Below are 131,639 nucleotides of genomic sequence, written 5' to 3'. Positions count from 1 at the left end.
ACGGGGCGCTCTCTCTGCTCAGAAGGCTGCTGTGTGCTGCTCTCGGGACACTGTGAGTAGGCTGTGCATGGTGGGTTCCTGAGGATCCCAAAGGTGTGCTAGGAGACGTTCTTGGGACCCCCCCAGAGACCAGGCAGGAGAAGGGGGCTGGGTCAGTGTAAGCTGGATGCAGGGGAGGTCTAGTGGACCGCACTCCAGGAGAGGAACAAAGAGAAACTGTCAGCCAGTACGACGCTGCTGCCGTGTGTAGAACACATCACCTGCAGAAGGCATGCTCCTTGCTGATGCGAAAGCCACGTACACCATCAAAGACTGTATTCTGAGCTCTAGGAGTAGCTTCCACTGGTGTTAAAGGGTTCCAGCTACACAAGGTAGGCTGCGTGCTCACACTGGAATCAAATTAGTAGTCAGTACTTGAGAGATACTCGTAAAATTCAATAATATTAGTGTTAGAGATCGAACAGGACTTGGCTCCCCAGACTCCTGTTTATACGCGGAAGTCTTGTGCTGACAGTGGGTAGATTAAGGGTGGGGCTTCATCTATTGGCTTCAAGGTCACTGTGGACTTCCTGCCCAAGGTAGCGGTCATGAGATTGCTTATTTTATTTTAAAGATTTATTTTTTTTAATTTGAAAGGCAAATTTACAGAGAGAAGGAGCAACAGAAAGATCTTCTGTCCACTAATTCACTTCCCACGTTGCCGCAATGACCGGAACTGAGCCAATCCAAAGCCAGACGCCAAGAGCGTCTTCCAGGTCTCCCATGTGGGTGCAGGGTCCCAAGGCTTTGGCCATCCTGTATTGCCATCCCAGGCCACAAACAGGAATTAGCACCCATTTGGGATGCTGACACTTACAGGTAGTTGATAAGCCTGTTGAGTCACCAAGCCTGCTTGTGCGGTTGGTTATTTAAGTCAACTTTGGCCCAGCGTGTCTGTCTGCTTCCTGTCTCAGCTGTGGTCATGCCTGCCATCCACTCTGCCATGATCAGCCTAATGGGGTCACCCAGTCCTGACTTGTGAACCTCCAAACTGAGAACCAGAATAAGCCTCCTTCTTCCCAGCAAGCTTCTCTCATGGGAGTTTTAGTTAAAATAACAAAAAGCTGCCCCATACAACCAGGACTAAAATGGCACACTCAAAAGTAGTGTGTGGGGCCCAGCACGGTAGCCTAGTGGTTAAAGTCCTTGCCTTGCATTTCCGGGATCCCATTTGGGTGCCGGTTCATATCCAAGCAGCCCTGCTTCCCATCCAGCTCCCTGTTTGTGGCCTGGGATGGCAATGCAACATGGTCCAAAGCCTTCAGACCCTGAACCCATGTGGGAGACCCAGAAGAGGCTCCTGGCTCCTGACTTCGGATCGCTCAGCTCCAGTCATTGTGGCCGCTTGGCGACTGAATCATTGGACGGAGGATCTTCCTCTCTGTCTCTCCTCCTCTCTGTATATCTGCCTTTTCAATAAAAATAAATAAATAAATAAATAAATAAATAAATAAATAAATGTTAAAAAGAAGTAGTGTGTGGGCCAGAGAAGAAATCAAAAGAAATTTGAAGATGATGACAAAATTTGTAGTTAATGAAAACAAAAAATATGACATACGCTTTTAAAATAAAAAGATTTATTTATTCCATCTGAAAGGCAGAGTTACAGAGGGAAAAGGACAGAGCTCTTCCATTTGCTAGTTCACTCCCCAAACAGCTACAATGGCTGGAGCTGGGTTGGTCTGAAGACAGGAGCCAGGAGCTTCTCCTAGATCCACCATGACAGTCCAGGGGCCTAAGGACTTGCACCTTCTCCCACTGCCTTCCCAGAAATATTAGCAGGGAACTGGATCTGAAGCAGAGTAGCCAGGGTTCAAACACAGTTGGAGGCTGTTACTAACACCATGGCACCAGCTCCAACATGTGAACTTTTTTTAAGATTCTCTTATTTTTCTTGGAAAGTCGGATATACAGAGAGGAGGAGAGACGGAAAGGAAGGTCTTCCGTCTGATGATTCACACCCCCAAGTGGCCGCAATGACTGGAGCTGAGCCAATCAGGAGCTAGGAGCCAGGAGCTTCTTCCAGGTCTCCCACGCTGGTGCAGGGTCCCAAGGCTTTGGGCCATCCTCAACTGCTGTCTCAGGCCACAAACAGGGAGCTGGATGGAAACTAGAGCAGCTGGGGCACAAACTGGTGCCCATAAGGAATCCCAGTGGTTGCAAGTTAGGGTTATCATTCTGGGCCCAGACATATAAACGTTTTTAAGATGCAGCTAAAAGAGTACTTAGAGGAACATTTGTAGCACCAACTGCCATTAAAAGCAATGACAAAGGCTTTAGGCACACAAAAGGGGTAGCAACTTAAGCCTACAATGAAAAACATTTGAAGAACAAAGAGTGGGAGCAAAGGAGAAATCAAAAACTTATTTAAAAAATCAATAAAATAAAAGTTCCTTTTTTTTTTCTCCTTTTAAGAGTTGTATTCCCACCAATTTTGAGTTGCTCTCCAGTGCTATTAAAAGCTTTTGAGTCCTGCTGTGGGGTGCTTTCAGGAACCACCACAGGCTCTGGTCAAAGGACGTAATGGCTCCAGACAGATAGGACCAGGGGATTACAATTCTATGCATTCTAGAATCCAGGCTTGGAACCTGCCTGGCTGAGTTAAGCCACGGGGGCATCAGGCAGGTGTTAGCAGAGGCTGGTACCCTGTCCACGCGCAGTCCAGCCATGCATACCTGCTCCCACTCACTCATTCATTCACACACATTTACTAGCTGGCTGCTTCATGACTCGGTCAACTCTGCGGCACCTGCCGTGTGCCAGAGGTAGAGCCAGGAGCTGCTCAGGCAATGGGACAGCCCAGCTTTGCTCAGTGCCCATTGCCCAGGTTACTGATGCTGATGTCCTGATTCTATGGATGGAACAGCCCTCCTCGCCAGCACCCACCACATGGCCAGGCAAGGCTGGGCCAGGCCAAAGCCAGGAGCCTGGAGTTCCATCCCAGTGTGCCACCAAAGTGGCAGGGACCCAAGGGTTTGAGGCACCGCTTGCTGCTCCCCAGGGTCTGTATCTCGAGGCAGCTGGAATCAGAAGGGAGGAAAACCCAGGCAGCACCTTAACCACTGTACCACGCACTTCCCTTTAGTTCTCTTAAAAGTGAAAAGCCTCTATGGCCAGTCCAGACATGCTGGAGCTCTACAACAAGCCACCCCTCAGCTTTGTGGCTCCAAGTGTGGAGGTACCACATGTTTTTTGGGGATCCATGATTTGACTGGGCTCCCCTGGTTGGTTCTTATTCAAGGTCTTGTGTGCTGTTTGCAGGCAGAAGTGAACCGGGGGTGGGATTTTCTGGGGCTTTGACACCTGGGACACCCAGAACTGCAGAGCTGCGTAGGAATGAGCCCCATAGAGGCTCCAGGGAGTCAGCAGGGCTGTGTTCCAGGGGCCAGCCTGGTTTTAGGGGGCAGTGGGAAGGGGCGGCAGATACCACATGCTGATGGGAAGTGGGGGAGCACAGAGGAGTCCGTGGGATAGGTGATGCTGCCCGTGGCCATCCCCGGATAATCTGCTCCTTCCCACCGGACGTTCCCCTGAGAACATTCCTTGGGCCACTAACATGTTCCCAACAGGAGTGAAGGTGGTGTTTGAGCTGTACCTTTGCCAGGTGTCAGCTGTGAATGTTCCAGAAGTGCCAGTCCTCTCCAACAGGCAGGCCCCTGAAGGCCAGCCCCAGACTCAGAGCTTTCCTTCTGAGCTAGGGGTCTGTGTCCCCCCATTTGCTGTGTGGCCTTGGTCTGCTGCTGCACCTCTCTGAGCCCCAATTTTCTCACAACTGAAGGAGCTCGGCAGAGTGTGAAGTCCTGGGTCCCTGGAGCTGCTGTGCCACTTAGAAGGCCCAACCTGTGCCGTGCTGGCCACCCCGGGCTCTCCCAGTGCAGCTGGCGAGCAGGCAGCATCACCAGGGAGGAAGGCTCAGATGAATTCTACTTGTGTTCAAGCCTTTTGCTGTGAGACTGGAACCCAGGGTCCTGGGTCCCAGGGCCTGTGTGGGCATCCTGTTGCCATGGAGACCAGACATGCTGGAGCTGAGTCAGGCTCTGTGGATCCTGACGGCATCACTGTGGGCCGATGAAATCATGGAGAGTGGGTAGACGATGACTTAAGCTGTCGTCCTACCCAGAACACCTGCTGGGCTTGGGACAACTCAGGTGCACTTCTCATCATCGTGGATTGGCTTTCTCTGGTGTAAAAGCACGGCAGCTCAGAGGGACGCAGGTTGATTTCACATTTGGCTTTTCTCATTCCCTCTCACGCACCTGCAGGCACCTCTCAGGGCCTGGCCACACTTCTGTTAAGCACTCCTTATCCTCAACCTGGCAGCCTCCCTCCACCTTCCTGCCTACTTAAAAGCAAACATATGTTTATTTGTAAGTCAGAGCAACAGAGACACACACCAAGACAGCACAGGGAGATCTTTCATATGCTCGTTCATTCCCCCAAATGGCTGCAGTGGCCAGGGCTGGACCAGGCTGAAGCCAGGAGTCAGGATGTCAATGCGGGTCTCCCACATAGGTGGCAGGGACCCAAGCACTTGGACCATCTTGCACTGCCTTCTCAGACATATCAACAGCTGGATGGGAAGCAGGGCAGTCAGCGCTAGAACCAGCGCTCCAATGTGGGATATGGGGATCACAGGGGCTTGACAGGCTCAGCCATGTTGCTGGCTCCTCCCTGCCTCCCCCCAGGGGCCAGGCTCTGGCACATCAGCAGCAGCACAGACACCAACCATTTCTTTGGCAATACTGCATCTTTGATACCCGGGGCAGAGTTCACAGCTTACTCCCTCATGTCTGCGGGGCCTGGCGGGGGCCCTGGCCATGGGACCGTGGCCAGCAAGCTGAGGAGATGAACAAACACAGATCATCTGAGTGCATGCTTTAGTTCCAGGCCACTAAGGAGCCAGCATCTGGCTGTGGCCGGGGGTGCATTCCGCCCTGGCTCTGGTCATTTAAGTCCAGAACTCTTGGAGGAATGTGGCTTTGCCTACCCTGGGCTGCAGGGACCTCAGGGGACTGAGAAAAGCCAGGGATGCCTGGACCTGGCTGAGAGGCACCAGGAAGCCCTTGTCCCCATAGGCTCTGGGACAAATGCCCCATGTGGCTGAGGCTATAGCCAGGGCAGCTGGAAAGTCCTGCACCCAGCACCCCACCTCCGGAGCTCCAGGAACAGCCTTGAGCACAGGCCCCTTGGGACCTTCAGCTGCACAGAGGCCACAGACAAAGCACAAGGCGCAGAGCCCACAGCTGGTGCTGCCTCTGGAGGGCCACAAGCACTGCTTTTAGCCTTGCCGGCCAGGGCACTGGGGGCGGGTACTTGAGTGGAGGCACTCTGAGGTCTCTTTGTTACTGCTCACGTGGGGTGGTTGCTTTGCCGCCCGCACAAGTACGCAAACCCTGACCCTGGCCATGGAAAAACCTGCCTGGCCACCCCCTAGCCAGAGCCCAGAGGTCTGGCTGCAAGGCCAGGAGGGGGTGGGGAGAAGCGCAGGCTCTGTGCGAGTGCCTGCTGAGAGCAAGGAGTTGAGCAGAGGGGAATGAGCCTGAGCCGGCTCAGGCCCGCAGCCAGGTGCACTGGCCAACCCTGGCCCCCAGGGGGCACTGACAGGCCGGCAAAAGCAGTAGAGACCCTAGGGGGCCGCCACTGTTTGAGCAGCATGAGCCAGGTGAGGGCTTTAAACTCAGACCTGTCTGCTAAGGTTCTGTGACCTTGGGGCAGCCGGTGGAGTTCCTAATGCAGAGGTTTGAGCAGTGACAGTGTGCCAAGGCCAGAGCCAGGCCCGGGAGCACCACTCAGCAGGTGGTGGCTGCTGGTTTTGTAACTGCTACAGTCCAGATCCCATGGGAACTCCAGCAGGAACCCTGTGAGGTGTGTGCTTGAACGCAGCTAGGGCCGGGCCCGCTCAGTCACAGCACCCAGGACACGTGGGCCTGAGATTCCTGTCCTGGAGCCTGCAGGATGCTCAGGCGCCTCCCCAACCCCTGCCCTCAGATGCTGGCAGCACCTCGCAAGTCCCCTGTGACATGTCACTGGGGACTGCGAGGAGGAAGCAGTGCCCGTTGCCTGCCCTATGCCCAACTGGGTGCCGTGGGCAATGAGTTCCCGCCTGTCAGCACCTCCTCTTCACACCAGACACATCCCTGGGGCATCAGCACAAAATCCAGACCTTAGTGGGTCCTGAGGTCCATGCTGGGACATGAGCCCCACCCCCCAGGAAGCCTTACAGAGGGCCCCTGGCCGGGTTCAGGACCATCCTCTGGGCTTGGCCTCCCAACTTCAGGGCTCCACCGGGGGTAACCTGGGCAGCTGTGGGTAGTCACACAGCTGAAGCACCTGGCACCGAGCATGTGCTGGCAGAAGTGACTGTGACAGGACCACAGGAAGTGTCTCAGGTTCTGCCAGGTCTCCTGGAAACAGCTGCACTTGCTGGGTGGGCCCGAGGGAGGGCCACCCTAGTGGGTGCAGAGCAGCAGGTGTGTGAGCCAGCCAGTCTGGGGGCAACAGTGCCCCCTACTGGAAGTCTGCAGCATCTGCCACATCCTCCTGGCCCCTTCCTTGTGTGGGCAGCAGGAGCCCTCTCCCTCCTACTCCCTGCCAAGAATCGACGTCATTCTCTAACTTGGTCAAGGTCAAATCTCTAACTTGGGCGTCTTTCCTGTGGGGCACTAAGGGAGGGTGAGCTGTGCACAGGTGGGTGGAGCCGTTATCTGACACCTCAGGACTTCCTGGGAGAGCGCCAGGCACAGCCTTGGCCTTGTCTGTAACCTGCCCCGCTGGGGGTGCCTGGGCACCACGGAGCTGAGGGGATCTGTGTGTGTGAGTGCAAGTCACAGCTGAGAAGTCCTTCCATACCCGGAAGCAGGATGGTGCGGGGGAAGGGGAACTCACCTCTTTCCTAGTGGCCAACACCTTCCTTTGAGGCAGAATTTCACGTTTGCTTGTTTTAAACAAAGGCCATTCAGTCTTCTTATCTGGACATCCAAAGGTGTTTCATTTTTTATCTATTGGAAATGCACAGAGTTACACAGAGAGAGAAAAGAGAATTTTCTGTCTGCAAAAGGCCACAATGGCTGGGGCTTCTCAGAAGCCAGGAGTCAGGAGCTTCTTCCAGGTCTCCTGTGCGGGTGCAGGGGTTCATGCATATGGCCCACTTTCTATTGCTTTTCCAGGCACGTTAGCAGGGAGCTGGATTGGAAATGGAGCAACTGAGTCTTGAACTACTGTCTAAACACTCCAGTGTCACAAGTGCCAGTTTTACCCGTTGTGCCACAGCGTCAGCCCCAAGCCTCTTAAGTTCATCATGGCAGAGTCCACTCAGGTAACATTTGTACTCAGTCAGGTGGAGCCTGCCAGCCCCCAGCGCTTCTGAAAGTGATAGCGGCCCGGGCGCTTCTCAGCCACCTGCTCTCGCACGGCCTGGCCACTTGGATCTCCCTGCACTCCTTCAGGAAACCAGCAGCTGAGGCCCTTGCTTGGGGTGCTGCGGCTGGTCTCCTGAGAGTGGCTAAGGTACTGGGAGGGAATTCTCTGACCTAAGGGGTGGCACATGCTCCATCTCTGGTCTACTCAGGTAAGGGCTGACCCGCGAGACACCAGCCAGTCTGCAATGAAGGCGTAGGCTTGCTAGCTTGGAAGGAGAGGACAGTAGAAGCTGGGGAGGTAGTCTGGTGGTCTCAGGCCTGCAGCAGTCCCCACTGAAACCCCAGGAATGGCATCTGTTGGTCTCGCTCAGCATCCCTGTCTGCATACAGCTGGAGGAGGGAGTGCCTGGCAGGGTTGCGCTCAGGGAGCTGGGACCAGCTGAGCTCTCAGTCCCTCCAAGTCCTGGAGTGGACCCTCTCCTCCTCTCCCCACGCCCAGGGAAGAAGGCACAAGGAGAGAGGACCCAGTCCCAATACCATCCCCCTCTCTACCTTTCCAGTCCAGCTTCCTCCTGCAGCCCTGCAGCCAGCTGGCTCCTGGGGTCTTGGTTTTTCTTTTGAGTTAAATGTGTGCATAACCATCCGTGGTTGGGTAGGCTAAGACTCTGCAATGCCAGCATCCTATACAGTCCCAGTTGCTCCACTTCACATTCAGCTCCATGCTATGCACTTGGGAAAATGGTGGAAGATGACCAAGTGTTAGTCCCCTGAGCCCGTGTGGGAGACCTGGAAGAAGCTCTAGGCTCTGTTGCAAGCATTTAGGGAGTGAGGCAGAGGTTGAAAGAGCTCTCTCTGTATCTCCTTTTCACTCTGTAATGGTGCCTTTCAAATAAACACATACATCTTTAAAACACACAAAGAGAAAGTGGAACAGCTGGAACTGGCAGTCATAGGATGCCAGCATTGCACATGGCAGCTCAGCTCACAGCAGCGCAGAGCTGACTCTGAAACCTGTTCTTTCCGTCCCCTCCAAGCACACGTCTGTGTCTGTGAAGCTCTCCTGCAAGGAGTTGGCCTGCATTTCAGAGCCAGGGAGCAGGAAAAGCAGCAGCATTAAATGGACTGGGTAGGGCTGCCATGCGAAGGACTGCAGGTTCCGGCCTCACAACCGGAATTCCCAGGGGCCTCTGCCCACTGCAGGGAGCAAAGGTGAGTTTGGCCACCTGTGCACCTGCCCTTGTCTGTTCTTCCAGCCCCTTCCCATTGGTTTCCAGTTCTATGTGTTTAGTGGAAAACCAAACCACACAAAGCAAACAGTGCTTCTCTTACAAAGTGTGACCGATCACCTGTTAGGAGTGACAATTGTCATGAAAATAGTGTGTGTGTGTGTTGCCTTCTTTTCAAAGACTTGTTCTAGATTTTTTTTTTTAAGATTTATTCATTTTTATTACAGCCAGATATACACAGATGAGGAGAGACAGAGAGGAAGATCTTCCATCCGATGATTCACTCCCCAAGTGAGCCGCAACGGGCCAGCGCGAACCGATCCGAAGCCGGGAACCAGGAACCTCTTCCAGGTCTCCCACACGGGTGCAGGGTCCCAATGCATTGGGCCGTCCTAGACTGCTTTCCCAGGCCACAAGCAGGGAGCTGGATGGGAAGTGGAGCTGCCGGGATTAGAACCGGCGCCCATATGGGATCCTGGGGCTTTCAAGGCGAGGACTTTAGCCGCTAGGCCACGCCGCTGGGCCCAGACTTGTTCTAGATTTTAAATGCTGTGTGCCACTCTAAATGCAGGTGCTAATGCCCATGTAGAGATGTCAGACAAAATACAGGACACTCACATTTGAATTTCACTGAATTCCAGTGAAGAAACTATTGCTTTTGATCCTAAGTATGCCTCATGCAATATCAGAAACTATGTATGAGAAAATAAACTCTGCATTTTTAGTCTAAATTCAAATCTAACTGGGTATGCTATCTTTTGATTTACTAAATGCTGAGCCTCCTTTGAACAAATGGGTTCACACATTGTGTGGGTGCCTCGACATACAACCCTTCCACACACACACCTGCACACACAGGCGTGCACCCACACACCCACACACACCAGCCACTTTCGCTGAACACAGCTGCGTCCCCAGGGTGCCCTTGGAGTCAGGTTTACAACCTCAGGTCAGCAGCCAACACTTCCTGAGGCCGGCTCCTCCCCAGTTGCCCTTAGAATCTGCCTTGCCCTTGCCGGCCTGAGGTTTCCATGCATTTAGCAGCCCTGGGCCGGCTTGGGAGCAGGTTGGTCCCTAACAGCGGCTCCACTGCTCCTGGCCTGCAGCCGCTTGCCTCTTCCCTGGCAGCTCTCCAGCTGCTCGTAGCCGGTTTACAGCCCTGGGACAGCGCCGGCCGGGCCTGCAGGTTGCGTGTTTGGAGATTTTTTATTGGCATCTCCACCAAGACGAGGGCCTTCCGGAGCTGTTTTATTGGAGCCGGTCTTCCAGACACGCCAGGAACGGCCGTTTCCAGGGGAATCTGGTTTCTCGGCTCGGCTCGACTCGCACGCCATTTGCTCTGTGTTTGGCTTGGCAGCACCTCGGCCTGGCCTGTTTTGATCCTCACCACGTGCAGGGGCTTCTGTGGCCTGGCCGGAGGCGGGCAGGCAGGGGGACAGGGCAAGCGTTCCTTGTAGCCACAGGGACACAGAGCTTTGCGTCAGAGCTATGGCCATGGAAAGATCCCGGCCCCTGCAGGGATCACGGGGCTGAGGATGTGAAAGTGCAGACAAAGCCCAGCCCCTGGGGAGTATGGGCGCCGTCTTGGGAGCACAGCTGGCCAGATGCAGGCTCCTTTGGGTTGCAGAGCAGGAAACGGGCGAGTGAGATTGCTATTCTGCAAGGTGACTTAAGTTTTAAACCCCTCTCCCATGGGAGCTCAGTTCACGGTTGGCTTTGAGGAGCAGGTGGAAAAGTGTTGTTGGCACTGGAGGCAAGGAAGGATATGCCCAGGCAGAGGGAAGGATGGTACCTGGGGCACCTTCGCTTGGGTGGTTCTGAGCTAAGTGAAGAAGAGCCTTCTGACTAGGAAGATTGAAGGTTGGTGCCCTGGGTTGGATTGTGTTCCCCCCAAATCCTATGGAAGAAGTTCCCCCAAATTCTATGGAGGAAATCCTCATGGTTTGCACCTCACCATGTGACTGTAGTTAAAATGGAGCCTTTAAGCAAGCAACAGAGTTCAACTGAAGTCGTCGACCAAGTACAAAGCCAGTGGCTATTGTGATCCACTGGGAAACCATTTCTACTGTTCCCAGAAAGTTCCTGCTACCTACCCACACCAGAGTGCGGAATTTTTAAAAACAAGAATTTATTTTTAAAATTTACCTGGGATGGAGACAGAGGGACAGGTCTCGTGGGCTGCTTCACTCCCCGAATGTTTACAGTGGCACCAGGCTGAGGACTCTGCCAGGACCTGGCTTCCCCACTGGGGTCTCCTACAGAGGTGCCAGGAACCCAGTCATATGAGCCTTTACCCGCTGCACCCACCCTCCCAGACCTGCATTAGTGGGAAACCATTGCCAGCAGGGAGTCAGACCCAGGCCCTCTGTGGCTGGGCTGCTGCTAGACCCAGTACTTGGACCTGTGACTGAGGAGGAGTTGTGCTGTGCTACCCCGTCGTGGACAGACACACACGCGGGGAGAGCTCTAGTCTTATCTCTTCTGATACCCGGCTGCATACACTGACTTTAGTGCAAGATGGTTCTGGACCCTCCCTGCCGACACCCCAAGAGGAGAAAGGCCCTTTCCCTAGCTGCGCATTACTCGAGCGCAAACCAACACAATAGCCGTGAAACTTACCAGCTGTTGGCTGTTTGCCTTTCATGTTCACCATGAACATCCGCAGCGGGGAAGTGTATGCATTGTCCTGGTCAGCCTGTCTGTGGTCAGTGGTTCCTGTGCCACTCGGGAAAACACAGTTCCAGCTCCTCGCTGTCCCCCAAGGCAGCTGTGAATCCTTCATCCTGACTCCTTTGAGCCAAAGGCATGAAAGAAAGTCTTGAGATGGTGGATTTGCAAGTGCGTCCGTTGAGTTCCACCTGGCACCTGATCACGTTGGAAATGAGCGCTGGGTCCTTCAGGCCAAATTCCCAGGAGCTCTTGAAACTCGATTCATCCTGTGGGCTGCGGTGCACTTCACCAAGGCCCTAGGTACTGTGCCAGCAGAGAGCAGCAGGTCTTTCTCCTCCAGAAGCTCCAGGCAAGCTTCGGCATCTCCTGCACTCACTGATTCTGACGATGTGGGTGTTCTGCGCCAAAGCTGCAGCCAGAGGGAACCCATGGGGCTCGTTGCTCCCCACGGCTCCCCCTGCCCCACCACCATCTTTCGCATAGTGTTCTCTTCTCCCTTGCTTTCAGAACCTTCTTCAGGGTTTCCCATAATCCATGTTGCATTTTTGCCTATTTTCAATATTGGCCATGTCTTCTCAAATCTCTGTCATTTTAAATTATTATTATTTTTAATTAAATTGCTGTACTCCTCTGATGGGCTGATGTTCCCACCAGTGAGCATGAGAACCAGGGCTGGGAGTGTACCCGGCTGGATAGGTGGTAGCACACAGCAGCATAAGTGTGGGCTGGAAAGTGGGGTCAGTTGGGCTGAGCTAGGCTGTAACATCCCTTGGTGTGTACAAAAGCTGAATAGGATTGAGACAGACCAGACCAGTCTGCAGACCAGTCTGCACATACCATCATGTACAGGAACCAGGGCTGGGGGCGGTTACTGGGAGTTGCTCTGACTGGGCTGCAGTTGCTGCTGGGGGCTGACTGTGTGGTGGGCAGGGCTGAGCTGGGCCGCAGCATCTGATGGTTTGTGTAAGAGATGAGTCTGGAAACAGAACTGAACCAGCAACTACAACCACCAGTGTGTGTGTAGATCAAGGTGGGAGACAGACTAAGCTGGACCCTGCACTGGCTCACTCTGGGGCTGCCTCCGGCACAACAGTACACATATGTTGTGTCCGTGTCACTCAGGGGCCCCGAGGAGAGGGAGGGGTGTCCCGCAGAGCAGCTGAGCGCCACCAGGGACTCCTGCATCCCTCATCAGAGGACCCGGGTTTGAGTCCTGGCTCTGCTTCCAATCCCAGCTTCCTGCGGATGTGACCGCTAGTAGTACTTAAGAGCATGGGTTTACCCAGGAAACACAGAAATCTGTCTATATCAGTAATTAAAAAAAGAAAGAAGCTGGGTCCCCGCCACCCATGGAGGGGAGCTAGGTGGAGTTCGGGGCTCCTGGCTTCAGCCTGGCTCAGCTCTGGCTGTTGGGGCATCTGGGGAGTCAGCCACAAGAAGGAAAATCTCTCCGTGTCTGTCTCTGTCTCTCCCTTTCAAGTAACATCAGCATAAACACAGAATCTTGTATCTAGGTGGGAAGCGATCGGGCCAAATGGGAAATAGCAGGTAACCTGCGACCTCCTTGGGTGGGGCGTGGGCCGCGGCTCTGGGGCCCCCCAAGACCTGCGTTCCCCTGCAGTGCAGGTCTACCTGGCTGGCTTTGGGTCACTTTACCGTCCGGTGAGGCTCCTAGGCTAGCAATTGCCTTCCCTGGGTTTCTCCCTGCAGTCTGGACTGGGATTGACGTTTTCTCTCTCTGCCTCTGTATTCCCGTTCCTGAAGGCAGCCTGGCCTCCACTGAGGCCAACCGGAACCAGGCACCTGTTAGGCACTGGGATCTGCCTCCTGTCTCCACTCCCCGACCCCTAAGCTACCATGGAGTACCCTGATTCCTGGGGCTGGCATCCCTGCTCATCCCTGTACCACTGACACATTCGAGTTGCACTCGGGCACGATCAGGAGGCCCATGTCCAAAAGGAGAATGTTTTGTGTTTCCCCCAAACTTGCAGTGGCAGCAGCAATCCTCCGCCTTCCTTAATGTCACTCCCACTGCTGTCGCTGCCCGCGGGGCCACCTTCTGTGCACATTCCTACCCTCTTAGGAGGAGGTCAGTCATGCTGTGTTACAAGCCCAGCCGCGCCAGTGCAACCCCACCTTAACTAATTACCCCTGCAGCTCCCCACTGTGGAAACAAGATCCCGCTCTGGGGTGCTGGGGGCTAGGACTTCCACTCATCTCTTTGGGGACATGAAGCCAGGCCTCAAATCCAGGCCTGATGTCACCACCAGAAGCGCATGGTGATGGTAGCTGCTGTTTCCAGGGGCAACGATGATAGGCCATCTCCTGTATTCCTGATTCCTACTGTTTTCAAACCATGGCAGTCCTGGAAGGTGGGTGTGGGCCCATTTGACAGATGAGGAGCTGAGGGTGTGGGGATGCTGAGGCACACACACTGCTGGGCACCAGAGCTGCCTGCCTTCTTATACACCCTGCTGTGCATGGGTAGGGCACGGGGTGAGGGCGGACAGAAGCCACCACTCCTACACATAGAACCACTCCCTGGAGGAAGAGACATTTACACAAAAGCCTAGAAGGCTGAGCTGGGAGGGGAGGATGTGCTGAACAAGGTCAAGAGCAGAAGTGGGAGGATTGGGGGCGGGGGCCAGAGTGGCTTTGGCCAGTCCAGTGCCCACACATTCATGTGGATGACAAGCCTCAGGGCCAAGCCACTGTCCCCTAGGGGAGCAGCCATGCCAAAAATGCAGTGGAAGCTCCCCAGAGTGGAGCAGCCGGGTGGAGTTCCTCATGCTTGTCCTCCCCGTGTTCTCATAGCCAACCTCTACACAGGGCCAGAGCCATAGAGCTCACGACCGCTCTGTCCCCAGCAGGCCCTGCCGGATGCACCCAGCCTGCAGGAGAAAAAAAGATTCTACTGTGTAGATGCGGTTACCATGGCTCTGCTCTGTGTCAGGCGCCCAGTCGGACCTGACAACTGGATAATATTTTTTTTTATTTTTAGGCACGGGTCTTTTCTTCCCACTGCCAGGCCCACCCCTGCACCAGGACTCCCGGGGAATGGGCTCTGGAAGCCTAACAGGAAGCGAGCAGGCGGTGCCCTCCTGAGCTGGACACACTGCTGTGATAAGATGTCCTCATCCTGCTGTGGGTCCCGGTGTGGTCCCCGCTGTCAGTCGTGGCCAGGGTCTGGGTGCAGACATGTCCACGTGGCCAGGTTGGCACAGCTGTCCGGCTGCCTGGGGCAGGGATCGGGAGAGCAGGTTCTTGCTCTTACAAGTGTACAAAGCTCCCATCTGTTGGACAAATGGTGACTCCTTGGTGGGCACCACACAGGTTAGGTGTGGCCTTGGGTAACCCCCACAGAGATCACTGCTGGCTGCTGCTCCCACAAGAAGGCGCAGGTGGACATAGCAGAGGGAGGGGGACAAGTCTCCCAGCTGACCAGAGGCAGAGAGAACTGGTAGCTGGTAGCCTTGGTGCCTCCTGGAGGGTCAAGGGGACGTGAGGGCTCCTGCATCCCTGGCATGTGCGCAGGAGTGAGCTAGTGCAGCTGCCAATGAGGGTGCTGATTTGTGCTTCTTCCCAGTCCCCAGTGCCACTGAGGCCATCCTTCCCAGCTGCATACCTTGTCACCCTGTCCCTTAATCCTGACTCCAGCCAGCCCAGGCAACCTCAGACCTCCCCCACAATGAGCAAGTCCCCACTTCTGCCCAGCCCGAGAAGCCTCTGTCCATGGAATCTGTCTCAAGGTCCTGTCATTGTCCTTCCATTGCCAGGACAGGAAGCGAGCATGTCACCTTACAGCGGCAGGTCCCTGGCCGTGCTTCCCAGAGGAGGCAGTGACATGCTAAACGCCACAGGCTTTTTCGAGAAGCCATCTGGTGCAGCAGCGCGGCTGAGTGAGGAGGGGACCCAAGAGACACAGTGTGGCCAGTTGCAGCCCCTGCTCGGACCTGGCCCCCGGCAGGTGGCTGTGTCTTTCCACAAGTGAGCCCAGCAGAGGAAGAAAGCTGGGCAAAGGGGCGTCTCTAATGGTGACATCAGGTAGAGGAGTGCCAGCGGGGAGCAGCCACTGGCATGTGTCAGTCGCCTCCCGCCTCTGGACCACGCTCAGCGAGCTTTTAAGAGTGAAAAGGCGAAATGTGTGACGCTGGAGCCATTAGCGGTGTGAGAGAGAGCTGTGCGCGGGCGCCTGGAGCTGTTCGTCGCCCAAGTGCCATGGGAGCAGGCGGCACAAAAGGCCCCTCTCTGCACGGCTTTCAGCAGAATAGGGCAGGAATGGAGCCCAGGTGCTGTGTTTGCTTTAAGCCTGCTCTGTGTTGAACCTGGACTTGAGCTTGTTATGCAAAGAGAAGGCACTGCGGGTAATTAAACAGTTACGCTCTTGTTTAACAATTTCCACTTTGGAAGAGAAAGCAGACTTCATGGGTCCCCTGCCGTGTCTCCCTGTACCTGGAGCACCATGTCTCCCTGTACCTGGAGCGACCCCAGCCTCAGGTGAGCTCTAAACAACCTTCCTCTGGCCAGAGGTGGCCCTAGAGGACAGGCAGGGGAGGACAGCAGTGTGGCTATGTGAAGTGAGCCTTTGGCCCCTGCAGGTGACATTTGGCCACTGATCCAGAGCTTGAGGTTTGTCACAGAACTTGAGTCCAAGCTAGCAAATGGGATTTCTCTGAACCTCACTTTTCTTGCCTGTAAAATGGGCACAGAGGTCTTTGCCTCACAGCGAAGGCTGTGAGGTTGAAATAAGAGCAGTGTCAGGATTCCCAGTAGAGATGGTGAAAACCCACGTCCTGAAGCTCCTCCTCCTCCCGTTTCCCTGACTCAGGCGAGGTTCTAGAACCTTCTCACAAGCTTCTCGGTGGTTCTCATCAGGTGTGTTCGTGAGAGATCTGAGCATCTGAAAGAGTTCTGAACCAGGCCCAGCAGAGCATGAATCTTCAGTTCATTGCACACGTGATTGCTAACAACACCTCTTGATTATTGCTATGATAATGGCCCCGCCCCCAAAGCCAATAGCTTAAGACAAGACTCACTCATTTAACCCACTGTGGTCAGCCGGGCAGTTCTCTTGGCCTTGGCTGGGTCGAACATCAATTGACTATTACCTGGGACAACAGGTGCCTGTGGGCCATGCTCTACTCATCCTCCCGGGCCGGGCCACACAGGCCTGTGTCTGTAGCCATGGTAGAGACACACGTTTTGCATGTTGCAACTATTTGTTGCCAGTACACCTGCCCTGTGCTGGGTGCTCTGCTGTCTGCTTTTTCTAGATTAGCTCACTTAGCACTCTCAGGGACCCCGTGAGGTTGTATGTTTGCTTCTTACAGCCTGTATAGCAGGCAACCATGTGCTGCATAGCTTAAAATAATGCATATCTATTACCTTATGGTTCTGGAGATTAGAAGCGCAAGAATAAGGCTAAAGTCAAGGTGTTGTCAGGGCAGGTTCCTTCTGGAAAAATCTAAGGGAGAATTAATTTCTTGCCTCTTTTTAGAGGTCATTTGCATCCTTTGGTTTGTACCCGCTTTGTAGTGGCAGGGATAAAGGACGGACGGGCAGATGGATGATGGATGACTGGGCAATGGTCAGATAGGAGGGTAAGTGGATGAATGGATACAGGCTGACGGATGGGTGGACACCCAGAAAGTATTTTGTCCCCTTTAGGTTCTTTTCTCCAGTGCTGAGACAAGGGCACAGCCTACCGCCCTCTCTCCCACCCCATTTCTGGAGCTCAAAGCTCTGTCTGGTTCTCCACTTCCAGTTGAATCCAGGCGCTTCCGGCTCAGCTTCGTGGGTGAGAGCCTGTTCTCTCTCCAAACCTGGCCCTGAACCAGTCTGCTCCAGTTGCGGGGAAACAGGGATGTCGTTTAAACACTAGCTATGGCAGTCATGGAACTACACAGGAGATCAGTGCTGGTGCGGTGGCAGGCATGGAATGTTTAACAGCTTCCTAATGTGGAGCAGATGGCAAAGACACTTCTCTCCATCTCTCTCACCTCTACCGACAGCCAGGCAGCCCTTTAGGACAATTTATGAGCTGGATGGCTGCCCAGGGACGCCAGTCTCAGGCCTGGTCCGATAAGGCCTGCTGGCTGCTGCATTGAGGAGGATCAAGTTACAATCCTGGGGAGCACTGGAAATACCACAGTGCGTTGAGATGCAATATTAGGGTCAAGTTCTCACAGGCTTTGTGCATTCATCATGCTTCCTCACCGAGTGTTGATTATGTCATGGAATTTCCACCCGCAAAACCCCCAAGGCTCGAAACATCACCAAGGAATAAACTGAGATTTGGGTAAAGGCTCCCCTGCCTGCATCTTCAGCTGCAGTGAGGAAGGAGGAGAGCCAACGGGGACACCAGAATGAGGTGAACCCTGCATGGGCATGTGGGTGCAAACCAATACCAGGTTCGTGACAGAGGGACAGGGGTCCCGGAAGGTGCCAAGAGTCGTTTCCTGTGCACCCGGCTTGCAATCTGCACCCCACACAGAACTGCTGAATTTGTGAGCTAAAAGAAGTTGTGGGCATTGTTTATGCCAAGGCTTGCCAGGTGGTAGCTTTTATCAATATCCACTCTGGAACACACAAAAACACATGCACATTCATACACACATTCACATATACACAATCCACATCCATGAACACCCACATACACACACATGCACACACCCATATATATGCAAACTGCCACATACATACAGACACATCCACACATACACAAATACAAGAATGCACACATGTACCCACACATATACACATGTCCTTGGGCATGCATGTACACATACATATACACACATACACAGTTTATACATTTTAAGCATGCAAATCAATGATCCTTTGAAAGAAGTTTTCACATTAGAATCTGAACCCTCCAATGAATGAGGGATTGTCAGCCTCAGTAACCCAAAGCTTACAGACCCCACGGCCACGACTGGGCAGTGCTCCCAACCTTCCTTTGTGGTGTTTTCTGGGCTTGGTCTAGTCTACCGACTTGTGTTTCCTGCCTGGCTCTGGAAGCACAAGAGTTTACAGACGCAGACGAACAGCAAGTTCTTCTCTTGCAAAGATGAAGACACCAAGACTGAATGAAGACCAAAAACCACCCCACAATCCCTGACTATGGAAGCAATTGCCAAGACATTACACAACCTCAGCATCTTTCTTAACACAGTGCCCTTGGCAGCTATCTGGGGAACCTGTTGAAGTTTCCCTAATTCTGCTCTATCAACTAACCCTTGCTCATTGTCCTCCAGCCAATAGTCTTTGGGTTGCAGATAGAAGAGACACAGGTTGCATGGCCATGCTTGGTCTCATGAGAAATCACAGGACAGAAGAAGGGGTTGGAGAACTGCCAGACCTCTTTCTGGCTGTGACCTTGAGTTGTCTTCTCCCTCCTCAGTGGATCAGGCATGATGAGACCTCAGCCATCTGTTGTAAGAATTGAATTAGAGAGCAGTGCTGTGGCACTGTGGGTAAGCTATTGTTCACAGAGCTGGCATTCCACATGCATGCCTGTTTGAGTCCCAACTATTCCCCTTCCAATCCAGCACCCTGCTAATGGCCAGGGAAAGTGCAAGAAGGTGGCCCAAGTTGTTGGACCCCTGAACCCACATGGTGACATGGAAGAAACTCCTGGCTCCTGGTTTTGGAATAGCCCATCTGCACCTGTTGTGACCACTTGGGGAGTGAACCAGATGATGGAAGATCTTCTCTTCTCTTCTCTTCTCTTCTCTTCTCTTCTCTTCTCTTCTCTTCCCTTCCCTTCCCTTCCCTTCCCTTCCCTTCCCTTCCCTTCCCTTCCCTTCCCCTCCCCTCCCCTCCCCTCCCCTCCCCTCCCCTTCCCTCCCCTCCCCTCCCCTCTCCTCTCCTCTCCTCTCTTCTCTTTCACTGCTCCTAGGCTGTAGGATGCCCACCCACAACAAGGAGCATTCTTTTTCCTCTCTGCCACCAAATCACCTCCTTCCAATGGAAAGAGGCCTCCATGATTTGCATGTGCTCAAGGACAGGAAACACACACTCACCACATCTCAGGGCAATTCAGAGCAATTTCCCGCAACATGAAGGGCAGTGCAGCCCTCCCTGCTGACCTGGGCAGCGGTGGTCCCCACCAGTGGCCTCGTTGGCACTGGGAGCAGGGACTGGGATGCATGCCAGGGAACAATTTGCAGAAGGAAATTCCAGGCTGGGCAGCCCTGAGCAGGTCATGGGCTGCTCCCCTTGGAAGTGTCAGGCTGGGCAGGGGCCACTGCAGGAGGCTGATGGCCCCATGACAGGAGAGGCCTGTGGGACAGTGCTGCCCAGGGGGTTCTCCAGCAGCATGATGAACCTCTCCAATTCAGCATGTCACAGCTGGATTTGGAAGCCATGGATGAAAGCAGAGGTTGAGTAATTATTTCCATGGGCCTCCTGGTTGTGAAGAATATTCACAGACACTTAAAAAAAAAAAAACACGGAGAATCACCCAGCCAGGGAATATGAGAGAGGTTGGTGAACGTGTATGTCTTTTATGTCACTTTCCCAGGGGTCTGAGTGACCAAGAAGGTTCAGTTTTCTTCCTGACCTGGAGTTTCAGCACTCGGCATTTCCAGCTCCAAACTGGATGCCTCCAGGTGCACCGTGGCTGGCTCACGCATATGGCCAGGACACACCTCTCCATCAGATAGGCTAAAACCACAGCTAATTCCAGCAAGACCTACAGGGCCGGGATTGCATCTGTCTGTACTCTTGGAGCCTTGGGCGTCATCACAAGGGGAGAAGTCCCTTGCCCAGGACCCCATGATGCACAGGGTGCCCTTGCCAGTGCCTGGCACTACCCGCAGTCCTCAATAGAAAAAGGCATAGCACAGCAGGTTAAGTTAATGCTTGCAATGCCAATATCCCATATCAGCACTGTTCTGAATCCCGGCTGCTCCACATCCAATCCAGCTCCCTGCTAACATGCCCGGGAAAGCAGCAGATGAGCCCGGGATGGACCTCCTGGCCCTGGCCTGCCCTGGCCCAGCCCTGGCTGCTGGGATTTTCCAGGGAATGAACTGGGGGATGGAAGCTCCTTCTGTCTACTTGCAGCTGCCATTGCCACCCTATATTTCAAATGAATGTGTCTGGAATGCTGGGTGGAATCCCTTCCCAGAGCAGCTACCCAGATCTGGCTCCCACTGGGCAGGAAATCGATTCTGGCACCAGCAGTTTGCTGCAGCGGACCCAGGGACTACACCAGCTCCCCTGACTCCGAGGAAGGCCAGCCTGAGGGATGCTGCTTCACAGGATGGTCCTGGGACCTTGGGTGCTCTAGCTGGAGCTGAGTGTTGCTATCAGCCCAAGTTCTACCTCTGCCTCAAAGTGGCACTGATCCTGCCTGGAAGTCGTCAGCCAGGAGCCCATGACATCTTCCTCCCTGTAACCTTTTCAAATGGAGCCTTTTGCTCTAGAGAAAGAACTTACAAGCTACATGCTGCTTCATAGTCCAAAATAGAGATTACTTTTTTTTATTTCCAAACATAAAGCATATACATTATTTTAAAAAACAAACAAACATAAAACAAGAATAGTCAACCCATCTCCAAGAACGTGGCCTGAACACATGGCAAGGGATGAGCACGCGGCGTGCCCATAGATCCAGCGCCGAGTGGCAGCCAGGTGTCCTCACACGCACACAACTCCCGCTGGGTTTGGTATAAACCACGAGGACACACACAAGGTCCAAGACAGTCATTTGGCTTTGACACCACTTGCCTTCCCAGGAAGTTTAGCTTCTTGCAGACACCTATTTTACCATCACAAATAATACGACGAAAATGGATGTGGTCCCTCTTGCATACAACACAGTGCGGTTTACACAAGGAAGTCAGCCGGCGTTTACCAACAAATACCACCCACACAGCCTCTACACACAGTCACACACACCCCACCCCATCTCCTGGCTCGCACTGCATGGTTCGCTCTCTTCCAGCCACATAAACAAATGGGTAGTGTCAGACTGGGGATACTGGGACTCAGGTACAGAAGATGCAGCCAGCATGGGACACAGCAAGTGTAGGAGGTCGCTGGATGCCTTCAGGCTGGCGCTGGGGCTCAAGCGCCCCTGGTTCTGAGTTCTCCCATAGGAGAGAAGACAGGAAACCCACAGTCCAGGTTGTGATAAACAGGCTGGGATTATGGGTTTGAATTGGAGGGCAGGGCTCTCATTCTTACATTCCCATATACATACACATATGCACACACACACACGAGTGCACCTGCACTACCACACACACCACATGCCTGCTGGCCACATCTTCCTCCCCAGCCATACTTCAGGAACATGCAGAGCCTGAGCCACGGCAGGAGCCATCTCACAATGCAGATGCCATGCTCCAAGTGTCCCTGCATTTCTGGGCAGAGCCAGGCAAACGGTCAGCACCTGCTCTTGTCCCTGGCACTCTGTCCTGGCTTTGCCGGCTCTTGGCAGCAGAGGCGTGGGCTTGGGCATAAAGTGAGCAGCTCTCACCCCCCACTTTGGAAAGTCTACTTGCTGAGCACCTGCCAGGGACCAGGGCCTGTGGCCTGTAAAGCAAAGCAGATGAGGTCAAGGAAAAGGTCCCCAGAAGGATGGGAAGGATGTCGGACCACCCAGCTATGCTTTATGCAGATGCCAACCTCTGCTGTGCTCTGGCTTCAGCCGCACACAAGATTGCAGCTCCATTGCGTACACATCTAGGAGTCAGAGTCATGGCATGGGCCCTCAATGTGTTTCCCTCCCATCACAAACGCTCATCTCCCCAGTGGTGCCAGGCAGAGATCAGCCTGCTAGCTCAGCTTGCTGGGCCCAGGAGTCACCATTTCCAGGAAGGAAATCTAGGCAGATCTAGCAAAACTGCATGATGAGCAGTAGGATCCCTCTCAAGCCCTTGCCTCCAAGTCTGGACCCTAGGGCTGCATGAACTTGGTTTCAAATTCCACTTCCTCGCAGCCAGGTGCCTCGAGTGAGCACCTAACACTAGGCAAGCCTATGGGGTAAGGTGGGCTTGCAACGGGCTCACCCAGGGACCACTCAGTGAGAACCACACAAATGCATCTGTTCCTGGCTCACCCAGTCAGTATGCCATGCCCAGGAGGCTCCAGACCTTGCACCCCCATGTGCCCTCTCTCTTCTACATCAACCCCTGCCAACCCGTGCACCTGTCTGCACTCAGGGCAGAGTAAGGAAGGGCGGGGAGTGTGGCTCAGGACACAGGGAGCTGACGGTGTCCATCTGAGCCACCTGTGCATTGACAAGTCTTTCTCACTCCCCCTCCCACACATGCCTTAGTGCTACAAGACCCCTCCCAGTCTGGACACACAGGAGCCACACACACACACAGGCAGGCTGCCCAGCGACACGACAGACTGGACAGCCACACCACAACACCATCATCGTCTACACTTGGCGTCAGGAAAGGTTATACATGGAAAGTGCTAGTAATTGGGCTCCTGGGCCATGCTATAGCTGCATTTATAGGAAGGTTATGAAAATAGAGATTTTCTCATAAAAAAACAGATATGCAAATGAGTGGACTCTGACACTGGGATCAGAGACTACAGCAAGTGCACAGACCTTCCCGTCCACACCGTCCACACCGTCCACACCCTGCATCTTCTGCCTTCCCTCCAGCCATCCACATGACACAGCTGCATCCACGTGGAACGGCTTTTCTTTCTGAAGCTGCTCATGTTGGGGGCAGCGGGTTTGCCATGGTGAGCCTCTCGCTGGGTGGCCAGAGGGAAGCACCCAGCCCTCTCCTGAGCCTCTGTGACATGGGAGAGCAGAAACAGGCTCTGAACCTCAGCAAGCTTGGAGATGCGGGCCCGAGGCTGGGGTCCACTCAGGCCTTCGTTCGCCGGCCACGTGGCTGCTTGCAGGACAGCATCTGCAGCTTGCTTCCCAAACTTGCTGGGGCAGAGTGTGCTCGCTTAGTGGGTTTCTGTGCCCCGTGGAGATGGCCCCAGCCTTTCAGGGTTCCTGGGGAGCCTGAGCCGGGAGGGCAGGGACCCGGCCACCTCTGGGGCTGTGGGAAGCTATGCAGAGTGTACCTCGGGCAGCTGGCAGATCTTGATAATAAAATCTGTCTCCTTGCCATCCCCTCCCCAAACAAAACACAGGCATTCCAGGCTGACTACCCACTGGAGGGCTGCTACCCGCCCCAGGTTACCCACCCCGGTCCTGCTGCTGGAAGCCACCGAGCCCTGGGGCTGGCGCTCCTGCACCTGACATCACCAGCTGACCTGTCCAGTGCTTCCTGCCCATGTCCCCTCGCCCCCTGTCCTCATCACGCCTCACATCTAGGAGCTGTCACCAGGCCTGCCTCTGGCTGTCGCCATTTCTACTGCAATCCACAGCCTGGAATTGAGAAGTAGACGGGCGTACGCATTCTCACTGTGCATAAAGCAGCATCATGAGGCAGGCCACGAGAGCCCAGGCTGCACTCCTGTGCTGGCACCCAGAGGCCTGTCCATGCGCTTCTGGAAAAGAGGCTGCCATGAGAGAGGATCGGTCATCATCATTCCAGGCTCCGGTGCTGCCTGCAAATGAAGGCACAGATGCTACAAAGGCTCCTTGCTGGGAATCCCCCCAGCTACTAACAGACGTCCCAGGACATCAGACGGAGCATCTGCAGGGAGCCGCACGGGATTGCTCAGTCACACGCATGGTTAGTACACACAGATGCAGACCACGCTGCATCCGAGGTAAGCTGGTGCTGGGAACACTGACACGGTATGTGTGCTTAGGCGGTGCTGCAGCTGTCCAGGCTGGGACCAGGTTCCCCGCCGATGTGCCCGTAGGTGGGTCTGGGACTGCTCGGAGGCCTGTGTGGCTGGCCGGCTAGGTGGGCGGGGGGCCATGGTGGCGCAGCATGAGTGTGAAGGAGCGAGCGAGGTTGTTGGCCAGCGTGCAGCTGCGGGCCTCGTCCCCGACGGGCAGCAGGAACAGCAGCAACAGCAGCAGCAGCAGCAGCAGCTGCAGTGGGAGCGCTGTGCAGCATGCCTTCCGGAAGAGTTGGCCAAGGCCTCGCCGCCGCCGAGTCTGCAGGACAAACCCAGGACGTGTGAGTGGGCTCAAGGATGCCGAGAGGGAGCGGGGGCTGGGGACGCCAGAAGTGTCCTCCATTTCCTCGACTTGAGAGGGTGCATGGGAGTTTTGCCTGGAACAGAGATCTTGGCAGGCAGCAACGAGGGTTGATGATAATGAGGTGGTGGTAGTTCGACAGGGATGACAATGGTGAGGATGGTGTGCTGGGGAAGGGGGCTGTTGAAGGTGGAGGTAGTGAGACAGTGGTGGCGACAGGGATGGTGCTGGTGGAGGTGTTGGTGCTGATGGTGGTCACGCTGGAGTAGGCAGTGGTGATGGTGATGATGGTGGTAATGAAGGTGCAGATGATGGCAGATGTAGAGAGGGGGATGGTGTTGATGGGGATGGTGGTAGTGGAGGTGTGACGGTGAACATGATGATGGTGGTGGCAGTGGTGATGAAGGTGACGGTGCTGGTGGTGATGATGTTAACGATGGTGTTGGTGGGGCCTGTTCCTCTGCCACTAATGACAGGGACATGGGAGAAGGCAAAGCTTTGGAGTCCTGGGGTCTGACCCTGGCCCTACCACTTTCTGGTTGTGAGGGGCACTTACCCTCTCCAAGTCTGAGTCCCTTCATCTGCTGGGGTATGGGGGGAGAAGGGAACCTGCTGTCAGGGCTACAAGGACCCTGGAGGAAGTGTGCACAACGCTCATTGCGTACAGTGGATGCTAAATGAAGACACAGCCCCCTGTGCAGCAGGTGCTGGTTGAAGGTGCAGTTCCTTTCCCCTCCAGCTGCTGGCTGCAGGGACAGAAAGGCAGGCAGCCGGGACGACCCCCCCTCCCTGGCTTCCCCGCCACCCAGGACAGACACCACCATCCACGGTGGCCGGTGAGGCCAGGAAGCCTTGCCCTCCTTCAGCACCATCTGCTGGCAGCTTTCAAGAACGCCTTCACAGTCCCTTGCCGTCCCTTAGCCTGGAATACTAGATTCTCCCCTCCTGCTCATTCTACCCAGCTCCTGGATTGCTTCCTGCAGGGGCCTTCCTTGCCTGCCACGGCGCATTCTCAGAGCAGCCCGTGTCTGCTTGCGGGGCACTGGCTGGGCTCTGGCTCTGGGAGAGCCCTCTTCACGGGGAATATGATAACATCCTTCTTGAGGCCAGAGTATAGGGCCAGGCCTGTAACCAATCAAGGGGAAACTCCAGGCTCCCCCAGGTAGGGAACATTCTACCAACCAGCTGGTCACCCTCGAAAAGACCAAGGTCAAGGAAGGTTAAGGAAAATCTTGGCACAACTCCTGTTAGAGGAGACAGAAGAGAGATGTGTCATCTGAGGCAGTGTGTGCTTCTGGGGTGGGCGGGGCACCAGTGAAGACAATCCACACCAAGTACTGTACAGGCGGGTGCATGCACACAGTGGGATGCCACTCAGTGGGGAAAAGAAATGAACTGTCCCCATGAAAGGCACAATGGAAATTTAAACGTGCTCAGCAGGGTGAAAGGCAACCTGGAGAGGCCACACAGTGTGAAGGCATTGTGAGAAGGCGAGAGACTACAAGGAGAGGAACAAGACCTGTGATGGTCAGAGATGCAGAGGAGCTGCTGATGGTGGTGCGACAATGAACAGGTGCAGCCCAGGGCTCCGCACTGCAGGAACTACTCCACACGAGGAACTGTGGTCCTGGCATCCCATTCGGGCACCAGTTTAAATCCCAGCTGCTGCACTTCTGATCCAGTTCCCTGCTAACGCACCTAGGAGCAGCAGAGTGGCTCAAGGCCTTGGGCTTCTGTAGCCATGTGAGAGACCGAGAGGAAGCCTCAGGCTCCCAGCTCTGGATCGGCCCAGCTCTGGTGTTGTGGCCATTTGGAGAGTGAACCAGCAGATGGAAGATCTTTCTCTGTCCCTCACCTTTTTCTACAGTTCTTTCAAGAAAAGTAAAGAAGTCTTTTTAAAAATCATAGTTCTTGGGAAAGAGTTGTCACCAGTGCTTCCTGAGCAAGCATAGGGATTGTCACCGACTGAAGATGTGCGTCTTCAGGCGCACTGCCATTTTACACACCATGAAGAAAGCAAGCAGGGTGGGGTGGCTGTTGCTGGGACAGGGTTACCCTGTTGCTTCTGACACTGACAACCTGTCTAGAGGCTGGAGTTCAAGTCCGGGCTGTTCCACTTCTGATCCAGCTCCCTGCTAATGTACATGGGAGGGCAGCAGAGGACAGCCGGGTGCTTGGGCCCCGACACCCGTGTGAGGATTGGGGCGGAGTTCTGGGCTTGTGGCATTGTCTGACTATTATGGCCGCGTGGGGAGTGAGCCAGTTATGGAAGCGCTCTCCTATTCCGTCTCTCCTTCTCCTGGTGCCACTCTGTACTTCAGACACATACAATGACTCAGGAAGAGAAGGGAAGGGAAGGAGAGGGGACAGAAAGGCTGCAGCCAGGGAGACTTTGAAGTGTCTGCCGGGGAGATCAACCCAGGCTGTGTCTTTCATGGCAGCAAACAGGGGAGGCAAGCCCACGTGGTCTTATCTCTGCCCTGGGTGGAGGCAGGGAAATCCAAGCTCTTCGTCTGAACCACATTCGAACCACAGGCCTGAGGGCTGTGGGCCACGGGGATGGCAGGCTGGGTTTCTATAACCAGTGTGGTCTTCAGGAAAGCCAACCAGAACACAGCCCGTGGCAGGGACTTCCATTGAAACAAATCTAGGTGGGTGGAGTCCTGGGTGGTGGAGTGGAGCAAACCAAATCCTTGGTGGAAGAGTGAGGCTGCAATGAGACATCTGGTCCCTAGCAATGCAAAACAAAAGAAAAAAGAAAAAAGAAAAAGACAAACCCTGTGTGTGTGTGTGTGTGTGTGTGTACGCGAACTCACAACACCTGCTCCCAGCTTCCTCCACATCTGACTGTGTGGCACAGAGCTACTGTGGCTCACTTCATAGAAAACGGCATGGGACAAGAAATTGATCTGGGGCCAAAGTTTCTGAAATCTACACACAGGAGGGGTCTTCAAAAAGCGCATGAGAATTTCCTATTGTGAAACGCTGCATGCACTTGAAGATGTTTTTCCACCCCTTTCCCACAAGGCCTTGTGTCTGTTTTTTAAATTAAATAGTTGTTCACTGGAAAGGCAGAGCATCAGGAAAGCAGAGGCAAAAGGAGAGCTCTTGCATCCTTGGGTTTACCTCCCAACGGGTCACAACAGCGGGGGCTGGGCCAGGCCGAAGCCAGGAGCCTGGAACTCCATCTGGGTCTCCCCCACGGGTGGCTGGGCCCCAAGTACTCGGGCTATTCTTGGAGCCTCCCCAGGCGCATTAGCAGGGACCTGGATTAGAAACAGAGCAGCTAGGACTTGATCTGGCCCTCCAATATAGGATGCCGGCATTTTGTGTAGAGGCTTAACTTGCTGCACCACAACGCTGGCTAACCCTATCTTTTAATTCCATTTTCCACAAATTTTGAAGTCCCCTTGTATGTGCTCCCAATGCAAGGGAAGTGTCTACTCCCAGCCCGAGCAAATTGCACCCAATCAGAAGTATCTGCCAAGCGGTTCCTTCACTAATTAAAAGTCTGTAGGGCAGGGCTGTGGCATTCCTATGGACGGGGCAGGGAGTGATGTGACTCAGTCCCATGTGTGCTGGAAGCAAGGTTTCACGCATCTGAGTGCTGCAGGCACACTCCTCTGGAAAGCTGAGCTGCCCTGGAGTGTACAGGCACCTGCCGGCAATCTAAACCAACTGAGTCTGTTTGCACAAGCAGGCTGCAGCCACTTCCCAGGAGCAGAAATGATGTGTGGGAAAGCAACTGCCCGTGAAGAACCAGCTGGGGGCACAGGGTAGCAGGGGGACAAGTTTCTGTTTTTTTCCTTTGGAGGAAAAAAATAATGGAAGGGGTGCTTCTAGGCTGGCAGGAGAGCTCTGCCCATCAGGCCAGCAGACACATGTGCACATGGGCATCCAGGCACATGCGCACAACCCAACAGCCAAACACTGACAGGCGGGCCAAAGGTCAGGGAGGATTCTGCATGGAGCAGCTGTGTTCTCTGTCCCTTTAAAGATGCACATACTGTTTTGAAAGACATAATGAAAGAGAGATAGATTTTTCCATCTGCTGGTTCACTCCCCAAATGAGTACAGTAGCTAGAGCCAAAGCCAAGAGCCTGGAACATGCCATGGGTGTCGCATGGGGTGGCAGGGGACCAAGGACCTAGGCTACCTTCTGCTACTTTTCACAGGAGCATTAGCAGAGAACAAAAGTGGAACAGCCAGGGCTTGAACCAGTGATCTGGTGTGGGAGGCCAGCGTGACACATGGCCACTCCATCTCCTGGGCCACAGGGGTCAGTCCTGAAGCAGTGGTTTTCAAAGTGTGTGCCCCAGTCAACAAACGTCTTGTCAGAAATGCAGATTCCTGGGTAATGTCAGACCTAAAGAACCAGAATGTCTGGCATGGGCACCAGGGACCTGTGCTTGCACTTGCCCTGTGGGTAAGCTCACGCTGTCCCCAGGGCTCCTTAGCCAAATAGGCTGAGACCCATTAGCTTAAAAGCAGGGCAGCATCAAATTCAAATCTTTACACATCCAGGTGCTTCCAGCATGGCCCAAACAGACAGATGTTACTGCCACATAAGCCCTCCTGCTTTCAAGTCCCAGGAAATTGCGCCACCGCCTCCCGACATCTGGGAGCCCTGGAGAAGAGACTTCGGACCTAAAGACCCCTAATCTCTGTCTCTCTTTGGCGTTCAAGAATGTGGTGACCGGGCCTGGCGCCGTGGCCTAGCGGCTAAAGTCCTCACCTTGAACGCACTGGGATCCCATATGGGTGCTGGTTCTAATCCCGGCAGCTCCACTTCCCATCCAGCTCCCTGCTTGTGGCCTGGGAAAGCAGTTGAGGACGGCCCAGAGCACTGGGACCCTGCACCCGCGTGCGAGACCCGGAAGAGATTCCTGGTTCCCGGCATCGGATCAGCGCGCACCGGCCCGTTGCGGCTCACTTGGAGAGTGAAACATCAGATGGAAGATCTTCCTCTCTGTCTCTCCTCCTCTCTGTATATATCAGGCTTTCCAATAATAATAAGATCTTTAAAAAAAAAAAAAAAAGAATGTGGTGACCCTCATTCTTAGTCCCCACCATCTCCCTGTGTCTGCTGGCCTGCTACAAACCCACAGCAGTGGCTCTGAACACGGCTTAGCAAGCAGTGGCGGGACCTCTGGCTACACCCACTGAGCCGCTCAATCCCCCATCAGTCACCAGCATAGCTACTTGGCCTGGGCTTGGCATAAGTGTGAGTCCTCACCTCCTCTTTCCTGCCTCTCCAGAGTGCCCAGATTCAGGCTGACCATGGCAGGATCCCTCCTCCATCACATGCCACCTGCCACATGCCCCAGTCAGCCTCTCCGAGCCCCCCCTCAACTCCACCGCCAGGGGGGCTGCTCAGCACAGAGCTGATTTCCCACCACTGCTGCTAAGACATCATGGAACTTTCCAGAGGCCTAGGAGTCCTGCCCCAGCACCAGAGGCTCACCAACCCTTGCCCTTTCACTCCCGCCGTGCAGGGCAGATGGCGGACCCCGTACCTTTTGGCATCCAGGCAGCTCCCCCGGAGAACTCAGCGTCTGCTATTTTAGGGAAGAGGAGGAAGAGGGGGGAAAACCTCAGTTAAGTGAGTGAGACTAGAGTCCCAGCAGGGCCTGTAATGGAACTTGTGCTTGGCCCGGGGCAGGGGGTGGGGGTGGGGGCATTTCCTGAGAGGCCCCGGTCTTCTGGACAGCCTGAGCCAGCAGGTGATTCAGTTTAATGAGCTTTTTAACACACTTCAGGCCCAGCTGGGATTTTGTCTGGGCAGGTCTGGTCCAGGCCGGCTGGGGGCTTGGCCAGAGCCTGGATAGGGCTGGGCTGACACCTAGTGGCCGACACAGGCTGGGACAGGGCCGGGGGAGCCGGGAGCGTCAGAGCTTGGTGGTCCCAGGTCTTCAACGGGCCCCCTGAAGGCCCAAGCTTCCTCTTTGGTGCACAGCGAATAACAGCAGTGAATCCTTTACAGACACTGCACTGACAAGCTAATTATCATGATGCTAGCCATTGCTATTGTCTTTATCATCATTATCACTTTTGTGTAGGAGCCGCCAGGCCCCCTAACTGCAGGTGTTTGCTCAAAGCCACAGGGCACGGTGGGGGGGGGGGGGTTGGAAGGGGGAGGGAGGCAGCAGGGCTACATCCCAAGCTCCTAATGGCCATGGACCCAGAGCCCCCATGGAAGGATGTGTCTACGCCAGCTTTGCCACAGACTGCCATGCAAGCTCTTTGGCATGGAGATCAGCAACGTCAGCGGTGCATGGCTGTAGGAACAGCACACGGAACTCTCAGGGTGGTGGGCAGCCTGATCCTGCTCACTTGCCCCAGGCCGGGGACCCAGGTACCTACCAGCAGGTGGCTGGAGTCCCTGAGCTTGGACTTGTATAGCATCCATCGGTAGCGCACATCCTCCAATTCCTCCGAGGTCTCCCGTGCAGGTGCAAGATGAAGAAGGGACTCGAAGAGATGCTGACCTTCCGGCACGTGTGCCTCCAGCTCCTGCAGGTGGGGTTGGGGGGTAGGGAGAAGGCAGCGTCAGTCCAGGCGGCCTCATCCAACTGTGGTGTGTAGGCCAGTCCCATCATACCTGACAGGTGCATGGGGAGGAGGCAGCTGGAATCTAGAAAGTAACTCTCTCATCTGTGCAGGTGCACACCAAAGCCCGGTGGTGCTCTCTGCAAAGTGTTACAGTGTGGCTTCCCCTGCACAAAAGGGGCTGTCGGGGTCATCGGACTGCTGCTGCAAGGTCCCCTAGGCCATCACACTGGCCAGGCAGGATGAGAACCAAAGGGGTCAGCCCTGTGGGCAGCCGCCCTTCTGGAACTGCTGTGCTGCTGGCAGCCCCACAGTCTGGGAAGACACAGTGGAGTTGGTCCTGCCGAGGACAAGGGGACAAAGTATCCCCCCTTGGGCTGGAGTTCCCACAGGCGGCACCTCAGGGAGAAGGTGAGGCAGAAGTCAATCCAGACCTTGGGGGATCCCACAGCCCAGCTTGAGTCATCTCGGCTGCCCGAGGGTCTCCAAGGCTTGAGCTTGGGTTGAACGGTCCCACAGGAGAGCACCCCCGCCTCCCTAGTGGTCACAAAAAGATGCCTCTGATTCGCACGTGACTTTTTCATTCCCTAGAATGCAGCAACAAGCCACACACAGAGGACAACAAGAAGCAGCAGAACCAACACTCCTGGAATGCGTTGAGAGGTCAGGATTACTGTACATCCTCGGCCCACAGGCATGTCGGCTGTGCTCACAGAGCTGAGACAGGTTTAGAAGTGTCAGTGAGGCTCTGGAAGCTACGAACCATGACACAGCATGATGCTTGGATCCAAACAAACTCTGGAACTAATAAACAAGGAACGCTATGACCTCAACAGACAGGTGGAACAGCAAATGAGACACACGAGTACACTGGGAGACAGATTGAAAAAGTCACCAGAGGCCACTTGGAGGAGGCAAAAGGATAGAAAATACACAGGAGAAGTGAGGGTGCAGCGAAGCACACAGCAGGGAGACATCACATAGGGAGGGGAGAGAGCCAGCCGAGAAGACACAATGTTGCAAGAGGTACATTAGAGAATTTTCCAGGAAGACCTTAACTGCAAATCCATGAGTTCAAATGAACCCCAAACAGAGTTTTGAAACTCCAGTCTCTAATACACCATAGCAAAACTACAAAGAAAAATAAGGACAGGGACCAGAACAGTGGCTCAACAGGTTAATCCTCTGCCTACAGCATCAGCATCCCTTGTGGGCACCGGTTCCAGTACTGGCTGCTCCAGTTCTGATCCAGTTCCATGCTTATGGTCTGGGAGGGCAGCGGAGGATGACCCTAGTCCTTGGGCACCTGCACCCACGTGGGAAACCTGGAGGAAGCTCCAGGCTGCTGGCTTCGGATCCAGCTCAGCTCCACTTGTGACCACGTTGGAGAGTGAACCAGTAGATGGAAGATCTCTCTCTCTCTCTCTCTCTCTCTCTCTCTCTCTCTCTCTCTGTCTTTGTATATCTGTCTTTGCAATACAAGTAAATACATCTTCAAAAAAATATGGACAAAAAGAGGGCAGGCTAGTCTGAGTGAGAAAGGCCTCGTGTGATAACAGTGAGAGGGGAAGGAGTGGGGTCGTAGTTAGGACTCCGCAGGTTCGTTCTGGCTGCAGTCATGACCTGGATGGGAGGAGAGCAACTGGGAGGCTGTTTCCACAACCCCAGATCTGGACCTCCCTCTGCTCTGAGCATCCTGGGCTGGCCCCTAGGAGGATATGGGATGAGTGGTCCATGTCATCCTCACCTCCCCAGCTCGCCAGTTGTCAGCACCACAGCCACCAAGCTGACCTACGATGGATGGTGGATGAATGAGGAAGCTCAGAAAACACCAGAAGAACTGCCTAGCAGAGCTCTGGCCAAGTCTCCAGGCCTCAGAACTGTATGTTAAAACCCTTTGAGCTACAAACTCAGCTATGGTTTGTTACAATGTAGTAGTTAACTGATACTGCAGTAAAATGACCAGTGGTGGGAAATAAAAAAGCAAGTTGAATTCATGAATGGATGCTAGCAAAGTCCTTCTAAACTATTTGAGCTGGAGTGGGCATGAGCTGCAATGATTAAGCTGCTGTTCGACACGCCCACCACCTATGTCAGAGCGCCTGTTTCAAGTCCAGGCTCCCCCTGTGACCCAGCTTCCTGCAGGTACAGGCTCAAGAACTTGACTCCCTACCACCCATGTAGGGATTCCAGACTGATTTCTGGGCTCCTGTCTTCAACCTGGCCCAGTGCTTCCTGACTGCTGTGGGAGTGAACCAGCAGAAAAAAGATCCCAACCTCACTAGCTCTGCTTCCCAAATCCACTTAAAAGGGTTTTAAAAGATTCTAACCACAAAGTAGAAAAGCCAGCGTTGATACCCAGGTGAGGACAGACGGTGCACGAGCTGTGTGTGTGTGTGTGTGTGTGTGTGTGTGCGCGCTCAGCTGCGGAGAGAGCACCCGAGAGCCAACACACCCTCAGGTGCGAAGCCTGGCAGCTGGGCGCACACCTGTCTGCAAGGACCAACCTGCAGCTCCAGGGCCGCCAGGTCCTCAGCGGTGCTGGCTCTTGCTGCGACGATCTGAACCAGCTTGGTGTTTTCCAACTGCAGCCACTGTTTGAAGTCCCTCAGGAGCCGGGATGGCTCCTCCCGGCTGCCCCCTTCCTCCATGAGCAGGTGTGCCTGCAGGAGTGCCCAAGCATCAGAGGCAAAAAACCCACTGGCCACATGTCCTGGGGGTTTCCAGAGGGTTTTGACCCAGACAGGATGCCTGGAAGGTGGGCCAAGGAGGGAGAGTTGAGGAACCAGGCTCCATACAGTGTGGCATGTACGGTCAGGTGCCAACGTCTTCCTTGCTCTCAGCCCCTGGCCCCTCTCAGGAAGCCGCCGCCAGCCCTCAGCACAGTGGCTCTGTATTCGCTGCTTCTATCCGGCTTGTCCGCCTTCAGGACTCTGACCACAGTGATGTGTCTACTACACAGTCCTGTCTGGGGGCACCTTACCCTACCCGAATGTAGCCCGAGAGCCTCAGGGTGGGCACCTGCGCCTGAGCCTGCACCCACGTTGTAGCCCCGGAACCATCATCGTCTTCCTCAGGGCCTCCGCACATGCACACACTCTACCTGGGATATTCCCCTTGGCCTTCAGGATGCATTTCTCCCAGGTGGGCTGAATTTTTTCCCTCCCTTCTCAGCTGCTGGTCTGGGGCCAGCCTGATGCCCTCCCTCCTGCCAGATGCCCATGCCCTGGCTAGGGCTGCCAACCATATTCCCAACAGCCTGGGCTTCCCGAGTTCTCCCTACATGGGCACAAGTGCTCCTGGCTCACGGCAGGAGAAGGCTTGCAGGTGGTCAGATCCGGAGGGCTGAGCAGGTGGTCCCAGGCAGGGAGGGCTCACACTGGTCACCCCCCCACACTCCCCACCATCACGGGGGCCTGGGCTCTTGTGCCAAACTCACCCCCCGGCGATGCCTGGGAAGAGGATCCGCAGGGTCGATGAGGAACCCAGGCTTGGGGATGTTGTTGGTGAAAACCATTCCCTTCCCTGAATCCATATCCGTCCTCTGCAGCTGTTGGTCCCTGATGAAGCTGGGGAGACAACCGGGTCAGGATCCATGGGGCACGGAGGTTGGAAGGAGACTTCTGGCTGCCACTACCACCCCCAGGTCAGCACCTGCCCGTCGAGGCATCCTCCTGCCCAGTCTGTGACTTCACACCTACGTTCCTCAGTCAAGAAGGTGCACACACCCATTGCTGCAGATGTGGACACTGAGGCACAAGCCATTACAGGCTATAGACTGACTGCCCCACCAAGGGTACTCCCTGGTTCTCCTCTTCCTGTCCCCAGCTGGGCCCAAACACTCGGGGCAACAGACCAACCCCTGGCTCCGATCCTATAAGCACCAGGAGCTCATCCCAGCTGGGGAGGGACAAGGTCTAGGGGGCATGGAATGAGGTGGTTCTCACCTCAGTACGCGCTCCTTCAGCAGCTGCAGGGCCTGCCAGGATTCCGTCAGCTCCCTCAGCTGCTCCTGGATTCCCCTGGCCCCCTCCTGAGAAGATTTCTCTAGCACCAAGCGGCCATGTGCTTCGGTCAGCAGCAGCTGGGCCTCCTTCTCCGGGAAGTCTTCCAGCAGCCTCTGAGGGACATGCGGACAGATGCACAGGTGCGTCGAGGCTGCGGGCAGGGCTGTCTCTGCTGCCCACTGTAGGAGACTGTTCTGGTGGGATGCAGGGGCGGGGCCTCCAGCTGCCAGAGCTGGCACGAAGTTCACTCCCAAGAGCTTATGTGCAGGAAGCATGGCCCCCGCTGTGGCAATGCCCAGAGGCAGGGCCAAGCAGGACACCCTTGGGCCGCTGGGAGTGCTGCCCTCAGAAGGGATTAATAGGGCCCCAGATTCGCTCTTGTGAGACTGGATTGTTCTCCAGGGCTCCCCACAGGCCAGTGTGCTCCCAGCCACCTGCAGCCTCCACAGGGCTGGAGCTGCTGCTATCCCTGGAGCTCCAGATTTCGGGCTAACCCCTCAGCTCTCTGCTTCACACAGGTCATCTGCCTTGGGGTTTTGTGTGGAACCACACTGGCCCAGAGCTCTCACCTCTACCTCGGCCTCTTGGGATGCGCCGTCTCCCTGGCGCGCCTCCAGCTTCTCCGTGAGCATAGCGATCCACTGCCGCAGCTCCAGCAGCTCGTGGCTGAAGGTGAAGTGCTCCCGCACACTCTGCCGACGGTCATCCACGAGGTCCTGTGGTGGCCCAGGGTACCCTGAGCACCGGCAGAGGCAGAGACCCCCCCCAAGGCCTGCCTGGACCCCAGTGGTCCCCACCCAGCAGGACCCTGCAAGGTGCCTGCCCTGCAAAGACAGCTCTAGTTTGCAAAGCCCGCAAGCCTTTCCCATGGAAACCCCCAAGTCTGGGGCAGGGCGGGGAGACGGTTTGCCCCACTGCTGCAGTGCATGCAAAAATCAGCACACACTCTCCAGGAACCCCCTGGGCAGCGTCGATTCACACTGGACACGGCACACCTTGCCACCCAGCCACTGCACTGAGTGTAGCCCCAGCGGAAGTGCATCCCGTCATCACGAAGAGTCAAAACTTGCTGCTTACTCTAAAAGTGAGCATGGGACCTATGTGGGAGACCACTCCCTTGCTTGCCTCTTCCTCTCAGCCCCCCACAAGCCAGCAGACCCCCAGGGCCCGCCGTCCCTGCTCCTGCTGAGTTCCAGCTTAGCTCCTCCCAACCCCTCTGCACTGGGGCTAGGACACCCGGCCCGCTAGGGGCTGGGGATGTGGATAGGATGTACTGCATCTGTCCTCCACAAGCCATGCCTGGGCGCCTGAGGCATGATCGGCGGCTCCAGGACACTGACACAGCCAGCCCCTGCCAGCTCCCGGCCACCGACTTCAGAGCAAACCAATGACTTCCCAGTGCCCGAGAGCCTCCTTTGCACTTGGCTGTCGCAGATAAAAATGACACGAGTCTCAAGGGGACAGCGTTTACATTGTCTCCCCAAACCCCTGTGGGAGGTTAGTCCCCAAAGTCCAACATTAGTGATACCAAGAGGGTGGAGCCGGATCCAGTGATGGTGTCTGGAGGCGGGGCCTTGGGAAATGATTCACTTGGCCCCAGGATGGAATCCTCGTGGGTTTAGAGACCAGGAAAAGGGGCCACACCCAAGGGACAGCTGTGCATGCTCCCTGGGCCTCCTCGGGACTCTGCCATCACCCACAGGGGGCTGCCCAGGCTCGGGCCGTGAGCCTCATGCCCTCTGTGGCAAAACTGACCTCTTTGTGAACAATAATGTTTAGCTCCCCTGGCGGTATTTGCTTGCAGGAACACTGGGCTGACTGAAGCCAGCACTCCTTGGGCTTGCTGCACATCAGCACTCCGTTGGAGTCAGAGGGGGCCAGCTGGACCTCATTCTGCAGGTGGGTCCTCCAGCTTTGATCCCAGGACTCAAAGGAGCATTGATGTGCAGACACCCAAGAGGCCACAAGGGGGCACTGCAGAGGATGCTCTTCTGCAGAACTGCTGGGAGCCAGGACATACAAAGCCGGCCTTTGCTGGCCTCAGGGACCCCACTGTCTTTGCTACAAAACAGAATTGCATACACACCCAATTGCTTGCTAACTGATGGTTGACCAACACAAGCAGCACCTCCCATCCAGAAGCACTCGCTGGGCCTGCCGCCCTGGCTGGCCTACAGAAGGTACTCAGCTACTTGTCACATGAATGAAGGCAGAGGCAGGAAACCAAGGGACAAAGCAGGAGAGCAGGGACAGGACCCAGGTGAGCAGGACACAGGGGCCTGTCCCTGCTGCAGCCCAGGCCTCCCTCGCCCCTTACCTCCAGAGCCCGCTGCAGGGCCTGGCAGTCAGAGGAGAGCTGGCCCCATCTATGCTGGTGGCTGGAATTCTCCTGTACCAGTGACTTCACAGACTCCACCTGCGCCCCCAGCTGCAGTCCTTCCTCCTGCAGCCCCTGTGGTGAGGACAGGACACGGGGTGGGGCAGGGTGTGCTGTCCTTTCTGCAACCCCCTCCATGCTGGAGGCCGAGCGGCTAGACAGCTCTAGGTTGGAGCTGGAGGGTTGGAGGGGTGCGGGAGAGGCAGCCACTCCACATGGCCAGATGGGCACGCTCCCAGAGCTGGCAAGATCTAAAGAATCAGACCAAAATGCTCTGCGGCACCGAGACCGCAGCCCTACAGCCAGACAGAAGGCCATCGCATCACACACAGGTCGACAGCCCATGCAGCTCCTCATTCAGCGACAGTCACCGGTGAGCCATCTCCCAGCTGCATGCGTTTGAAAGCCTTCTTCATCTCCACATCAACTTATTTAATTGAAGGCTTCTGCATTCATTAGGAAGACTTAGCAACAGGATAAATTTTTTAAGAGAAATTTAAAAAATGAAAACAGGATGCAAATACCAGATTCTTGGACTGAAGAGTCAGCACTTTGGGGGGCCTACATGTGGTACTGCAGGTTAAGCCATTGACTGTGATGCTGGCATCCCCAGTGGGCAGTGGTTCAAGTCCCAGCTGCTCCACTTTCAATCCGACTCCCAGTTAATATGCCTGGGGAATCAGTGAAAGATGCCCAAGGTTCTTGGAATCCTGCCACCCACATGGGAGATTCCCAGCTCTGCTTCAGCCTGGCCCAGCCCTGGCCTTACAGCCATTTGGGGCGTGAACCAGCACATGGCAGATATTTCTTTCTTTCTTTCCTTCTTTCTTTCTTTCTTTCTTTCTTTCTTTCTTTCTTTCTTTCTTTCTTCTCTCTCTCTCTCTCTCTCTCTCTCTCTCTCTCTCTCTCTCTCTCTCTCTCTCTCGCTCTCTCTGAGCTCTGCCTTTCAAATAAATAATCTTTTTTGATTTTAACTTGTCATTGGGAGGTGCCATCAGCCTTGAGGCCAGGAACCATTAGTGAAAAGGGCAGAGGCTGGTGAGGTACGCAGCACGTGTCTCTAACCCTCTGGTTCAAGCCGGTTGCCAGCCCTGCTGCTCCCCCTGGAGCAGGGAGCTGTTTCTGGCATGGGTGAGCACTTGGGCAGGGGCACTGGGGCCCCACGGACCCCTTACCTGCAACCTCGAGAGCTGCGCCTGCTTCTCAGGAAGGTCCCGCTGCAGCTCCTTCTCAGCAAGGAGCTGGACCTTCAAGTCCAGCAGCTTCCTCTGCAGGGGTTCGAGTGCGGCCCCGAAGTCCTGGTGCTGGGCCAGCAAGCTCTGCAGACAGAGACCAGGGTGAAGCTGCAGGCGGATGCTCCCCCAACAGTCACGCTAGTATGAAGCCTGACACACACAACCATGCTGCTCTCAGTGCTGGCCAGCTTGCATGCACTCCAGCACCACCATCTCCCAGCAGCCTTCCGAAGCCCTGACGGGGCTGAGAGCCTCTCCTCGGATCACCAGAGCGTGCTCAAGAACCTGCCCATTCCCCACCACATGCCACAGGGTCCTGCTGGCCTGAACGAAGTTCTGTTGGAACACAGCTGACTCCCAAACCTCGGCTCCCTTTCTTGACCCCATGCCAAGAACCCAGCCTGGCCCTGCTGGTGTGGGGAGCAGAGCTGGGAGGGGAGCGTGCGGGCTGAGTCCTGGTCTGACCACCCCCAGGCCTCAAGCCATTTGCCCGTTTTGCCATCTGAAAATAGGGACAATAACAGGTCCCTCCCCATCCTGTTGTGATTCCAAGGACCATGGACCAGAGGTTGTTAGCAAGTGTCCGGCTCAGAGCCAGTGTCAGAGGTCATGGCCCTGCCTGTCGTCGTCATTGGACACTCAGGAGCAGTGTGCCCAGCTCGCTGTGCCCTCGGCATTCACTGTGGTCATTTTGGAGGGTGACTGCAGCTGCTGACACCAGTGGCCTCTAGGATGCACATGCTCTTACGAGTCTCTTCCACCCGACCTCCAGCTGGCACCCTACGGAAGGCAGTTCTGACGGACTGCAGTGTAGACAGGGCGTAGAGGGCTGTGAGGGGATGGTCGGGTGGCTGGGAAGCGCTACTGCGACTGTGTGAGACTCCTAGCCAGTTGATGCACAGTGAGCATGTGACTATGGGACACAGGGCTTGGAACCCCAGGAAGTGACCCCAGTCCTATAGCAGGCTCCCATACCAGGCACACACCTGGTGCGCACACACCTGGCACACACATACCTGATGGGCACACACTGGCAGGCACACACCTTGCAGGCATACACTGGCAGGCATACACCTGGCAGGGCTCACCTGCAGCTTGCTCTTCCGCTGCAGGAGGCTGTTATGCAGCAGGTCCCTGTCCCTCACCAAACTCGCCACCTCCTCCAGGAGGGCCGCTGCTCTGTCCCGGTCAAAGACGCTGCCCAGGAGGTCTTTCTTGAGCTGCAGCATGGTCAGCTGCTCCTTCAGGCGAGAGCTTTCCACCAGGGCCGCCTATGAGAGAGAGGCCTGCGTGTCAGCCACAGAGCCCAGTGAGGCAGGGAAGCCCTCGGTCCTGGTTGGATGCGGCTCCTGGGAGCTGCTGCCCAGTGAGCTGCACCTGCAGCACTGGCGCTTGCGGGAACGCATCAGGGAGGGAGCTGTCTTCCACACAGCCCAGGCCACTGGCTCTTCCAGGAAGCCTTCCTGGACCACACTCCCAGCCTCACATATTCTTCTTGCCCCCGAACCCCTGCAGCTCCATAAGACTTGCCAAGAGTCGGGCTCTGCTGAGCTGTGTCTGTCTGTGGCCAGCTCTTCTTGCTTCTCTCCCTGAGGGTCTGGGGAGGCCAGAGGTTCACCCAGCCAGAGTTCTTCCATTCATCCCCAATGATGCTTCTAGAAGCCCACACTTAAGACACCGAGCTAGGGCACGGGGCAGAAGGGGAAGCTAGAGACCTCTGACTCAGGTAATGAACTGCAGCCCCAGAGAGGGCCAGGACACAGCCTGGGGTCACACCAGGCTCCTCATTACTACCCCGGAGCTGAGGCCAGCCTCTGCCACAGAGACACTGCCTGTGTGCTCAGGACTCCCAGGCAAGACACCGGGAGCTCAGATCTCCCGCAGGCTCCCCACGGAGCACCTGCCCTCGGCAGGCCCCTGCGTACCTCGATCTGGGGCAGGAAGGTGTGGATGGAGGGTAGGTCTGGCAGGCTGGCCGTGACCTCCAGGAGCCGCTGGGCCAGGGCCTTCCACAGCTGCAGGTCCTGCAGGGGCCGCTGGAAGCGCTGCCACAGCTGTGCGCCCACAGTGTTGCGCATCCTCGTGTTCTTCCCCTTTAGGCTGTAGGGACCCCAAAGGGAGACGACAGCTTAGGGCCCCTGCTTCAGGTGTGGGCACAGCCCCGAGTACCCGTCCACCCCTTGGGAACAGGCACGGCCCCAGCCCCACACCCCACCTTGACCCTGCGGGCACCTCTGATAATCCTGGATGGCGGCCACAACACTTTTGGAGAGAGGCTGCAGGTGATGTGGGAAGACCAGGAGCTCTTTCAGCTGGGCCTGTAGCCGCTCCACCCGGGGCTCCTCCAAGGCCAGGGCCGCCTGCATAGCCTGTGGCGCATGATGACATTTGGGGAAATGAGGGGCCACTGAGGCTCCTCAATAGGACAGGAGGTTGTGTAGGGCTGGGGGCATGGCCTGTGTACGGAGATGTGCCAAGCTGGCAGAAAACTGTCACCACGGGCGGGGACTGGGACCTCACCCCTGGAACTTACGCCTTGTTCTCGTGACACTGGCTCTGAGACCCAGAACTTGACCTTCCCTAAAGCTATTCCATTTTATCATCCCTACCCCTAGCACTCCACCCCATCCCTCAATGCTGCAGTGGAAGCCCCAGCGCCTGCCAGTTCCCATGGCTGAAATACAGGGGACACGGACCCCGGGGTGACCCATTCAGTGAACCCCTGCGAGGAGCCTGAAGCCAGGGCTCTGTGTCCTTGAGCACATGCATGGAGTTGTCATGCCGCACAGCCCATGAGCATGGACATGACCTTGGGGCCAGCCTCCTGGGCACCTACACCACCTGCACAACACTCCTGGGGTAGACCAGCCCTTAGACTGCCCCTGCCCCTTGTCAGGCTGACCCTGACTGGCAGAATCCCCACAGCCTATGCTGAGCTTGGGGCCCACATTCCCAGTTTAAGGTTTTAGGCAGTGGCTGGGCCCATGGGACGCAACGTGTGCAAGACAGAGCCTGTCTGACCAGCCCTGCTCTCTCCACACCATTGCTACTGATGTCCAGTCCATTAGCTATGTCACAGCCTCTGTGTGGGCATTCCATGTGCATGAGCTGGCCATGGGTAAAACAGGTGTGAAGAGAGCCCACCCAGCAGTGGCCAGGGGTGCCAGCCAGCGGAGTGGCATTTGGGTCATTCCCGCCACCTTCACACTGCCGGGGGCATTGCTTTCACCACCTCACTAGGGCGTCACTAGGGGGCAGCAGCGTTCCAGGAAGCGGACCCCAAGGTGGGCACCGGTCCCACTGGGGATCTGAATGCCACCTGCTCCTACAGGAGCAGCTCTTGCTTCTCCCACTGATCCGCGCCTGCACAGGTCAGGGGTGTGGCTGGGGGAAGCCAGCCCACAGCAGAGCAGAAGGCAACCCTGGGTCGCACTTGGAAGACTTCTTCTCTAACAGCCTAGTGGGACTGAGCTGACAGTAAATGAAGATGGGTGGGTAGCAGCACAGTGGCTGATCCCTTTCTAAAAGCTCTGTGTAGGAGCAGGTGGCAGGCTCTGGGTACTGCTAGGGAAGCCCACGTTACAGGAGGCCCCGGGTTCGAGTCCCAGCTTCTGGCTGGTGTGCAGTGACTGGTGTCCTCGCCATTCACCTGGGGGACCCGGGTTGAGTGCCTGGATCCTGGCTTCAGCCTGCTTCCTTTTGCAGAAGGAACCAGCAGATGGGAGAGATCTCCCTCCCTCCATCTCTCAGTGAAGGAGGCCTCCTGTAGTGTGTAGGGGTGGCGTCTGTCCCAGTCACTGTTTCCTCTGGGTCAGCACCCTCTGCCCGGTGTTCAGCCCTACCCTCCCAGTTTGGGTGGGCCTCTGGGTCATCTTCACACCCAGTGCTTCCCCTGCTGAGCCATCTGTGTCACAGAGAAACCCCGCCTCATCCCCCATGGGGCAAGGAGCTGGGTGTGAGGTCTAGGCCTGGCTACTCAATGCCGCCGCTCCAGCCTCACTTCCTCACCAACTCACTGTGTGACCTTGGGAGTGTGGGACTCCCTATGTCTGTATCCAGAAAACAGGGACACACCCCTGCCTCATCTACTGGCGGCCCCAGCCAAGGAGCAGGTGCCAGAGCTAGTCAGCTGGCAAGAGCCCACACTGGTCTGTGGCTTACCGTGCAGCGTCTCCAGCGCGCCACCAGCTCATCCTCCGTGCCAGCCTTCGCCATAGCCGCAGGTTCCAGCCCCTCCTGGGCCAGCCCGTGAAGGCGCTTCCGGAATTCTCCCAGCTCAGCCTCCAGCTGCTGGGCCCGCTGCTCGCAGGCTCCCTCGGCCCTGAGCAGGCCCTGCAGCCGCTCCTCCTCCTCCTCCCAAAGCATCCGCAGTTTCTCCAGAACCTTCCGCATGTCTTCCAGTTCTGCGGCCACCTTCTCCGCACCCAGGGGAGACGTGTTCTGGATGATACCGACCGACTGCTCCTCCAGCCGCTGCAGCGACTCCTCTCCCCTGGGGAAATCCCGGGCGATGTCCTGAGGCAGGGAGGGTGTGGTGGGAGAAGTCAAGCAGTCGCTGCATTGCCCACGGCACACCGAGGGGCCGCCCCATCCTCTTAACCGGATCTGGGTCACATCGAAGGTCCCTCCACCCGGCAAGTGAACCCTGGTTCCCACTCGGCTTCTTCCACGCCAATGGATGACGTCAAGGAGAAGCCAGCCTGGGCAATTCCCTGCCTGTCGCACCTTTCTGATCCCTGCTAAATCCCAGACGCAGAGATTCAGACTGGCCACGGTGTGGAGCCAAAAAACAGCCTCATGGCTCCGCGTGGCTTCACTGTATTTCTCTGCATGGTCCTCTCCCACGAACAGGCCCTGTTTGGGCCATTGAGGACAGTAACGTGTGTTTTCTTTCTAAATAAACATCCATCCATTTTTAAACAAGTGGGTCAACAGAAATCAACCTGCTAGAAGGATGCACAGGTGCTGCCCCAGGGCTACTCTCAACGGCCAGGGGATACTCTCCCTTAGGTACTCAATGGAGGGAGCAAGGGCCACAGCCAGAGAGGCCAGAGCAGGCTTAGGTGCCTCCTCGGGCTGCAGCCCCCTTGGTGCTGGGGGGCCGATCCCTGTTGTGGCAGCTGCTTGCTGTGCCATGGGTTTGCCTGTATCCTGTGTCCCACAGCCCCATCCGAGTCAAAAGCTGCCACCCACAGCCTTCGCTCTAGGAGCACTCCCTGCCCCCGCCCCCACATTGACCCCTAGGGGCCTCTTGGGTGGGATCCGGGCCAGGCTCACCTGCAGCGCAGAGAGTCGGTGTGTGGGGCTCAGCTTGCGGTTCCGTCCCAGGCAGCTGTGTGCCTTCTCCACCACTGCCTGCAGCCACAGCTGGAACTCATCCACATTTGCCTGGTACTGCTCATGCTCTTGGACCACCTGAGCCAGCAGGTGCACCCGGTCCTGTGTGGAGGGAGGAGACTCACCAGCCATGAAGGCTTACAGCCTTCGAGGCCAGAAAACCCAGCCAGAGTGTGTGTGCGTGGAGGGGTGGGGGCGGGGAGGGTTCCAGTCCACAGCCCCATGCCGGGGACCTGGATCCGGACTGTCTGCTGTACGTCATGAGCAAGGAGCCAGCTGCTGGGGATAAAGGATGAGGCACACGGGTATCAGGTCCTGCCAGCTGCACACCTGGCTTCCTTTCCTGCCAGCCCTGGGAAGGACACTCAGATGGGCATGGTGACAGCAACAACAATGTCACTACACGACACCACCACTCACTGCAGTGCTGATCCTGCTCCATGAACTTGACCTGCATGATGTCGCTGACCATCCCATCAGCCGGCACCGCCGGTCCCCAGCGAGGGCACTGGGATACAGAGAGATGAAGCAAGTCGCCCAGGGTGCCCCGCTGGGAACACACCAAAACTCAAAGCCGAGAGGGAAGGGGACCCATGGCACCCTGGTTCTGCCAGGCCACAGGGTCTCCAGGGAGTGCAGGGTCTCCACAACAAGCCAGGGACACACTGGCCTGGGAGACCTCAGGACACTCGCACCGCCTTCTAGAAGAGACAAGCACGAGGGCTGGAAGCTAACGACCCTGCTCTGGTTCTGGGATTGGCCTGGCCCGGCCAACAGCTTCCATAACCACCACTCGGATGCACATCAGCTGTTCTGGCTGTGAGTAGGCAGGGACAGCAGAATGGCTGGGCTCCATGGAAACCTGAGTTAGGGATGCCAAAACCTGGCGTAGAAATCATTTTTACGTGTCACAAAAGACTCGGCTTTGCATCGCTTCTGATGCACTTAAAAATGTAGAAACTGCTCTTGGCTCACAGACCACCCAGAACCAGTGGTGACCTGGTGGCCAGGACCATGGCCTGTTGACCTCGGCCCTTCGCCATGGAGCAAGGCCCAGCCAGGGGGATCTCGCCCATCCAGGAAGCTAAATGAAAAGTTTAACTGGGAGGCAGAGATGAGCAGGTGGAGCTGAGAAATTCTCCAGCTATTCCTAGCCTTCCTCTCACTTGAGAAGTTCTCCCCACCAAACTCTGGAATGCTGAGTACTTGATGTAAACTTTGCAACAGGTGTTGACATGGTGGGGCAGCCAGTTAAGCCACCACTTGCAATACCAACATCTCACAGGAGCATCCTGGGTTCAAGTCCTGGCTGCTCCACTTTGGTGCAGCATTCCTGCTAATGCACCTGGGAAGGCAGCCGAGGATGGCTCATCTGCCCGAGCCCCTGCCGCCCGCCTGGGAGACCAGGACAGAGGGACTGCATCCTGGCTCAGCAATGACCACTGTGGCCATCTGGGGAGTGAACTGACAAACAGGTCATCTCTATCTCTTTACCTTTCAAAGAAGTGAATGGATTAAAAATATATAATAATACAAATACATCTTCAGAACCAGGGATGGATGTGCAGCCCAGTGCCTAAGCAGGTGCTTGGCACACCTACACTCCTTGTCCACATGCCTGATTCCACAGTCTGCTCCTTGTCGATGTGCACCCTGGGAGGCAGCAGGTGTTGCTCAGATGCTTCTGTCCCTGTCTTCCACAAGGGCTCCACGCTCCCGACTTCAGCCAGGTCCAGCCCCAGCTGTCACAGCCAATTGAGAGGTGAACTAGTGGGCGGGAGCGCTCTGCTCTCTTTCTCTCTCTCTCTCTCTCTCTCTCTCTCTCTCTCTCTCCCTTATAAAATGCAAATAAATAAAAGCTACCCCCCCTAGGCAATCTTCAGTCCCAGGAAAGGCCCCTCCATGAAGTACACAGCCAGGAGCAAATGGGTCCTGTGTGTGGCCCGTGGGCGATCGTCCTGTGAGCCTGGGTGTGGCTCAGCGTGTGCGAACAATGAAGTGCTGGCACTAGCCAAGTCCAGAGTAAATAAAAGTCCCAGCAACAGGGAGCAGGCGTGCGACACGCGGGTCAGCCAGGCAGGAAGCCAGCTGTAATGTGTGCCAGGTGTGGTCATCTCAGAGCTGCGGGTGCAGGGTGACAAATGGGCGGGCTCCACCTCTGCGTCAGACCAAACAAACTGTCCATGGCCCAGCCCAGGAGCCAGGGCGTTGATGGGGAGGACATGATGCTACGATTTGATTGCAGCCGTCCAAAGAATGGAGCATCAGCATAAAAACCAATGAGCCCAACTATCAGGGATCTGCCAGCTGGCAGGTGGTCGGCTTGCCTGTCTCCATCTCTCTGCTTTTCAAACAAAACAAATATACAAAAGGTGAAGGTTCTAATGAGAGTATAGTTTGGAGAAGTTTGGGGTTCATTGCATTCTCTGCTAAGAAGTAATTGCTCTGCTTTTCCGGATCACGGGGACACAGTCCCTAGAATGGTACCAAGGCTCTCTGGGGTGACCATTTCTGCAAACGGGTCAGAATCTGCAGCCACTCAGCACCCGTGGCATTGCCCTCCAAATACATACATGTGTGCGTCCACACGCCTGAACCAACCTCATCCAGTCCCGTGCCTCTGCAAGCTGTCCTGGGCTCTCTGTTTAGCACAAGTCCATCCCATATGGGCGCCAGTTTGAGTCCCAGCTGCTCTACTGCACCTGTTGCCTAACGAGTCAGGACAAGGAAGCTGCCAAGGAAGCTGTCCCACCCGCCCTGGCCACAAGGACCCAGCAGACCCATCTCCACCCTGCCCACCCCTCCGGCCCCTGAGCAGCTGCCTGGGGAATCTCCTGTTCTCTCTCCCACCCCCTACACCAGGGCCCCAAACTGCCTCAGGGGTGGAGGTTTCATTCATTCAATAAATAGCTCTGTGCACCTGCTGTGTGCCCACGCGGTTGTTGCTGCTATTTATTTCCACTGCTACTGTGAGTACACATCAGCCTTTATATTGAGAGCATGCCTGCTGGTTTTCAAAGGGCTTACAGTGGCTCATTCAGCCTCGACAACCTGCTTACGGGTGAGGTGAGCTGCGCCGAGGCCACCAGCTGGGAAGCCTTGGTGCGCGTCTGTGTTCCAGGCCCCTTTCCACACATTCCCAAGCTAGGGTCTCGCTCCTGAGGGATTCCCTCCCTCTGGTTCCTCTGGAGCTTGAATTCCCTTCATTGGTAAATAGGAAGAAGCCAGGGGACGCTGGCTGCAGCATCCCAGTCGGCTACAAACCCTGCACACCTGCCCATTGTAGCCAGCTGGAACAGCTGGGGACAACACATTCACATCACTTCAGTCCGCACCCACATCCCCTGAGCTGAGTGGCCAGGGGAGCTAAGCTGGAGCTCATGCATAGCCCACAGGCAGAGCCAGCCCAGGCAGAGACACTGCAGGCAAAACACCCAGTCCAGCCAAGGACCCTACAGGTAAAACCCACAAGCAGGGCCCAGTCCAGCCAAGGACCCCTCAGGTAAAACCCACAGGCATGGCACAGCCCAGCCAGGACGCTGCAGGTAAAGCCCAGCCCAGGATGAATTCACAGTTCAAAGTCATAAAGCCCCAGGGCCGGCATTGTGGCACAGCATGTTAAGCTGCTGCCTGAGTTACCCATATAGCATATCAGTGATGGTTCAAGTCCCAGCTGCTTCATTTCCAATCCAGTTCCCAGCTGATGTGCCTGGGAAGGCACCAGAAGCTGGCCCAGGTGCTTGTGCCCTGTGCCCATGTGGGAGAATCACATGAAGCTTCTGGTTTACCCTGGCCCAGCCATTGGCGTGGTGAACCAGAGGATGGAAGATCTCTATTTCTCCCTATCTCTCTATCACTCTGCTTTTCAAATAAATCAATCTTAAAAAAAAAAAAAAAAAAAGGACAAATCCCCTAAGGGAACTAACAACTCAGGAGACACAACAGACAGCAATAGTGACCTTAGAACTTCAGCCCCCGGAGCCCTCAGGGGCCAACCACAACAGACAAACTCAGAGCAACAAAAGACACTCTATCTGGCAGCAAGTGGATGTGATAAAGAGAGGCACAGAATTTCTAGAAGAAACAATGGTTTCTCTGAATTGCTCTTGAATTGCTTAGGAGTCAAGGCAAGAACGAGGCAGGGAAGGCTCACCCTGGCAGAGGGACTGGGGGGGTGATCAGAGGAAGGGGGGTGTGAGAGGGGAAGGAGGCTGGGTAGACAAGAACGCACAGGGCCTCCGCCAGCCGGCCAGGGCACTTGCACCCCTGTGCGTGAGACACCACAAACACCAGGTGTGCGGGGCAGACATGACAGTGTGGACGGGTGGGTAGAAGGGTGATGGGATGGGTAGATGGAAGATTGACAGGTGAGCCATCAGGTGGCCGGGAGATGACCAAAACAGCACATGGTGAGAGCACACAATGAGCAAGGAGGTAGGCGGGCAGAGGTGGGTGGGTGGGTGGACGGGCGGGTGAATGAGCCGACACACGGGGCGGGGAGGGAGTGATTATGTTGTTTATCAGTTGAGAAAGAGACTGGCTGGTGGCGGGGCAGACAGATGCTGCAAAGAGGATAGGAGAGTGGGCAGACAGGGCGGGGGAAGATGAAGTGCCGGTGGTGAGTAACCAACAGGGGTTCTAGCTCAGTGGAATGCGGATGGGTGAACAGTGGACAACAGGAGGAGGGTGGACAGGAGGAGAGAGACCTAGGGAGTGTGGGCAACTGGTGGCTGGACGTAAGGAGGGGAGGGCTAAGAGAGGCCGGAAGCCACCCAGGCTCACCTGGGCCTTGGTCCTCACTGTATCGTACTCGACCTGCATCCTCTTCTGGGCATCTTCGTCCACGCTGGGGTCTCCGATCCTGTGGAAAAGCGAGGCTGCCTCCTCCAGCAGCCGCTCCAGGAGCACGGCCTGGTGGTCCACGTTCTGCAGCAGCACCTGGGCATGGCTCAGCTGCCACCGCTTCTCCTGCAGGCCCAGCTGCAGTTCCACGGGGGGCTCGAGCGTAACCGTCAGCTTGTGGAACCAGCGGTAGAACTCGTCTCGGGCCAGCAGGTACTCGCTCCAGTGCAGCCACACCCACTCGATGCGGCTGAGGGCAGAGATGGCGAGACCGTGAGGACCCAGGCCTCCACCGCTCCCCAGCACAGCGGCCATGACAACATCCTCCCTGCATTTCCGAGTCACCCGGGCAGCTGGGAACACCCTCTTGTTCCTACGCTCCTATGTGGGGCTTGGATTCAGGTCCACCCTGACAACCAGCAGCCTGCTCACAGCTGGCAAGCACTTAGCCACCAGTGCCCAAACCCTGAGCCCAAACTCCCACACTGCCCTGTGGCATTGGGATTCGGAAGACAGTGGCCCCAGGCCATTAGCGCACGCATGCTACTAATAGGAGAAACTAGTGCTGGGACCAGATCCAGCAATTGGCTGAGATCCACTGGACCTATGGGCTTGTTGCCTCCCACAGGGTGCAGGGACTAGGCACCTGTACATGGGTTCCAGGGGTACCATGAACTCATGGGTAACTGTGCCCATAAGTGCCCTTCCCCTCTCCTGAAATGTAACATAGCCATAGCCCCATGCCCAGCCGACATCAGACTATCAGGTCTGGGGTTTCAGGTGAAAGGGCTTGGGAAGACACAAACTCTGTGTACAATCCTAGTGCCCACCTCTGCTCGTGGTCTTGCTATCCAGTGATGGAGAAGTTTCTGCACGAGGCAGCTCCTGACACGTGCCAAACCCGTGACATTGGCTGTCCTCTCTGTCTAACTTCTAGCCTTCAAGGGGTCCTATCCTGATGAGGTGCCAAGGCTCAGGGAGGTCAAGGTCGCAGAGGGAGTGACCACCAAGGGGTGTGTGTGTGTATGTGTGTGGACTCCTCCCCCACCTCCAGCCCCAACCAGGCTCCCTGGTGCAGCCCGAGAACCCCAGCTACAGTGCTCAGAGCACACAGAGCCTGACATAAGGAGAGAGAGGCGTCAGGGCTGACCTGGGTCCCAGCGGAACATGGTGCTCCCAGGAATCCCAGCATGGAGAGCTGTCCCTTGGGCAGAGGACCAAGGGCAGCCTGGGGGTAGGCAGGGAAGGTTGTGGCCAGGTGCCCGGCACTGGCCCCCCACCTGTGGCAGTGAGTCATGTAGGTGACCGTCTCTTCCCACTGGGCCTTGATGTCCTTCAGCCGGGCTAGGATATCGGGCTTCTGGGTCTCATGGCAGCTCGCCAGCAAGGCCTCCGCCGCCCCCAGCACCAGGTCCACCTTCACACGCCCCTCGGGCTCCAGCTGGCAGATTTTCTGTGTGGACACATAGGGAGAACAGGAACAAAACACTCAGGCATGACCTCACGAAGACAGGGAGGCAGAGCGGGGAGTGAGGGCTTGGAGGCCAGAGCAGCTGGGGTCGGGTGCAGTGCCCGGCTGGTCCCGTGACCCTGGGCAACCTGCTAAGGGCCCTGAGGGTAAGAAAACGAGTACAGGACTTCCCGGTGCCCTCCAAAGACAATGAGTCCCCTCCTTCTCCAGGGGACCCACTCACACAAGCCCCACCTCTCCTAGAACGTGGTCCCCCTGTCTGCATAATGATGCACTTAGCTGAGCCAGGCAAGAGGAGTCCCCAGGGAGCAGCCACTGTTGGCAGACGGGCTAGGGGAGGGCCCTGGCAGCTCCTCTTCGCACATGGCAGGAGTTCTCTGGGTGAACTTGGTGTTGCAATGCAGAACATGGAACATGCCTGAGCCCCATGGCAAGAAGCCATGCAGGGTCCCCTGCACACTCTACTCAGACTCTGCTCCAGATCCACTCCCCAGAACTCCTCCCCCCATCATGGGAAAGCTCTTCCTGAAGACTCCCACCCCACACCCAGCAAAGGACAGAACGTTCTAGAAAGTTCTATAAGATGTACCCCAGAAAAGGAGGGTTCAGGCAGGTCTGGGTCCATAGGTAGAGAAAGTGAGCATCTGGGGCTGAGAGTCCGGTCAGGAAAAACCTGGGGATTCACTTGACTGACAGGCACACCTGCACCCCAACACAAGGGCACCCCAAGTACAGACAAAGGGCTCAGCCATAGAACACCTGGGAGGTTTTCTGCCAACAAGAGCAGGAGGTGAGCTTGGCGGTGGGGCTGGAGCACAGTGGAGAGGTGGGAAACTGAATCTGCCAAGAGGCAGAAAGCTCTGACACCCTCTGAAGAGGGTTGGGGCGATGGGGAGCCATCGAGGACCCTAGAGGGGAATAGCAATCAAAGCCCCGCTTAGGGCTGCTCCTCATGCGTGCCCGTGTGGGTGCCCTGATTATCTGCCCACCTGTCCCTCACCACGCTGTGAGCCTCTACACTCAGGGGGTGCCTCCCTGACCTGCACAGCCCAGGCCTCTGCCCAGTGATGGGAGGAAGTGGGGCAGGTCTGTTGAGAGACCCGTTCTACCGCCCCGCCCACTGCATCAGGTGGTGAAGCGAGCAAAGAAGGATTCGAATTTGAGTTCGGGCAGGGGAGCCGCACATACAGACTCGATTTCTCCATCTGCGGAATGTAGGTGACAGCTGCTCCCTCATGACATCATGGTGGTACTGAAAGCTAACCTCGACTCTCACTTCGTTTTAAAGGGCATAAGATAGAGGCTAGCACCGTGGCATAATAAGTTAAACCTTGGCCTGCATTACTGGCATCCCATAAGGGCTCCAGTTTGTATCCTGGCAGCTCCACTTCCCATCCAGCTCCCTGCTTGAGGCCTGGGAGAACAGTCGAGGACAGCCCAAAGCTTTGGAACCCTGCACCTGTGTGGGAGACCCAGAAGAAGCTTCTGGCCCCTGGATTTGGATTGGCTCAGCTCCAGCCATTACAACCACTTGGGGAGTGAACCAGCAGATGGAAGATAGAAAAAAAATCACTTTTAAGCTGACTTAAAAAAAAGGGGGGGCATGAAATATTTGCACTCAGGTGCACAAAATGAAAAGGGCTTGACACAAACATGAAAAGCACACAGGGATGCCAAGGTGAGAGCCCAGTGAGGGGACAGGCTTGCCACAGGAGTGAGGCCCTAAATCAGGTGGGTGGGCAAGGCTAGATCCAGCACTGAGAAGTACAGGAGTCACTTCCCCACCCCCAAATTCAGACCTGCCTGGGCTGACCAGCCCCGCGGAGACGGAAAAGGGACAGGAGCCAGGTCTGGGCCAGCTGGGGTAAGGAGCCACCTTAGCTGCAGAGCAGCCCTCCACCCTTGCCAGGTCGGGAGGCCCAGAGGACGGGCACTAGCCCCTTCTTATCAGCATGTGGTCCAATGACATCTGTCAGAACCTGTCAGGAATGCTGACCCTCGGGCCTGCCCTAGACCTACCTGATCAGAACACACACTTAGGGAAAGTCCCCATGAGATCTGAAGAGAACATCAGAGTGTGTGAAATATGCATCTAGTCTATCCTTTCCTCTTAGCAGACGGAAAACCAGTGGAAGAGGCCATACTGCTGCCAGGGGCCATACCACAGCATGCCTTCTCCCACCCCTGCATACCTCCGTCTCCTGCAGCCGGGCCTCCAGGGCCGCCCGGGGCCCCTGGGTGTTGTCGTTAGCGTGCAGCCGCTCATGCACAGCCTGCATCCACTCCTGGGCATCTGCCACGCTCCTGTGGAAGTCCTCTTCACTCATGGCACCTGCAGGGGCTGAGCAAGGACCACCGGAGGTCAGGCACATGGGCAAGGGGGCGAGACTACAGAGAGGTCCCCAGGCAGGCACATGGGGCAGAGCACAGACAGCTGGGACAGGCCTGCCCCCACCCCAGGACTGTCCTGGCACTCCCAGGAGGGCAATGTGTTAGGAAGGAGGAGAACAGCTCTGCCTTCCCTCACCACGGAGCTGGGGGCACGGGCCTTGGCAAGATCCCCCCGGACTGCTCAGCTTCTCTGCTCCTCCTTTCTCGCAGCTTGAGGCTTGGAGCCTCACTTGTCTATCACCTGAGCTTGGCAGCTCCCCCCACAAAATCTCAAAAACACGGTCTGCATTCTCAAGACCCACAATTGAGCCCCAGTGGGAACCAGCCAAGGAAGACTCAACCTAACAAACACCTTTTGGCATCGGCCAAGCCCACAGCAGCCCTGAGCCCCACTTGAGACCAACATCTGGGTGTGGGACAGTCCTCAGCTGGTGGGCTGAGGTCCACGTTGTTAATTGCTGTGTTTGGATGCTGAATGACCCCAAGGACCTATGTGTTAAAGGTTTGATTCCTGGGGTAGTGTTATTGGGAGATGGAGAAGCTTCTAGAAGGCGGGTCTAGTGGGAGGTCCTTCAGTCATGGGGCATCTGTTCAGAAGGCAAGGGCTGTAAGAGCCTGGGCATGGGCCCAGCTCTCTCTGCCTCTCGGTTCACTGATGAGCCTTCTGCACACCTTCCAGGGGGCCTTGGTCGGAGCCCACAGCATGACCCCCTCACCTTTGAACCTAAAAAAAAGTGTGCTGAATAAACCACCTGTCCTTTGCAACCAGCCTCTCTCAGCTATTTCCTTATGGAAACAGAAAGCTGACTGATTCAGCAGTGCCCCCCACCCAACCACCACTCGGTGTTAATCAACTGACTCAGGCCTGAGACGAAACCCAGCTGCCACTCCTGCCATGGGTGACGCCTGCCTCTGACACAGGTCACCCAGCAAACCACGCCCCTCTGTGCAACTGCCCCTCGCCTTACCCTGGGCTGGGGAGGCCAAGCGGCAGGTTTTGCCATGTAACTTGATTAAAATCCCATTAAGCCCAGGCCAAGCTCCTCCTGCATTGCAGTTTGAGCTGTCTGTCAGCTTACAGCAACCAGGGAAGCTATTTATAGCTGCACTGGCTGTGTGGGCACAGCCTGGCTTCTCCGCCAGTGTCCCCAAGGGCATGCACTGTGAGCCTAGAACATGGCCAAAGGTGAGCACACCCCAAAGTCGCCCCAGCATCGTCTGAAATGCAAATCCAAACAGAGCTAGAAGCAATCTAAGCGCGCAGGAAGGAGGGCTCGTTAGGTAAGTGATGGTACACTTGCTGTTGAGTATTTTTAAAGATTTATTTTATTTTTATTTAAAGGCAGATTCACAGAGAGAGAGATTCCATCTGCTGGTTCCTTCCCCAAATGGCCACAATGACTGGAGCTAAGCCAGATCTGAAGCCAGGAGCCAGGAACTTCTGGATTCCCCACACAGGTGCAGGGACCCAAGGACTTCAGCCACTCTCTGCTGCTTTCCCAGGATATAAACAGGGAGACGGATGGTAAGAACAGCTAGGGCCAGAACTGGTGCCTGTATAGGATGATGGTGTCTGGAGGTAGAGGATTAGCCTGTTGAACCATGGTGCTGGCCCCTTGGTACTTGATTCTATGTATCCATAACAAAACAGAAGCTTGGTGGGTGGGTGTTGTGGTAGAGTGGGTTAAACTGCAACTAAAGATGCCAGCATCCCCTCTTGGAGTGCTGGTTCCAGTCCCGGCTGCTCCACTTGCGATGAAGCTTCCTGCTAATGCCTGGGAAGGCAGTGGACAAAGATGGCCCAAGTCTTCGGCCTCCTGTCCACCCACGTGGGAGGCCATGCTGGAGCTCCAGGTTCCTGGCTGCAGCCTGGTAGGACCCTGGCCACTTCAGCCATTTGGGGGAGTGAATCAGCGGATGGAAGCTCTCTCTGTGTGTCTCTCCCTTTCTCTCTGTTTCTCTTTCAAATAAATACCCCAAGACGTCTTTTAAAAATCTGTTTAAAATGAATGCACTGAAGCAGCATTTTCAGAAAATAGCACTGCCAAAAAGTGAGGCAAAATTACAGATTTAGTGTGTCCCCTTCACAACTACAAGAGCCCAATGACACATGGCAGCAAAAGCCAGGCTCATGATGGGACAAAGGCTGGGAACGCCACCGTGAGAGGGTCCACAGGACTGACCAAAGCCAGGGCTGCGGGCAGAGGGGGCCAAAGCCATTTCCTCGCCCTATGCACCTCCCACGTGACCCTCTCCCCGGCCTGGGGTAGAGGCATAGTGGCTTTAGGGCTCACGCGGTTGAGGATGATGCAGGTGTGATGGTTTTTCTCCCTTTTTCTTTCTCCCAGGCACCTTGAGAAGTTTCCAAAAAGGGCAAATGTGATCCAATCAAAGTCTTCACTTCAGCCAAGTGGTACATCGGCCCTTTGTGCCCAGCCAGGGCTGCGTTGTTCCACAGGAATCTACACAGGGAGTTGGACCAGGGCCACAGCTGGCCACTGAGTGGGAGAGTGGGTTGCAGAGGAAGAGAGCCCAGGAAAGATGCCGAGGAAAACAGGACGAAGGGCCCTGCCTGGCCGACTTGGAGATGGTGGCTGCCAGCCTGCTCTCCTCTGAGCTGTCCTTCGCACGCTGCCTGCAGCCACACCCTGTTTTGGAGGTCTCCTTTGCAAAGCACGTGAGACTGCACAAGGGCTCAAGTGGCTCTAATCACTCGCCTAGGGAACGACTTGGCTGCCTTCCAGCAGCGGGGCTTTTCATTTTTATAAAAGCAAGAAATGGGAGGGACAGACTGAGTCTCCCACCATCCCCACTGACCACATGGTGGCTCTGGTCACTGAGAAACAGGGCAGTAGCCACAAGCAGAGCAAACAGGACAGAGCAGCCGGTAGAGCTGAGGCTGGGCATGGAGTTAAGAGACCAGGGAATCTCAGCCTATCCCACTAAATCATGGCACTTCAACTCAGTGAGACACAGGGATTAAGCCCAGGCCCTAAGCCAGGCCTGATGGCAGACAGATATTCTGGGGCAGGGAGGGGGGGATACCTGGTCTTATATACCAGCCACTAGGGACAGGCAGATCCCAGATGGGAGCTCCGGGAAGCGAATTCCAGCTCAGCTTCTGAGTTCAACATCTTGCTAATGTGCATTCTGGGCAACAGCAGTTATGACAAGCAGCCGAGTCCCTACTCCCCAGACAGAAGCCTGAATCGTGTTCCAGCTCCTGGCTCTAGCCCTGTCCCAGACCCGGCTGTCGTGAGCACTTGAGCAATGTACCAATATATGGGAGTGTTCCCTCTTTGTTTCTCTAACAATAATAAGCCCCACCTGTCACATTACACAAAAATCAGCTCTAAATGGATCAGGGACCTAAATCTACACCCAGGAACTATCAAACTATTAGAGGAAAACATAGGAAGTACTCTCTAAGATACAGGAATGGGGAAAGAGTTCTTGGAAAAAAGCCAAAAGCACAAGCGGTCAAAAACAAAATAAACAAATGGGACTACATCAAACTAAAAACCTTTTGCACAGCAAAGAAAACCATTAACAAAGTGAAACAGCAACCAACAGAATGGGAGAAAATGTTTGCCTACTAAACAACATATATATAGGATTGACAAAGAGTTTCACAAACCCAGAGACAGTTAAAAAAAAAACACCTGTGAAGAAATGGGCGAAGGAAATGAACAGACATTTTTCAGAAGAACAGATTTGAATGGCTAATAGCCATATGAAAAGATGCTCAGGCTCCCTAGCCATCAGGGAGATACAAATGAAAACCACACTGAGGTACCACCTAACTCCAGTGAGATTGGCCTACATTCAGAACTCTACTAACAACACCTGTGGGCATGGATGTGGGGAGAAAGGTACTCTCCTTCACAGTTAGTGGGAGTGTAGGCTGGTACAACCTCTATGGAAATCAGAATGGAGAGTGCTTAGAGAATTGCAGATAAACCTGCCATAGACCCAGCTATCCCACTCCTAAGAAGATACCCAAAGGAAATGAAAACTGCATATGAGAAGGGGACCTGTAATCCTATATTTATAGCGGCACAGTCTATAGTAGCAAAGACATGGAAACATGCAGATGCCCGTCCAAAAAGGAGTGGTTAAAGAAATGTGATACATCTACTCCATGGAGTATTACTCAGCCATTAAAAAGAATGCAATTATACCATCTGCAACTAGATGGTCCCAACTAGAGACCATTATGCTCAGTGAAATAAATCAATTCCAAAAAAGACAAATACCATATGTTCTCCCTGATACAAGGCAGGCTTCATGCAAACTGTAAGATCAGTAACCCTTTCCATACTGTTTTTGCTGCATCCCATGTGTTTTGGTGTTTTTTTATTTCATTTCCATTTCTTCCAAATAGTTTCTTTTCTCTTGTAAAATTCATCACTGGCTCACAGATCAAGGGTGGCATCATTTTATCCAGGAGGCTTCTGTGTTTTCTTTCCGTCACCCATGTGTTGGTTATTCAGTGGCATTTTGACTCCATGGTGCTGTGAATTTTTGTTTGTTTGTTTTAACTTCATACCAGTGGTTGACTTTGTTTCATGGCTTCTCATTTAAGGGAATGTATATGATGCGTGATAGACACTATCATATTCAGATACGAAGATACAATGCAGTATGCATCCCTACTTCCAAATCAAAGATGGACTCCCAATGAAACTGTTGGACGTATCTAGACAATGGGAAGCTGGACTGTCTGACATTGTCTGCACCAGCACATTTAAATAACAGACTGCTTATGAAGAACTATACTATTGTAATAATATGGGGAAAATCAGGGGTGGGAATTTCTGGGGTGGGGGTGGGGAAATCCCATATCCTATGGGATTGTACCATACAGTTCAAAAGAAAAAACATAAAATAATAATAATAATAAGCCCCACAATACTCTCTTTCTCTTTCTCTCTCTCTCACACACACACACTTCTTCATTAACACATGGACTTGAAGCTCCAAACATGGGTTTTCTAACTATAACTCTGAAAATAGTGATGAGTCCAAGTTTGCATTTCAAAACACCTGCACCCTAAAACCAGAGGTGCAAAGCTGCAGGCTCTGCAAAGACTGGAGGGGACTTGGTTTATGTCCGCAGATTAACTGCACACAATCCTATCTCAGAAGCGAGAAACAACAAAGATGGAGCCAGTTGGGAACCCAAGTTCCTGGGCCCCCAACTTCTCTCTGTAGGTCTCAGTCCATGCTCCCCAGGGAAGCCTTCTGCTGGGAGCCTTCTAACAGCCAAGACAATGCGGAATCTGCTCCCTTATTGTGCAAAATCAGTAATTCAGCAGACTGAGATGCAAGGAGCTCAATGGAAACCATGCATGGTGGAAGACCAGGAAGACAGCTCCCTCAAAGTGCCCCAGAAACTTCAGGGACTGGTCTCTTTCTAGAAGCCAGACAGAATGGGAAGTTAACTGCCATTGGTAGTGAGACCAAGGAGTGGGGCCATCAGAGTGTGATTAGGGCAGGGAGAAACTGCCTTATCAGCAGACTGAAGCCAGCATCAGGGGCGTGGGTTATTGTCACAGAGCAGGGTCCTGATAAAAGGACGGGGTTGGCCCGGTTTCCCTGCCTTTGATGCATTGATGCCCTCCATGCTGTGAGGCTATAGGAGTCCCCACCAAATGCCAGTGCCACCTAAGTGCCCCACCTTGGCAGCGATGAGCCACACACCTGGATCCTTTGGAAAGTACTCAGCTTCAGGCAGGTTACAGTGACCATCAACAGACTCAGCACCCACAGGGTTATCACACATGTCAGCAGGAAGAGAAGGTGATGGACAGACCAGCAGAGGTGGCGTGGAGCAGGATGGGAACACAGCACGTGCCCCGACAACTATGGAAGCTGGGTTCAAAGCCATGAGCCTGGGACCCTAAAGACCAACCTGAGGCCCTTCCCACTGCGCTTGGTCTCTAGGGTCCCAGACTTGAAGCAAGCACAGGACACTTGCCAGGGCCGATCACTGGTCCTGACCACCGGCCAGCTCAAAGTCATGGCTTCTCAACCCTTGGTGAGAGCCCCATCTTCTGGGGTTTGACTTTCTTCTGCCTCCCTGCCAGTTCATCTGCAAAGCTGGTGGAGGCTCTCCTTTGCCTTGCAGCACCTCTGGTGAGGGGCTGAAGTCACAGCCTTACCTCTCCACCACACTAAAGAACCTTGGGTAGTGTACTGCTTGCTAATTAGGATCTGAAGGCTATCAGGCTTCTGCCCAACACCCAACCAAATCCCGGTAAACGGCACCCTAATACATGAAACCAAACTTTTCAGAACAATATGAAAGGGGTGAGGTAAGGCTCTCGCAGCGACTGTCATGCAGCTGGCATTATCCCTCCCATTCTACAGAGACACAAACGGAGAAGCGACTAACCTGCGGAAGACCAGCCAATCCAGGACTCCTGGCAGTTACAGCTGCAGCCAACATCTGCCTGGCACTGTGTGTGCACCTGACTCTATACGTACTAACTCATGTATCCCACAGAGAATAGGGGAAGACTCTGTTACCCCACTTTCCAGCTGGGAAAACTGAGGTTCGATTCAACAATAAAATCAATGATCCCAGAGCCACAAGGTTGGTATATAGCAGAGTTAGAACTTGAACAAAGAGAGCTTGAGTCCCAAGCCGTTGCTCCTGAACCCCACAATGCGATCCAGCTTCCAAAGTCCTGCCTGTACCCTGAGAACCGCCCCCCACCAAGAGCTGCCCACACCAGCCTCCGTGGGTCATCATCAGCAAGCTTTCTGGTCCCAGGCAGGCGACTCCAGGGTCTCAGCTTCAGAATCAGAGGCTTAAACTGAGCAGCCGCAGCCCCTCGTAGCCAGGCGAACTCAGTTGCTCTGTGCTGGGTTAGCAGCCCTGTCCATCCCAGCTACCCACTGGCACTTTTTTTTTTTTCTGGAACAAGGAAGGCACCAAGATTCGGACTCAAGTAAACCCCAGCTCAGTCCCCAGGGACCACCCTGCACAGACTGACCAGAGTCAGGGCAGGGCGTGCCCCGCCCTGGGGAGGGTGACTCACTGGGCTCTTCCTGACTCACTCCTGCCACACATCCTCCTCCCCTCTGCTCTCTCACACACACAGATGGGATTCCAGGAACAGAGCTACACACAGCTGGTTTTAATCCCGAGCCTTGTTCCACGTGGATCCTGGAACCTCCCTCTTCTGTTTGCTTATCACAGAGAGACCTATCTTAGCCCGGAGAGCACAGCTCAGACACCTGCAGAAGGGGGGGAGGCTGACAGCCAAGTGTGTCCAGGAGACAGTCAGGAACTAACACCCAGCCATGGGACCAGGCACCTGCACTTGAACCCCACACCAGCCCTTCCAGGGCCAGAATCCAGAGCAAGGATTCCCGGGTGCCAGCTTGTCTTTAAAGGTAACCAGAGATAGAGACACGTTAGGAGATGACACGGAAGCTATGGGGGCAGCAGTGCCCTATCCCCTGCTGTCCACTACCTACACAGTGGGCCTCACACATCTGCAGGTCCCAGGGCTTCTAACTGTGAATTGGAAATACTTGGGGTGAGTGACTGCCTCTGTAGGGGAACAGGCATTTCATTGTGTTAGGGATCCCATGTACTCCAGAAACAGTTTAAAGTATAGGGGAAGACTGAACATGTTCTATTGCAAATACTACACCATTTTCTGTAAGAGACTTGGGCATCTGAGGATGTTGCTATCAGCTGGGAGCCACGGGACACAGGAATCAGTAGCCCTCAGATAACAAGGGACAACTGTCTGGGGTTAGAGAACCCACTGGGTAAGGGCCTGGGAGGTCCACTTCACACTCACAACCTCAAGGTGGGACAGAGGCTATTTCTCATACACCTGCTCCAAAAGGAACTGGGAGTTACCCAGCATCACAGAGTGCCAGGGCTCAGTAGTGAGCATGGGCTAGCCAATTGCTGGCCTACTGCTGCCCAGATCAGCTGCCCATAGAACAGCCTTTCCAAGTGCTCTTAACCCAGACTCTCCATCCACAGGTACAACCCACAGGATGCCCAGATGTGTACCTGGGAAACTCTTTCATTGGCAACCTAAGGTCACACAGAGGTGGTTGAGAGGGGAGAAGCAAGAGGATCTAGGGGGTGACTGACTCAGGCGCCAAGCACCCAGCCAGAGCCTGCAGGGCAGGAAGGGTGAGGCAGAGAGGTCCATGAGGCCTGGCGGTGGGTCCCAAGAGGTACCCAGGCCACAGGGCCCTGGTGGCTCCTGGCAGAGTACACAGAGCAGGGCAGACAGCAGCAGCCCAGGTGGCAGAGTGTCCCAGGCTTGGCTGGCTGAGTCAGGAGGTGAACAGGCTGCCCACTGGGCCCCAGTTTTACAACAGCATCCGTGAGGTCAGGGCTGGTTTCAGAGAGGGAGGGCTTTTGATCAGAGGAGCTTTGTGAGCAAGGCAAGCAGAATAGAATATTACAGCAGCCACCAGGCCCCGTACAGTGTCAGACAAATGCTTCTGGAGGCTTCTACCTGGCGGGTGAATGTGTTGCAAATACGTGCAGGAAGCATTTCTGAGATTGGTGATTTAAAATGTATTCACATACATCACACACCCCACACACATGCATGTCACACACATCCCACATATACATACACTCCACACACACCATACACATACCACACACATACATACATATATACCACATGCGCGTACACACACACACATACAAACCCTGTAGTGACAGGAACTAAGCCCATGGTGAGGTCCCTAGAGCCAGCCTCAGAAACCCTGGAGGGCTTGACAACTGGCCCCACCCATGAGTCCTAAGGGTTGTATTTCCTGTCCGTTTCCAGCCCTGCGGCTGTTAAGGTCCCAGCATCTCCCTCCGGGGAGCATCTCCAGCTGGTCAGGGCCTAAGCTGTAGGCAGAGAGCCCTCACCTGCAGGAAGACCTGCCCAAGAACCCTGTGGGGTTCCACAGCGAGCTGTCACAGGGACTGCCAATCTGCCATTGTCACTACACAGTCATCTACTGATCAGAATTTCGTGCATACATGGGATGGCCCGGGCAGCACGCAGTATACTCTCTTTTATACGCTTTGAGGAGGGGATTGTGGTTTCTTCCTCTCTGCAGAACCACCAGGAGGTCACCCCTGTTGTCAAATCTCTCGATGGTTCATTCCTTGTTATTGCTGAGTCCCAGTCCATGGTTTCTCCCTCAATCCTTCAGGTACCCACTAAAGGGTAGTTTGGGGTGACCGTAATACCTGCCCATGCATGTCATCACTTCCAGGAGCTGCACAAGTGCCTCCCAGCACTGGTGCAAGGCACGTGTTCAAGACACTGCCACCACTTATAGAGCAGACCGATGGAACTGTAACTTCTCATGAAGAAATGTATTGTTCTGACAATATGGGAAAAATCAGTCAGGGGGTGGAAACTGGGAGGACGGGAATCCCAGACTATACAGAATGGTACGATAAAATTCAAAAATTAAAATGAAAATGAAAAATGAAAAAATAAAATCAAGAATAACAACAAAAAGACACTGCCACACATTTGCCAAGTGACTGTACCGCTTTCTGTTCCCACCAGAGTGTGTGAGGCTCCAATTCCCAAATTGTCTTCAGCAACACTCAATATGGTCAGTCCTGCTCATGCTGGCCCTTCGAACTGCTGGGAGCCGTAGCTTGTGGTGGCTTTGAGTTGCTGCCCCCAGCGCTGTCCATGCTCTTGGAGCCTGCCCTAAGCTCCTGGGCCCTCATTAAGCTCTTCCAGGCAGCTTGTCCTGGGAGGAACTTTCGTGAACTCAACATGCAGCATCCTGGCTGAAGGGTCAGGCAGTGAGTGGAGACATGGAACCCCCACTGAGACCTTCCCCAGTTCCCAGGATGCTGCGGACCAAACTGCCGAACTCGTGGCCCACATCAGAAGCCACTGGGGACATGCAAATCAAATCTCACGAGAGTGGACTTTTTTTTAAAAAAATATCACAACAAGTGTTGATGAAGACCCAGAGAAATCAACACCATTATGGCCCCAGCACAAAGTTAAAGTGGGCAGTTACTGAGGGAAACAGCCTGGCAGCCCCACCATGCTGACACACAGATACCCACGTGACCCAGCACCATACTCCTAGGTGTATGCTAACACCAACACCCACGTCCACCCAAAACCATAGACACAGTGTGGGTGAGAAGCAGACACACTGTGGGTGAGAATCAGAAAGCGTGCAATCAGTGCAAGTGTCCATCAGTTAATGAATGAGTAAGCCAAATCCAGCCGATGCATGTCCTAGAATGCGGACAATGAAAAGAGATGAAGTACTGCAACATGTTACCACATGGGTGGATCTTGAAATCAACATGCCAAAGAAAGGACACGAGCCACCAAGGACCAAATTCGCCATTGACAGGAAAGGTGGAACTGGCAAATCTACAGAGACGGAAAGTAAAGTTGACATTGCCAAGAGTGGCGGGCAGGGTGAGAGGGTTGGCAGTTGCCTGCTACGGCATGAGGGTGACTTTGGAGGGGGGAGTAATAAAAATGTCCTAAAAATGATTGTGGTGATGGCCGCACCACCCTGTGGACAGGCCCCCTGGATTGTGCACTTCAACCAGTAAACTGGACCGGGACTTATTTGAGTTTTATCTCAAATAAGCTATTTTTTTTCCATAAAAGAATCAGATTCTCAAAACTAGGAGGGCGTATGAAGAACTATACTTTAGTAATGATATAGAGGAACTAAGTGGGGGGGGGGAGGTTTGGGGCTGGGATAAGGGAAATACCAGGATAAACTGTATCATAAAATGATAATAACAAAAAAAAGAAAGATATGGAATCTGAAAAATAAAAAGACAAGAACACAAAAAGAAAAAAAACTAGGAGGGTCCCTCAGTGTAAACACCCTGAATTTTCTTAAAGTCACGCTCACCACAAGGTTCTCCAGGCTCTCGCACACCTTCGATGATGGGCGGCTCACTGCCTCCTCCAGGCATGACCAACCTGCTGTTGCATAGCTCAGGAGGCGAGGAAGTTCCTGCTTTCAGGGACTCAGCACTTGCTCCCGGCCCACAGTGGCTGGTGTCATCGAGAGAGCTCAGGGTGCATGCAGGACACTCCTCAGGCCAGGGAGCAGCCCCTCCTGACACCAAGCAGGGCTCCTGTACCAAGAGTTCCTAAAATGCATGTGTTCCTTGGGTGCCCGGGAGGGTTGGTGTCACCTCCCCCACTTAGACACAAGGTCATGGAATCTCACACAGGTGGAATAACATGACCGGAAGTTCTCAGTACTGGTCATGACTGCTGCCCGAGAGGCACAGCCTGGGAGACCTGGCTGTACTCCAGTGCTGCACCTGCCCTGGCCACTTGACTAGAATGCTTTTGAGAGCTTGAGCTCACCTACACCCAAACTGGTCCTACAAGCCTTCTAGGGAGATTACAGTGGCCTTCCATCCAACACATAAATATACAGAAAGCAAACTCAGGTCCCCAAAGAAACGCTAAGGGAAGCACTACCCTCAGGATGAGCTAGGCACTGTCCTGGAGCAAGAGGTGACATCTAGATGCATCTCCCTGGGGAGCTGGTTGACCCTGGGGAATCCAAAGTGAGCCTGTGGGAGCATACGACAGCTGACTTCCAGCTTCCCACCTGCTAGTCAAGCCAGTTTGCCACCCAAGGGTGCATCACCGGGAGCCTGGAACTCTTACAAGGAACAAACCCTCCCCAAGCTGCTCGATTCAACTCAACGTCACCTGCTGGGTTAATCATAAAGAACATACTTATGCCCGCTTTATAGATGCCGACACTGAGGCTGGAGGATGGCCTGCCCAAGGCCCCAGACTGAGAGAGCGGGAGACCAGAAAATTATTCCAAGACCATCTGACTTCCAGATGTGCTGAGCACTGGACCGCACACCTTGTAACCATGAGGTGAGCGTTGTGGGTGCTAGATGGAGTGGCACCCAGAAGTGTGGTTAAGGGTCCCAGGAAGAGAACACCTGGCTGGGCCAGGAAGGACAGACAAGGGGAAGGGCACAGTGAGTGGGTGGAACAGCATGACCTGCTAGGCAGATCTGGGTGAGGCCCTGGACAGACTGCAGAGTGGGCCTGGGAGTCGTTAACAGAGGGAGACAGGGGGACAGACACAGCGCTGCAGAGGCAGATCTGGGCAGAGCCTGACCAGCACAGACTCTGGGGGTGAGAGGGAGTCAGGGAGTCAGGGTTTAAGAGCAAGGGAGTGGCAGGTAGGAAGATGGAAGTCAGCCTGTATGTGTGAGAAAGGCATAGAGAAGCAGCCCTAGTGATTCACACTTCAAGGTCATGTCCACACGCTAAGGTATCCTTAGTATAAGCCTGTTCTTCACACATCAGGCTGAGAAAATGAGGACAATCTCTTCTCTAGAATGAATAGAACAAGCAAGCATCCAATGAGCCTCCTCCCGTCCTTGGCACCCCATGTCTGTCCTCACAGCCCCCTACAAGGACAACTCCCAGCCACACAGTTTCACAGGTGATGGGGCCTCCCGCCCCCTCCAACCCACAGGCTCATCTGCAACCCCACCATCGCCATGGATGGGTGTCAAGGTCAGCGTGAGTCTTGCTGTCAAAGGCAGGTTCTGTGAGTTGGGTAAAATGTCACACACACCAGTCAAGCCAGCCAGCATTTGCACAAGTGAAGCCAGCATGGCAAATGGTGCCATGGCCTCCAACACATTGAGGTCCCCTGCTGACCACCAAGGCAGGGCTAAGCACGCCATTTCACAGTTGGGTAAACTGAGGCTCTGCCCCATCAAGATGGCTTCTGAGGCAGGGAGTCAGGAACAAACCCAGTCCTGTTCGCTGCAAAAATGGTCAGCGAAATGAGGAAGTGAGTCAAGGCAACCAAAAAAGAGGGGTTCCTCTTTGAGTCAGAACAGGATTTCCCATGCACACCCACTGACTGTAGAGCTGGACAGAGTGGGGGCTGAGCCCAGCGGCTCAGGATCCACCACCAGTACCCCTGCAGCCCTGTACCAAGCATGTGGCTGGGCCTGGCGGGGATTCCCCAGAGAACAGCTCCAGATGAGTCAGGCTGAGCAGCCCACACAGGGACACCAACCCTTGGTGCAGGGACCTGGCTGGGCGTTCCAGGCACCAACGGCCAAGCAAAGCCCAGTGGGCTCTCTCTCCTAGGGCCTCTCACACCACTCACCCCACAACTGGATGGGCAGGTCAAGGTGAAGGGCGCGCCCACAAAGAACACTGTGATTGGGCAGAGCTAGGAAGGACAGGCCCAGCCCTTCCTCCCACTGGGAACCACATCAGAGCAACTCTCCTCTCTGCAGCTTGGCTGACCCTGAATGCATTGGATGACGCATCCGCTGCACCACCCACACCAGGCTGTGGGCGGTGCCGAAGCTCAGAGAGACGAACAAAACCCCGAGCCCTGGCGGCTCTGTCCGCCTTCCTGGGAGTCCAGAGCATCTTAAACACCTGCAGGTCCCCCCACCCATTCCCCGTCGTCTCTATCACAGGATGCTTCTCAACATGGAACGTTCTGGAATTCACCAGTTCACAGATGTCACTGCAGGCCTTCCCTGACAAGGTGCTGCGGCCCCTGGACAGGCAGTAACAGCTCCACAACCCTCGGTCAAGGGCCCCCAAGGGTGGAACCAAACCCACACCCAGCATTTCCCAGGACATCTGCCAATTTTGCAGGAGGCAGGGGTCGGGGAGAAAGAGCAGGGACACGAGTCTTCTCTCAGCAGGAAAAGGCCTCCTGGAACCCCAGGCCAAGGGCTTGACTTAGGTTGTCCATCATAAGATGTCTACCAGGACCAAGTCCTTCTCTGACCTCACCCTGAATCCTTGGGCTTGCAGCGGACACTCACTGCCCACACCCTGCCCACCTGGGCATCCCCCTTCGGTGTCTGCTCCTGCTGCTTTCTCAGCCCTTCTCCGCCTGGTTTCATTCACCTATCAGCTCTGGCATCGCTGCCTCCGGAAAGCCTTCCAGGATTTTTTTCCCCAAGGGGTAGAGAACTTGAAACTAATATTGTTAGACACTAGGGATCAGGTACTGTTAGGTGTTTGTCCATGTCAGGAATGATTAACTTGCTTGTCGATAAAGAAGTCAAGGTTACGTTTAGATGGTTAAGTGACTTGTCCAAGCCAAGGTCACACAGCAAGCAAGCCTACTGCCCAGTTCTCCCCAGTAGTCCCTTAGCAGAGCCTATAAGGGTTTGCATGGCCCCCACCTCGCTGGTGTCCACGGACTCACTAGGCCGGGCCTGCCACCAGGACCTTCAGAGCAGGCCCGAGGCCGTCTCCTTGGAGTGCGAGGTCAGTTGTTAAGAGACTATGCAGAATATAATTAGTACAAGCCTGTTCCTGCCAGGGCTTGGAGACACCCGGGTTATAGCGTGTCTATGTGATGCCAGGGGCAACCAGCCTGGGGACAGACTACAGTTCCTCTGCTCCCTGCAGGTCTGCACATGAAGGGGTTCCCTTCAGAGGTGCCCTCTGCACCCCCAGACCTCAGTACCAGCAACTACCTGCCCCCAGGTCACATAGTGTAGCAGGCACCCCCCAGGCCCCCGGGGTAGCAAGGCCATGTACACTCAGCCGGACTTGGCAGGAGGAGGCTGCCGACCTCTCTCCAGGCAGGGGCCTGAGCTCACGGTCGGAGCCAGAGGACAATATACTCTCTGTGTGAACTGCGCCTGGGAGCTGACCCAGCACCTCTTGGCCTCATTATCCCCTTGATCCGCTGGCTTCCTGGCAGCTGCGGCCGGACCCAAGGAGGGAGTGCTCGGGGCGGCCTTGGCTGTCCCCTCAGCGGAGCCCAGGGTCCCTGCCTGCAGCTGCCACAGGGAGGAGGGGGAGTCCGCATGGGGACCGTGTTCTTGCTCCAGCCAGGAGGAGGGACCCTGCCTGTGGACTTCACACGTGGGGCACGAAATCCCATCCACCCCTCCTCTCAGACACTGAAAGGACTGACAGCCCACATGCCTGCATGACAAAGGTCACGAGTGGGCCACACTCAGCAGTGACCACCATCCAGGGGAGCACGGCCTCTTGCAGCCCCCAGAGAAGAAGTGGTGCTGGGCCCCAGGGACTTCCCCTCCACACCCTGGCAAGCAATTGGCAGGGGCTCCAGTGGCGGCTCCCTTCTTTGGGCACTTCTGACCTCCTGATATGTTTTTGCTTACATTTCTGTGTGCTTGTTGCATCTAGATGTTTCTAGATGCTTCTGGAATGTAAGTTCCATTAACAACGTTTTGCCAGCCTCCTCCATTGCTCTTGCCCCACTGCCTAGGCCAGTGCACACAGGAGTCCCTCAGCAAGGAGTCAGTGCCTGAATCTCTGCTCCATTTGTCCCTTCCAGAAACCTTATGGAACCTCCAGGTGCTGGGACAGCAGAGAAAGTGCAAAGCTGGAGAAACCCTGCAGGGGAGAGGCGGCCAGGGAGGAGTCCGCGAGGAGGTGGCCCTTGAGGCAGTGGCCAGGAGGAGTCCCAGAGGAGATGGCCCTTGAGGCGGTGGCCAGGAGGAGTCCCAGAGGAGGTGGCCCTTCAGGTGGTGGCCAGAGAGGCAAAGGCATGAGCGGCAGGACTCTGCATCCCAGCGGGATCTCTGCCAGTGTAGAGGTGGAGACACCCCAGCCTCACTCCTGCATCTGAGGACATTCACTAACCCCCTGGCCCGCAACTGGCAGGGGTGGCGCGAGGACAAGGGCAGTGCTGAGGGGACAGCCCTGAGCCTCTGGGAGCACCAAGGAGGGGCCCGCAAGTCTAAGAGAGGAGGCTCAGGGGAGAGGAGAACCTCACACTGTCTGCACCCACCACCCCGCACTCCGGCCACATGACCATTCATCCCAGACTGCTGGACACTTTCCAGCTTTTACTCCCCAAAGTCCCAAGCCCTGGGGCTAACCTTGAGCCCCAGGCACACCAGGGACAGTTGCTTACACCTACTTCCACCTTCACAGCCCCACCAAAGCCCCTCACAAAATGCCACACTACCCGGTCTCTTGGCCACTCACAGCTCGTGTGCCCAGAGCCAGGCAGGGTCAGAGCATTCTTCCTCTGAGGCCCTGACAGTGGACACAGGCATAGGTTCTCTTCTCTCACCACGGCCAGCAGAGGTAGACGGTGAGGGCAGAGGACCCTGGCTCAGCCCAGCCTCCTCAGGGCTGACCTGGCTCAGCCCAGCTCATTGTGGCAGCTGTCAGGGCCTCTCTGATTCCCCACAACTGGCGGAGCCTTATCTCCCTGGGCCTGTGCCAGCCAAGGACAGGCTTCCTCCTCTGCCTCCTTCGTGCATTCACAGTGGTGATCACTGCAGGCAAAACAGGCCGAGCCGGGCTACAGCAGCCAGCAGACCTGTCTAAGGGCAGATGCACCCTAAGCAACTACAAAGAAAAATCCAGAAATTCCAGTCAGGAACTCACCTGCAGTTTTTGTCTTGCAAAACTCGGGGGAGTCCATTATTCACAAGCAGCAACCCCCAAATCCAAGTTTTCAGAATCTTCTAGAAGATTTCCCCACTAGTCCCCACAAGAGCTGCTTATAGACTAACAAGGTTTTCTGCCCAGCTGTGCTACCAGAAGCCAGTGAGATAACCCCAATGCTCTGGCTCCCCCCAAGAATCTGAAGTATAACAATGAGGAGTTTCAGGATTCCCGACTGTGAAGGAAAAGCTAATGATTAAATTAATCCCATCAGCAAGTTCCCAGATAAGCTGGGAGTGGTCTCCCTTGAGCTGCCCTACAAGGGCATCCCGGGGCGGGAAGAGTTGGCTGTTGACCCGTACACTGCAAGTTAATGAGCCCGTGACCTTGGACAAGCTCCTTCCCAGCCTCAATGATACAATGCCTCCCCTACTGGGCAAGGCTGTCAGCGTGCAACTGGACACATCCCTCAGGACGCTTCATAGAGGCTAAAGCACAAGGGGGAGCCAGAAGCAGGCTGGTGCAGGTCTCCCAGGGAACATCGTGTCCCGCGGGGATGCCTCTCCACAGGTGGAAGCGCTCAGCTCGGAGGCGCCACGGATCTGCGCACACGCGGTTCCCCAGCTGGCACCCACCGTGCTCTGAGGCTGGCTGAAGAGTCGCATGGATTCATGAATGTGAGGCTCTGTCGGCACCAGCAGATGCAGCCTGAGGCCGAGTGTGGCAGAACTAACGCTGCACGTTCAGGGACCCGTGTCTGCCCTGCAACTCCACCCTCCACTGTGGGGAGGGCTCCTGCTAGGACCAGGGCCAGGCTGTGAACCCATCCCTCCTTGTTTCTGGACAGTTCTCCACATTTTCAAAAACATGACATAAAAAAATTGATGTGAAATTCAAATTCCAGTGTCCCGAAATATAGTTCTATTAGCAACAACCATCATCTATTCACTCACTCAGTGGATACAACAGAAAGCCAAGAATATCCACACTCTGGTGCTTTGTGAAGAAAACCTTTGGACACTCTTTTTGCAGAAGCTCCCTAGACCATCATACTTATCAGCTCCCCCGCCCCCTGCCTATCAGCACAGCATTCCTGCTGCTCTGGGGCCTAGAAGGTTCCTTTCTAGCCCTTCAGCAAATCCTGTTGCTGTTCCCTGACCTCCCAGAGGGCTGAGGAGCAAAATGCCCAAATGCTGAGAGCCGCGCATTCAACAGAATTTCCTTCTGGGGACCGGTGCTGTGACATGGTGGGCTAAGTGCTGCCCTGTAATGCCAACTGCCACATGGGCTGTCCTGCCTACTTCACTTCCAGCCCAGTTCCCCTGATAATGGCCAGGAAAAAACCGTGGAAGAGGGCCTGAGTGTTTGGGCCTCTGCCACCCACATAGGAGACCCGGATGAAGCTCCTGGCTTCAGCCTCACCCAGCCCTGGCCACTGCGGTCATCAGGGGAGTGACCAGCAGATTGAAGCTCTTTCCATGTGTTTCCATGTCATTCTGACTTTTAAAATAAAAAAGTGTTGGGTGGGAGCAGGGAAGGGGAAGCACTTCATTCTGGAATTTTCCTTACAGTTGTTTAGGATGTGTCTGCCATTATCCCAAGGTCTCTCAGCACTGTGAAGGGCTGGAACCTCCCCCCCCCCACCCCGTACCCTCCAGGACTCCCTGGGGACTCCCTGGTGTGACCCACCACGTAGGCTAAAGGTTAAAGATAGCAGGTTGAGGCCGGTGTCATGGCACTGCAGGGTGGATACGCCCACCCCCAGAGGAGTGCTGCCTCCCATTCAGCATCTGCCTGGGTATGCAGCGGAAGACGGTGTAGGTAACGGGGTTCCCGCTGGCCATGTGGGAGATCTGCATCTCATTCCTAGCTCTTGGAGCTCTGTGTATGTGTCCTCTGCCCCTCAAACAAATGGGTTAATTGTCCCACTTCAAGATTTCTAGCTCTCTGGGTCCAAAAGGGAGTCCAGGTAACGTTAAGCAGGGAGAAAGATTAAAGGGAAAGGGAAGACAGGGAGGGATGTGGAGCGGCACCACGGTCATTCTGTGTCCTGGGTTTGTTTCACTCAGTCCCGAATAGCTCCCGGCCAACATTCTCAGAGCCCTGGCCTGGGTGAAGCCCTGCACCGTGTGGCGGAGGACTCCAGAGGAACAAGATGAAAGACCTAGTGTGGTGGCTGTGACACCCTCAACCCCAACTCACATTGCCAATTCTAGGAAACAGTGCCTTGGCCACTAGGGATGGCTGGGATCCTGGGAGTGCACAAAGACACAGCTACGCGCTCTGCACACCGTATGTCCTCTCTCCCAGGGGACACCATCTCTCTATGTAGACAAAGGCATGGCTGCGTTACAGAGTCAGCAGTCTCCCAGACCCACCTCCCAGGGCTCAGGCTTTGGCCAAGAACCCATGAGCCAAGGGCTGACTCACAGATAGGTTCTACCTGCTGCAGGTACTGGGGCAGGAGGCAGGTGACATTTCAGCCCTCCTCTAAGTGACACACAGTATCACCTACCTTCCCAGCTGGATGTGCTTGGGGTGACTGCAGGGTGGTGCCCTTCTGACCTTTCATCCAACCCCCACAGCAGCTCTGCAGAGCACAGGGCCAGCCCACTGGACAGGTGAGTCAGCCAAGCCCAAGGAGGGTGTGTGGTGCCCTGGGATCACAGGCAGGTGGTGGAAACAGATGCCAGCCTGGACTGTCTGAGTCCCTCTTGGGTCCAGGAGCAGAGAGAGACTTTGTTACAGTACAAAATCAAATGATCCTATGCATAGGAAGACAGGTCACACCAGTGATGTATTGCTTGGCTGGGCCCGCTAAGGGTGTGGAAGGCCCCTCACCTGTGCAGGTGTGTACCTCACAGACCCAGCCAGGTGGCAAGTAAAACACAGGTGCTCCCACTTTACAGACAAGAGTGTTGAGGCCCAGAGAGACTACACTGTGGGAAAATCAGACAGCCCTGCTGCCCCTCCAGGAAAACCTACACAGCTTCTCCTGCACCCCATGCTTGAGTCACTGTCCCCTAGGGTGGGATGTGTTGACAGCACCCCTCTCACCCACTGGATGCCTTCCGCAGAGGCAGGGACCCATCCCTCATGTCCTCCTATTCCATGTCCATCAAGGTCAATGTCAACACACTGAAGGAATGTGATTGCCCAAGACACATGCTTTCCAGGGCGGAAGGACCCAGATCCCAGCCGCCAAATTGGGCCTCCTTGGCTCTCCAGCCAGGAGTGGCATGACTCACCCGCTGCTTCCTGTAGGAGACAAATATAGGAACTCGCAGGGCCATCCTCTCCCTCCCTCAAAGGAGCAGGTCAACGAGCTAACACCATGCCAAGGAGTGCCTGGCCAGCCCTATTCCACACAGAAGGAAGAGGGGCCAAGGAAGCCACAGGGCAGACCTTTAACAAAACAAAATTCAATGATTTCTGAGCAAAATTGAGTTTGAAGCCAGCACAAATAAGCAAGCCAGGAAAAGTGAGTGTGCTGGTTCCTGGTGCAGGAGCAACAGCAGAGGTGAACTTGGCCAGCAGCCCAACTGCCTCTCGTGCAGCCCACAACGGCCAGCTTGCGGTCACCAAGCTCCCCACAGCTTCTGAACAAGCAGCAGACGGAGACTTGGGCCTGGAGAAAAGGGTGTGGTCGGTGGTGGCAGGGTGGAGTGCTCTGGGTTGGGCCCTGGCCCTGGAAATCTGTTGGCATTCCTGAACCACGTGATGTTGTTCTCACCAAAAGGATTTCCTCTGAAGAACAGCCTGCCAATGTGAGGATGCAGGGAAAGAACTAGGTGCCTGGGCTGGCGGCTGAGCCCTAGGTCTGAACCTCCCCACGCAGACAGGCACCTGCCTGCGCTCCAGGACCAGGTAACCTGAGCTCAACTCCGCACTCCACTGCTACCAGCTACGGGCAGGTGACGTGCAGGCATCCTCTCTGGCAAGTGTGGATGATGTCAGAGTGTGCGTCACAGAGCTGCTGTGAGGAGAGAGAGAACATATGATGGTGGGTGGCATGCCAGACGGATACTGGCTGTTACCAGGACGTGAGAAAGGAATCCACTCCATCAGCGAACCCACATCCTCCCTTTATCTTTTGCTCATTCCATAAGTACAATAGAGCCTCCATATCCATGGGTTCTACATCCAAGGATTCACCCAACCATGGATTGAAACTATTTGGAAATTCAAGCTGTGACTAGGGAACACTCCTTTCTTCCCAGTCTCTAAACAACAGAGTAATGGCATGCAGGTGGTGTTAGGTAATACACATCACCCAGACGTGATACAAAGTATCCAGGGGATGGACCACAGGTTCTGTGCCCTTTGAGGCTTGAACAACCATGGATGTGGTATCCCGGGAGGTCCTAGCCCAAGGCTCTGTGTGTACAGCAGCTGACAGCATGTACAGGCAGCCATGATGGCTCCTGGAACAGACAAAAGTCCCCGCAGAGGCTCCTACACAGGGCCATGAGGGAAGATGACACAGAACACTCTCTCCCACGGCCACCACTCCAAAACCCACTGTTTGTTCGGGGCCCTGGAAACACTCCTCTCAGGACCTGACCTGCTGGCTTCATTCAGTGGCTGCCACCGCAAGGATCCATTCCCACAAAGTTCTAATATCCTGTTGTAATGTCTGAAGCCGGGGACAGGTGTCGGGGCAACAACTGACCACATCCCATATTGAAGTGCCCTGTTCGAGTCCTGCCCACCCTGCTTCTGATCCAACATTCCAGGCCAGCACCCTGGGAAACAGCAGGTGCTGGCTCACGTCCATGGGAGCCCCACACCAAGTTGCTGGCCTCTGGCTTTGGCCTGGTCCTGCTCTGGCTGACACAGACATGTGTTATGATGTGGGGTAGGGAGGGATGGTGAACCGGTAGATGACAGATCTTTAGTTGTAAATAAAAAGATGGTCACAGTCCAGTGGGGAACCAAACTTGAAAACTGCTTTCAGTGCAAAGTGCATTGGGACAGGGAGACAGAGGTGCCCAGGAGTGGCTTCCTGGAAGAGGTGCTAGTGGGAAGGGCAGGGAGGGCAGCTGGGCAAAGTAACAGTTGGTGCTCAGGCCCAGAGGTCAGCAGGGGCAGGAAGAATCTGGGGGTCCATAGGACCCAGCCCAGGCAACCTGACAGGCAGGCAAGAGACTGGAAACTTTCTCCTGAGGGCTGGAGGGAGCAGCACCCGTTGGGCAGCCTGGCCTTCCTGGAACAGACAGCAGACAGCAGCGGCCACACTCAGCTCCCCAAACTGCCACTCAGGGGTCCTCGCGCAAGGAGCATCTGCACTCTTGAGGGTCTCCAAATTCAATATAATTTTTTTTCAGATTTACTTGTTTGAAAGGCAGAGTTACAGAGATTTTCCAGCTTCCGGTTCTCTCCCTGATGGTCACAATGGTTGGGGCTGGGCCAGGCCAAAACCAGGAACCTGGAATTCCATCTGAGTCTCCCACGTGGGTACAGGGGCCCAAGCACTTGGGCCATTCTCTGCTGCCTTCCCAAGCTGATGAGCAGAGAACTGGATCAGAAGTAGAGCAGCCAGGACACAAACCAGTGTCCATATGGAATGCCAGTGTTGCAGCAAATGGTGGGTAAACCTGCTAAGCCATGACACCAGCCCCTCAATCTCTCATTTTGAAAAACAGAAAATTGAGGTCAGTGCTGTGGCTTAGCAAGCTAAGACTCTGCCTGTGGCACCAGCATGCCCATATGGTACCAATTAGAGGCCCAGCTGCTCCATTTGCAACGCAGCTTCCTACTAATGGCCTGGGAATGCAGTGGAAGATAGCCCAAGTGCTTGGACCCCTGCACCCACATGGGATAATACCAGCGTGGTAGGGGAAGTTCCTGGCTCCTTGTTTCAGATCAACTCAGCTCTGGCCATTGTGGCCATTTGGGGAGTGAACCAGTGGATAGAAGATCTCTCTGTATCTCTCTTTGTGGAATTCTGTCTTTCAAATAAAAATAAACAAATCTGAAAAAAAAAAAAACCAAAAAGGAAATTGAGACTGCCCTGATTCAAGTCAAACACAGCTCCTCCCATCAGAAAGGAAAGAGGCTCCGAGTGAGTCAGATGCTGTATTATTCAGCAAATGTCGCTTGGGAGGGGCTCAGCCCTTTCCACATCCCAAAGAGAACTCAGCTTAATTACAATGCGAGCAGCCACAGCGGCCCACCCATGCTCCTGGGACAAAGTGGGTCTGCCCACTCCCAGTCTGCAGCCCTCCAGAGCTGTACTCCAACACCAGTGAGATGGGTGTTAGGGAGGCAGTCTACAGGGGGGAGCTCTGGAGAACCCCCTCTCTCTCAGACACCTGCAAGACTTGCCTTTTCCATATGCAAAGTTGCACCCTCTAGGCAACAGAGAGACCAAAGCTCCAAGCCATCTGCACTCATACTTCCTGGCACAGCTGCAATCTGAGCACCCCTACTCCCCAATATAAAATGCCCCCAAATCTAAAACTTGTTGAGCAGCCACCTGACGCCACAAGTGAAAAGTCCCAAGCTGCCCTCACGTCACAGGCAGAACCAGTGTATGGAATTACCTTTCAGCTACATGCATAAGGCACGCACGAAACAGCAACAAATTCCACGCTTTGATTTCCATTCATATCGCACTATGGATATAAAAATAGACCCAAATTCACACAGCGTTCTGGACAAGGGGTATTCAGGCGGGGACGTCCCCATCCCCAGTCTCCCAGTGCTGCCAACCTGTAAGAAAGGGTCTTCCTCATCAGGTCCTCACACACCGCCCAGGTGGGCACTGACACTCACACACAAACACTGCACAGCAGGAAGACCACCACCTGCAGCCAGCACCTGGACACCTGTCCTTCCGAACCCTGCCAGGCTGTGACAGGTGCCAGGGCAGAGGGAAGTCTGAAAGAATGGCTTTAGCACCATGGCCAGAGAGGAGGCACCAGGATGAAACAGGGAGAGGTGCCCCGTCTGGGCCCCATTGCAGCATTCCAAAGCCAGGACACACCATGGTAGGCGGGAGGAAGCCTGATGGAGTCCGAGCAGTCAGTTTCCAGTCCCGGCCTAACCTGATGGCTGATGTTGTTCTTAAAGGGCTGTCTCCCTGGGCCCGGCCCAGCCGGGCTGCCAGCTAGCATCTAAGAGTGAGGAATGCACTCCCGACACAGCATCCAGGAAACAAAAGCATCCCACACTCTCCAATGAAACTCACCCCTGCTGTGTGACTCAAGTAAGGTGTCTGGCCTCTCCGAATCCATCTCTCCAACTGCACAAAGGGGAATGGGCACTAAATTGTTCTGGCAGTGACTCTCTCAAGCGGACCACTCAGGAAGTCCGAGGGGCAAGCCCAACGCTGCTCCGAGAGAAGCAGCCAGCCCCCTGCTTCCTGGGGGCTAGAAAATCCAGCATATAAAATCCTTGCATGTCAAATCCAGCAATGCATGCAGCCAAGAAAGCCATGCTATAGCTCTCTTCTTTTAAACATGAAAACAGTAGAGTCGGCTTCCTCTCCCATATGCCTCCATCCACCTCCCTGGCTGGCTGAAGCAGGAAGTCACAGGAGCCACACTGATGGGCAGGCAGTGTCCCCACGGCAGTCACACAGGTGTGGCAGCCCAGAGCAAACCATCTTCACTACCTGTGTGTCCAACAGGGACCTGGCCAGGTTACTTTTCCCAGTTATTTAACAGCAGATTGGTGTAGGGCACCTGTGGTTCCTCCCAGCTCAAATATTTCAGGGTTTTATGACTCAGAAGAAAATCGTGTTGGTAATCTGGGATGATAAAGTGTTAATGTAATTTACTTAATGAGTTGTGAAGAGAAATATTACGTATACTGACAAAAGGAAGTCATGTGTCAGAATGTCTTTTTTTTTTAATGTTTATTGGAAAGGCAGAGTGACAGAGACAAAGAAAGCAATCTCCCATCTGCTGATCACGCCCCAAAAGGCTTCAGTGGCTGGGGCTGCACACACTAAAGGTAGGAACCTGAACTGCATTCAGGTCTCCTCCATGGGTGCAGGGCCGAAGGACTGGGCCATCTTCTCGTACCTCCCAGGCACATTAGCAGGGAGCTGTATCAAAAGTGGAGCAGTCAGGACTTGAACTGCCACCCATCTGTAATGTTGGTGTCTCAAGCGGTTGCTTAGCCCATTGCACCACAATGCCAACCCATGTGTTTTATTTTTCTAAATCCAAGCAGGCTAACACTTAAATCCAAGGCTACAGGCTGATTTTCTAAGCTGTAGTTTGAGAATGCTCATATTATCTTTTAGTATTATTTGTATTGCAATTATATTTTAAGTATATATAACAGAATAGTGTTGCACGTATGAAAAGGGTACTTTACAAGTTTGTGGGATATGGAATTAAAAAAATTTGTTCTGCTGCTGCAAAAAAAGGGGGAGATCTTGGGCTCTTGGGGTGGGTGTATGGGTCAGCAGCTAGGATGCTGCGTAGGATCCCGCATCCCCAAATCAGAGAGCCTGGCCTGAGCTCCGGCTGCTCCCCACAGTCCTAGCTCCTTCAAATGTGCACCCAGGGCTACAGCAGCTGATGGCTCAGGATCTGGGCTCCTGTCACCACATGGGAGGCTCTGGGTCGAGGTCCTGGCTCGTCCTGGCTGTGTGACCCTTTGGGGAGTGAATCAGAGAAGAGGACCCCTCTCTCTCACACTCTCTATGCCTTTCAAATAAAATGGTAGAAAACTTTCAATTTTCCATGAACTTCCAGCAGACTTTATGCACGGGTAGATATGTGCGTGTGTGTCCTAATTGTAAATGGTAAAGCATAAAAATAGCCAACACCAGAACCCCTTGGCCGGCAACAGAAACAGTGTGCTGGCTCCCGCTCAAGGTGAACCGGCGTCTCCTCTGGATCCCTCGCCCTGTGGTCCCTGGTTGGGCACTCTCACCTCTTGCCCCTTTCTTTTAAAAAACCTGCTTCTGTGTGTGAAACAGCCCATGTAGCGAGGCATGTATGAAATGCACACGTATTTAAATTTCCTCCAAGTGGCCTCCCATGAAACTGTGCCCTCTCCCACTCTCCCATGCCCCACCCCTCCTCCTGGACCCTTTATTTAAGGGGCTGTGCCGAGGGCCATTAAGCACCCTACTGTGGGTGGGCGGCAGGAGCCCCTCGGCCTCCCTCCCCAGAGCCCTTGGAGGTATTTCAGCTGTACCAGGCGTGGTAAACAAGGAGCTGGAGGCAGGAGACACAGCTACATCCATCCCTGCAACTGCAAGCAGCAGGAAGAGGAGGAAGAGGAGGGTGGTGATCACAACCCTTCCCTCCTGCCCTGTGTGCCCCACCCTGCCCGGCCTGTGGGGAGGAGGGTGGCGATGATGACACAAGCGATGCCCCAGCCTCCAGGGCTCAGCCCTGACCTGCTCCATGCAGGGGTGGCACCACATCTCCTTGTGGGGTGTAGCGAGGGCCATGGTCACATCCCTTCCCTGCGTGCACTCCTCACGCTTCCTCTCCCGGAGGCCCAGCTGGGCTGCTTCCAGGTATTCCCATTCAGAGCTCTTCTCTTCCCTAGCCAGTACCAGTGACTTCATGATGAGCCAGTGACTCCTGAACACCATCGCCCTCCCACAGACTGAGCAGCAAGTTGAAAGCCCTGAGTTCCAATCTTGGCTTCAGCACATCCAGGCCCAGGAAACAGTCCCTGTATCGGTACGTTGGGCAACAACGGTGCCTTGTCTGCTGCTAGCCACAGCAGGTGAAAGACGGGGAATACTTCCTTAAACACTGTCCCCCCACTCCAACACACACACACATCCCAGACCCGCCACTCCACTCTCTTCTCCACTCTCCTGCCCTGGGACAAGGAGCAGGTGTCAGTGCCAAAAGGATCTAAGGGAGATGATTCAAGCCCACCCACCACTGGACAACCATGGGAAAATCAAGGCAGCAAGAGATGGGGCAGAAAAGGCACTCAGCTAGGCCTCTTCACCCCAAACTGCGACATCGGCGGTATGTCTGATGCCACCCAGAGCACTGCTCCTATGGTATGTCACCTGAGACCCACAGCACCCTCTGGTGTGAGTGCTCTAGTTACCCTTCCCTCCTCCCCAAGGCTCCCAAAGGTGAACCGACTTCCCTTCCATTACACAGCTGGACCAGACCCAGAGCAGGATGGGACCCAGCTAATCCAGCTGCTCACTGCTAGCACCTGGGGGGCACAGGTAGCCCAACTGCCCTGTAGGCTCTCAGAGGTGCCAGGGTTTTGGGTGTACTGCACACACGTGCCAGTTGCATTCTTGGAGCTACCACATAGGATGCCTGCGTAGCCCCTGCTCCAGGCCTCTTACCTCTGGGGACATAGGGGTCGCCCACAGTCAGGTGCCAGGACAGCTGTGGAGTGAAGGAGCCCACACTCCTCACCCGGAAGATGCCCACCTGCCCCTCCGGCAGGAGAAAAGCCTGGATCCTCAGTCCCTCCCCTCCATGTCATCAGGAACCACGCCCCCTAACAAGACATGGGGTTCCAGCAATAAGATTTCCAAGCCCCGTTCCCATTCAGCCAACCCCAGAGGGGCCTCTGTCTAAAAACAACGCTAGGACTACGGGTTTGGCACAGCTGCGGCCGCCTGCCAGTAGCACAACGCTGCCCTGCCTGAGGAATGTGCAGACCCACACGCGGCGAGGCAGCCGCTCCCCCTCCCTGCTCCTGAGCCCTGGGGTAGTTGGCTGTCCCAGCTGAGCCAAGGTTGCAGCTTGAGGAGAGCTGGGCTCTGTTGGTGGCTGTGCCTCTCTGGGCAAACCAGTCCAGTCTGCTCTCCCGGCAGCGGATCAACAAGGCTGTCCCAGCAAGGTCAGAGGGCAGGGATTTGGTGACACGCCCACTCCCCTAAGGTTTGCTTCGGTCTTCACTGGACACATCAGGGGACTCCACCCTAAAGGCGGGGGTAGGGGGAGGGCCGTGTCCCCTTTCCAGAGAGGAAGGAAGAGCCCAGAACATGGGGCAAGGGTCCCAGTGCAGAACTGGGTCAGCGCTTCCCGCCACAGTGACAAAGTAATGGTACCTTCAGGCCAGTGTTACTGTGGAAGCAGAACCCAGTTGGGCCACGTGGGCCCCTGCTTCTGGGTGACCACAGAGCCACACCCTCAGGTCTCCTGTCTGGGGGGAGGGGGATTCCCGGAGGAAAGCCACCTCTGGCTTCTCCTCGGACTCCCGTGGAGTCGTGGCAATGAGGCCCAGAGAGGCAGAGCCGCTGACCCCAGGCTGCACAGCAAAACAGCCCCCTCACCGCCGCCGAACAACTCGGGGACTTTCCCTGCCCCATGCGCTGCCGAGTTGGGGGAGTCCGGTCCGCTCATCCCGGAGCTCAGCGGGGAGGGAGAGCCATTGCCCAAGGTCCTTCCTCTGGATTAGAATCTCCTGGGGAGGAGAGAAGCCCGGACATTTCGCAGCCTGCAGGGAGCGGCTGGATTTAAACTGAAAGAGGCGCCCGCCCGCAGCTGTCACGCCGCTCCCGGCATGCGCGCGCGCGCGTCACCCTGGCTTCCCTTGACTTTGGGCGATCGCGATCCCGGGGCCGGGTCCCGACCAGGGGCTGAGTGATTCCCGACCCTGCCGCCCCAGGCTGGGCCTCCCCGCGCCGCACCACTTACCCGGCCAGGAGCGAGCAGGAACCCGACGCCGCGGGCAGCTGGGGCCGTGCCGCCCTCCCTCGTCCCCGAGTCCCGGGCGGCTCCGGGGCGGGGCGGGGCCGGGGCGGGGCCGGTACACCCGCGGCCGCCTCCGCCCCGTCGGGACCCGCCACGGCCGTGCGGGAGGACGATGCGCCCTGCCCCGCGCGCGCTCTGCCGGAGTCCTGCGCCGCGCCGGGGTCCAGTGACCCAGGCACGTCCCCGCGGGGACCCGGAGAACACGGCTCCTGCCGGCACTTTACCTCCCGGATCCCAGGTCCCGCCGAGTCTCATCCTGGGATGGCGCGCGGCTACCTTTCCCCAGGAGATAGTCGGACACGGGGCGGGATGGTGGGGTGGTGGGGTGGGGGAACACCCTGCGCATCCCAAATGTGGAGCATGTCCTGCTGGGCGCAGCTCCCGCCTCCCAGCGCTGGAGTTGGAGCACAGTCAGGGGTACCACGCCTGGAGGCGCGAAAAGGGAGAAGGAAGTACCACTTCTCGACCTTTCAGCTAAGATCAAGTGCAAATGGAGAAGGAAGTGACACCCCCTTCCAGCCTGATGCGAGGTGGAGACACCCTAGTGATCCCCTCCCGGCCCCGGGGCTCCCAGAGAGGAAAGGAATGGGACTCTCACCCTAGGGTGGACCTCCCCCAGCGAAGGCGCCCAGAGTGTGCCTCTCAGCCCCCTCCCCCAGCTCACAATCATCCGCCCTTCTCCATTGGCTGGCTGTTCGCAACGCCTGCAGCCCTTTAACCTGGCCTGACCAGGTGGGAGCCTAACCTGCCCCAGTGCCTTTGCACCTGCAGTAGCCCCAGGCCGGCTTACTCCACACACCTGCAGCTGGTCGCCTCCCACTGTCTCAAGACTGCTGGCCTTCCCAACTCCACCTCTCTCCTCCCTCCTGCCCGGCTCTGGGGGGTCACCGGGCTTCCAGCACACCCAGCTGCACTTTGCACGGTTCTCAGATCCCCAGCTCTTATCTTTTCCCAGGAAGTGTGAATTTGCATGATTGGCTCCACCTGCTCTGGATGAGGATGCCCTCTTCCTAAGGATATGGCTCTGCAGGCTTCCCAGGTCAGGCATGGTGCAGAGAGCAGGAGGCTGCAGGGGTGAAGTAACTGGCCCCAGCCCACTGCTTCCAGGGGCTGTTTTGGTCTTGGCTTTCCCAGCCGGTCTGGCAGGAGTTGGTTGACTAAAGCAGTTTAAAAGTCAGCGTCCTCAGAGATGAGCTTGTGAAACAGGGCCTTGCGGGCATGGGGGGTTGCGGAACTGAAGAAGCCAGGCAATGTACTATCCCACAAAGAAGATGGATTAGCCTAGCTCAAATTAGAATAGAGTGGCAGTCAGCTCCCTCGTTTAGAGCCCCTTTGTGGTCCTCTGTGTTCCTGGGGATGTGGATGAAGGGCCTCGCCCACCCTGGCACGTGGCAGGTCCTAGGTGTCCCATGAACAGCCTGCCAGCATCACAGAGGCTGTGGGCTGGGAGGCTCCGGCAGTGATGCCCAAGGTGCAGGCAGTAATTAGCCATGGTTACGAGAGTCATGCTTGGGATAACGCGCTCTTTACTTCCAGAAGGCTCTCAGGTGTGTTGCCTCGTTAACGCTCCTCAAAGACCCTGCATGTCATTAGGAAAGGCTTAATGAGTGTGCCTTGTTAGGGAAACCAAGGCACAAAGAGGTCAGGTGACTGGCCTGAGGACACAGGCTGCCCAGCAGGCGGGGCCCCAGGCTGTTGGAGTTCAGCTCCCGCACTGACTGGCTCAGTGCCACAGGCAGCGAGCAGCTCGGCCCGTGTTGCCCACTCGCCCCCGATGAGCACCTCTTAGCTGATTATTCATGTGTGATTTCCTCTTCCGAGATACGGATCTAATAGGAAGTTCTCTCATGTGGGTCCTTGCCTGGCTTTGTGAGAGCCCAGCTTACACAACCTGTCATGTTGTGGTTCTCAGTAAGGGGGCGATCACCATGACTTCAGGCACACAGCTAGTGGGACTTTTGCCAAACATGTGCTGAGCACCTGCTACATGATAACGTGTGGGACTACGGAAAAGAATGAGGTGTTGGCTGCCACCTACCTGGGCTCACAGAACAACTCTGTGCCCAGGACGGAAGACCCACTGCTCCCACCTGCTGGCACAGCAGAGACCCACACTGAGCAGGCAGGGGGTCGGGGAGGGAAGGACTGAAGGAGACAACTCAAACCCCAGGCCCAGATTCACTGTGTATTTCCCAGGAGTAAACCTTAGCAAGCCATATAACCTTTGCAAATATTAGCCCTCTGTTTGGTGGGCATAGCAAGAAGATCTTGGGAGAAATGTGTGTGGATAAAAATGTTTTACAAACTGCAAAGCGGCAAATAGATACTAGTAGTTTATTATTCTTATCATCATGAATTCTTAATAAGCATCCCATCAGAGTCCTCACCTTATGACTGACGTCAAAGTTGCGTGCACCTATGTGCGGGCTGGTACGGTGCCCACGACACTTCCTCCCTCCCGAGCTGCTCTGAGAAAGGTTCATATGCAAGGAGACCTCAGGCAGAGGCCTGGGGCCAGAACCCGCTCTGTGGCTTCTGGAACTGAGTGCAGGAAGCCCCGCCCCGGGCCTCCCTTTCAGAAGCAGAGAGGGAACCACGAGAAGCGATGCCCGCTTAAGGAAAGTCTGACTCACTTGGCAGTGGGGCTGTTTGCTCAGCGTACAACACTTTTCCCCCCCAAAAGCCAAGTTTTTCCTGTCCTTTCCCCCCCCAGGGTGCTTTGCTGCAGCCAGCAGGCATGTCTGCCGCCCCTGGTGGAGGGAAGGCAGGAACTGGTCTCACACGCCTGGGGCAGTGCTTTGGTCTGTGTGCCATCTGCAGTTGGCGGGCCAGCTTGAGCTGCATTGTGCCATTCTCCTTTTGTGAGCGATTCCTTCCCCTCCCCCCGCCCCGCCCCTGACTCGTTTGTGTCTGGCCTCTACCAAAGGATGAGAAGCCAGGAGGTTTGTTTTGCAGTGAACACAGATTCCCTTGTATGAAAAGGTAAACTGAGGCAAGCGGGTGTGCTGGAGAGCCTCTGCCCAGGGTTCCACTTTCCCATTTCCAGCCGGGTTCCCCTTTGTGGGGACCGGCAGTGCATGCTGAGTGCGTGGTGTGGGCGGGGGAGTTGGTTCTTGGCCCAGCCGGCCACCGCTTCCGTGCCTTGAGCTGCCTTCCGTTTGCCGGTTCTCCACCTCCGCGTGGCAGCCTCCCTCTCCACCCACGGGCCCTGCGCTGTGGGTCCTCCCGGCTCTCTGAACATCTCGGGAGGGTCATTTTCCCCATGGGAACGCCCTGCAACGCCAGCCAGCCAGCCAGCGGAACCATCCCAGCCCAGAGCCCTGCAGGTTGCTCCTCTGGGCACACTGCGGCGTGCTGCTTTTAGGAAATGAACTAGAACCAGTGTGGGAAGCACGGGCACAACTCGGCAGAGGAGGCCACAGCCGCGTTGGCACTGCTAACCAGCTACCTGAGGTGGGGCACTTCCAAACTGTGGAAGGAGATAATTGGGCAAGATCATCTCCCAATAATTCCTCCAACTTAAAAGACAGTGAGTCTTGATAATATCAGACAATAACATCATTTAACACCACCAAGCACCATCATTAACAGGAAGTTAAGCATTAACTAAGCAAAATGTCAAAGTGCAATCCATAAACTTTTGTTTTAAATTATTGTTTTGAAAGTCACAGTGCTAGAGAGAGAGATACAGAGGTCTGTCATCTGCTGGTTCATTCCCCAAATGGCTGCAATGACCAGGGCTGGACCAGACCGAACCGGGATGCTGGAACTCCATCTGGGTCTCCTAGATGGGTAATGAGTTGCAGGCACTTGCATCTTCTGCTTTCCCAGGTGCATTTGTGGCAGCTGGATTGGAACTGCAGCAGCCAGCATGTGGAACAGTACCCAAATGGGATCAGCACTGCTGCCAGTGGCTTAACCCACTGTGCTACAGTGCCAGACCTAACTTGTTTCTTCAGTTAAACATTTTGGTCTAAGATAATTGTAAATTCATACACACAGCCAAGAAATGGTGCATGGGGGTCACTGTATCCTTGATTCACACCCCCACCCCTCAATGCACAGCAGCACCTTGCCAAACAATGGTGGAATATCACAAGCAAGATACTGACAGCCACAGCAGACCTCCCCATCACAGGAGGGTCCCTGCGTGTGACCCCATGCCCTCTTCAATCCTGGCAACTCCTAATCTGCTTTCCTATCTCTACTTTTGCCCTTGCCAGAATGTACAACGGAATCCCGTGGGATGTGCGGCACCTTTTGGGTCAGTCTCTGCCAAGCAGGCTGGGATACAGGCGGGGCTCACTCCCTGAGCCTCCTGGGTAGAGCACTGAGCCAGGGTGGACCCTGCTTGTCTAAGCAGCCACCAGTGGCCCAGGACAGCCAGGGTTTCGGGGCTGGGCCTTCCCGAGTACAGCTGCTATAACACTTGGTGGATGGAGGTGCTTGCGTTCTAAGGTATGTATGTATAATGTCCTCACGTATAATTCCACGGCGCGGGAATCCTACTTATCTCTGGAGATACCTCCCACGGCGGCTAACAGGCCTGCCCAGGACCAGATCCCGGGCTCCAGAAATTCAACCAAAGCCGACAAGAGGCTGGTCTCCTGCTCTCCAGGAATTCACCGTCTACTGGGGAAGACAGCATGTGTCCCTCAGGGCCGGGCCACATGGCCCGTGTCCACGCTCAACAGGGCCCAGGGATTTGGCGAGCCATGTACTCAGCGCTGGGGGGTGTGTTGGGGAGGCACCTGGGTAAGGTGTGTGAGCTGCACCTTGGTCCTCGAGAGGACTCCGACTAGAGTTTGTTTTTTTGTTTTGTTTCTTTGTAAAATTTTATTCAAAAAGTTTGTATAATTACCTTGTACTAAGGGATTACTAGGTTCCCTCTCTGTTTACTCATGTCCATTATCAGCCGAAGGACCCATGAGGGAACAGTGTGACAGCTTGGGCATCATTACACAGCCATCATATGACTCACTTCAGGTGAGTGGCTCTGGTTCCCACTGTCATAATCCCTCCAGATCTGTGTCTGGTGGCAATTTTCCAGTTAGGATTAAATTGCAGTACGTTTCCTAGGTTTTATATATATATGTGTGTGTATATTAAAAACAAATCCTTTGATATTCTGCCAGCTCTGCCTTCAGACCAGAGATGGTCTCTCCAAGAAACCGTTGAATGTATCTGGACAATAAGATGCTGGACTCTCTGCTTGGTATACGGCTGCAATGAAACAATCTTGACTGAATTTGAACTGTAATATTGCAACAAGGTGGAGGAATCAACCATCGGGGGAGGGCACGGGGAAGGGTTGGGGGAATCCCAGAGCCTATGAAACTGTGTCACAAAATGAAATGTAATAATAAAAAAAAAAGAAATGCAAATAAAAAATAAATCCTTAACATACATATGTGTTATATATATGATGATTTATTTTTAATTGAAAGGCAGAGTTAGAGACAGAGAGCTCTTCCATCAACCAGTTCATGCCACAGGTGACTGCCATGGCCAGAGCTGAGCGGATCTCAAGTCAGGAGACAGGAACTTTGTCTCCTATGGGGGTACAGGAGCCCAAGAACTTATCCCTACTCTGTGGCTTTCCCAAGCACTAAGCAGGGAGCTGGATAGGGAATGGAACAGCCAAAACACAAACCAGCACCCATATGGGATGCCAGTACCAAAGGCAGAGGCTTGGTGTACCATGCCACAACAGAACCCTTCCCCTCCCCCCACCCCAGGTTACCTTTCAGAGCTCTGTTGAACTGGAGATGTATGTGAGCTCCTTTTGGGTCAAGGTCATGGATGAAGTGCTCAAACACATTGGAAAGAAAGCAGCAGCAGCAGCGTTGGTAGCAGGGGACTGTGTGTGTGATGTGTCTGCTGCAACAGGCCGAGCTCAGCCTAGGAGGCTGTCCTGAGTGTGTGTGTAGAGTTCACACGTATGTGTGCGTGCACGCAGGGCGGGAGCCTTCAGCTATGTTAACTATTCCCACAGGCAGCAAGAAAAACACCAGTTTCCAGCTTCATACCACGGAATACACAGGGCCGGCTGCACCCGTTTCAGATAATGAATGTGGTTTTGTGTTCTTTCTCCGAATTGCCACATACCAGGAAAGTCACATCCCCCCTCTGCTACTTCCTGGGCTGCTGACCGCAGCGCGCGAGCCCGCCCTGGGGGCTGCAGGGACTGCGATTCGCCTTTCCAGCGTCAGGACTCAGCCCTCAACAACAGCCTGCTGTGCACTGGCTCACCGCCCCGTTTTTGTTTGGCGATCTGAATGCAGCTTTCATCATGTCAGTTTCCAACCCCGGGGTGGTTGGCGGAGCCACGAGATTGGCTGGATCCACGCCCGCTGGGGGGGCGTCTCTCTGGGCGGAGCGGGGTGAGCCAGCACTCCGCCTGTCCTGCACATCTGGCAAGTGGGCCCGCGCCTGCTCCGTAGAGCTGTCGGGAGACTCCCGGAGAGGGCGCGCCAGGTTCCGTGCCCAGGGGAGCCCTGGCCGGAGCTTCCATTCTCAGCAACAGTCCGGACGAAGACCAAGCCAGGAAGTGGCTGTAGGTAACAAGGACTCCTCCCCGCAGGAGGGAACCCATTGTTTTTTTTTTCTTTTCTTTTAAAAATATTTAATTAATTTGAAAGACATATCGCACGCATACATACAAGGAAGGCTCAGTAGGGGAACAGATAAAGGGTGGGAGGATGGGAGAGTGGCAGACACAGGTCTTTCAGAGACAGTGACATCTCTGCCTTCAGCAGTCAGTGGTGGAACCCATTGGTTTTTGTGTTCCCTGGAGACATGCTTTTGAAATCTGCTGTTCTCCCTGTGCGTTATGACATGAGAAGCCCATGGGAGGCAGAATGCCTGGGAAGTGGGCAGAGGCCACCCTCCCCTACCCCCAGCAGACACTCAGAGAAATGGCCTTGGCAGCCAGGTTGGGGCAGTGGAGCCTGGGTAGGGCGTCTCTGCCACCGCGGGCTATCCTGAGATGAGCTGGCGTCCTCTGAAGTCCACGCCTTCCCCTGGTAAAAGGACTTGTAGACACCAAGTGGGTTCATGTGTGTAGGAATTCTGTTGTGGACAGAGGGAGAGCGAGTTCACTCCCCCTAATGCCCTTAACAGCCAGGGTCTTGGGAACTCAATCCAGGCTTCCCACGCAGGAACCCAGCCACTGGGCTCATCCTGTGGCTTCACGGCCAGCCCTTAGTGAGGGGCAGGACGCTTCGCCAACACAGGCTGGGCCACTGCAGGTGCCCGGCTCCACAAACCCACAGGGTCTTACTGCAATCTGCTGGCTACACACACACAGCAAATACTGCTTTCCGTCTCTCAGGTGCAGTGGCCGTAGCTTGTGAAGAGGGGGGAGCTGAACACAACCGCAGATGGCAGTGACCCCAGGGAAGGGAGGGGGTGAGTGGCTCGCACATCGTGGTGATTGCAGTGCCATTGGCCACTCTGAGGTCCCTGCAGTCCATGGTCTCACCAGCCCAAGGGGAGGCATGTTTGTATCACTGATGGCATTTGGTCAGCTAGCCAGACCCGATGTGATCAGGTGACAAATGACTGATTGCTGCAGACTCCCACGCAGAGATGTGCAGTGGCCAGCAGATGCTTGACAAATCCACTGGCCCAGTGGCCTCATGTCTTGGAGCACTTGGGGTCGTTGCCTGACCAGGAACACCTGCTGGTTCAGTCAGCAGCTGTGGTGACCTTGTGACCTGACCCAGAGGCTGTGAGTCCTCCCCTGGCCTCTCCTGCTCTGATGGCGCTCATCACTGCATTCCCCTCCACACTCCCCCAAGGCCCTGCCACCCACTGCATCTGCATGTCTCCACGGCCTGGGGCCCCCAGCCCCTCCCAGCTGGTCTCCCAGTGCTGCCCATCCTCCCTCCAATGCCCAAATGCCTTATCTCCAGCCACCTCCAACCCATCCTCCTCCCACCTGCCCCCATCACCCAAGAACTCTGCACTTTGTGCTCCTTCTGGAACCTTCTCTCATCCAGAAGAGCTGATCCCACACATCCTTTGTGAAGCTGATTCGTGCATCTGTGCCCATGGCAAGGCTGGGCGGTCCTTGGGACACTTGGGACATGGGGTGCCCTGGCTCTATTCTGGACCCAGCCTGGCACGGAGCTCGTGGGTGTCCCTTCACCTGCCGTGACATCTGCGGGTAACATGGAGTTTCACCCATCCAGGATTTGCAGAGCTCCTGTCCTGGGTGGCTCACCGTGTCACATGTTCTTTTAAATGACACCCAGCAGACATCTGGCGCTGGTTCAAGGAGCCACATGGGATGTTCACACTCCCATGGCGGTGCCTGGACACAATTCTGGCTCTTCTGCCCCAGCCTTCTGCTGTAGCACACCTCAGGGGGCGCAGGGGACAGCTCACAGTGGACGCCCCAGGTTGAATCTCAGCTCCTTTCTTCATGTGGCTCAGCTCGGGCTGGTGTAGACATTTGGGGGGTAGACCACTAGATTTACAATCTTTTTTCAAATAAATATTAAAAACACAAAATGACTTGGTTTAATGGGTAAAGACCTCCTCTGCAGTTTGTTAACAACCCCTTCACACTGTGTGTATAGTTTTTATTGGTGATCTTAAACATACATGTTTAAATGATTTCTTTGTCAGAGCCTGTGGACTAAATTCCTCCTTCGCGGTGACTTGGAAGCAGACTGAGTGTCCTGTATCAGAGCCGGACCACTGCTGTCCAAGATTTGGGCAGATCTGTGTTTTACGCGGCAGCCTGGGGCCAGGACCCAGGACTAAACACAGACCACACGGATGTCACACGCAGGCACCACAGGAAGGTCAGGCCATGCAGTATCTCCACAGGGCCTGTGCTGACAGCAGCCCGTCACAGGAGGGCAGGGCTGGGAGTTTCTACATGTGGCGCCAGGTTGGGGTTCATACGATTTCAGATCTGGGGGCTTCAGAGGGGATGCGGGGGCAGCACTGCGCCAGGCTTCCCAGGCCCCTCCGTCTCTTACCATCTGCTCCCACAATGCTGTCATCTCCAAGAAGAAATTCCAGAATTTTTGGTTCTTCTATCTCTTGCAGACCAGTCTGTTAGTCTGTTGAATATACTGCTCCTAATCTGCTTTGCTGTAATCCACAAAACCATGCCAGGTTGCCACGCCCTAAATGACAGGCCTGGCGTGAGCAGAGGGCCTCTGCCAGCACCGGGCACGCAGGTGGGAATTACAGGGCAGCCTCTCTGCTCTGGGATGCCCTGGCTTCCAAGGAAAACAGTCTAGCGCCCCCTACCAGCCTTGCTGGGTAAGACAGTGACTTATTTTATAAAAGAACTTGCTGTTTGCATGAGCAGGCCTGAGAACCTAAGGACTTACACAGAGGGCTGGCGGCTTCACTGCTGGCCTGCCCTGCCCATCCCCTCTCTGCTTCTCTGATGCTCCAACAGTGACATCGTTCAACACTCAGATAAGCTCCTCCTGTTACTGTTTTTGTCTCATGAGCTGAGGTATCTGTTCCCCTGCTACCAAAGCCAGCCCTTTGGGGCCAGCACCATGGCTCAGCCAGTTAGGCTGCCACCTGCAGCTCCAGAATCCCATATGGGCATCAGTTCAAGTCCTGGCTGCTCCTTTATTGTGCCTTGGAAAGCACAAGAAGCTGGCCCGGGTGCTCGAATCCCTGCACCCACGTGGGGGACCCAGACGAAGCTCCTGCTCCAGCATGGCCCGGCTGTGACTGCTGTGGGAGACCCAGACGAAGCTCCTGGCTCCAGCATGGCCCGGCTGTGACTGCTGTGGTCATTAGGGCAGTGAAACGGCAGATGGAAAATTTCTCTCTCCCCACCTCTCCCTCTAACTTTGTCTTTCCAATAAAAAAAGACTTATTTTTAGTGGAAATACAAATTCACACAGAAAGTTAGCAAGAAAGATCTTCCATCCACTGATTCACTCCCCAGCTGGCCACAACAGCTGGAGCTGAGCCGATCCCAAGTCAGGAACCAGGAGCTCCTTCAGGTCTCCCACGAGGGTGCAGGGTCCCAAGGCTCTGGGTCATCCTCTACCGCTTTCCCAGGCCACAGGCAGGGAGCTGAACGGGAAGTGGAGCAGCTGGGACGCGAACCGGCACCCATATGGGATGCCAGTACTGGAAGGGGGAGGATGAGCCACTGAGTCACTGTGCCAGACTCAAATCTTTTTTTCTTTCTTTTTAAAGGCATCCCTGTCAGCTGTGCTTTCCCACATCCTTAGCGTTTCCTTGCTGCCCTTCTCACAGCACAGCAACCCCACTCTTAATTTTGAAAATCACAGGCTTTCTTTTTTTTGGGGGGGGGTAATTACTCCTCATCCTTAATTAAACAGCTGTGTTCACGACATCACAAAACAGCCAACAACCCTAAGAGCCCACAGTGGTCCGGAAGGTGACATTAACCTCCTGGTAGGACTGGGCCTCCACCCTCCCAGGCAACAGGTGAGCAGTGCAAGGGCCCAGGTGGCCGAGAAACAGAGTGCTGGCCTCTATGAAAACAAACCAAAGACTTCCAATCACAGAAGCAGGCCTGCAAGGTGATTTCTGGGAGGGGTCCGACAGGTTCTGCAGCACCAAACCGGAGGACCCACCTCTGAGCTCACGGTGCAGTCGCGGGTTCCGATGTCTGAGCCGCCGATTCCCCTGGGCTCCCCAACTCTGGAAAAAAGGAAGACTCCCCTAAGAATCCCATCACTGTGAGAACCTGCAGGCACCCCCACACCGCTGGGGCAGGGAAGCCCTCTAGGCCGAAGCGGATACTCGAGCTGGATTATCTGATTTTAAAACAGGAGCACAACCCTAAGCCTAACTCCCAAGGCACAACCACACTGGGAACTTCCCCCAACATGTTTTTTTTCTTTTTTTCCAAAACTGACCAAAAAAAAAAAAAAAAGCACGTCACGTGTCGCAGTACTGAAGTGTCCAACAGAAACCACTCAGTCTGCCGAACAATATCTGGACTGCAGAGTTGCTCTGGCTACTGGCGGATGGATGACGGCAGGGCCCGGGCCGCCATCCCCGTGGCCACAGCCTCGGGATCTGTCCGAGGAACATTGCACATGCAGCCGCTGGCCCTGGGGGCGGCCATGCCTCGGCTTCCTCCGCACCATGTTGTTCCTGCAAGTCTGGTAGGCGCAGGGGCACGTCCGACCCAGCGCGGGGCCAGGACTGCAGATGTAGGGACGACCACCGCCCGCAACCCAGTCCTCCACCAGCCCAGCACCCAGCCGGCCACGGGTGGACCCCGTCCTCCATCAGCCCAGCATCTGGCTGGCCACGGGTGGACCCCGCCCTCCCACGAGCCCCAGCACCCACCCGGCCACCCTGTGCAAGCATCCCGTCCTTACACTGGCTAGGGGACCACCTCAGCCCTGAGGGCCCGGAACTCCGGGCAGGCCCAGCCACCAGGGCCCCGCCGTACCCGGCTCCCCGCGACGGGGCCCTCCGGAAGCCCTCAGGGCGCTCCTGGAAACAGAGCGGGAGGAAGACGCCGGCCGGGTCTAACCGCAGCACCTTCCGGAATGCCCGCCCCGCGCATCCTTTTGGCAACCCAACGACTGCCGACCCCGGAAGCAGAACTTTCATCTGCCAGTGTGACCCTCTCCCGGCATTCCGTGGGACCGAAGACACCCCGCCCAGCGCCTGTCCCAGCTGGGCCTGCCCATTTCCAGGAGGAAGGAAGTCGGCCCCTTCGCTTGGCTTCTGTTGCCGGGCAGCGTGGTCCTTAATGGACACCCACTCTCTCCAATCAAATGGCAAAGAGGGTATCGCGGGCCAATCGCAAGGCGGTAGCATGCCAGTCAGGCCGAAGGACCACCTCCCTCCTCTATGATTGGTAGAATCAAGTGATTGCGGGCCAGTGCTGTCCAATGACAGAGAGCAGCTCGGGCCCGGCCCAATGAGCGCGCCCGGGGGGCGGGCCGGCAGCGGGTTGTCGGGGGACACTCGGCGCGGCTCTCCGAGGTCCCGGGCCTTGGAGCGGCCGGCATGAGCGGGTCCCTGGGCCGGGCGGCGGCGGCCCTGCTGAGCTGGGGCCGCGGCGCGGGCCGAGGCCTGTGGAGCCCGGGCGTGCGGACGGTGGGCTCGGGCGCGGGCGGCGGCCGCGGCGGAGGCTCGACGGAGCACCTGGACGCGATGGTTAAGAAGGACAAGGTGGTGGTCTTCCTCAAGGGGACGCCCGAGCAGCCCCAGTGCGGCTTCAGCAACGCCGTGGTGCAGATCCTGCGGCTGCACGGCGTCCGCGACTACGCGGCCTACAACGTGCTGGACGACCCGGCCCTCCGGCAAGGTCAGAGCCGCGGGCTGGCGGCCGGGGGCGGCCAGGGCGCGTGGAGCTGCGGGAGGCTCAGGGTGCGGGCGCGAGGGCCTGGGGGCCTTGGGCACCGTGGGGCTCCGTTCCGGGGCCCGCCCCGCTCCGAGGGGAGGAATTGGGCGTTTCTGGGCGAGCTGTCACGGGCTGGGTCCAATAGCAGCGGTCCGCCCCGCAGGGCTGTCCAGGGGTCACCCAGTGCGCAGGGAGCGGGCGGGGAGTCTGGCCACCCTCGTCGCGGGCGTCAGGGGGCCCGGGTGGGCTCGGGCGTTGGGGTCGAGGTGGCGGATTTAGTCTTAAGCGCTCAGGTAGAGAGGGGAGCCTTGGGGACTTGGGAAGGCTTCCGGAAGAGGGAGGTGCGGGAGCCTGGCGCCTGGAGGCCCCCGGACAGTGGATTTCCACTGTGTGTGTGTGTGTGTCTGAGCTGATAGCACCGTTGGAGTTTTCTGAAGGCACACTTAGTTCTTTGACAGGTCCATCTCCCACTTGTGGGTTCACTCGCCCACATGGCTGCAACAGCCGGGGCTGGCCTGGCGGCAGCCAGGAAAAACAAACTCCGTCTCCCACTTGGGTCGGTACCAGGGCCGAGATTCCACCGGCTGCCCAGGCAGCAATGCTGGGAGCTGGACTGGTGGCTTAGCTCTTCACCCCCGTAGCATCCCCTACGCCCAGCTTTGTGTCCACCACTTTTGGGGACATTTCCCTTTTACGGAGGCCAAGGGCGGGTGGGGAAGTGGAGAGGCTGTCCCTCCCAGAGCGTGTTCTAGGGGACCCTGCCATGTTGGCTGGGGACTGTGTGACCAAGGCCCTGCCTCTCCAGGTGTGCTTGTGCAGGTCCCGTGTGAGGACGGCCCGCCGCAGCCGTTCTTCAGTGTGCTGACACGGACTGACATGTGGGCAGGCTGCAGTGCCCTCCTGTCCTGTGGACACTCAGCCGTACAGCCTTAGGTCGCTTGATGGAACTCAGCTTGGCAAAGTTTTTGTGAGGAAAAGAAGCAAAGCCGCCTAGAAAGGCCCGGTCAGTGGGCTGTTCTGTTAGGAGCACCTGCTGAAGGCTCAGTATCCCTGCTCGCCCCATGCTGGCTGATCCTCACGGAACCCTTGGTGATCGCCATCTGTGCTGCTGCGGAGGGCCGACACTGCTGGACGGAGCATGCGTGGACGCTGGCGGCCCTTCTGCCTTCCTGCCCAACCGGGGTGCAGTGGGTGCCACGCCCTGGGCTTTTATCAGGTGCCCAGGGGCCCTGTCTTCATTCCCAGGCAGCTCTGCTCACATGATAAGAGGGGAGTGACCACTCCACAGCGGTCCAGCTGGGCCCTGTCAGGTGCTGACAAGTTGTGTTTTTGACATCTTAGTGCAAAGCGGGAAGGGTGTGTGGTTTGTGGGCTGATGTTCTGTTGGACGCAGCTGGGAACGGGCCGTGCTAGTTCCTGGGTACCTGACGGATGGCAGAGGCAGAAGTGACTTCTGCCCTTGATCAGAGAACAGCAGGGAACTTCAGCCCTGGAATCTCTCGGAGCCCGGGGCGGGGTGGTGGCACAGTGGGTCGGGCGGCTATCTGGGACACCTGCCTCTCTTGTCAGAGTGCTGTTCCGAGTCCTGGCTGCTCAGCTGCAGATCCAGCTCCCTGCTAATGCGCCTGGACCCCTGCCACCCACGAGGGAGACCGATGGAGTTCCAGGCTCCCTGCTTCAGCCTGGCCCAGGCCTGACTGTTGCAGGTGACTGGGGAGTGAGGAACCTTCTTCTCTCTCACTTCACTCTGTTACTTTGCTTCTCAAATAGATGTAAAGAGACATTTAGAAAGTAGGAATCTATTTCAGGCTCTCCAGTCACTGAGCTCCGTCCCAGTGTTGCCGTGGTTGAATGTGTTTATCAGCTGTGGGACCAAGCACACGCCTGTTCTCTGGCAGGCGTCCCCGTCATGTATGGGAGGCGATGGGTGGATGAACAGTTAGGAGGAATGTGATGGAGTGGAGACTCAGACATCTCAGGGTTACGTGGCTGTTACCCTCTCGTGGGATGTTTACTAAATACTGAGGATATGCCCGGGTTCTCCAGTTTCCTCTCATTGAATGAAACACCTGCCACATGGCCCATTCCAGAGGCTGGGTACCAAGTGGTGTGGGCGTCACGCATGGCAGGTGCACGTGTGAAATGAGCAGTCAGTACCACAGCAGGCCAGTCGAAGGTGGGCAGAGTGGAGGGCGGAGGCTGGTCCCTGAGTAGCAGCAGAGGCCCTGTGGGCTGCACATGTGGACAGGCAGGGACTGTGTGTGAATGAATGAGGGTGACTGACTTACAATAAAACTTCATCTGCAGAACCGGGAAGTAGACTGCTGTGACCCGGCCAGCACAGTCTGCTGCCCCCTGCGGTGTCAGGGTGCGCTGGCAGGACTGCTGAAGGGGGCAGGCCTGACCAGGGCAACCCCAGGTCTGTTGGTCACAGCTGGATAGACTGGTGTAGTCATGTGCTAGAAGACGAATGTACTAGAGTCATTTAACGTGGCAGGAACACAGAACCATGCTTAGGTAAGGCCGTATTGTAGCATAGAACGTTAGGCTGCTGCGCGTGGCCCTGGCATCGCAAGTAAGCACCAGTTTGCAACTGTCGACTTCCTATCCAACTCCCCACGAATGAGCCTGGGAAAGCAGTGGAAGATGGACCCCATGTGGGAGACTGGGATGGAGTTCCAAGCTCCTGGCTTCGGCCAGGCCCAGCTGTAGCTGAGGGCATGAACCACGAGTGGGATACCCGCCTGTATGACTGCCTTTCAGAAATACATTTAGTCATAAAGCAAGCTGCGAGGCCAGTGTGCAGCCCACCCATCCACAGCAGGCACGGGTGTAGTGCACACGGCCCCTTGGGGGGAGGCCTGATGCGGGAGGGCTGAGGGGTGACGCCTGGCTCGCCTGGCTCCGTCACGGACTGACACCGGGACTTGGGGTAGGTGGCTCAACAGCTCTGAGGTTCTCATCGGCCATACCTACTTTGTAGGGTTTTTGTGAAGATTAAGTAAGGTTAGTTGAGTAGGACCCTGGTCGAGCAGCCCTTGGCTCAGTGAGGGGGCCTGTATTTGTAGTTTGCTTGCATTCCCCTGTTTTACTTCTGCTTCTCAGGTTCTCAGGTGAGGGTACAGTAGAGGTGAGTGGCCTGGAGAGAAGGCCCACACTGAACTGGACACTGGGTGCTGGGCTGGGCACCGGCTGGCAGCTTGGCTCACGTTACCTGTTAGAGCGCCTCTAATCTTCCAGAGAATGTTAGAGGTAAGTGGAGACACAGAGGAGGTTCCCGGCCCAGCCCCGCCTGTTGCGGCCGTTTGGGGAGTGACCAGCATGTGGAAGAACCCAGTCTCTCCCGCTGGCTCCCCATGGCTCTGCCTTTCAAATGAACAAGGTCTTAAAAGAAATAAAATCTATGAGACAGATGCCACTCCCATTTTACAGACAGGAAAGCAGAGGCTGCAAGGTGCATCAGTGATCACCTGGCTGGGTACACAGCCAGCGGTTGGGCCTGGGGAGCCGTTGGCCAGCACGCTTTGCTCTTCCCTGGTGAGGGTAGCAGACCTTGCTGCCTCAGGCCTGAGCTGGCCTTGAACTCAGGGAGGGTTAGGGCTTCCTGGCGGGAATCATGGAGGCCGTGGTTGGAAGCTCCTGAGGGGAGCCGCCCCCAGTGGAGTCAGCCCTGCTCACTGCACTGCGAGAACTCAGGTCCTAGCCAGGAGCAAAGTCCAGAGTCCTGCAGGGCCCTGTTCTGGAAGGTCCATGGGCAAGTCCTGGCCGTGGGTGTTTGCCCCGCTGCTTTCCTGGCTCAGCACGCTGGCATGTTAGCTTTTGGTGGTGGAGCAGTGTATGTGAGTAAACTGATTTTGCAACATGACCTCTGTGCTACTCTGTTATAGTTAGGTAACAGCAGGAAACCTTTCTATCCCCATTGAATCCTCTCTGGCCTAAAACAGGATCAACATTACAGTCTGTTCTGGATCGTGCCTTCCTTGTCTGAGAGTGTTGCTCCCCGCCCCCACCGGATTCTGAGCTCTTCTGGAGAAGTTTGTGAGTTAGCACAGTAAATGCAGCTTTCTGAAGAAGCTTGCCAGCGCCTTGGGCACTGGTTGCTGAACACGTTACTGGAAATGCGAAGAAGCAGGGGGCACTTGCTCCCCGTGAGCGCGGTAGGCCAGTGGTTCCGGTGTCACGCTGACTTCCGGAATGTGCCGATGAGGCGCAAGTGGAGTGGAAGGAGGGAGCCGCGTTTGGACAGGGCCGTGCAGGTTGAGTGTTGTGCGGTCTCTGGAATCCCGTGTGGTCTGAAGACGCTGTTCTGGTAGCCCGCCATGAGCAGTGTGGTGGTTTCACTCCCTCGCCCCTCCACGGTCACGGTGTGAATCGGAACATGCCTATGGTGCTGACTGTGCCGTCCTGAAAGTGGTCGGCAGATCCGTTGTTTCAGTCAGTGAAGATTTGAATTCAAAAAACTTTGTTGAACCTTTGAAGATTAAACGTGTCATTTTGGTGCTGATCCCTAGGCGTCAACTGATTTGTTTACCACTTTTTATGTATTTTATATACTTGAAAGACGGAGAGAAAGATGCTGTGAGAGCTCCTCCATCCACTGGCTCACTGCCAAAGGTCCCCTACAGCCGGGGCTGGCTGGGCCGAAGGCAGGGGCTGGGAAGGCAGGCGGTTGAGGGGCAGAGCCTCTGCTGCACCCCGGGGTGCAGGTTAGCCACTAGCCAGCATGGGGTGGAGCCAAGGTGAAAACCCGGGCACTGCCGTGTGGGGTGCAGGTGTCTCACGTGGGGCCTCACCCAGGCAGCAAGTCTGTGTTCGTTTGGGGTGTGTTTCTGAATTGTAGACACACAATGAAATACGTTGGCAAAACTTTATTGTCATAGAAAGCCTCACGCAGTGTCGCTCCTTGTTTTCCTTCTGTGTCCTCAGGGGAGGAGGAGAAGGGGCTGTCCCTTATTTCCAGCCACTTCAGCACCTGGGGACCGGGGATGTCATCTGCTGACGCCTTAGGGACCTGGTCCTCAGTTCTCAGGAAGGAGCGAGGGTTGTAACTGTGAGCTCCCTCAGATGGTGAGGTTGCAGCTGAAACCCCGACACCCCCCCCCCACACGCACACTGCGAAACCACCGACACACACACACGCACACTGCGAAACCACCGACACACACACGCACACACACACTGCGAAACCACCGACACACGCACGCACACCACTGACACACACACACACACACACACGCACGCACACACACCCTCGCCTGCGCAGTCCTGGACCCGGTGGGCGCGTTGCGGCAGGAGCTGGACCAGGGCTGCAGAGTGCTGATAAGGCTGGCGCAGCCGACTCACTGTTTCTGAGGGCAGCACTAACTTTGAAGAGCAAATACACCCCATCTTGGGAATGTTCACTTGTGATACAGGTCAGGCTGGTAGTTTTATTTGGAAATAAATCCTTGATAGTAAGTGATAGGTGTGGGGGCAAATTCCATATCTTCAGTTTGCATCAAAATCACCACTGTTTTGTTTGTTTATGAGCTCACCGTGGCCGGTTAAAAATATCTGTGTAAACATGAGCATGTCACCGTGTGACCTGTGCAGGGCATGTGTGTCATCCCAGGGCTTCTCTGCGGCAGCGTGCGCGACACTGACATTTGATTGGCTGACTGCTTCCTTTTTTTTTTTTTTAGGATTTATTTTTATTGGAAAGGCAGATCAGATTTAGAAAGAGAAGGAGAGATAGAAAGATCTTCCAGCCACTGGCTCACTGCCCAAAAGCCCACACAACTGGAGCTGAGCTGACCCAGCCGACCCTGACTACATCTTTGCAAGGACTGACAAGGAGTGTACACCCTGGTGGAGGGGCTGTTGGGAGAGTGATCTCTGTGTCTTTCATTGAAGCCGTCCTCCTCTCCTATGAGTGCTTAGCAATCCCTGGCCTCCCGGTGCCCTAGCTGCTACAGAATAGGTGGCCGCGCTGTCACACAGGCCACTCGCCCTGGGGGTGCAGAGTGTGACGTTATGCATGCGGGTTGGGTCCCCTGTGCTGAGAGCCGTCTCACTCACCGGGCGCCCTGGCCTGGCTCAGGCCGTGATCTTGCAGGGTTGGGTCAGCCCTTTGTTAGACACCCAGGCTTCTGTGCTGAGCCTGTCCTTGCCGTGGTGGAAGAGCCTCGGGGCTACAGTCGCGGCCAGGGCTTCTCTGGGTGAGGGGCACTGTTATGGGTAGCTGTGAGCCGGTCAGCGGCCCAGGGAGACAAGGTGGGGGGCAGGGCGTGAAACCACACAGGGGGTGGGCTACCAGGTGGGTCGCTGTCAGTGGTCCCCTTGGAAATGAAGCAGTGGTGTTTCTCTGGACACAGCGGCAGCTCCGTGGAAAATAGTAGCTTTGCATGTTCCTCTGGGCTTGTGCTAACCGACACTGCTCCCTGCTGTGGATCCAGTGTCAGCAGCGTGTCACGTATTTTACTGGGAAACTTCCTACTGGATTCTCAGAACAGCCTCATGAGCCAAGGGTGGAAACTGGGAGGGGTGAGGTCTCCACGTGCCTGAGGTCTTGCAGTTTGTAATGGCAGGTCAAGCGCTAGGTTCTCTAGAGCTCCCCCTAACACTGACAGGCTTGCTGCTGTCCCAGCCGGGGACGTGGGCAAGGGACATGGCAAGGGACATGGTGTTTTCTGCCAAGTGGGTGACGTGTGGTGGTGTTTGGATGTGAACATGTCGGTAACAGTCACGTGTTCTTTCCCTGCAGGCATCAAAGACTACTCCAACTGGCCCACCATCCCCCAGGTGTACCTCAACGGCGAGTTTGTGGGGGGCTGTGACATCCTCCTGCAGATGCACCAGAATGGAGACCTGGTGGAGGAACTGAAAAAGCTGGGGATCCGCTCCGCCCTCTTAGATGAAAACAAAGACCAAGACTCCAAGTGAGGGCCAGGCGGCTGCCACCACCAGGGACCCGCTGCCCGGGGAGCCCTCGCCACCAGGGCCTCTGCTCGCGCCTCCTCCTTGGCTCACAAGCAGCCAGGTGGCTTCAGTTGGTCTGGTGTTTGTGCCTAAAGTATTGTGATGTGAACTGAGCTAACAGCCTCTGGGCTGTCATGCAGGCCGGCCCGCCAGCCTACCGTCAGCAGGGTCTGTTCTCAGCTCAGCACTTGGTCCTCACCTGGCCCAGCAGCCAACCAGCAATTAATCATTGTTGTTCGTGACTCCTCTGCAGCGTATCCGTCTGCAAAGTTAATACCCCCTGTCCTTTGGTACCTTCTGTCAGGGAAAATGATGGGAAAAAAAATGTGGTGACTGGGGTGTTGTATTTTTAAAATAAACCGCTGGCGCTGGTGTTCTGTGTGTGTGTGTGCTTGTGTTGTTAATCTAGACGAGCTTAGCTCCAGGGTTTGTGGTGCCTGCAGCTTTTTGGGGTGGGGGACGGAGAGCAGGTCCCCTCTTCTAAGAATTGCCACTGAGCTCCGCCCAGCTCGCCAGGGTGCTGGTCCAGCTGGAGGTGGGCGGTGGCGGGGGCAGCCCCTGCTGTCCTCTCGGCCCCCTGCATCTGGCCCGTACGTACGGCCGGCTGTGCTGCAGAGAGATAGGGGCACATGGTCAGCCTGGGGCTGTGGGAGGACTGGGGATTTTGTTTCCTAGAGATGAGGCCTTTCTGCACCAACACATCCAACAGGCGTTCCTGAGCAGGTGCAGTTTTTATTTGTCGGATGAAAATGCAAGTTTGGGGAGTGAGCATTGTGGCCTAGTGTTTAGGTGCATGTCCTGTTTCAGAGTCCCTGGGCTCCCAAATCCAGCTTCCAGCCCCTGGAGGCGGCACGTAGGGGCCCATGGGGACCCTGCTCCCAGCTCCCTCCGGGATGGCTTAGCTGGCATTGGAGGAATAAACCAGAGATTAGGAGCTTTTTTTTTTTTTTAACATTTGCACTTTATTTTTTATTTGTTTTAAAGATTTTACTTATTTTTCATTGGAAAGTCAGATATACACAGAGAAGGAGACAGAAAGAAAGATCTTCATCCATTGATTCATTCCCTAAGTGGTCGCAATGGCTGGAGCTGAGCCGATCTGAAGCCAGGAGCCCAGAGCCTCTTCTGGGTCTCCATGTGGATGCAGGGTCCCAAGGCTTCTGAGGGGAAGAATCTGAAAGTGCTCCCTCCTGCTGCTGTGCCAATCTCCGGTGGATGGCTGCTTCCACAGGATCTCCAGGTGCTCACTAGTCGCCACACTTTGCCCCCTGGGGTCTGGGACTCCCAGAAGCAGGGCAAACAAAGCTGGCATCCCAGCACTGCCTCCCTGCATGAGTCCATGAGGCTGAAGGGCAGCCAAGCACTGATGACTTTCTCAGCAGGGTGGGGTGGCCTGAGCTGGGCTCACTGTGGCCATCCATGCCTCCCTCGCGGGCTGCGAGCTAAGGACTCACGGAGACCCTTGCCGGAGGCTAGAACGCTTCCTTGGGAATGTGTCCCAGAGGAGAAGGAAGGCTGCTGAGTGTGGCGTGCCAAGGTTGTGCCCTGGTCCCTGGAAAGAGTCTGTGAAGCGCCTTCATGTTGCCCTGGCTGAGCTCCGGGCAGTGGGCCGCACATCTGGGTCAGCATAGGGCCCTTCCTGCCTTTGTACCTGCTGAGTGGTGTGGTGCTTTCCACACAGCTGCATATTTAATTTGTCACACTAGCAGCTTAACCGTCATTCCCTGGGGGTGCCTCTGAAGACCGCTGAGTGGGGCCTCGGTGTGCTGCACATCCCTAGGATGGCCGAGGACCACGAGCGGGGCACTGCCAAGGTCAGTGTGGCTGCAAAGCTCGTGAATCGGTGGGAGAGCCGATCGAGTCGCCAGAGGACTCGGAGACCGAGGAGTCCCTGAGCTCCGGGCAAAAGGTAAATGATCTTTCCAGAAGTTAATTGATGTGTTTTTTTCTTCTGTATGTTTACCCAGTCTTTACCAAGTGGAAAATTGAAGATGCCATCTGATGACTATCTGATTAATTATGACGGTCTGGGAGGTGACAGCAGAGCAGCTCTGTGCCCTGCGCAGGTGCCCAGCCCACGCCGTCGCCTCGTGGGGCCGGTGTCTGCGTGCCTGCGTCGGGAGCCATGTGTTATCACACCCCGTCAGCAACAGGTGAAGACATTTTAGATGGTTAAACATGCTTACAGTTTCAGGTATGTTTCCTAGAGTGGTAACTATATGAATGTCACACTTCATTTAAGCTCTGAGCTTTGGAGATGTCTTAGGACAAAAGGTAACTTTAGAAAAAGTTTTAATTTTTATTTGAAAGATAGGATTATAGGGAGAGAAGCTGAATCTTCATCTGTTGGTTTTACTTCCCAAATGGCTGCAGTGGCTGAAGCTGGGCCAATCCAATTTGTGAGACATGCGGAGGGTGACATGACATGCAGCAGGAAGTGGAGGCTGGAGCACACACGCAACCCCCAGAGGATGGGAGAAGCTGAGCAGGGGCCTGTCCTGGAGCCTGCAGTGGGGACTTGGCCCTGAGGGGGATGCTATCACTTGGGACTTGTGGCTCTAAGTCATCGAATTTTGAGAGCATTGTTACTGTGGCCCCAGGAACTAGTCCAGGCAATGGCCTTGGCCAGGGACAGTGAGTTTTTAAGGCAGTTCACGGAGGGAGAGGTCAGTGTGCAGGTGACCAAGGGCAGAGAGGAGCAGCATTGGGTGGGGTCCCAGAGCTGAGTACCTGGCCCACCTCCCTCCATCCTTCCCTTGAGCCAGAGCTTAGGTCCTGCCTGTGGCCCCGCTGGGACCTCCCCAGGCTCCTCTGGTGTCTGGCAGAGCTCAGGGCCTGCAGGGACCCACTCTTTGCCTGCCCCTGTGTGCCCACCTGCGTCCTGTGGTTCTCTGCAGGTCCATCGTGCACCTGCCCGAGGCTGAGGAGTGAGCAGGGGACATCTGCCCACCTTGCCTGTTTGTTTTTGCTTCACTGCTTGGGGTCCCTCTTGCTGTGTCTGGGGGCACTTAGCCCTGTGTGGATTTAAAAGCAACAGGAAGGAGCCTGTGGATGGATGGGGAGCCCACTGGGGGCTTCCCTTCTGCTGGGTCTCAGCCATGTGTCATTCTGTGCTCTGGGAGCCCAGCAGGTGGGCAGACACCATGCCCAAGAGCTGGATTCGCCTGAGGACCACCCTTGGTCTCTCCCCTGCCTGCCTCTCGCAGCCCACTGTTGGGGGTCTCTCTAAAGGAACCAGCCCCTTTCCTTCCAGAAGCCAAGAAGCCATCATTTGAGCAAGGCATTTGGGAGGGGGCAGGAAGCGTCAGTGCGCTGGGACGGGCTGGGCGCCCTGCACCCATTTCAAAGGAAAGACTGGGCTTTGGTCGGCAACAGGGGAGATGCCTCCTGCCCTGAGACAAGGGCTTCTGTGGCTGCAGAGTTGGAGTGAGGCCAGGCCTGGGGCTGCTGTGTGCACCCCTTCTTCTCGCCCTGCCTACTCTCCAGTTCACCCCCTCCTCCTCGCCTTGCCCCCCCTCCAGCTCTCCCACCGCACCGTCAGTGTCACAGTGTCAGAGCTGGGCTCCTCCAAGGCCAGTGTGCACAGGAATCTCCAAGGATGTGCAGAATCCTACGGCAGCCTTCTCAACCAGGGCTTGCAACTGCAGCTGGTCCCTGGCCGCAGCTGGGGCGCGGCCATCGGAGCCCACTGCCTGTTTTTCTTGAAGTCGTCAGACACTGAGCTGTTTTGAGTCTCTGACCACCTCCATGGGGACTTTTCGTAAACACAGCAGCCTACCTGGCTTCCCTCTTCTTTCCTGCCCGTGTTTAATCACAGGCTCCAGGATGCAGCCCCCTACTTTTTTTTAAATATTTTTTAAAAATTTATTTGAAAGAATTAGAGAGAGAGTCAGACCTTTTATCTGCTGGCTGTCATCTGCCTCTCCTGATTTCCTACAATTTCTGTCCAAAACAAGGGCTTCCTGCGATGCTTATCTGACCATGTACGTGTGTTCACATGCGTGTGTATATGCCTGTGATGCAGCTCCCAGAGGGCGGGCACCGTGTCTGCGATTGGATCACACGCTCAGCACTTGGGTCCTGAGCAAATGCTCGTTGTTAGCTTGGTTTTCTCCTCTTTCACGCGGTCCTGCCCGAGGCTGGTTTTCCCAGGCTTTTGTTCTTGTGGTTGCACGGGGATCAGCAGATGGCGCTGTTTCTCCGAGCAAGCCCTCGGCGTTCTCGCACCTGCACAGCAGAAGCCCCTGCTGCAGGGACCTTCTCCCGCAGCCGCAGCCGTGCGAAGCCGTGGGCTCCTGCAATTCTTGACCTCCTGGAGGGTGGTCGGGAGCGTGGGCAGGACACGCGGAGGCGGGACGGGCGAGGCAGCTCGGGGGAGCTGCGTGGACACGGCTGAGTCCTGGCTGGTCCTTGCCTGCCGGGGTCGGCACACTCCCCACTTGCCCCGGGGTTTTCTGGTCCTATGGGCCCCACCCTTGTGTCTGTCACCCCAGTTGGTTTTCTGCTTTTCACCGTTGCCTGGGGCAGGGGACACCACTCCTCCTGTTGGTCAGGGGAGACAACCTGTCATCCACATTCCCCATGCAGGGTCCTGAGTTTATTCATCTGCAAAGTCTCCTTTGCCATGCAAGGCGCATGCTCACCCCTTCAGAGACAGCAGCTGCAGCTCTTTGCGGGAAATTATTCTTCCTGCCACACATGGTGATTTGTTTAAGTATTTGTTTTACTTATTTTTTATTTTTTAAAGATTTATGTTCATTGGAAAGTCAGATATACAGAGAGGAGGAGAGACAGAGGAAGATTTTCTGTCTGCTGATTCACTTCCTAAGTGGCTGCAATGACTGGAGCTGAGCCAATCTGAAGCCAGGAGCCCAGAGCCTCTTCTGGGTCTCTCACACTGGTACATGGTCCCAAGGCTTTGGACTGTCCTTGACTGCTTTCCCACACAACAGGGAGCTGGATGGGAAGCAAGGCCACCAGAATTAGAACTAACGCTGATATGGGATCCTGGTACATGCAAGATGAGGATTTTAGCTGCTAGGCTACCATGCTAGGCCCAAGATTTATTTTATTTTTATGGGAAAGTCAGATTTAAAGAGAGAAGGAGAGAAAGATCTTCCACCTGTTGGTTTACTCCTCAAATGGCCGCAGTGGTTGGAACTGGCTCAGTCCAAAGCCAGAAGCCAAGAGCTGCTTCTGATTCCCTCACGTGGATGCGGTGGCCCAGGCACTTAGACCGTCCTCTGCTGCCTTCCCAGGCCGTTAGCAGGGAGCTGGATCAGAGATGGAACTGCCAGGACTTGAACCAGCATGCATGTGGGATGCTGGCTGACACTGCGGGTGGAGGACAAGCCTGTTACACTACCACAACAAGCTCAGAACTCTAACCCTTGTGGTTGTAGCCTTGGATCTGACCTGGTGTGTTAAGGGGTGAACGCCTCGCCTGGCTTGCGGTGGGCTCCACGTGGCTAAGTCAGCCCGTTTCTCTGAACGGGCCCCAGACGTCTTCCTGGTCGACCTCTCAGCCCACAGGGCTGGAGCCCTTCATTGGCCTCCTGGCCTCTCCCTGGCTTCAGAGGGTGTCCTGTCTGATGTCCCACCCCAGGGCGCATCATGGTCCTTCACCGATGTGCACACCTCCACTCACCCCAAGTTCAAGGGTGCACAGTGGTCCAGGCAGTGCGTTTGAGGTTGAGGGGCTAGCGTCCCACTCTCTGGAAGGGACACAGATGTCCAGCTTTCCCGCGCCTGGTGCCAGCTGGGTTCCACAGAGATGCTGCCCGCAGAAGTTTCAGATCTGTGGGTGGGGCCCAGCACGGTAGCCTAGCTGCTCAAGTCCTTGCTTTGAACACGCTGGGATCCCATATGGGCGCCGGTTCTAATCCCAGCAGCCTTGCTTCCCATCCAGCTCCCTGCTTGTGGCCTGGAAAAGCTGTCAAGGACAGATCTTCCTCTCTGTGTATCTGCCTTTCCAATCAAAATAAAAAAATCTGTGGGTGAAGTGTTGTTGGCTCTTCTCCCAAGGCAATCTAAATGTTGATAGATTGAAATTCTCAACCAGCCTCTTTGCTAACAAGCGGCCGAATCACCTGTGAGAAGGCAAATATGGTTCCGGGAGGCATCCCAGCACCAGCCGCAGTGTGAGGAACAGCAGGAGAGCACCTTCTGCAATGGGGGAGTTAGCCCGGGGGGCTCCCCTGTTCCTGAAGGGGCTGCGCTTGGTTCAAAACCCTCCGCCCAGCCGTGCTCGCTGGGGCCTGCCCCATTCTGCTCCCAGCTACTTCTCAGCGGCCCCCCACGGCTTTCCAGTGGCCTCCGTGTGCTCCTGGCCGTTAGCTGGGCCCTGGTTGTTCCACCCAGTGTATAGACCTTTCAAATGGCCTTTCCAAGTATGCTTTTCAGCAAATAATCATCCATCACTTAGCATCCAGAGGCTGCATGCCAGCTCCGGAATTCAGTGTCCCTGACATGCTTGGAGGACCTGCCCGGGGTCAGACTCTGAGCCCGGTGACAGGGGTGCGAGGAGGACCAACGGCTTTCAGGTTGAGCCTCTGTATGCACCTGGCGACTGGCTGAGACAGGAGCTTCTGTTGGCTGGGCGCAGAGCAACACAAGGATTAGATCAACTCGCCCATCAGACATGCCCTGAAAACCAAGCATCGTTACCTTGCTGTGTGGCCCCGAGCGGACAATTAAGCCACCTGCTGTTTGCAGAGTGAGCGTGTAATTCCAGGCTCTGGGGGAGAAGGAAGAAGAAACGGTGCTGAGTCTGAGAGCCGGTGCTGAGTCTGAGAGCCGGCTCTCCTCAGGGGCCACGGGTCGAGCCTGCTGGGCATCGTGGCTCACCGTCATCACGGCGTCCAGCTCTCACTGCCTCTCTCTTTGTCTTTGCTTGGCTATTTCTTTGGGTGCCTGCCTCTCCAGAGAACACAGCTTTTAGGAGCGCACAGAGCCGGGGGCAGCCCTGAGCACCTGCAGGGCACTGCCCAGCCCGAGGTGGGCAGCAGCTGGGGGCAGCCCCGAGCACCTGCAGGGCACTGCCCAGCAACAAGGTGGGCAGCAAGCCAGGGGCAGCCCTGAGCACCTGCAGGGCACTGCCCAGCACGAGGTGGGCAGCAAGCCAGGGGCAGCCCTGAGCTTGTCAGTTTGGAACACAATGAAATTCTTGGCATCGTGGCTGGCCTGCCGTGGGCATGTGGTAGCTCCGTATAGGATGAATGAACGAATGACACCTCACCGCTGTGCTGGAGTGGGCTGCTTGCAAGCACGGCCCTAGGGACCCCTTCCTGTATCTCTGCTTCCCTCAATCTTGCTTCCTTGGCTTCAGTTCTGGGCGTGGCCAAAGGGAATACAGGGCACTGGACTTGAGAAGGGTCATACAGGGAGCTCACTGCCCTGGCCAGAAGGTTGTGCCAAGCCTGGACAAGACAGAATGAAATGTGTGCAGGTGTTTATTTGTTTGTTTTTAAAGGCAGGTGCAGCAGAAGCCTGGACCAGCTGCCCCGAGAAGGCGAGAGAGAAGGCAGATGGGAGGGAGGGTTGCTCACCACCACCCAGCCGAAGGGTGTGTTGCAAAGCAGCTGGGGAGTCCTCTGGCTGAACTTGACCATTAGAGGAGCTCTGTGTGTCCAAGAACAGTGACCTGTCCTGGCGTCCAGGTTCCAGGGAGCCATCAGTTGAGCAACGTGACCCACGGGAGAATGCGAAAGCAGACTTCAGGGTGCTGCAGTGGTGGCAGGCGTGAGAGGCACTTCTCGACCCCCCATCTTTCCCTGGGTGGTCCGCGGAGGCTGCACTGTCGGGCCTCAGGACCGTGAGCTAACAGCAGGTGGAGCCGCTGAGTCCTGGGATGCCCGCCTCTCCGGAGCCCAGGCCAACTGATCTCTTAGGAGGATCCCTGCAGCCTGAGGTGGGGAGGATTACTGGGGACTCAGAGAGCGCTCAGAACGCGCAGCCCCCTCACCCTATCTCCCCACTGGCATGTGGGCAACTGCTCATTTCACAGTGACGTCTCCCTCCCTGGATATTATCGTCCTTAAAAGTATTTGCCGGATGGATTAGCATGTATCGGCTGGGATGCTGTTTTGGCTCATTTTGCACGGGGGGGTGGAGGGGCGGTGTGGAAATCTCTAAGTTTTTTTTTTTTTTAATTTATTCCTAGTTAGTGATTATCTCTTCTTACCTTTTTGCTTCCATGTCAGAGAAACAATTCTCACCGCGTGCGTCCCACTTTTGGCGGGCGGGCAGCCCAGGAGGAGGGCGCCGCAGTTTTGTCAACCTTCCCAGCAGCCCCTTCCTTTCTGTGGCAATCATCAGCTGATTATTCCCCTAATGTGTGCTCTCACCACTTCCCTGGTTAACCCGGGGCTGGAGGGCTGCCTAATGACATTTTTATAGCCTGGTGCTGCTCTGCTTCATTAAGTCCCAGCGACGGCAGTGCGTGGCTCTGGCTGCGGACGGCGGGGACTCCCTGGTAATTACCCAGGAGGGGGTGGTGTGTGGAGGTGGCAGAAGCTGCACAGTGGAGCTGCTGAGGTCAGAGCAGGTCACATGATTCCCTGGTCACCATGCAGTCAGAAGAACTGAAGCTTAGAGGAGCAAAGGAACTAAGGTTGCATCCCCAGCAATGAGGTGAGCAGGAGCCAGGGGTAGCCTAGAGAACCTGCAGGGCACTGCCCAGCAATGAGGTGGGCAGCCCCGAGCTCCTGCAAGGCACTGCCCAGCAATGAGGTGGGCAGCTCCTAAGCACCTGCAGGGCACTGCCCAGCAATGAGGTGGGCAGCCCCGAGCTCCTGCAGGGCACTGCCCAGCATGAGGTAGGCAGCAGCCGGGGGCAGCCCCTGCAGGCCACTGCCCAACAACAAGGTGGGCAGCAGCCGGGGGCAGCCCCTGCAGGGTGGTGAGGCTGACCTGGGAGTGGCTGAGTGGAAGACACACCTGATTAGCAAGCGTCAAACATCTTAGCACCATCCCTCAAAGATTCATACTTAAAGAATAATTTTAGAGTACTAGCTTAACCTCATTAATTATTAAATGAATCTCAGGGCCTACCACGATGGTTCAGTCTCTAAATCGTCCCCTTGCAAGAGGCGGGATCCCATTTGAAGCACTCATTCGTGTCCTGGCTGCTCCGCTTCCCATCCAACTCTCTGCTTGTGGCCTGGGAAAAGAGTGGGAACGGCTCAAGGCCTTGGGACCCTGCACCCGGTGGGAGACCCGGAAGAAGCTCTCGTCTTTAGATCAGATCAGCTCCAGCCATTGTGGCCACCTGGGGAGTGAATCAGCAAATGGAAGATCTTTCTCTCTGTCTCTCCTTCTCTCTGTCAATTTGATATGCCTTTCCAATAAAAACAGATAAGTCTTTTTTAAAAAAAAAAAACGAATCTCATCTGTTTCCCTTTTTTACTAAACATAGGTAGTTGAAAGTCTTAAATAATGAATGTGACTTCTGTTGTATTTTAGTTAAGTGTTATTTTTACTCATTTGAAAGGCAAGGATCAAAAGTGAAAGTGAGGGCCCGGCGGCGTGGCCTAGTGGCTAAAGTCCTCACCTTGAACGCCCCGGGATCCCATATGGGCGCTGGTTCTAATCCCAGAAGCTCCACTTCCCATCCAGCTCCCTGCTTGTGGCCTGGGAAAGCAGTCGAGGACGGCCCAAAGCTTTGGGACCCTGCACCCGCGTGGGAGACCTGGAAGAGGTTCCTGGTTCCCGGCTTCAGATCGGCACAGCACTGGCCATTGTGCTCACCTGGGGAGTGAATCATCGGATGGAAGATCTTCCTCTCTGTTTCTCCTCCTCTCTGTATATCTGACTTTGTAATAAAATAAATAAATCTTAAAAAAAAGTGAAAGTGAGAAACAGACAGAGAGATTGACCTGCCTGCTGGCTCATTGCCCAGGAGCCTGCACCATCAGGGCTGGGCCAGGCGGAGGCCAGGAGCCTGGGATTCCTTCTGACTTTGCACGTGAGTGTTGGGGACTTGAGCCTTCACTGCTGTGTCATTTACTGCTGAGCTATCCCTTTTTTTGTTGAGGTTGTGAATGGTGGAAACAGCGTATGTTACGCAAAATATTTTGCTACCGGATGCTAGGGGTCTGGAGAAAGCGGAGGTTCCAGATGGAGGGCGTGGTTATGGCCAGATGACAGTAGAGGGCAGCAGAGAGCTGAGCTGGTGGCCGCTCTGTGCAGGTCCCGCAACAGAACGTGGGGCGGGCAGGTCTCTTCCAGGGCTCAGGGGCCTGGACCTGTGGGTGGAAGCCACTGGCATGTGTGTGATGCCGAGCTGGAAGAGACACACACACAAACACACACACACACACAGCACTCAGGCCTCCCTGTCTTTGTGTCTCCAGCCCATGTGGACACAGGCTGGTTCTCTCAACACGGGAATCTCGTCCTGCCGCGTCCCCACTCTTTGGCTCGGCTCAGTTGCAAGCTTCTCCAGCCTGCTCCCCGAGGCACCATCTCTCTCTCCCTCCTCTTTGATTTCTTGGCTGCACTTGCCTGGCATGGGACAGAGCCTCCAACTCCCACAGCACCAGTACCATGCCTCTTGCTCCTGGGCCACTTGCGTAGCGTCTCAGCCAACAGGGGTTTGCTCACTGCCTCGGATGGATGCCTCTTCCCACCCAGTAGCAGCCCATCCTTCCAGGCCCAGCTCAGGGTCCTCCTCCGAGAAGCTGTTCCTGACCTCCTGATTCTATCCCAGCCCCACCTGGGTACCTCTCTTCTGGGCTTTTCATTCTGTGTTTAGTCTCTGCCTAGTCTCTCATGGCCACACACCTTGTGTTAGGAGCTGGCTCTTGTTAAATTGGGTTTTACTCCTATGAAAGGCTCCAGGACAGCCAGCAAATGTTAGATGGAGACACAAATGTATATAAAGTCCTATCAGGCTGAACGTGAGGCTGCTCTGTGGCCTGACAGCTGCATCTGTAAGGTCCAGGTGCTGTTGGACCTGGGCAGAGAGGGAGTTGGGCAGTGCCAGCTGCATCATGGCCTGGTGCCTGCAGAGTGGCAGTTAAGCTGGTTCAGAAGCATTGCTCAGGTGGTGGCCAAGCTCAAGGCTCTCCCTGCCCTCCTTGGCACAGTGGGTACCTGAGATGGACGGGTTCCCTCGGGCACCCAGGTGGATGGTCTTCCCACCGCCCTGTGGGCTGGTCCAGGTGCTAATGTTCTGAGAATGTCCCGTCCCCCACCCTGGAGGTGGAGTGGACAAACAGGCCCTCCTCTCAGCCCTGCCCACCTCTCTGGCTGATGCGGAACTGGAACGGGTGTCAGGCGACCCCAGGTTGAGGCTGAGCCCACTGGGCAGTAGCCTCTGTCAGCGTCTCTGAGATGGGGGTGAAAACCCACTACTGTGACCTCTGAGGGTTGCTGGATGATGACACAAATTCAACCTGAGATCTTCCTGAAGACTTCACACCCAGGAAGGGGCAACCCCCAAATGCATATTTCCTGTAGTCCCTGGGGTCCCCAAGAAATAGGACAGAAGAAGGGAAGGCTGGCCTGAGCACACCCACCTTCCCTAGCCTTGATTAGAATTGAATGTGACTCCACGGGAAGCAGTGCTACCCTGATTGGCAGCCCTCAGACACGTTCTCTGCATACACACACAGGTGTGCATTGTCTCCGGGCATTTGGTCCTCCAAGCCTGCCAGGGTAGGCATGGTGTCTGCCCGCGCATGGGGTCCCCACGGCTGCTGTTTGTCTAGAAGGAAATGAGGGCCATGTTCCTGTCTTCACTTGGCATCTGTCTTGCCTGTCTGCTGTGTGCCAGGATTGTCAAAGCCGTCTGAGATTCCCCATGGCCTTGGCGTGCCCCCTAAAAAGTCCTCCAAGGAAATATGTGTAACTGCACCATCATTACACACACAAAAGTTTCTCTGGTCCGTAAAATTTTGAAAAGCCTTAAGATAGTTATTTGAAGTTTTAAAATCAGCAGATAAAAGCTATAAATTTATGGTGCACAATACGGTGTCTTAAGATACATAGGCACTGCACGGTGGAACGGCTAGGTCAAGTGTTCACGTGTGTTTCTGCACATGACCATTTTTGTGTGATGAGAACACTTCAGCTCTATGCTCCTCACAATTCTCTGGCTGGGGGAAGTACAGTCACATGGTCAGACAGAGGATCTCCTAAACTTACTGTCCCCGTCTAAATGACCAACACATGCCCAGTGCCCGTTTTACTTCTAGAATTATTTCTGAGTCATCCAGTGTGCTTGTGTGTGATTCCTCTTCAATCCTCCTGCATACAAGGGACTCCTGCGGAGGGAGAACCGAATCTTTTCTTTACATTTATATATACATATATATTAAAGACGCATTAATTCTAATGAACACTACCCTGAATGATCAATGAGATCAGTCTTGTGTCACAGCTAGTGGACACATATAAATTTCTTGTCACTCTTTTCTGAGTCTGAGGCTCTCAACACTTAGCTATTTAGTTGACCCGGGGCATTGCACTTCCTTATCCCTAGATAGTAAAGCTTGACTGGGGGGGCAGGTGGAGGTGGGGCCAGGGGGCTGTCTCCCACCCGGACACAGGAGGCACTCAAAGCCACCGGGATGCACGACTCTGAGGCAGAGTTGGTGTATGAGTTGCTTGACCAGGCTGGAGAGCAGGGCAGCCTAAGAGTGGGTTCTATGGTCTTCCTTGGCCATTGTGTGTGGCCAGCAGCTTAACCGAGATGGTTAGGGCTGACAGAGGAGGCTGTGCAACTTTGGGCAAGTGTCTTCATTAAAAACATGTGGAGGGCCAGCGTTGGCCACCTGTAGGCTGCTGGTCTGTGCTCTGAGGCATGGTGCAAACTGAGACAGGGGGTGTGATGGTTAGGAACGGAATGCTGAGCGCCAGTCTTGGGGCCCCACTGCAGCCCCAGCTGGCCGGTGTTTCTAGGGCAAGTGCCCACACTTCTCGGAGTCTTTGTTTCCACCTTGGTAAAGCACAGCCGGCAGGGGCTCCTACTTTGCAAGGCTGTTTGAGGACGACGTGAGAGATGTGAAATACAAGAGGCCAACACAGTGCCAGTTAGGCTCTCGCTTAGCAAAAACTTGTAATAAGTATATGGTCTTAAAGATTTACCTACTTTTATTGGAAAGGCAGATTTACTGAGAGAAGGAGAGACAGAGAGAAAGATCTTCCATCAGCTAGTTTATTCCCCACATGGCCACAATAGTTAGAGCTGAACCAATCCCAAACCAGGAGCCAGGAGCTTCTTCCAGGTCTCCCACATGGTGCAGAGGTCCAAGGGTTTGGGCCATCCCCTGCTGCTCTCCCAGGCCGTTAGCAGGGAGCTGGACCAGAAGTGGAGCAGCCAGAACATGAACCAGTGCCTATATGGAAGGGCAATACTTGCAGGCAAAGGATTAGACAATTACGCCATTGCACGGGCACCATCCAAAGCATTAATAGTATTCTTCCCCACCCCCACTTTTTTGTGGCTACCATGATTGTTTTTATAAAGGAAGAGCAGGCAGCTGCTGCTCGGCCAGAGATGTCCTTCTACAATGGATGTTGCTTCAGCTTTAAGAATCAGTGGCAAAGCAATAAGGAAAATGTATTTTGGGGAGAAAACTTTTGTTTTCTGACCATTACCTTTAATTTAATTACCAAGGAGTAATTAACATGTTAATCTAGGTTCCCCCAAACCCTCCTCATAGTTGGAGAATACTCACAAAGAATGAACTTCCACGAGAAAAACTTCGAACTGAAACAAAGCCTCCAGCAAGTCAGAGGCTCCCGGGTCCAGTCCCAGCGCTGCCCCCAGGGGTGGCCCCAGCCTGGCCATGTCTTCTACGTGGGAGCTTTTCAGTCCTTTAGCAGGGTGGCCTCTTGGGAGTTTGCTGATGGGTTTTCACTGCTGACTTCAGTTTTCCCTTCAAATGTTGTTGTGGTGCAAATAATGGCCATCCCCGCCCCTCTGCTCTCCCCTCACCCCCCACACACCCTGGAGTGTCCCAGCTTGCAAAGCCCACGGTTGATACGAAAAAGGAGTGTCAGCCTTGCTAGGTTGTGTGACTTGGGAAAATATCTTGATTCCAAATGTGAATTTTCTCCTCCCTCTCCCTGTGGGTTCTCCAGCTCGCCTCTTCATCTCCGTGGTGTAGATCTACGTGAACAGCCTCACCGAGTGGCTCCAACCCGGGCAGTCCTTGCTGGTGCCACGTTGGTCTGGTTAGTGGCTCAGAAGCAGAGTTGCCAGGTCCTGGAGTGACACTCCTTTTCATTATGTGCAGAGCCATCCTATTGTTTGCTATGGCTGTGTTCCCAGTTCCCAAAGATGTGATTCTCCCCTGGGACTCGAAGTAGGTCTGAGCCTGCCTGGGACAGGTGCGGGGGCAAATCCTGGGATGTTGCCAGAAACCCAAGCCTCTCTTCTGCTGAGGCCTTCTGTTCCAGGACGGTTGTCCAGGGCAGAGGAGAAGCTCTTGGGCTTGGTGCTTAACCCCTCTGGACTCTTCTGAGAGCCAGGCAGTAGTTGAGGTGCCGGCCTTGCTGCTGAGATGGAAACTCCGCCACCTGCTCCCCCCAGTTCTCTATTCCTGGATCAGGCATTCCTGTCTCCCATTAGTTCCCATGGAAACACACTGCTGGGTTCTCTCATCAGTGCAGCATCTTAAAAACAGCCAACGCCTTCCTAGTGGAACAGTTAGGAATTCTTTGCTCTCCTCCCTGCCTCTCCTCCTTGCATTAAGGAAAACCTCAGAGGTGATGAGCGCTGACTTAGAAGTGAGGATGTTGGGAGCTTTGCTCAGCGGGCAGGGCGAGCTGGGGGAGGCCCTTGTCCGGCGCCCCGTTCATAAGCGGGCTGCTGCAGAACGGGAACTCCCAGCTCCTCCCCAGCCCAAAAAGCTGCTTGCTTTTGGCCGATATTGGCCATGTGTGAGAGTTCTTCTAACAGCATTAGGGTTCCCATGTTTTATTAAAGGCATCCATAACTTCTAGCTCAGGCTTCTGACGGCAGTAGATACAAACTGTGTTGATGTCATTTCATGCAAGAGCAGGGGCAGCCTCATCTTACAAGCGATTCTCAGACCCCTTTAGCACTGCCAGGGAATCCAGGGTCCATGCCATGGTCCAGTGGCAGGCTCAGGTGCTTGGAAGTTTTTAAAAAATAAATACTTATTTATTTTTAACAGGAAAGTCAGATACACAGAGAGAAGGAGACACAGAGAGAAGCTCTTCCATTTGCTGGTTTACTTCCCAAGGGGCTACAACGGCCAGAGATGAGCCAATCCGAAGCCAGAAGCCAGGAGCTTCTTTTGAGTCTTGCACGCAGGTGCAAGGTCCCAAGGCTTTGGGCCATCTCCTACTACTTTCCCGAAGCACAAGCAGGGAGCTGGATGGGAAGTGGAGCAGCCAGGATATGAACTGGCTCCCATATGAGATCCCGGAACATGCAAGGCGAGGACTTTAGCTACTAGGCTACCGCACCGGGCCCAGGGTGCTTCGATCTTAAAACCCACTGGGTGAGTCTGTGAAACAGAAATACTGTAGACTGCAGGGGTGGAAATATGAGTTTTTAATGTGATTTCAAAGCTATTGATTAATTGGCTGTGACCCCGGGCAGTGTGGCCACAAGCACATCCTGCTTTCAAGAGGCGGGGCTCAAGTCGCATCCGCTGAAGAATGGACTTCCCCTCGCAAACCCAAGTCAGGACCACCCAGCCTTCTCCCTGACCCATGGGCATGTCAGACGCCCAACCTGGGCAATGTGGGCAGGTGAGTTAACCTTTCTCAGCTGGGGTTAGCTCCTCCCCTTGCAGAACTGCTGTCACAATGAAGCAAGGCAGGGTTTGTGCAATGGGGCACTGTTGGGTTCAGCAGCAAAGAGGCCCACATCCCATCCTTGCTAGTGTGCCTGGGTGAGACCCAGCTCTGCTTCCTGCTGATACACATTCCAGAAAGCAGCAGGAGATGGCTCGAGTGCTTGGTCCTGTCACCCACTTGGGACAGGTGGCTTGGATGTCCAGCTCCCTGGCCCGCCTGAGCCATTGTAGACACCTGGCAAGTGAACCAGCACACGGCAACCTCTATGTGTCTGACTCTGCCTGCCCAAATAGAGAACTAGGCCATGTACATTTTTAAAAAGGCTTGGATGGCACGTGGCACACAGCAGTAGTATTTTTTTTTCTGTATCGTCCTCTTTTCCCACAGAACAGCCCTGCAGGGGCAGAGAGGTAGACCCCACTGACCGACCCATAAGTGTGTATGTTACAGAAACACAGTGTGGACCCAGGGACTGAGCCCCAGCTCAAACCTCCGACCCCAAATCTCCTCCCCAGAGAAACTGGCCAGGGTTGCCCTTGGGATCTTATCAGGACACATCCAGGAGTCCGGCAAGGGCTGACTGGGGTTTCCTAAGCTCACTTGGACTTCTGTGCAGAGATGAGGTGGGAGGGAGCAGGGGCGCGTGCTGGGGAGGCATGAGCCTGGAGCACCCAGCTCCCTGCCTCACTGGCTGTCCCGCGCTCAGATTTCCTGAAATGTCTTCCTGTTTTTTTCTGACAAACTCTTTCTCTTTTTAAAAAAGGACTTATTTAGCTTATTGAAAGAGACTTTACAGAGAGAGAGAGAGGGAGAGAGAGAGAGAGAGAGAGAGAGAGAGGAAAGGTCTTACCCCCACTGGTTCACTCCCCAAATGGCTGCAATGGCCAGAGCTGAGCTGATCCAAAACTGGAAGCCAGGAGCTTTTCCCAGGGCTCCCAAGGACCTGGGTCTGGGTCCCAAGGACCTGAGCCATCCTCTAGCGCCTTTACAAGCCGTGAGCAGGGAGCTGGATGGGAGCATCTGGGACACACACATGCTTGTTTGTAATGCTGGCAACACATGCAGAGGCTTAGCTTGCTACATCTGCGGTATTTAAAAATTCTTCATTGCATCAAGTGTGGCATGTAACATTTTGGAAGGAAAAATGAAAACTCAGTCAAGAAAACAGAAGAACAAAGGTAAACAGTGAAAATTCACACTTTACTTGATATGAGTAACTTCATAGTAAATTATGTAGAAAAATGCTTACTTTTTTTGGAGAGGGGGTCTACCATCTTCTGGTTCACTCCCTCAACGGCTGGAACTGGAAATATGGTAAGAGTAAGAATCCAGGAGCCTGGAGCTTCTTCCAGATCTTCTATGTGGATGTGGGGGCCCAAGGACCTGGGCCATTTTCTACGGCTCTCTCAGGCCATTGGCCGGGAGCTGGAGCAGAAGTGGGGCATTCGGGACACGAACTGGTGCCCATATGGAATGCTGGTGTTATAGGCAGAGGGTTAATGTGCTATTCCAGGATACCTGCCCCAACATACATACTGCTACTTGCTGGGTAACAAAGCCCTTGTTGAACAATCCCATCTCATAGTGCCCAGTGAGAGCTGGCTTCACCCTCATAGTGCCCAGTGAGAGCTGGCTTCACCCTCATAGTGCCCAGTGAGAGCTGGCTTCACCCTCATAGTGCCCAGTGAGAGCTGGCTTCACCCTCATAGTGCCCAGTGAGAGATGGCTTCACCCTGGTGTCAGGGTGTAATGTTCTTAGCAGCAGTGAGTTCCTTTGTGGCTGATGAGTCTCGCTTCGCTAGCTTGGGAGACAAAGCTTGTGGCGTTAGCTGACTGCCTACTTGTGGGAACAGCCAGCTGGATCTCCTAGTGCTTACTGGCAGTCAGCTAGCCCGCTATAGGTCATGGTTTCATCTGTGTGTGTGTGCCCTACAGATTTTATTTGAAGTATAAGTTTTATTCTTCTTTGGACTTTTAACTTTGTGAACAAACAACTCATCATAACTCCAGTGTAAATAATAATTAGCAGTATGTAAATAAATAATAATTAGTAGTAATGAAAATAAATAATTAACAGTATGACCACATCAACAAAAGTAGGGATTGCTTTGGCTGCTCTGTCCCAGACCAGAGCTTAAAGAGCAGAGTTCTAAAATAATTGAATTCCTTCAGGGGCTAAGGTTTAAGTGGAGCTAAACTTGTTGAGTCCTAGTTTAAATGTTCTTGTGCCTTCCCAAGAAATGTTTGAGATAAGATAAACTAGAAGGCACAGAATGAAGTCCCCAACAACACAGAATATGCAAAAATATGTTTGAGGCACATCTGTTTTTCAATACCAGTGAGCAACTTCTCAAGGTCCTACGGAGAGAGTGAGTGGGCATCCGACTGGCGGCTAAGAAAGCTCTGTGATGGGATCATTTTCCTTTGTGTTTTTAAAACAATTCTGAAATTAAAAGCTTTAGCTAAGAGGAACAAGCAAAGAAAAACTCAGAGGCCTTGGCAGCTGGACTTGAAAACTGTCTGTTTGCTACTGCCCAAGGTGGTGAAAACAAATTTTTATTCTACCCTTGTTCAAAGTCATCTTCTTGTTTGCAAAGCAATTACTGACCTGGGGAAGATGCAGCAGCCCTGTGCCTACCGCTGTTGGCATCCGCAAGCTCCTCCTGAGGGTCAAGTGGACTGAAGTGAATGTGTGAGGTCAGTGCGGGGAGAGAGTCGCTCACCAGTGCCAACCGTGGCTTCCCGCTGACACAGGACACGTGCCATCAGATGCACTCCAATGCCAAGGGCCTTGGAAGGGCGACAACAGATCCCTCAAGCTTGCAGGAGAGGCGTTCCGGGAGACAGCAGCACTGCCCTGCGTGGAGACCACACGCAGAGTAAGCGTGTTCACTTCCGGGTGAGGCCACAGCTGTGCTGGCCTTGCCTTTTCTGTTTGACAATGTGTGGGGCACTCAGGGGTTCCTCTGCAGCCACTGGGCTGTCACTCAGGAGCCTGATCCCTGCTTGGGATATCCTGAATAAGCTTCTGGCTCCTGGCTTCGGATTGGCTCAGCTCTGGCTGTTGCAGCCTTTTGGAGAGTGAGCCAGAGGATGGAAGATCTTTCTGTCTCTCGTCTCCCTATATCTGATCTGTCTTTCCAATAAAAATAAATAAATCTTTAAAAAAGGAAGAAATGCAGGGTCTCAGGCCCTGGGATCTGCCAGGTGGGATCCTGCGTTTTGATGGCTCCCAGGTAATTCCTGCCAGCGTTGCTATGGGAAACACTTAGAGAAGGGTGACTGTTGCTGACCCCCAAAGAATGAAGTCGTAATGGAGAAAGAACGTGTGAGGAGGAATGCTCTGGGAAAGGCTCCTTCTGGGCTGGCCTCTTGTATCTCATGGCTCAGCTGTGATCAGTATGCCCACAAGTGAGCTTTGTGCGTGTGACGTGGGACGCACTGGGTAGCCCAGCAGTGGGTGCTGGGTGGGTGCGCATGTGAGTTCGGTGCCTGCGTCCTTCATCACTGTACTATAGACACCACCAACGGTGAGGCCACCAACGGTGAGGCATCACTGTCACCACCCATCTCAAGCAAGGTTCTCCCTCCGGCGGCACGGCCCCTGCACTGCTTTTTTTTTTTTTTTTTTTAGTCAGTCCCTTCTCCCACTCAGCCAGACCAGTATTAGGAGTGGAACCTCTGAAGGTCCTGGCTCCCTGTGGCTGAATGAGCAGATGAGAGAAATGACAGGCCCTGACTTGGGGTGCAGGACCCAGGTGTTGATGGATGCTTCTGCAACACCCTCCCCCGACTCCGCCTTGGAGCCCCATCATCTCAGGAGCTAGGTTGGCTCCCTGCCCGTCTGCCCTGATGCTGAGATAACTTAGAATCTGTATTGCTGTTCTCTCACCTCCCTGCTTCCCATGTCCTGGAACTCCAAGACCTGCCAAAGCCTGGAAGCTCATTATGCAATCAGGAGATGCCTTTTAGTATCCCCGAGACCACAGATGGAAACTATTAGCTTCTATCTCTTCTGAGCACGCACATGGCAAAGGCTCCTGGAGATGTGAGCTGTCAAGGAGAGGCAAGTCAGAGGTCTCCATCTGCATGAATTATCGCTTCCCAGGCTTCCCATAGAGACAGCAGGCTCCTATCTCAGACACACGCTTGCAGGCCAAGAGCGGTGGCCACTGCTGAATCCAGCCACACACTTCTTCTGCACAATTTTCCTTTCCTTCTCAGAGTTGGTCAGGGCAGGAGCTCTGGGTGCCTGCCCTTGGAGGAAGCAGAAATCAGGCCTGGTGTCCTGATGGCCAGGAAGGCTGGCAGCGCCAATACTGGCTGGCCAGAGATTCCTCTTGGAAGCTGTGCCTCCAAGGTGCACCCGGTCCTAACCCCTTCTCCCTGGCCTAGGCCCTCTCCCCGCCTCTCTCTCCCCTTCTCCCAATCTCCACACCTCACCTATCGCCTGGACCTCAGCTCTCAGATCCTGCTCCAGCTGCTTCCCCAAGATGCCAGCCAGGGCGTATTTAATCTGCATCTGGCGTGGATGTTTCCTTGGTGTTTCACATGTGCTGGCATGAAGCCCTGGCCTGTGGGGCCCCGTGCCCATCTCTTCTTGGCCACTGCTCTCTCCCCTCTGCATTCCAGCATTTCCGTTCTTCAAACACTTCATATTTGTCTCACTGTTCTGTCCTTGAGAACATGCTCTTCCATCCCACTGTCAGCTCCTTCCCTGGGCCTCGCTGCTCTGATGTCACCTCTTACAAAAAGTCTTCCTGGACTGCACGGTCTGCTGCCCCCATCACTCTCCAAGCTATTACTCTTCTGTGTTCACAAAAGGCTTAGAGCCATCGACAGCTGCACCTGGTGATGTGATTGCTGTTTGCTGTCCCCGTTGGTGTGCACAACCACAGATGCTGGGAGCCTCTCTCACTCACCGTGGGCCTGACAAGTACCTGCTGAAGGGAAAAAAAATGAATTCCAGGTGATAGAAGGTGGGAGAGAGCCAGCAAGCAGGCCCGTTGGGTCTCTTGGCACAGGGATACCTGGCCTGAGAATGGCTGATCTATGGGTATTCAATGGCAGTGACAACAGGAACAATGGTGCCACTGTGTTTGGGTTGAGTTTTAGTCCCTGAAATTGTCCAGGGTTCTTTTCATCAGTGTAGGCTCATTTCAAATCGCTCTGATCAGGCGACTGAGGCAGCTGCTCCTTCAAGCCAGAAGCTACATGGAGTTATCCACAGTGCTGGCGGATGCTTTTCAAGAAAGAGGGACATGGAGAAAGCAAAATAAACCCGAGAAAAACCCTGAGCAGAAGGGGCAGACGCTCCCGTTGGCAAAGCTTGTCAGTGTTATGACTTCAGGTGATGTGTGCATCACAAAATCTACATGAAATACAGGGTTTATATTTTATTTTTCTCTAATTAAAAAATTTAATTTATTTGGAAGGTGGATATAGTGAGACACACAGAGAGGTTGCCAATCCACTGGTTCACTCCCCAGATACCTGCAACATCCAGGACTGGGCCAGGCTGAAGACAGGAGTTAGAAATTCGTCCAGATCCCCCACATGCCTGGGAGGACCAGGGCCCCACAGGACCCTGGCAGCGCTGTGACATGCTGTCTCCAAAGTGCAGCCAGTAGGAAGCTGGAGTGGAGAACAGTCAGGACTCAAACCCAGGCACTCTGATACGGGCTGCGAGCATCCAGAATGGTGACCCACTCAGGACTAACACTTCAAAATGAGATTAGCGTGGGGATAGGAGCCTGGCTGCGGGGGACGTTCTCGGTTGGTGCTTGTGCATTCCAGGTCAGAGTGCCTGGGTTTGGGTCCACACTCACCTGTCTCCAACTTCCTGCTGACACGTGCCCCAGGAGACAGCAGGTGATGGTTCAGGGAGTCTGGCCCCTGTCACCACGGTGGGATACCTAGGAGTTTTTCAGTTTTCTGCTTCAACGTGGTCCGTCCCTGGCCATTGTGGGTGTTTGGAGAGCACTGGTCAATGGGAACTCACTCTGCTTCTGTCTTTCGAATCAATTTAAAAAAAGCCAAGTACATTTAAAAAATACTCTTTATTAAGAAGAGAGAGAGAGAGAAATGAAGATGGACACATAAAAAGGTTAAAAACTCCCTGGCATTTCCGGCCCTTGGGAAGGTGGAGACCTAGAGGGCTCTGAGCACAGCAAACACCGCGCGCTCGAGAGCTTTGAGCATTTTAGCTGGTGCAGCTGCCAGGCTTTGATCAAAACAGAGGACTAGGTCCACACTGGACCAAGCAGGTCTGAGCGAGTGCTTTACAGCTTAGTTCTTTTCCTCAGTGACAGTCTGCAGTTCTGGCTTATCTCCCTCCGAAGGGGGAGGGGTGACAGAATCTTCTGTTTCCCCACCCCCATAAACTAAGATCTGACCCAGGCCAGGCATCTTTGCAGTACATGTCCTGATGTCATCTCCAATCTGCACAACCTTGTGGAAGCTGAGGCTCAGCAGGGGTTCAGGAATATGTGTACCAGCATCACACTCGCCACCAGCACCCTCACCACCATCAGTCACCATCACCATGTTCACCACCATGTTCACCATTCACCATGTTCACCACCACCATCAGTCACCACCACCATGTTCACCATTCACCATGTTCACCACCACCATGTTCACCATCACCATGGTCACCACCACCATGTTCACCATTCACCATGTTCACCACCACCATCAGTCACCATCACCATGTTCACCCCCACCATGTTCACCACCACCATCAGTCACCATCACCATGTTCACCACCACCATGTTCACCACCACCACCATCATCACAATGTGCACCATCAAGTTCCAGAACCCAAATCCATACTTGAATGTTGTGTTAATGTGGTTTTTGTTGCTACAACAATCCCCCCAGGGACGGGTAGCCTGTAAGGAACGGAAGTCTGCAGTTCTGGAGACTGGCAACGCCAACACCTGCTGGCATCTGGTGACATCCTCTTTGGCATCCCATTGAGACAGAGCAAGCAGGCAGGGTCTTTCTTCTCCTACTAAAGGGGGCCTGCTCTCATGACCTCATGTAGCCCCCAACACTTCTCCAAACATCACTGCCTCCAAGTAGCACTGATACCTAGGCCTGGGGATAAATTACCAGCACAGAAACTGGGGGGACCCGCACAGATAACAGCAGTGCCTCATTTCCACTCCAGATGCTGTTCTTTACAGAGGCCCCTGCAGCAGGCCTGGGGCCATCAGCGGTGAGGGTTTGCTTCCCCCAGCCTTTCTCAGAGGCCTGATGGGCAGCGGGCCTGCCCCAGGAATCCCCACAGGCCCTTCTCCTGGATGCTAGGGACTCCCGATGATGGACAGACAGATGAGTGTTGAGCAACTGCCTCTTGGGCTGTGTGTGTGCTGACGGCTCGGACTCATAAATCATTGGCTTCTCCCGCTCCCTGATACAGAAGGCAAACGGTGCTGGGCCGCGGGGCAGGAGCACACCCTGGTATCGCACGTCTCGGAGGAAAACATCTCAGGAGATGACTGATGGTTAGTTTCAGTCCACCTAAAATCTCCAACCTTTGCATACTGAAAGGTGAGCCACCCGTGTCGAGCTGTGCGACGCAAAGGAAAGCTGATAAGAGGTGAGAAGGCGGGAAGGTCTGGCTGGGCGGCATGCCGCAGGGAGGCTGCGATGGCTGAGCCTATGTGCCTGGGACAGGCACCTAGGAATATGGCTCCACTCTGTTCTTAACCCAGTGCTCTGTTGACCTTCACCATGATGAAGGTTCTCTCAAAGGCTGAATGAACCATGGGGAGGGAGAGATGGCCTCTCCCTCTGCCCACCCCCAGAAAGCCAGGTGTGTCAGCTGGCATCCCTGAAGCCTGAGATGCCACAGCCTTGAGTTTGGGGCATCAGTTTCATTCCCCAGTGCATCTCTTGGGGTGAATTTTACAGAGTTTGAGTCTAAATAAGATGCTCTTTTTGATAGTACAGCTTGGGGCTTGGCTCCCATGCCCTGCATGCATTATATGAATAAGTAAATAACCATGTAACTTGGGAGGTTTGCTGAGTTTCTGGGGCACCTGTGCCCAGCTCATGCTAACCAGCTTGCATTCAGTCATTAGCCAGTGGCTTGTAGCACCCACAGGGACCTGTGGCATGGTAGAAGGGAGTGGGGGCCTGAGAACCAGACACATTGGAATTCTGATCCCGGCTCACTCCCCAGCTCCCTCCATGCTCTTGGCTCAGCCTGGGCTGCTTTCAGAGCACAGGGTCTTCATCTCCAAAACCACAGTGCTGTCTGGGGAAGCTCACGACACTCGGCGGCCTGGGCTTGCACGCCTTGCCCTTTGCAAAGACCTCATTTCTTTATCCTGGCAAGATCGCCGCCATGCTCCAGGGAATGACCCACTTAAAGACAATTGCTTTCTTTTGATGGACTCAATGAAGAACCATTTAAAGGCACAGCCCAAACAGCCAGAGAGCGAGAGAGAGAGGCTGTGGAGGGAAGCGTAGACAAGGCAGTGTGCAAGCACATGCGCAGGGAGAGGCCGGACAGGCAGGAAAAGCCCCAGGTACACGAGGGTGGCCTTAGTGGCCAATCCGATTGCAGGCTCACGCGGCGACTCTGCTGCTGACAGAAAGTGGCTATCTAAAGCCATGCAGAGCTTCCAAAGAAGACATGGTAACTACAAGGGCCCTGGAGACCAGCTACCCCAGAAGATAATTTGTCTCTCTGACCCTCCGACCTCTCCGTCCAACTGCACCCTCAACATCCTTGCCTGGCCCTCAGCGGCGCACGCTTACTTCTGAGATTTATTTATTTATTTTTTAATGTGGAGCTGGCAAGAAGGGAGTTTCTGAGGGACCCGTGGCTCCAACACCCCCTGGGGCTCATGTTGAGCTTGGCTGGAAATGTTCAGAACCAGGAAACAATTAGACTAAAGGATGCTTGCATCCAACAAGAATTCTCTGGGCCCTTCTGATATTTCTAGTGCAGGTCTGATGCTGCGGATACACAGGTGTCTGTCCCAAGGTAATAAATGACTCTTGGCTAAAGTTGTGCCATCTGCTGGGGCATTGCAAAGGTTAATGCAGTTGTTTATAAAAACCAGACGAGCTGACACCAGCTTCATGCTACAGGGGAGGACTATTCAGCGCAAGAACACAATGAGTGAGTGCTGGAACTAGCTGGTTCAGGGCTGTTTGAGATCAAATTCCTTAAGTTTTTTATGTTTTCTAGAAACCAGAGCTCAATGGAGACAGAGATAGAAAGCCTTCAGCAGCACCTACAATATAAATCCACATGCATAAGTCAAGTCCAAGTGAGACCAACATTATAACAGAAGTCTGAACAAACAGGTGGGAGACGGGACAGGAGTTGTGGCTCAACAGGTTAAGCTGTTGCTTGAGATGCCCACATTTCATATTGCAGTCTCCAGTCTGCGTCCTGGCTACTCCACTTCCAATCCGGCTTCCTGCTGGTGTACTTCCTGGAAGGTGAGAGCTTAAGCACTCAGTTCTGTTCTCCTGTCCTTGGCCTGGCCCAGCCCTTGCTGTTATAGACATAAGGGAATGAACCAGTGAATGGAAAATCTCTCTCTTTTGCCCCCTTGCTCTCTCTGTCTGCCTTCCAATTAAAGCAAACATTAAATGGAGAGATAATTATTCTGATGGAAGGAGGGACAAGAGTCCCTCCCGTTGGCGGCTAGTGTGTGCTCCTGGTCTCCTAACTCATTTGTGAGTGGAGAGTGCTATGATCGTAGGGGAGGAATCTTCTCTCTGCATTTTGATGGGACTCATGAATGAGTGGTTGGACTAAATGGATTTAACCCTGAGTCATCCTCCAGCAAAGCCCAGCACAAAGGATGAACCCAGCTCTCCCCACCACCCCCGCATCCCACTTTGCCCCCTTTCCAGCACAGCAGGGAAGAAACCAAAGCCCCTCCCCAAACAACAGAGACCCAAGTTGGCACTGTCTGGGGGGATGCCTCATGACACCTGTTGGCCTCTCTGCAGGATGGGCCATCTGCTAACAAAGTGTTGTTTCCTCCATCTGATTTTTGACTCTCCTGTGGGAGGGAACTGTCTGTCCTTGGGAGAAATGCCAACTTATAGATCTATTAATAAAAGAACCGGCAGGCTGCCAGTTCTTGCCAGAGAGGACAAGGAGTAGTCAGGTTCACAGGGCCAACAGACTGAAGGCCATCGTTCTAACCTCTCCTGTCCACTCTCAACTGAACTGGTAAGATGGCAGGGCACACCTGACTAATGCCTGCACCTGCTTCAGACAGGGGACACGTGGAGACGGTATGGTGGAGGCAAGGAGGGCTCGCCTAGGCTCGAGGCCGACTCTGTTGGAGAGTGTGGCTTGAGCGCTGCATGCTTCTGAAACGGGCTCCCTCGCAGGCAGGCCCACCTGGGGCTCGAGGGACCGCATTTTGCAGAGTCCTTAAGTTCCTGACTGCTTTACCTTGCAGAACTCAAGGGAACAACTCGAAAGGGCTAACATTAGTCTTTTCTGCATCTGAAGTTTCGTTCTGGAAGAATCACCAGCTGCCTTTGGTGCTGGTTCGGGTGGACACTGAAGGCCCCAGGGTGGGAAGGATTGGGAGCCAGCTTCCACGTCACTCCCGCTGCCTGGAGCGGGGCCAGGCCAGGAAGCATAGCTCCTGGAAGGAAATAGGAGTGGGACAGAAAGAAAGACAAGTGTGTGGTCACTTGTCAAACAGCAGGCTCGTGAGTCACAGGGACAGTAGAGCTGAGAGGGTCTGACCACTGGCGTGCACACAGGACGAGTCCGTGGCCCAGAACCGTGGTCCAGGTTTACGCAGCATTTGTCATTAGGGCCTCATGGGACAGTTTGGCTGAGCTGGCTTGTGGGGGCTTTGATTTGTTCTTTTTCCTCTCGGCATTGACAGTCGAGTGGGGAGTTGGGCTGGGTGCGGGAAGGGCTGGGTAGGGCCAGTCGAGAGCATCCGGAGAAGACAGCAGGAGAGGAACATCTCAGCGGGGCATGAGCCAGTGATTGCACAAGATGCCAAGGAGAGGCATTTCCGTGGGGACCGAGGTTCGTTCAGCAGCCACTCAGGCCGGTTGTCCTGGCAGGGCGGGCTGGGGAGGTGACCAGGGAGCTGCCTGGTGAACGCACGGGAGGCAGCTGCGCTGGCTGAGACTTTGGGGAGAATGTCCCCATGGAGTGGGATCTGGGCTCACAGAGGCAGGAAAAGGACATAAACTTACAATTTCCATCCTTACTCCACCACCTACAGCACCAGCCAATACCCGAAGCTGTTTTGCCCAGTGTTAGAAATACTGAAAATGTATGTCATTTTAAAAAGTGGCATTTTTTTCTTTTCTTAAGGAATTATTTTATTTATATTGGATAGTCAGATATACAGAGAGAAGGAGAGACAGAGAGGAAGATTTCCTGTCCATTGATTCACTCCCCAAGTGGCTGCAGTGGCTGGAGCTGCACCGATTCAATGCCAGGAGACAGGAGCCTCTTCTGTTTCCTACGTGGGTGCAGGGTCCCAAAGCTTTAGGCCATCCTCAAATGCTTTCCCAGGCTGCAGTCAGGGAGCTGGATGTGAAGTGGGGCCTCCAGGACCAGAACTGGGGTCTATATGGGATCCCAGCATGTGCAAGGTGAGGACTCCAGCTGAAAATATCCTGCTGCACCTTTAGCAGCACAAGATCAGGGCCTGGCGCGGTAGCTGAGTGGCTAATTGACTCTGGACTGTCCCTATTTCCTAAACGGCTGTTCTTTTGGCTTGTTGGTTTACGAGAGTTCTCTGCCTATTCTAGAAGCTCCCACTTTGCCCTATGAGGGTTGTATTTTCCCTCTCCAGCTATTGTTGTTATTAATTACTTAATGTATTGCCCCAAGAAGTTATCAAAAAATTATACATCAGCTTTAGGGAGGTTGTCTCTGCCCCAGGTCATATCTGTTTTCTGCGGTCTCTGATTATTTTTCTATATTTGCTTCCCAGGGTTTGGCCTAAGCTATTTTTGTAGCCAAAGGTAGAGGAAAAGAACTTTCTACTCCTGTCTCTCCCCCATCATGAACCCTCACACACACCCCTCCTTCTGTCAGTTGTACTGGAAGAACAACCCCTCTGCCCCCACAAGCCATCCCCATGGACCCTTATCGCCAGCCTGCCTTCCTCCAGGTCACACCTGCCTGCTGCCTGCTGCCTCTCTCTCTCTCTCTCTCTCTCTCTCTCTCTCTCACACACACACACACACCCCTGTACACATTGGGTCACTTCCTGACACACAAAGAATAAGTTTAATCATCTTCACCATAAAGTTACCCTCCCTCAGGATGCAATGGAGCAGTTTGCAACAGGTCAATGCTACTGCCAAGCTGTGGGACATCAGGATAGGAAGAAACAAGACATTTTCCAAGGTATATGGGAGCCCTGAGAGCAAGGAGGAGCAAAGGTGCTGAGTTCTGGGGAGCACAGGCTACTGGGAGGTGAGCATGACAGGGTCGCCATCCTCCCCTCACTCCACGCCACCAGGACATCAGATAACTCTGGGCACGGGTGGCACCTGACACTGAGGCAGATGTCCACTGATACCTGTGAGGCACTCTGAAGGCCTGCACTCTGAGCATTGCAAATGCCAACAGAAGACCCTGAACCTCAGGGGCTTTTCCTGTGATCATGTAAGCAGACAGCTGCTCACCAAGGGGTGGCGCTCTGGCAGGAGATGACCATCAGCCCTCTGGGGCTGCGTTTTCCGGAGAACACAGCTGAGCCCTCTCTGCACACTTGTGGAGACTTCAGGGATTGCAGACACGTGGCCAGCCCTCCCTCCCCCAGGGCAGCTCAGGGAGGGTTGTTCACTAGCTAAGCCCAAACCTCCAAATAAGCAACACAGCATCCCCAGCGGGCTCTTGTCAGAGAGTCATCCCCACCCAAGGGACAGGGCAGAGGAATCCAGCACCTGCTGTGTCCCCACCCTGGTAGAGCCCCGCACGCTTTGGCTGGCGAAGCTGCTGGACAGACAGGCACCTAGACCGGGAGGGCAGGGGGCCTAGGAGCACCTGGTCCAGCCTCTTCACTCCACAGACCAGGACCTGGAGCCCTGGCTGGGTGGGAAGATTAGAGGGATAGGAAAGGCTTATTCTTCTCAGAACTGCAGCCTAATGTTAACTGTGTCTGTGCTGGAATGAAGGGGCTCAGCACCTCACTCTACCTCCCCAACAGCAGGAAAGAGTTAACTCTAAAGGGTGGGGGTGGGGAGACGACATTCCCAGTCCTCATTAAGCTTTTGTGCACAATATTTGGTATTTTCTTTAACAATTACCCTGAGAGAAAATGCCACTTACCTGAAAATCAAGAGAAAAAACAGGCCATATAAGCAGACCCTCTGGCAAACCTGCAAGGGTGTGCAGGTGAACTGGCCTGCAGGAAAGACGCAGGAGTCCTCAAAGACGACACTGTGAAGGGACAAGCCAAAGGGAGGTTGAGTGCTGGTCCTGGGATCACCATCATCCTAGTGAGTGCAGGGGCTCTGGGGCGAAACCTGCACAGCTTGTACCCTGAGAACCTGTGATGTCAAAAGAGTTGGTATAGAGCCTCCCACTCCACAGTGGGGTTCCCAGCTCCCCTACCTCAGCCCCTAGGAACCTCTCCGGATTCCACTCAGGCCATAAGCACGCGGGGCCTGGCCCTTCCCATGGACTCTGCTCCTCTCGCTGACTCCGCCCTGGCTGGCTCTCAGGCTCCGCCCCCACACTACCATCCCTGCTGGCCCAGCCCCTCAGGCCCCGCCCCCTGATGGCCCCGCCCCACAAAACTCCGCCCAACACCCCGCCCGGCTAGTCCAGCCCCTCAGGCTCCGCCCCCTGCTGGTCCAGCCCCATTCCCGCTCTTTTTAGAGCACCTGCGTCTGAGAGGCGCCATTTTCCGTGTTTGCCTCCAGTGGATTCCACAGTGTGCCGGTGCCATGGCTTTTGAAACGGATCAATGTCCCAGGCCACTTCCCACCTACCTGAGGTCCCTGTACCCTGGCATTTACGAGGACCAGGTGGGGAGGACCTGGGTGACCGTGGCGGTGCGGCGCAGCCCCTCCCAACGGGCCCAGAGCAGAGACCCCAGGGTCAGTACCGTGAGTCCTGCGGCACCAGGGCAGGCTGCGGGAGGGCTGCTCCATGACCGCCTCACCCAGGGCTGGGCGTGAGGGCGGAGTAGGGCAGGGTGTGTGTGCGTCCCTGCTCATGGTCAGGCTGGTCCTCGCCTGAGGAACCTGGGCACACGCTTACCCATGTCCAGGTGGTGAGGCCGGGCTGAGGGAGCTCAGGAGCATGCCTCACTTGGCTGCAAGCTGGGAAGGCTCCCCAGAAGGAGGCTGGGTTGTGAGCCACAGGTGGCCAGGTGAAGGGCCTCAGATTTCCAGTCTGGCAACGGAGGGCAGGATACAGTAGGCCTGGAAAGGCCCCCCCCAGCTGCGAATCCCACCTCGCCAGCGATTCCTGGGGCGTGGGCGGGCAGAAGGCCTGCTGGTGACAGCAATGAGCACCCAGGTGGGAGCACTGAGGGCATAGCTCACAACCTGCCTTGGTGGGTTTGTTTTTTAAGGTTTATTGTAATCAAAAGTCATAGGAGAGACACAGATTTTCCATCTACTGGTTCATTTCTCTGTTGCCTGCGCTGGCTGGAGCTGAGTTGACCCAAGCTCCGGAGCCAGGAGCTTCTTCCAGGCCTCCCACATGGTGCCGGATCCCAAGGCTTTGGACCGTCCTCCACTGATTTCTCAGGCCATGAGCAGGGGGCTGGATGGGAAGTGGAGCAGCTGGGACTCAAACCGGTGCCATATGGGATGCTGGCACTGAATGTGGAGGCTTTTGCTTACGCCCTGACCACTACAGCAATTGTTTTATTTTAAAGTAGATCAGTATTTTCACTTGCAGCATCAGGGTGGAAATGCATATGATCTACTACTGGGATCAGCAAACCGTTTCCGTTAGGGCTCTCGTAGACGTCTGCCACCTCTAGGGCCGGGGGCCTCTTGCAGTTACTCGGCCAAGAGCAGACGGCAGATAAAGGAGTGAGCAGCCACAAGGGAGCCAGGATAGGTCCGTGGCACCGGGTTGGCTGATCCTTGATCTGAAGTCAGCATGCCAAGGTGAGGCCAGATGTTTACCCTGTAATACAAAACCTCCCTGCTTACAAAAGAAGTGCACAGCACACTTGGGAAAACACCCTGAAAAGAAGTACACACACATGTGTGGCAGGCAAAGGGGCCGTGGCCTCTAACTCCTGAAGATTATATCACCAAGAAAAGCGCACTTTTTGTTTTTGACGATCTATTTTTGTAAGGAGCCGGTGCTGTGGCATAGTAAGCTAGCCATATGTCTGCAGCGCCAGCATCCCATGTGGGTGCCAGTTCAGGTCCTGGCTGATCCACTTCAATCCAGCTCCGGAATAATATGCCTGGGGAGGCAGCAGAAGGTGGCTCAAGTGCTTGAATCCCTGCACCCACCTGGGATACTTGGATGCTGCTGCTAGGTTTGGACCAGCCCAGCTCTAGCCATCTGCAGCCTTTGGGGGAGTGAGCCAGTAGATAGAAAATTTCTCTGCCCTTCTCACCTTGTAATTTTGCCTTTATATATGAATATGTATGTGTATACACACACCAATGTCTGCAGTGGCTGTGACCAAGGCAGCAGGAGGTCAGCAGCGTGGGACATCGTCCTAGCCTCCCTGGTGATGCAGGAGCCCAAGCACGTGGGCTAGCTGCTGCTGCTCTCCCAGGTGCATTAGCAGGGAGCAGCCAGGACTTGAACTGCTGCTCAGATGGGATACCTGTGTCCCAGGCAGTGGCCTGCACCACAGCCCCCAGACATGCATGGTGATAGGAACCTCTGTGGGGGACTTGGCATTGGGCTGTGTGAACAAGCAGCTTTGGTAATAATTTCCTGGCACCTTCTCCTTTCTCTGTTTTGGTTTGAACAAATTGTGT

At 55.0% G+C, this 131,639-nt stretch overlaps 3 protein-coding genes and 1 non-coding gene across 4 annotated transcripts in view; 2 read left to right on the top strand and 2 right to left on the bottom strand.

Annotated features, from left to right (window-relative positions):
• Nucleotides 1-23,503: 23,503 nt before the first annotated feature.
• SYNE3 (spectrin repeat containing nuclear envelope family member 3) lies at nt 23,504-80,709 on the bottom strand. The gene is made up of 18 exons (XM_058655232.1): nt 80,584-80,709; nt 52,388-52,536; nt 50,005-50,177; nt 48,665-48,974; nt 43,823-43,984; nt 42,707-43,060; nt 40,778-40,914; nt 40,471-40,645; nt 39,634-39,816; nt 38,486-38,629; nt 37,251-37,385; nt 35,503-35,649; nt 34,874-35,046; nt 34,366-34,495; nt 33,434-33,589; nt 30,741-30,890; nt 29,894-29,932; nt 23,504-24,335 (listed from the first exon to the last, which is right to left on the bottom strand). The coding sequence occupies exons 2-18, from the start codon at nt 52,520-52,522 to the stop codon at nt 24,135-24,137; spliced, it is 2,904 nt and encodes a 967-aa protein (XP_058511215.1). The 5' UTR covers nt 52,523-52,536; nt 80,584-80,709; the 3' UTR covers nt 23,504-24,134.
• A 10,832-nt stretch (nt 80,710-91,541) lies between these two features.
• On the bottom strand, nt 91,542-91,818 carry LOC118759855 (small Cajal body-specific RNA 13). The gene has a single exon (XR_004996432.2). It is a non-coding gene; the product is annotated as a small Cajal body-specific RNA 13 (non-coding RNA).
• Nucleotides 91,819-92,572: 754 nt separating this feature from the next.
• Nucleotides 92,573-100,297, top strand: GLRX5 (glutaredoxin 5). Its single transcript, XM_058655378.1, has 2 exons — nt 92,573-92,929; nt 99,708-100,297. The coding sequence occupies exons 1-2, from the start codon at nt 92,629-92,631 to the stop codon at nt 99,884-99,886; spliced, it is 480 nt and encodes a 159-aa protein (XP_058511361.1). The 5' UTR covers nt 92,573-92,628; the 3' UTR covers nt 99,887-100,297.
• A 22,021-nt stretch (nt 100,298-122,318) lies between these two features.
• Nucleotides 122,319-131,639, top strand: part of LOC101523925 (TCL1 family AKT coactivator B) — a 10,584-nt gene continuing 1,263 nt past the window's right edge. The window contains exons 1-2 of the mRNA XM_058655646.1: nt 122,319-122,540; nt 129,600-129,785. Of these exons, the coding sequence (XP_058511629.1) occupies nt 122,319-122,540; nt 129,600-129,785 (408 nt within the window). The remainder of the gene's footprint in view (nt 122,541-129,599; nt 129,786-131,639) is intronic.

The sequence above is a fragment of the Ochotona princeps genome, chromosome 26 (genome assembly GCF_030435755.1).
Source record: "Ochotona princeps isolate mOchPri1 chromosome 26, mOchPri1.hap1, whole genome shotgun sequence".
NCBI lineage: Eukaryota > Metazoa > Chordata > Mammalia > Lagomorpha > Ochotonidae > Ochotona > Ochotona princeps.
Note: the sequence above shows the minus strand (reverse complement) of the source record. Positions and strands in the feature narration are given on the sequence as shown.

Bases quoted from the DNA above. Each gene is read 5' to 3' on its own strand.
- SYNE3 (XM_058655232.1), bottom strand. From the start codon at position 52,522: ATGAGTGAAGAGGACTTCCACAGGAGCGTGGCAGATGCCCAGGAGTGG. The intron at 38,630-39,633 runs GTGAGCCCTGCC...CTCTGTCTGCAG, and splicing joins AGCGGAAGAGCAAGCTGCAG to AGCTTGCTGGCCCAGCACCA. The intron at 33,590-34,365 runs GTGAGTTTGGCA...GCACTCCTGCAG, and splicing joins TTCCCAGGCATCGCCGGGGG to GCACACCTGCTCATGGAGGA.
- GLRX5 (XM_058655378.1), top strand. From the start codon at position 92,629: ATGAGCGGGTCCCTGGGCCGGGCGGCGGCGGCCCTGCTGAGCTGGGGC. The intron at 92,930-99,707 runs GTCAGAGCCGCG...CTTTCCCTGCAG, and splicing joins CGACCCGGCCCTCCGGCAAG to GCATCAAAGACTACTCCAAC.